Source organism: Pithys albifrons, chromosome 3 (assembly GCF_047495875.1).
Source record: "Pithys albifrons albifrons isolate INPA30051 chromosome 3, PitAlb_v1, whole genome shotgun sequence".
NCBI lineage: Eukaryota > Metazoa > Chordata > Aves > Passeriformes > Thamnophilidae > Pithys > Pithys albifrons.
The window spans coordinates 24,454,707-24,598,885 of NC_092460.1; the positions used below are offsets into that span (position 1 = coordinate 24,454,707).

Here is a 144,179-nt window from a genome sequence, read left to right on the forward strand (position 1 = left end):
AACACCTCACAGAGGAACAGCCTTCTTGATTCTGTTGTTTCCAGCTACTTGGAATTTTCAGGCAGAGTAGCTACACTGGTACATGTTCAGCTGATGCTTTTAGAGATCCCCTCACAACCCTCAGAGCTAGAAACAAAAAGTATGTTGAATGTAGCTCCCTGAGTGAATGAAGCTTTTGTTGTTCCTACATCAAACATATAACCCCAATGCCCAGAGGCTCTAACCCTGTCCTAATAGGCAGTGAGTGAGAAGGCTTATTTAGGCACCTGTCCACTGGGATGCTCTGGGCACCAAACCACTCTCACAATGGTATATTTTATATGATTAAATGTGAACTTCAAGCACCCTATTCTGAACATTTTTGCCTGATCCCCATACCAGATTTCTAACATCGTACATTCAGGTCTGAAGTTGATATTGTTTTTAGCACATCTATTAATAATTATACATTCTTAGGTTTCTAAGAGAGGAAAAACCCTCTTGCTTCCGTGTAATATTTTTAACATTTAAAAATAAGATGTGAGAAAAAGAGCAACTTTTCCATTCAGGAAGGAGATATTTATACTGCTAAAAATAGTCCTAGTAAGCTTTTGTGAGCATGAGATTGATGGGAGGATAATTAAGGTTTGCCAGAGTCTGAATCTTTACAGATAATTAAGTGAGGTGATAATAACCTCTTAAAGCTATGAAAAGTACCTCTGTAGTTGAATGTGTTCAGTGATCAAACTGCATTACAGCATTCCAGAAGAATGTCACAGCCTCCCAGTGACTGTAGGTTGGAGACACTACTGGAAACAGCCCTGTACCTCCTCCCTAAGTCACTGGGGTTTTAAAGCTGCAGCAGCTATAGAGACAGTGGGATGACTCCCCATGGCCTCCTTTGGGTTCAGATAAACCTTCTTTCATTATGGCAGGCCATGAGACATTGTAGACCTTTCAGAGTATATTGTCACACATGCACATTTGAGTTATCCAGTAACAGCACGTGGAAAAATTTAGCTGTGGACCTGTATGAAGTGAGGGTGGAGGCTGCAGCTGTCCTTTTGTGTCACTGCTCCCTCTGTCCACTGTACAGTCAGACATGAGACCACCTGCCCAAAGGAGCTGATCAACCAGAGAAAGAAGAGAGACAAAGACAAGGTGTGCCAAAGCAGTGAGGCACACAGCAGAGAGACCCACCAGTCCAGGTGCCTGGTGGCACCCACACCGCCTGTTACATTCTTATGTTAACTTTGAGGTGTTCTGCATCCTCCTCTCCCTGTGCTCTGTGGAATCACATCTTTCATGCAATATGATCCAAGGTCCATGGACATAGATCCTTCTCTGTTGATTTCCTTAGTCATTGGAGTAGTTGTGGGTGGGACAGGGATAGGGAAAGGTGAAGAATTCAGTTAAAAAGCAAAATTTGTGAGTAAAAATAGGATAGTGTCCTACTGTTTTTCAGCCTCCAGCCCCATGTTACATTTTCCAGTGTTTTGGGAGCTTTATTAGTTTATAAATCTTCCTAAGGAAAACAATCTTCTATTTCTTCTCTCTGTTCTTTCAGTATGGACAGGGAGTACTTATATTGCAGTTGGCACTAAATAGTGGTATTGTTTGTTAAATATAATTCTTAAAAATAATTTTTGGTTCAGGTCAAGGAATAAGATAAGGACTTTAAGCATTGAAACTAATTGCTCCAGAAGCGCTGGCAGCTCCATAATGCAAGACAGAAATCACATATTTGAACAAAGTCCACAGGAACCACCAAGGGTGGGGTGGTTACATGCAGGTTTCATTCACTTGTTCATCTGGTTTGGGGGATCGCTACTCACATGCAATCTTGCTGTTCATAGTGGACACTCTACAAAGGCTTTTGGCAGAGAACTTTGTGTCTCACATGACATTTTAGGGACCTGCCCCTTGCAGAATTCATGCTGACTCTCTACTTGCCACGGCTCAGTGATGCAGTACTTGCACATGTGAAGGTCTGCCCCAAACCTCTACATGAAACGGCTGGAGTAAAGACTTAATCTATCCAAGAGTCCTACCACTTTGTCCTTTATTCAGATCCTGATTTGCTTTCACTTGCCTTCACAAAACTCTTTAGTTTCCTTAGGTTTACTATTTCACATTCATTAGGGCTGGTATAATGTAACACCTTACCTATAAAATTAACAGAGTAACAGAGCTTCCGTTTCAAATGGTTGCACAGAGCTAAATCCCTCTTTGTTAAAGTATGTGAACTGTAAGTAGAAACACATCTATTAAAAAGAGGTTTTGGGGTGCTGTTTATTGTTCCTTTCAATTTCTCTCATGTTACTGTAACAAAAAGTTATCTTCCTCCTGAAGAAAATGAAATAAATCTAAGTGCTTACAGTCTTCACTGCACAATCCATGTTCAGGACTAGGTGTCCTTTCTTGCCTTAGCGAAAGAGAACTGAGAAAAATGTAGTGTAGCAAGTGAGGTTCAGTGTTTGCATTCTTGCCCGCGCTATTTAGAGGCAGTCCTGATTTCAACATTTCCTGGACAAAATCTGGAGGTAAATTTGTCTTGGGGTGATGGCTGAGTAGAGATCTGCACTTGATTCCTGCAAAAACGAATCAAGAATGCAACAAGCAAATGTACATCACCATGTGAATCCTGCCGACTTTGTTACTGTTGCCTGGGGAAGGGAAGAGAGTTTCGGAGCGTGTAGCTCTCTGTATCTTGAATGTGAGCAGCCCAAACGTCCTCTATGACTAGAGCATTTGGGCAAAAGTCTGTGCTTGGTAGTGGCATTAACTACACATTGGGCAGCGGAACCCAGCCCAGAGGAGCTTCTTTCCTTCCCTCTCTTCCAATCTGTGTCCAGAAAGCAGAAGCAGGGATTTACTATGGGTTTATATAGACAAAGGGGAGCTGGGGACTCAGGCCAGCAGCTAACTCTCCCAGCAGCAAGTCAAAACTACTAGCCAAAGTGCTGACACCCAGTCCAAAGTGTTTAGGTACCTCTGAAGTTTGTACCAAGTAAAAATAAACACATTCTGAAGTGTTTTGTTAATACCACAGGGACGGGCTTGACACAGAGACTTGGTTAGAGAGAGGAGTTCACTACAAATTAAAAAATCTAGTCACTGGGTGATTTATTATTCTCTCTTCAATGATACTTTTGTTTTAAGAGGGCTTCAGTTACCCTCTGCTGATTGGAATTTTTCATTTATGTTGGAGAACTATTGCTCCTTGACTTGAAAAATTACTTCCAGTGAGCAGTAAATGCCGTGGGCCTCATCCTGTGGCTTTGGGCATGACAGCTCACCACCGGTCACTTTGCCATGGGATCCTTGCCATTCTTTCCCTGTTTTCTTTTTCTTGCCTTTGCTTTACACATGTTTGTAATTAGCTCTTTTTTTTTTTTTTTGTAATAGTTGCCTTGTTACATCTCCCTCTGTTCCGAGCTGTCAGCTATGGGTTTCCCTGTATTTAAATCCCAGACATTCCTCATCAATGTGCTTGCTGAAACGCTTTTACCGCTGGAAAAAATCCTTTTCTCATATTGTTTTCAGTACAGTGTGGCAGACTGAGTCCTCGCAGTAAAAGAAAATTCCCTCTGGGGAAAGATCCTAAGTGCAGTGAAAGGCTCAAGACCACCAATTAAGCTGCTTTCAGAAACAGCAACATTTTAGGTGTAGCTGAAGTTCTTTTTGTACATTTTAATCTTATTTGCACATTTCTGACAATGAAACCTCTGTCTGTATTTTTGAGTCTCCTTTGCAGCTATCAAGGAAAAAGGCTGGGTGTTTAGGTAGATCTCTAACGCAGGTTCTACCAGCACGTTTATTTTAAACAACTGTTTTCTTTAGTATGAGTCCTGATCTTGTAGACAATCTTAATATTGCTCTGCCTTATATTAACCCTGAGTAGGGATCTCTGAGGTCTGTCTGTTCTTGCCCTTCTTCCTCCAGCTTCTTTTCAAAAGGACTATTTGGTAAAAGCAAACACCATATTCCAAGGCAGTTCAACTCAATTTACTCTTTTCAAAGTCAAAATTAAACCATTTTAAAGTAAGTTTTTTACTTGTCAAAGAAACTCTTGCATACTTACAAACAAGAAGAAAATAGCACATTATTATGATGCTCTAATGATGTTAAGTGTCTAAATGTGAATAAGCAGCTGTGTGGGAGACCTTCCCAGGGCACTTGGGTTCAGCAGGGTGCAGAGCTTCATCCCTGCCTGGTCACCCTCCTGCACTGCTCCAGCAGCAGATGGCAAAAGGAAGACTGTGGCACCCTTAGGACAAGACATAATGCTGAAACCACTAATTCTGCAGTGTGGTTTGTTGAGACATCAGAGCCCTTTCTCATCACTCTGGCAGTGTAAATGTACTTTAAAGGTAAAACAAATTCATTATCAGTCAAGAACTTTTATTACCGAAGATGTTGTGTAGAACAGGTCTGGCAGTGCCCCTCTTTGGATGGAACAGGTTGATTAGCTGCCTCTTGCTGTCCCAAATCCAGTAGTATTCTCAAACTGGGGCAGAATTTCCCATTTGCTGACCTAGCAATGCATAGGGGAGCCAGCTTCTGTTGACCAAGCTTTCTGGGGTGACCGAAGAGGTCACATGCATAATTGCAACAGCTTTTGCTCAAGTGTCTGTGGATCTCTGAAGAAGAACATTGATCACTTTATATAAATAGAGTATAAATATGTGCAAGTTTTCCCAAGTACAGGGATATATTGCAGCTACCTTTCTAGCTGATTTGTCTGTACAGATTTGGGGAGACCTTCAACACTGATAATATCTTCTGACAATGCCTGAACTTCTCCTTATTTTTCCTTATATCCTTATATAAGACAGTGAGAGTCGTACCTGGGGATCCTTCCACAGCCTCCAACTCAGCTATTCCAATAGCAATGAGCAGTACTCACTCCTGTGGAAGTAACACTGCCTCTTGCTTCATGCAAGATTTAAACTTCAGCTTTGTGCTGAGCCTTCTTCAAAGGCGGCCAGGAAGAGCAAGGTTGCCAAACCTTGCTGCAATCCTAATGGGATTCAGTCATAGAGTTCCCCACAGCAGCTGTGAAATCCCACTCTCAGCTCCATATCTTGCTCTTTGCATAATGTTCACACCCCCATGCTGCAGACTGGCTAGTCAGTCCCAAGGCAGCAACTTGTCTCTGGCTGTCTTAAAGATATGCAATTTACTTGTTGTGCCCAAAGAAAACACAGGAAACACGTTAGATTAAAGAAGGAAATAAAGAGAAAATCAGATAACAGCACATCCTTAGCATTGCCTTGAAAGAAATGAGATGTAGAGAACAGAAGGAGCAACCACCAATGAAACAGATCAGGTTGCCAGCATGAGGCTATTTAGACAGATAGCAGGAATGGTGATCAGATATGCAAAGCTTTTGAGATGTAGATTTAAATTCCCCTGGTCAATGGCATGGCTCCAGATGTTCCCTAGTGTAGCAGGGCAGATTTTTTTACACAGTAATCCCACTTTCTCCTTCAGGTTTCACTGACTATAAACTTTTCATTAGTGCCCTTAACATGAAGCACAAAAGGCTTCAGCACCTGTTGGGTCTATTTTTGTAAGTTTTGGGACTGATCAGTTCTATAGGAGATACAAGAATAAAACATATTTAGTAGCCACAAAGGTTTTCTATTAACTTTACGGTTCTTTTCCCTTCAAAACTTGGGACTATATAACCTATATGTGCCACCTGCTGCTGTTCCTGACATAAAACTCTGTTTTGCTCCTTTCAACTTGGTGCCAGATTCTGCTCACGCTTGTGCCCCTCTGGATCCAAACTAATTCCTTGGGTGCTAATGGTGCAATTCCAGGTTCTCTCTGGGGTAACTGAGAATAGGAGCTGGCCTTTGTCCATTCAAATTTACCCTTGATGCAACTTCATTGAGGGTGAAGGAGGTGCCATGAGGGTATTTTGGCCTCACTGCCCTGTGACACTGAGTGTTTCCTGCAGGCTGCTAACTGAGTCCAGCCAAATGTGGTGGGTGCAGAGGGTCACATACCTCTCATAAAACTCTGTCGCTAAACTGGGTCAGTGGAGGCACGACAACCCACATCAGCTACAGAGTGGCCCGTGTTATTTATGTGAAGGAAGAAAACTACGTGCGAACGCATCCATCCGAACCTGTAACTGGAACTGACAGAGGCGAGGGGAATTCCCTACTCCGCTCTCTCATCAGATATCCTTGATAATAACCCCTGACAGAAAAAGCCTCTTCCTGGGCAGCTGCGGATTTAATTTTGGTCTTTGTCCAGCCCAAGCAGCTCAGATCTCCAAAGCAGTGGATTTTCTATACAATAGGGCTGGGATGCACCGAAGCGTGAGGAGGAGGCGGGACACCAGGTGTCTGTGAATGAGCTAACCAGGAGCCTGAAATGCCTCCGAAGCCCTCGCCTGCCCCTTGTGCTGCCCTTGGAGTGTAACACGGAGCAGCATAATGAATCACTATTAGCCCCGGTGCAGCTGTGAGAGGTTAGGCCCTGCACTTTTGTACGGGCATCTTTAATTTAGACTCCTCGGGGACTCATTTTTTAAATTGGAGAGAGAGCTAATGCTCGAGCTATCAGGGGACATTACATGAGTTGGTGAGAGGACAGGCTTTTAGGAAAGGCAGCTTTTGCTTTAACCTCTCCTACCATACCCTTGGCGAGATGCTGCCTTGCTCTCTTTCCAATAACCTGCATAAAATCAGCAGTCCAAATCTGTTCACCTATTCTGCCACTTACCTTAGGGAAAGCAAAACTTATGGGAAAAGGTAATTACTTTTGGTGGCACTCAGTAAGTCTGACAGTAAAAGAGACAGGGACAGATGAGTGTGTTTGATAACTGCATCAGAGGGAGAGTTCATGGTCTACACGCCCGACTGCTAAATATTAAGCCCTTTTGTTTGGCTCTGATGCTCTACAATGCTGCCTGCTACCTCCATGCTATTATTTTCTACCTACTTTTATGAACATGGCCCATGTTATTAAATGCAAGCTATTTCTCCAGGGAAAATCTGGTTATCTAGCCAAGGCACGGGGAAAAGAAGAGATGCCTCATACACATGAAACAGAATCCCTCTGTCTCCAGTCTTTGGCAATTAACAAGTAGTATTAATGAACTTCTGGAGGGCACAGCCCTTCCTGGCTTGAATGTCGATGGCTGTGATGGTGGCAGGAAGAAAATGCTGGTGAAAGCAACATGGCCATCCTTAGCATCAGGAATGGGATATGCACTGGGGAAAAACATCCACTTTAGAGAGCAAGTAGTGGATGTGGGCACTCGGTTGCCTTTTCTTTGAGACTATGAAGATCTGAAGTAAATGTAAAAAATCAGAGGAACAGCACCTGCAGAAAAACTGTAGTAAAGCAGGAAAGGAAACAGGCTATGAAAGTTGTTATCCAGCATCTGTGCTAAAAAGCAAAAATAAAATTTTTGCCACTTACATAAATTAGTATTATTCCTACTGAAGTGGAATTACACTGGCATAAACACAAAGGAAAGTGAGGTCTCATAAAGAACAACGGTCTCTGTATTAAATCCATTACTGGTGTAAACAAATGCATTCCACAGACCTCAAAGAAGCCATGACTGCTTGTACACACAGTGAATTTGGTTCATTTTCCCCAGAGGCCTTTTTCCATTTTAAGTATAGCATGCATGCAGATGGCCAGAGCTACAATGGGGTGCCCAGCTTTCTGCTAAAACAGGCAGCCTGACTTCAGCTTGAGTGTAGTGCTGTGCTCTGCTGTGCTTATGTTTTTAAAGCTGTAGCTGAACAATATTTCAACTCCTTGTCAACTTTGGCTTTTAGATTCTTAACCATCAAGATAAACATAAAATAACTTTTAATATTGATACCTAATGTTGACAGGATTCCTACTACAGCTTTTTAAGCAGCATGAGCTGTCATGTGTACCTACAAACATGTATGTAGATATTACTGTCTATATTCATTCATATGTATATGCTGCTGTTTGATATATCATGGATACATATGCACAAATGCATAGAGTTACTACTGATTATAATAATCCCTTGGAAATTAGACTCTGCCATGTGTTTTGACTCATCTACTTTCCCTTAGGATCAATATAGCCTTCCCTTCAGGAGGGCTGAATAGCCATGCTCCCATCCAATACTATGGCAGTCATGCATAATCACTTACTCTGAAAACCACACTGAGCTTTCACAAGCTTGTTTATGATGGGTCCTGGTCAGCTGGGACTTCTTTTCAAATAAAAATATTTCCATAATATGCCTACAGTATCATATTGGAAGATGAGTCCACTACCATACCACTGGCAGCTACTGTTCTTAAAATGGAAATCTGAAAACTTTCAACTCAGACTTCACTCACATCAAGTCCCTTTCATATTTGTCATGCTACGAAATGTATTTTTGAAAATACATCTCTATCATGAGGAATGGTGAGTCTTTTCCATCTTTTCCAAAAAGCAGCACCTCAGGCATCTCTGGCTGTGTTGCAAGTTTGCAGGCAGACAAACAGAATGGCCACCAAGCACCTGCTTTTTTAGTTACAGAAGCATTAGCTGGTACAGAAGAAGGTGGCCTTTTATTCCTGCTGGGTCTCTTTACACTTGAACAGCTCCTGTGAAGGGCAGTGATGCCTTTGGCCCCTGCTGCTCCTGGAGGTAGAAGGAAGGCAATGTTGCTGTGGCACTGCAAAAGGTCAGTGATGAACACGAACTTCAGTGGCCTGCTTTTTGGCCAGAAAACAAGTAGGGGTCATTGACTGAGACCAAATGATACCTACAACTGATGAATGCAGCAATTAAAGGAGGACATGATAGCTGAGAGGCATATTACACTGTGTGCCTTTCTAAGGGCTAATAACCACAGACGCAAAGGGTTTGCTCATTAATTAAATCAGCTTTACACAGATGTAGCCTGATGGTCTGGTCCCAGGAGCAGTACTTTCAGTTTTTCCATGAGTCAGATTTGTGGGTTCAAATAAGCTGTGACCAGGACAATGCCAGTGCCTTGGGCTCCTAAGATAGATGTTCCTGTGCTCTTGAGGATCATGTTGGGAGCCGGGTTTTATAAAGGACATCCCAGGCAATCTCTTTGGCTGAAAGTCTCTTCGTAGTGGGGGTGAGCTTGAGCAACCAAGCTGTTACAGGTGTCTCCCCATTATAACAAGACTCAAGGCAAAGGACCCTCCTTGAGTACCAGCCCTGAAGGTAGAGCAGCAACAGCTTAAAACATCTTATGAAAGAGTTTCACTGGTCATTTATCACTGGCACACAGCAATTTTACACCAGGAGCCTTTCCTGGTGCTAGGAACCTGCCCCTATATTAATTTCTGTCACCTTTTCATAGCTGTTCAAATCTGATTTATAAATTCACACCATTTTTTTTTCAGAATAAAAGTAAATTCCGCTAAAAAAGCATTTCAGGATCTTGCCTACCACTGATTACTGATACCACTTACCAGTGAAAGAATTTGTCAAAGACCTGTCTCACTCTGTGCCTATAGCCATCCTAACACATCCATGTCCTGGTTCACAGCCCAAGACATCTGCTGACCCACACAAAAACCAGATAAGCATAAAGGTTTTGTCAGTCTTCTCCTGAAAGCTTTGAGTGCAACACATCTAACACTGTCTTCACTCACACTCTGGCCAGCTTCAGAGACATTAATCCCAATTTACATTCAGATTTACAAGCCAAAAATCATATTTACTACTTAAAAGGCTGTAAAATAGTTAGAAAATGTTGTTGTGAGTCACTGCTGATGCTTTTTATACAGACAGATTTTTCCAGAGATGCTCAACCACTTGGTGGTGCTACAGAAAGGCTCTGCTTTGCTTTCTAAAGCAAAGTAGGTTTCTTCTCTTTCATCAGTAGTAACCAAAGATTGTATTAGATAAAACTGTGGCAAGAAGCACCTTTCTTCCTTTCTCTTTTCTCATTTGAGTATCTTCATTGCAATGGTCAGCTTGAAATCTTAGAAATCTAGCTATTGTATTTCTCTGCCGAATGTGTGTGTAAAGTTACAACCTCAGTCAATTCATTTCCCTCTGTTGGATATTTGATCTACATTATTTCCGATGGACCTGAAAATTGGAGGAAAGGGGTTATTCTGGGAAGAATTCACCCATTTTAAAATGAACATGGCCCATGCCATTTTCTTGATGATACAGCTGTAATTTTTCTTTTTCTCTGGCATTACCACTAGTAGAAATCAAGTAGATTGCCTGTTCAAGAATTCATAGTGCAGCGACACAGAACAGACGATGTGTGCCACTCGCTGTGAAACCACAGAGATTCAGACACTGACACCCCTTCATCTCCTTGAAATACCCCAGGCAGACTCTGTAGGTGCCAGCTGGCACACAGCGGTGAAAGATGAAAATGCTCTTTTTTATCAAGCTGGGGCAGAAAGGTGATGAAAACCCTGATGGAGCAAAGTTTGTGAGACTTTGTGTCTATGTCCTAAGGGAGGAAATGCCCCCAACAAGCCTGCTGCATCTGTCCCAACAAGTGAGAGTGGGTTGGGGACTGAGGGAATGGAACAGAAGCTCAGAAGGATGAGACAGAATACTTCAGACAATATCATGATGAGGGGGGATGAATACAGAGGGAGAAGATTAGTAATTTCCAGCTGTTTTGCAGCAGCATCTGCTTGATTCTAGGCAATCTAACCCGTGTCGTCTTCATAAGCTTTGGTGCTGTCAAAGACTCCTGTGAGTAGAGCCCTCATGGAGATTAGTACAAGCTGAGGTAAAGTTAAAAGGATTTGGCCTTGCTAAAGCAATGGGAGGTATGCAGAGGTCACATTGCTCCTCTTATTAAATTTGAATACTTTTTTTATTTTAGTAACAGACCTTCAAACACGCTCTTTAGAAATGAGTGTCCTGTTCCATCAAAAATAAATCTGTTTCTTTCTTATAACACAATTAGTGTCAGCAAAGCATTCTGCAGATCCAGGAAGATTTATTTTTGTATAATTCTTGGGAGGCAGGAAAGAGTATTCCAACTCTTCAGGAGAGATAAGAAGACACAAGTTTAAAAGTGTTTTTAGGCCGTGGGCCAGATTTTCTGATTGGCCATAGATCATGGAAGAGATGGAGGCACCTCTTCAAGCCTCTGTGGACTTGCCGGGGAAAGTGGTTCTTTCCTACAGGCATAAATGCCCACTGTGCATTGACAGAGGCAAGGTGGTGGCATCAGTGTGTTACCTTGCTTCTCCCTGGAGAATGGGGGCTTCATCTTAAGATCTGTGTTGTCTTTTTGGGTTTTTAAACTGTGACTGTCTGTGGCTTCAGGGCAGGCTAGAACAGTTTAGGGATGGCTGTCATGTGGATCAGCTAGCATCAGCTCCAAAGAAAATGGCTTTTCAGCACAGCAGGAGCACATCTTTCCCACCCTTAAAGCCCTCTACCCCATGCCTGACACTCAGCCTGCTCTGGGCCTGGCAATGGGGACAGCACTGGATTCAGAGGGGCTGTCACTGTCCTGCTGGAGGGACTGGTATCCTCTGCTCCCCTATGCCCATTGTGGGGATTTTAGAAATTTGCAATTTCCTTTATACTGCATGAGAAGCACAAAGAAAACACAGAGAGCCACAAAACCTTCCCCCTCATAATTCTCTAGCCAGCAAAATGAAATTTTCACGCATAATGAGGCTTTGATCAAGTTTGTCACTCAGCCAATTTGCTATTGATTTAAAGAGTCCTCTCTGCTAGCAAACAGGCATGAAGGATGGGATTTTAAAAAGATCTAATAGAAAATTATATTTGGTTCTTGAGTATCTGTATGTAAACAGATCCATTTTCCACTTAACTGCTCTTTGTAGTCTGTTGCCCCAGAATTCTGGGTATGTCTTTTTCCTGGGAAAGTCATGCTGTACTGTTGGTACACACCCTAAAGTTGTAATATTCTGTTTACATATTTCTGATCAATTGCCATAGAATTATTATATTACCATTAATAGTTTTTATTATTTGACCTAATTTTATTTACAAGTCACAGGCAACACTATGTTCTAAAGCCAGGAAGTGGTTGCAAACAAATGAAAAATAAACAGCATAAAGCTAAAGGAAGCTGACAGTCTCTGTGCTGAATCTGTTGTCTAATTTAGTATTGTTTTGACTTTGATAAACTAATGATCAGTGAAGGAAAAATATGATCAGTCTTACAGCTATGAAGCTACGATGCACACTATGCTGAATTCCAGTATTTCAGAGGGAATTTAGGGAAAGGTGGGAAGGAGGAGACGATTTCTCCATGTCAGATTGTGTCCCTAGCGTGGAGCCTGTGGCAAGACATGGAGTTCTCCAGCTTTTGAGAAGCTACAGTTCAGTCTTTGCTCTCCTTTGTCTATGGAGAGAAGCAGGTTACCAGTCAGCCTGCAGCACATGTGGGAAGAGAGGGAATAGAGGACTACATTGTCATCAATTCCCTATAGATTTGTCTTCTAACAGAAGTCAGGTGGCACACAGTGCCCATATCTCCACTAGATTTGAACCTCATACCCAAGCTGCCAAGGGAAGTGATGCATGGTACCAGTCTAATAAAATAAATGCTGTTCTATCTGGTGGGTATGTTGTATATCTATCATAACGTGGTAGGTGTTCTGTTCTAAGTGTTTTGGGGTTCATTTTTGGTAACTGGGCAGTATTTGCTGTCATCATGACAAGTACCTGCCTGTCAGTGATAGTCTAAGTGAAAGGCTTGTTCAGTAAGAGCATCCAAAGTTATGAATATCCAGTAGATCATTGGTGTCACATGCAGCATTACTTTCAGTATAACATCTCGTGCTTAATCCTCTTCATTCTAAATATATATATGAAGAAAAGATATTTATATCTATGTCTTTTTTACTCCCAGTATTATTGGGGCAGCTTTACCCTTGTATTCGCAGGAAAACCAGTTATGCATCAAATATCTGCATGAAAAGAGCAATACAATCTAGACACAGATCCACACACCTCAACATCAAAACAAACATCTTGTGCAAAACATTTGGTTTTCTTCATCATAGGCGTCAGCACAATGAATGCCATACAAAAGCCACAACTAAGGGTAATACCTCATGCCTTGCAGGATCTACCCAGTGGCTGTGATATCTCCATTCAATCAGACTGGGCAGGAAATCCCAGAGTCCTGGAGGAATGTGTCTGCCCCATCTCATCTGTGAGTCATCCAGGATGAAGGGGTCACAATGGCAAAAGTTCATGCTTCCCCGTTATGTTCTCACACACAGATGCCCCATGAAAGCCTCCACAGCATGCAGCTCCCTGGCACAGGCTGGCAGCCCCCAGCAGGATGCCCCCCAGTCCATCAGGGCTTGGCTGCATTTCGCTTCCCCTGTCTCTGCCTCGGCTGCCTCTGGCCCCAAACCAACCTGTGGCTGCACAGCTCCACCCTTTTCCACCGCAACTCACAGAACACCACCCATGTTTCCATGGTAAGGGCTTGTGGTTTCACCATCAAAGCCCAACACTGAAGCACGTCGCTTGCCTGCACCATTTGGCTGGGGGAGTGGGGACTGGAGAAATTGTGAAATGGTGCCTGGGGATGACCACTCCTGGTGATGCTTTGGAGAAGCTCTGTGCGTGGTTGTGGCACTTGGTGCCATGGTCTAATTGACAAGGTGGTGTTGGGTCATAGGTTGGACTCGGTGATCTCAGAGGTCTTTTCCTGCCTAGCTGATTCTGTGATTCTGTGTGACTCTGTGGGTAAGCTACACTGAGAGCAGGAGCTGGCAGTGGGCAAAGTGAGCTGGGTGGAGATCTGGCTGCCTACATGCAGCCTAACGGGCTGATGGTGGAAAACAATTCAGTCAATCAGTCTCTGAAAATAAGGGCAAAAAATAGAAGCAGTGGAAGGGAGGGAACGGAAGGCAAAGAAAGAGAAGTGATGAGAGGAGGGAAGTGTGCTGCTGAGTGACTTAATAACATTTTAAATTTCTTTTCTTGCAGTTTGCATTGGTGGAATGAGCAATCCACTGAACGTGGCCCAGTACAATTCTTGGTGACGGAACTTGTGTGTGGACTTTAATCTCAAAAGTATTGATGTGCAGGGACGCAGAGGGGGCTGGTAGTTTCAACTGTATTTCTAATTTATGTGATGAAATTAATATATAAATAACACAGTAAACACACTATCACAGAGTTTTACTGAAGGAACATAAACTGAATGAGAAATAGGAAAGAAACAGAAGAAAGAAGTGCTCAATCCTTCTGGAAACCCTACAACAGAACAGACACTGAGCGTCAGACACTGCATTTGAGTTTTGTCTCCTGAGAAGTTCTGGTTGTTTCTCTTCACTTTTCAGTGGTGTTGGGGGCCCCAGTTTAGCAATAGCAGTGAGGAGTTTTGGTGTCATGTGGAATTCCTGACTGCAGAAAAGCAGATTTTATATGGATAAAATCATGTGAAATGCATACAGGCACACATGTGATTATGTAAATGAACTTTGAGATCTGGAGGTGTAAATTCAGAAGGTAAATGCTATCCTCTGTGCTATGGATATTCCAATTAAATATACCAAGCAGATGAAGAAATGACAAGTATTACAGGCAAAAATTACAACTTCTTCATTGTCTAAATTTGCAGTGAAAGCCACTGAAGAAAAGGCTTGAGGCTTGGAAACAGAATTTTAAAAGGTATTTTATGGACATACAGCTCCTCTCCCATTGAAAGTCTTATAGTTTTAGGAAGAACCCCAGCTTAATTCCAGAGTCCTCTCCAAACAGACATTACAAGTATTTCTCAGTTTCTTCGCTGTCCATAAAGCTCTGTAATGGGTCCAGGATTCAGGCTCAAAGGGCTTAAAGTCAGGTAAGTCTCTATTTTTCCTATTGCACGGACATCTCAAGAGGCCTAAAGGCAAGCCAGTAACAAGAGGAGACACATGAATTTAGATGGAAGTTATAACCCCTGAATCTGGGCCCTATCAGTGTTCACTACTCGATTGAAGTATTGTTTTAATAGTGAACTGACATCTGTGGGATGCAAACATGACACAGCTCAAAAGACTATTACTTATCAAGATAAAGTTTTATTATGTGTCTCACTACAGAGAAAATTAGCATTACAGTCTTAATCCTAAACTTTCTTGACTCCTGCAATTTTCATAAAGCATGCAATTACAAAGATTGGATGTGATCTGCCAGGGCAGATAATATGCAGATACCTGCCACAGCAACCAGATGGATGCCAGCTGTCTCTGCCAGCCGCTGCTTTCTAAAGGATAATCCCTGTCCTTGAGTGGAACACATTAGCATGCTTTCACTTCATCAGCCCAAAAAGCTCTCCCTCAGCAGGTACTTTACACAGAGGAGAAAGTTCAATTGAGACAATGTCCTCTGGTTTCACCTGCCAGTATCTTCCAAATTATTTGTAAGTCATGCCATCTTTAGATTTGCAGTCTGGACAGTGCTGAGCACTCTAGCTTGGTCCAGCAAATGCATACACCTACACTTAGCTTGATCATCAAGCATGAGCAGTCAAAGCAACTCAACTGACTTTAAGAACTATGGTTGTGTTTTTCTCCACATACAGATGACAGAGCTCAGCAGTGAGGACTGAAACCTAAGACAGCACCATGTAAGTATATGAGAACCTGTAACTATTACATCTGTGAATCCCTTTAGTACTCATTTCTCCCCTTTCATCTATCTTAGGCTACAGGGAACAGTCAAAGAAAGTAGTCCAATTCTCCAACAGAGAATTCTCCCCGGAAGCCAACCTTTGTAAGGCTGGTAAGAACACCACTGAACAATTTGCAAACAGTGCAGAATGCTTAAAAGTCTGAGTACAAGTTATACTACTTCACCAAGTTAAGCTGCAATAGGCATAATCATACTGGGTCTTAGTTTGTAAAATAAGTATTGGTAGTAAGTATCTTTGTAAACCTGTTTTGTTTGGTTTTTTTTAATTTAACTAAATACGTGGAATAAATTAACATTAGCTCTATGAAACTCATGTCTCATGATAGATGCTGTCAGCTTTCTGAGGAGCCCTCATTATGAGACTGAGTGCTATTAAGCCAGTGGAGTTTTTTTATCCTGAGTGTCTCTATGCCAGATAATAAATAAGTTGTGCTGTTTTGAAAGTTCATGGCAGAATTAAACCCAAAAATGCACTGAATTTTATGATAAATTTTTATTGCCAGCATGCTGCATCCTATTAAAGATTACTTTCCAACTCATACTGACTTCAGGAAGGTAAAGCTACTGAAATCAATGGCTTTTTTGCTGTTATTGTGATTATCTGTATAGTTTAGATTTGGTACCACATATTCTCCAATACTGTTTTGCAAATTAGAACCTAATCCTATTTCCTTTGAAGCTGGCTAGCAGAAGTCTGCTAGTTTCAATGGGAGGATAATTCCTTTTTGTGAACAAGGAAAAGCATTTACATAAAACAATACCGTCCGCAATGAAGAATTCCCTAGTGGTGTCTAGAAACTCAGAGAGTTGAAATTCTCACCAAATGTTTATTTCAGAAACAATGAAACACTACATGTTTTCCACTGACAAGCTAAAAATTAAAAGGAAATACCTCTGTATGTTGGTAATACACTCAATCATATACATACTTCTATATTGATCATTATTTTCAATTACTGTCACTATTACATATGAGCACAGCAAGTTTCTTGTGTCCAGTTTTAATTTACTTATTTGATTTGCTCAATGCCCTCTGCTTTCACATTTAAGAGCATGGATACTTAAAAGGAAAAGTGGTAATTCTAATGCTACATAGTACCTGTGCTTACTTCATTAAAAATTGGCATTTTTCATTTTGGAGTTTCTGGTATTTTATTATGCCTTGTATCTCTCCAGTCACAATATATAGCAATGATTTGTGACTTATTTCCTTATGGAACTGATGATGTATGCTTCCAAACAGCTAGAAGAGAACACTCTTGGGAATATTAAACCCGCTCGTGAGCATAACATAATGAAATTTATTTTTATCACTGGTTTTAGCCTATTGAAGAGGCATGAAGGACCTGCAAATAGGCTATAGTGAGTTCCAGCCTGAAGGGAGCTTCCAGACAGTGTGACAACCATAGCTGGACACTCTTCCCTGCTGCCTCTGGGGCGCTCGAGCCATTCCCGAGCTGCTCCTGCAGTCCAGCGCACAGTCAGCTGGCACAGGTCGGAGCAGGACCCAGGCAGCTCTCCTCTTCCGTGGGACTAGGACTTTCACTGGACATGCAGAACCACAAGGCAGTTGTTACTGTCATCTTGACAGACCGCCGTACCCTTGGCACGCAGTAGGATTGAGACTCCAATTTAATCTACTTAAGTGAAGTTGTGTTGAGGTGAACACATGCCAGGACAATTTTTCACTTCTGGCACTCAAGGACACCCTTCATGTTCCCTGTGTTGCCAGTCCCTCTCCTAGCTCCCTCCTGCCTCTTGGTGCTGCTGCATTCCCATCCATGTGCCAATACCTACTCAGAACAGGTCTGTATTGCATTCCTTCATGTGGACATTTCGTAGGGCACCCCCTCAGTTTGAGAAACTGGGTTTCAAACTGGAGGCACTGAAGGCAGCCACTGCAGCAGCGAAGTTCCTCTCCTGGATGCTCAGGTAGCCCAAGCATTGCTTTATTCTGTGCCAGCTGCAGCAAATGCAGTAGCACTTCAGAGCATTTAAACAAAACAACAAAAACATCAAAGCTACAACTGTTACTTTACTTCTTCAAAGAGAATGCCACAGAATTTCTGTCCTTTCCACAGTTAAAAAAAAGGAAGGGACTACAGGAGGCCAAGGCACTTTCCCCCCCCTCCATATAGTAACAGAGTGAGGCATCCCTTTCTGCTTTAGAATAGCCAGTTTGTGGTGCACTCTGTGAAAGAGATGTTAAATTTCATGCTTCAGGGCTTAAGTCAATATCAGGCCTCCAAAGATCAAGAAGTCAGCATAGGAGGTGTCACTTCTGACTACTGCAGGATTCTTTTTGTCTTCTTCAACCCTTGCGGCATGGTGCTGGCTCCTTCCAGGAACAGGGTATGGCACGAGGCAGACTTGCCTTGAGCCAGCTGGGCACTTCTGCTGATCCTAAAATGAAGGTGCAGCAATGGTAATTACGGAGCAACTTCTGTTCTCAAGTTCAAGTCAGAGGGGCTAAGGTTGCACCCTCAGGGCCATGTGTTCACTGTCTCAGTAAGAAACCTTGAGGAAGTTCCGCCTTACTCACTGGCCCGGCAAATTAGAGGAACCAAACAAGAGTCCTCACCAGAGCTGGTGTCTGGGTATCAACCCTATCACCTTGACACTCCTGAATGAGTTACACTGAGAAACATGAGCCTTTGCAGGAGCCAGCCAGTAGAACTGGCTGAGCACACAGACCAACATCTGTGCTAACACTCCCCCAGTGAAACGGAGGGCTGGGGCTACTGCCTCCTAAAATTCAGTGCCTTGACATCACTGTGACCATGAAGTGGAACCCAGAATTTCAAAAGGTCAGTGTGTTAGCCCTGCAGGGCAGACAACCCCAGCTGTAACCTGCACATTGAGAACAGTCAGTGGGGAAGAGACACCCTGTCAGGGCTTTCACTTGAAGGCCTTTGTGTTGGAGCATGCCAGAGCAATTTCACCCCACGCAAATGTCCTATTCCTGTTACTAGAGTCTGTCTGCCTTCCTCTCTGAAGGAAACATCTGATTCGACTTAACCGTGGCAACAATTCATATGCCTGTATTGGTTTGAGTTTTCAAGCTTTGTGACAGAAATAACCACCTTACTTAAAAATGAAGAAAGTGTAAACCTGACACATTCTTTAGTATTTCAAAGCTCCTGAAAGCAGAGGTGAGGTGCTCCTTAGCTCTACATCTTGGCGCAGACTTGCAAGTTGACCGCAGCAAGACTGGGCCCAGGAAGGTTCTGAGAGGCAAAAGGCTCCTGGAGCTGCCAAAGGGCGCCCGCCCATGCCAGGGACAGGCGGCACCTGGGCGTGCCCGGGTTTTCCTGTCAATTCCACTAACATGGAAACCCTACAGGAAACCCCCGCCCGCCTGGTGAATGGGGAAAATTAAGCGTTTTCTGGAAAAAAACTTTCCAGACCTACACTTTGTGCGGGCACACTGTAGCCCCTGCCCGCGGTCCCTGCAGGTGCAGACGCCAGACCCGCGGGCTGCGCCTCGCTCCCGCTCGGCCCAGCACAGTCCGGGGGTTCGGCCCGGGGTCCGCCCCACTGAGCTCCTTCCAGCGAGCCGGCACAGCCGCGCCTAGCCGCCGTCTCTCAAGGCACAAAAGGCGACCCGATAAACCCCCGCCGCCGCCGCCTCCGCCGCCGCCGCCGCCGCCGCCCGGCCCGCGGCTCCCGGGGCGGGGCGAGTCGGGCGGAGGGGCCGCCCCACGCCGGAGCCGCCGGCGGGGAAGGGGCGGAGAGCGGGGGCGCCGCCACCGCCCCCCGGCCCGCCCCGCCCCGCCCGCCGCGCCCCGTGGTGCCGGCGCGGGCGCGGGGCCGAGGCAGAGGCGGCGAGGCCGGCGGGGCGCTCACACCGCGGCCGCCGCCGCCGCCGGGATGGAGGGCGCCGAGGCGGCCGCCCGCGGCAGCAGCCCCAGCCCCGCGCAGCCCCGCGGCCCCGCGCCCGCCGGCGGCGAGGCGGCTGCGGCCATGGAGGAGCCGCTCCGGCAGGCTCCGTCCCCGGAGGGAACGGCGGCGAGGAAGCAGCAGGGCGTGAAGCGGCATCACCACAAGCACAACCTGAAGCATCGCTACGAGCTGCAGGAGACCTTGGGCAAAGGCACCTATGGCAAAGTCAAGCGGGCCATCGAGAGGTTCTCTGGCAGAGTGGTAAGGAGGGCGCAGCGGCTTCTCTCTCCTTGTTTGTTTTCTATGTACAGGTATATGTAATTTTAATTTCCAGCGCTGAGTTCAGGACGGAGCTGGCCGAGCGCGGCCCCTCGGGCCCCCGCTGTCCGTGTGCGGGGCCGGGGGCGGTGGCGATGCGGGACTTGGCGTGGGCGCAGCCCCGAGGACCAGGCGCAGCATCCCACCCGTGCCTGCGGTCCAGGGCTTTGTTTCGAGCGCAAATCCTGTAGAAAGACTTTCATCTGGGTGGAGTGATGAAGGTATTGCGATGGCACATTGGTACATTTTGAAGAGGTGCGTTATTATTGGAAAAATAGGGTGGCTCATTATTTTTGTTTTGATGTTACATGCGGTTCCACTGTGAACATTTTTTTTTCCCCCAGTGGAAACTCACAGTTTGGGGAAACCTGTCACATCCGCCAGCTAACCAAAGGTACTCGCAGAGTAGCGTCAGAAGTGCAGATGTTGGCTTCTCTGTTTAAAAATGTCGTGATTCAGGCATACTTTTCTGACCTGAACTTTGCTGACACCTAAAAAAATTGCAGGGACTGCAGCCCAGCCCCATTGGTCTTTACGATCCGTTTCACCGCTCAGCGCAGCCGGCTGGCTCGAGACTTGAAGCAGCCCCGAGGTTGCCCAGCAGTTACTCAGCTTCAGCATTTCCTTGCTGGTGCAGCGCTCCAGCCGGGCACAGAAATGCGATGGAAGCAACGTACACATTAGTCACAGTTATTGTCATTTTTCCTTCCCAGAAATATGTAGCTATTCACAGAGGGCAAGCAAATGAGGGAGCATGCGTGTTGTTATGTTAAAGATAGTTCTGAGGAATAGATGGTTTTCTACAGAGGTCTTCTTGCCGAAGTAGACTAATTGAGTTTTCACTAGACTTCGTCTAAAAGCAAGGCATTTCCCTGGTGACATTACATTTATCTTTCCCTTTTGGTTGTTGGGAAGCTCCTCGTGCATCCGAAGGCAGAAGGATCTGTAAAACAGAAAATGAAATTTCAGATGCTGTGACTTTAATAAGGAGCACTTACTTTGCAACTGAATATCTTTGTGTCGACAGTGAAAATGAGAGTTTCAGCCAAGTTGTAGAGTCATATCATATATGCTTTCAGTTTATTAGCTCATTTGGAGGCTGGCTAAAGAGAAACAGGAGATGGACATCTCTGCACATGCTCACTCTTAAGTCCATGATTTTTAAAGTTTGCTGTGTTGGCCGTTTTACAGCTTCGGGCTAACTAAAGCTCCAGGGCTGTATTATATAGTAACTATAATTTTGTAAGTATATTATTTCTGAGTTTCATTACAAAATGTAGTAAATAAGCAAATAAATTGAAAACAGCTTTTTAAAAGAGTTGAGAAATTAAAAAGACGACAGCAGTGTAAATGAGATTTGGCTTTGGGAAGAGCCCTCACAGGAAAGGATGTAGAGTAGATGTGTATCTCATCTAAATTAGCAGCACACCAGGTCTTTCTGTATTTGCTGTCAAGCGCTTCTGCTACACAGCTAAGGATACTTTGATGATATGCTCTGAACTGAATTTATATGGCTAATGCCATCTTGAAATGGAGAGGGTGAAAATCAGAATGCCCATGAAATCTTAAATATAGTAAAAATGTAACCCCTGCACCATCAGCTGGTATGTAGAAACTAAACAAGTCCTTACCAGGGTGTGAGTGTTTTACTGGAGTAATGCAAGCCTTGGCGTGTGGCACTTCATAAGTATTAACTAGTCTGCAGGCAAGTTCTGGTTAATGTGTCTGTTGAACTGTAACATCTGCGAGTGTAAAGCATCCACATTTTGTCTGCTTGCAGAATAAAAGCTAGTTGTCAGGAATCCAGCCAGATCTAAGTGAATGGAAAACGCGTCTTGTTTTTCTGACAGTTCCTTTGTCTGTCTGGTACAGTGAACACCGATTGCTTTCTGTGGGTGAGATAAGAGCACCAACGGGATGACTGGTGAGATAGGGGCAGAATTTTCCTTAACTTTTTCCACCTCTCTTTTCTTTCCTCTTCTCAGTTCTTATTAGTGGTCAGTGTTTGCATCATCCATGAGCAGGTTGGACCAGATGCTGCTGTGTCCAGCAGGGATGCACAGAGCAGAGGATGTGACCAGTGCTTTCTCTTGCACCATGTCCAATGCCAGTCTTCTCGCAGCCTAAAGTTGTTCTACTCCGGTCTGTTTGCTTCCTATTTTGCTACTGGTTTAGCTAATCATCTCTTTCTTTACTCAGTAGTAAGGAGGTATTTCGATATGTATGGTAACAGGTTGTGAAGCTGAACCTTGGCAGTGACGTTGTGTTCCCGTTCAGCCGCCTTGTCAAAGCGATTCGTTTATTTGGCCTTTCCATTTCTCTTGTCTGTCAACAATCTCTTTAGTTTTAGTCTGGTTTTCATAAAGATATTTGCATGATTAGCCAGGCTTTTAATATGAAGCATAAACTTTGGATTTGTCATCATCTGTATAAATAGAGAGCTCAGAAATGAAACTGGCAGGTTTGGATAAATTAAGTAAAACCAAGATGCGAAGACAGGTCCCAAAGTACAGATGTGCTTCAGTCCTGTGCCATTGGAATCAATAACAGGATTTCTGTTGACTTGAATAGTACCATTTGGTACAGGTTTATTCAAATTGTTATTCCTCTAAACTTTATTGTCTTTCCTCCTGATGCTGTGGTACATGATCATAAAGCTTCCTGCCATAAAGCTCCAGGGTAGATTGTATGATACATTTGGTTTGTTACTGGAAGCAACTTGTGTGAATTTGTGTATTAGTTACCACAGTGACTACAGAGAGTATTGCATGCTGCACAAAGCAGTTAAAATATTGCTCACTATATGACGTATGAAGTGCCTAATTTTGCCAGCAAGATTTTCTTCGTTAGTACTGGCTGAGAATGTACAGTTGTAACATACTATATTTTAAATTAAGACACCTGTTAGTAGGTGTGAGGATGAAGACATGATATTACAAACCTGTGAGCTAACACTCACGTTGACGTTTCTGTGGGCATTTTCTCCACTTGTCATCTTGCACATGTTAAACCAAAGAACTGAACTTCTGTTTGTGTTATGTATTCAGTGTTTGTTAGCCAAGAAATCTGGAGCTATACTTATATCAGCCTTAATTAAAGTGTTTATTGACCACCTCTGGCTGATTCTGTGCATGGTGCATGAAGATGGTAAATGTTGCTGGGTTTTTCTTTGAGTCAGTGATTCCACTGGAGTAAATACTCATTAGAATGCAACTTTAAAGTTTTCAGTCTTGTTATGTCTGTTCCTGGTATTACACAGAAAACAATACCTGGATTTAAAATATGCATTCATTTTAAGTAATGTTAGCAGAGGAGAATGCAGCTCTAACACATGGAAGATGCAAGGTAACCCCTGTTAGCCTTCCTGGAGCACTCCCGGGAAAGTTTAACGCAGGGGTTCAATACCCACGCCGTGTCGGGCTCCCTGGGGGTGCCCTCCGGCGAGATGCTCTGCTGGGAGTCCTTTGCCTTTCCTGCCACCGCTGGACCTGGAGCTTGTTAGTGTTGCTGGTTGGTTGTTACCGCCTCTCGTGGAGCTGTCTGTGTTATCTGTACTTCTTTTCGGTTATCATCTGTCCTCAGGGGACATTTTGCCGTTTGCAGAAGCCAGGAGCTTGTCTCCCTTTCTCGCCTTAGGCTTGCACTTGGGGAGGCAAGGGGGAGTAGCTACAGGGACCTCCCTCTCCACCTTCATCTCCCCCTTTCAGCCTGGGCCCTGACATCTTTTCTTCGTCCTCACCAGCAGGTGGAGGAAGCACTATTCTCCTCCAGCCGTTCCTCCCGAAAGTTAAGTATTTGGGGAATTGATGACAAGCTGCAGCCCAACATGAAGAACAAACACGTGGTTCATATTTGGGCAAGCGTGTTAGGTGTGGTGGCTGGCACACGTTATTTATCTGCTTTGCATAAAAGTGCAGGTAGAAGGATGTTGCCAAATGAAACTGGTTTCTGAATCGAAATCTTGTAAATACTCCTCAAACTAAAGCAACAAATCTTTTTATTTGCAGTTCCAGTGAAAACCCTTGCTTTGTAAGAGCTCTGTTTTGTGATGCTTTTGAAAGGTTGCACAGGGTTTTTGAAACCCTGAAACAGCAACAGAGTACATAAAAGAAGGATCTTTGCTTTGCTGATTGTATTTCTCCATATCATGACAAAACCAAAACATGAATACCAACAATGACAGCTCTGTCATATCAGTAATTAAGGCCTTGTTGGCCACACAACCGTTTATTTGTTTGTGGTGTGGTTTCTAAGGGTTCCATATGAAAGGATAAAAGTGTGCTTATAGGTTGCTGAGGGCAGTGAAAGCCAGGTGGAACATTTGTCTCAATTCTCTCATCTGTGTTGCTGCTACTACAGAAAATGTTGGTATTCCTCTCAAGCATGTGAATTGTTTTATCTTTAATGATGTGTTGTATTTCCATTTTTTCTGACTGAAAACTTCTGTTTCACTTAGCACCTGGGTCCCTACTTCATATTGATTTGTATTGTGATTGCTCAGTGTAATGTCCAGACTACTCAGGACAATGTCCAAATCTGACACAGAACTGTTTGGTTTTTTTGAGGTTCTTTGTTGCTCTTGTTAAGATATCTTCCTTTGTTGCAGGCACCGGTGTAAGTATCTACACAACACTGCTGTGGTGTGAAGTGCTTGTACAGCACTTTGCACAGCAGGTTCCTGATTCGTGCATGTGGCTTCCACAGCTATGATAATACACTTGAATTATAGAAACAATAACTTGTATCACTGCCCCGTATTATACATCAGAAAGGAAAAACTTGCCAATTAAAGCCAAAATCATCAGAAGTGTCAGCTAGTTTTGAATTCACAACCTAATAATGGATTTTTCCAGCCACGTAGGGTGCGTGACATCAGGGTCCTATGGATGACAGCCTCCTCTTCAGTCTCTCCTGCCTCCTGGGCTCTCCCTTTACCCTGAGCTTTTGTCCCTGTGTGACATCCAGCTTCGGTCTCCATTTTTGGCCCTTTTGTACTCCACTGCCTGTTGCTTTGTTGTGTGTGCCAGCGCTGTGACCCGCGCAGAACGGGCTGCTTTGCTCCCTGCTCCCAAGCTGGTGCTGCCAGCAGGATCTGCACAGCCTGCGGTGGCTGCTGCGCACACCTCTCCTGCCGTGCAATACTTACATGGGGCCAGAGGAGGCGGGAAGAGAGGTTCTTGCAAAGGTGTCACCTAAATCTTATTTATTTATTTATTTATTTATTTATTTATTTATTTATTTAGGCTGTGCAAACTGAGTTCTTCTAGGCACTTGTAATGTGACTAAATCAGGACAATGTTTTCATGGTGCTGAAGGCGTGTTAGTGAAACTCAGGTCATCCTCTGCTTGCATGGAAATTCTAGATCTGGAATGAAGAGAAGTTGGAAAGAGTATATGGGCTTGAAAATATTTTTGCTGTTCATTTGTTATTTGTTCCACTCTTAGTTATTAGGTGTGTTCTGAGATTCTGGTTGAAAAAAGAGAAAAAAAAAAGCAAATGGAAAAAACCCCACTGGAATCAATCTAATGAAAACTACTGGAATTAATCTAATGTTATTCACAGTGAATATTGTGGACTTCTTACCATAGAATTCCTGCCTGGTTGTATCAAATTGCTTTGGTCTTCACATAAACATGTGTTTAATTGAAATGCCAAAGAAGACCTTAACATCAAGGTCTGCTTACAGAAATAACTGATTACAGCATGAATGTCATCAGGAGAAAGGTGCTAGTACAAAACACTAGTTTTCTGCACTGAGAATTTTTGTTGGACAAGCAGATTGTTCAGGGGAGTACAGTTCAGTGGTATGAAAGTCCGAACTAATGAGTAGCCAGTAAGGGAGCATCTGAATATACTAGCTTGTCAAATCCTTTACCAGATTAAAGGACAGCGTGTTCTTGGAGCTTTGAGTGGACATTAAGTGATGTTTTTTCAATGATTTTGTACTTCCTACATGTGAAGGAATTAAAAAGTTTCCAAGAAACCGTTGCTTCTTGTTTTTTCTTTCCCCTGCCCATGCCCTCTCCTGCATTGGACTGAACAATTTCAGGCAGCTCAATTAACTTCCCTGTGTCTCAATGTATTAATTTCTGAAGGGCTACTACTCGATATAGGAAAGTTAGACTAATGGACAGGGCACATTTTGGCCTGCTACATACCTAGTGTGATTCCCTCTAAATGTGTAATTCACAACAGAATTCGAGCCAATGTTTATAATGCAGCCTTCAGCTAAAAATACTATAACATGTTTAAGCATTTTTACAAATGGTTTTACAGCACCATATGCTAGAAAACACAACAGAATGGAAATTCCTTGTACAAAGTCTTTAATTAGATATTGTCGAAATGTACTTCATTTTTTTAGTGACATGTCTTCTAAAAATTATTACTTTTTTTTAGAAACCACAATGTGGATTTGCCATTTGGAGACAATTATTGTATATTCTAGTTTGGGGTCATACATGTTGAATAAAACCGTGTGGAATGTGCAGTTCTTGTGAACAATTGTTTATTCTTTAGAGAACTGCAATTGTAGTTAGTCTGTGTTTTGTCTGGTAAATAAATAACTTGAGAGTCTTTGCTGGAGTAGAGGGCTGGGGTGAGGCATGCAGTGTCCACAACAGTGCCAAGGAAGAATGACAAATGTGGGTTGAAAACCACTTCTGGGCATATCAGCCTTGAACACCAGCAGGTGAATGTGTGTAGAGCCATTGTTATCCAAATATAAAGCATATGGGATGTTTCCAAAACTGGCATACCGGGGATTTGGAAGCTGGCTGCCGATGTTTGATTTGACACGGGCATCTCCCTGGTTCAAGTTGCTGTCTCCTGTGCCACACTCATGTGCTCTCTGTCTGTGCAAACCAGGATGCCAATGCCAAAGCACCTCCTCTTGCTGTACAACCACACTCCTTTCAGTAGGACAATGTTCTCCTCATTGTTGACTTGTACTCTCTTCCTGTAAGAAAGAAGGACCAAGCAGTGTTTTCTGCTGCAGCTCTGGATGATCCTCCAAAGCCTGAGGTGCAGGTTTGCCGCCAGGCATGGGATGGGATAGAAGCCTGGATGGCAAAAAGTGGCAGCAGCAGCTGCCAATTCCTGTGCTTGGAGTGGCCACAGCCTCAGGAGCTCCTGACCTGGGTAGGGGTGGAGGCTGCAGCCAGTGTCCAGCTCTGGTCTTCAGTTTCAACAGTTTACACACCACCAGTGATGGGTGCATTGGCTTGGAAATCTCTGACCTGCAGAGAGTGTTGTTCTTGTCTCTTCTTTCTTCCTACATAAGGCAGGATTTGTCCCTAAATTGCCTAGACATGCACCAGACACTCTATAGAAAAACCTCCTATCATTAGCCCCGATGGGTTGATGTACTTAGGACAGTTCGTATATCAGAGGAAATGTTGTAGATGAAAAGGTCTCTGACTAAATATTTAAATGATATTTGTCATCGTTTCCCTCAAATATCTTCCAGCAGATGTGAGTACCATGTGTGTCTATTTAATAAACTAAACTCAAAATAATTTCCACTTTGCTAGATATATGGGGAATAGCTGGGAAGGGTGGGGAGCGAACTACAAAGCAAGGTAAATGCTGCATATGTGTGTTGTTATATTTGATGACCAATTCATTAAAGCCATAAGTGTATCCAGGCTTTCAATAGTGTTCTCCTGCTGTTGCTTCCTGTACTCCCTGGCTACAAAATCAGTCTCTATGGCTCTCATTTGTCTTACCCACATGAAAGACTTCGAGCATCTGCAAGTTATGATTTGAGAAATATCTGCTTTTAAACAGAATATATTTATCACTGTGTCTTCACAGGCAGCATAGTATGTTGTATAAATTAGGGGATCCTAGACCTTTGAACGCTATGGGGCTGGGTGAGATACTCTGTGTGCTTACTGTGTCTGGCCATACCCATCAAACATCCTGGACCTACACCAGAAATGTCAGATGTTCAATAGATGTGAAAGCCCTCCCGCAACCTTTGCTGTGTGTTGCAAAGGGTGGAGGGGCAAGGGTGTAGCTGTCCCTTGATCTCCATTGTTCTAGTACTCTTATTTGAGTTTAGTCATTTTTATATTTTGGACTGAAGACCATGGTCCAAGCCTCATTGCAGTCTGTTACACTGGGACTTGCTTCTAAATCTGATGGTTTATGAGACGGGGTCCTTAAAGCTGCGGCTGGTCTGAATGAGATGCATGTCCTGGGTCTTGCTCAACTGCAAACATTTTCAAGCTCTGTTCTTGGCAATGGAGGTTGTAATCAAATACTTTAATGGGTGACTTCTTTAACTTGAAATAAACTCCCAGTCACACAGCAGCTAAGGGAAAAGGAGTTGGCATGGCTGGCATGTGCAAAACTGTTCTGGCCAGTTGTAGGTGAATATAAAATCACAAAACTAATGCAGGTCTGGTTGTTGGTAAGTAATCAGAAGACAACTGAGGTTGCTTAGTTTATCATGTGCATAATGTGACTTAATTTCTGGATTCCTCCTCAGCCTTCCCCTCTCCCTGTCAGCATTTCCCACCTGACCTCAGTGACACCTTCATCATGGTGCCTGAGACCCCTTGCTCTTGGGTCCCCTGGATGTCAGCCTGGTGAATGGGAGGATCTGCTGCACCTTGTGTGGGGCTGGCTGCCTCTGTGGTGAAGCATCAGTGCTTGGCAGGCTGCTCTGTCTCTGTTGCCTCACCTTCCTGGTTGGCCTGTGGTAATCCCAGAGCCCCTTGACCACTGTGGTCCGGCAGCCAGCATGTGGGACAACTTAAGCAGAGAGGCTGGAGGGCTGTCTTTGTTCTGAGGTTTGGCGGCTTGAGGGACTTGCAATTATCCTAAAGTCTTGCTGTGCCGAGGAGCTGAGTCAGCATATTTGGCCAGGAGCATTACTGCCTCCAAATAAAGACACCAGCTAAGGGATATTAGTCTTAAAAATAATAATAAAAAAAAAAGTTCCTGTGAAAAGCTACTATGCCAAGCTCAGAGACTAAATTTAGCTATTCACAGGTAGCTCAGGAAGATTGGGGTTCTGCTGTTGATGGAGTTCTCAAAGCCTCCATATCATGTTTCCTGTACACAAAAAGGCATTTGATCTCTGCTGCAATTTCTAATCTCCATGAAATGCCTGATGGTGAAGGATATCTGCTTTTATTGAGATAGAAGTGTCATTTTAAAAGTGAGTGTGAAAACTTTTTTAATCGCAAAAGATAGCAGTGAGGGTTGGGTGGAAATATGCTTTTGAGCTATGTGGTAACTGAACAAATGTTCCTTTTTGTTAAATGATGCTTTGTTGTTTATGCAGAAAGGTTAAGTCCTTTGCACACAAGTTTGGCAGGGGAAGACAGCAAAGCATTTGTTAGAAAAACAGGGCCTGAGGCACGTGTTCAGAACTGTCACTTATTTGCATATTTTTGCCATCGCACTCTGCACTGATCAAATATTTCAGCTTTCCCAGCAGAGTGCAGCTCAGGAAGGAGGAGTGAAGGCCAGCCAGTCCTGCAGGTGGCTGCAGATGCCTGTGGGCACCTGACACAGTGGATTCAGCAGGGCTGAGCTGGGGGCTGTTTTTTGGTGTGTGGATGTCGTGGTTTGAGATAAGCAACTGCCAACCCCCCACCCCCGCCCCAAGCACAGAGAGAAAAGCCTCCCTCCTAACACCAGGGAAAGGGAGGAAAAGAGAGGGGAAAGAAAAAAACACTTCAAACCACGTTTATACTAAAACTACATATATTTTTCACAGAGAGAAAGAGACAATTAGAAGAGAGTTCAAATATACACTCACACAAGTCTGCAACAACAAATTCCCCACTTCAACTTCTTAACGAACACACAAATTCTACTGTCTTAACTACACATTACTTAAGAAAAGTCTTATTCCCCAGGGAGATAAACTCAAGCAGAAAGGAGAGACCCAGAACAACACATTTTACTTTCCTGAGATACCCTGTGAGCCAGTGGTGGGCCTGGTCCTCTCCATCCCCCCAGGACAGCATCGTGCATCCTCCCAAGGGGAGGGCTGAGAAGCGACTGCCTTAACTACTCCCACACTGGTTCCTACTTCCCTGGAGATGATGTCATAATGTGGTATGGAATACAAAATTACTGGCTAGAAGAGGTCAGCTGTTAGCTCAGCCCAGCTCAAGTCAGCTGACAGCTTCGGCCTAGTCCAAACTTCAGAGCCCAAATCTAAGGCCCACCTAGGTGAACCCATAACATTCTCCACCCCTTATTCCATACCATATTATGTAGCCTTTGGGAGGAGAGGAGGGGAGAGCACAGCCTTCCCAGCTGGTGCATACTCTAATGCTGTGTGGCCTGGAACCTGGAAGATTCCTGTAAATACCTGCTGGAGGCAATAGAGGCTTAGCTGAAGTGTGTAGGGATGCAACTGAGAGGTGTCCATATTGCCCTCTTGGGAAGACACATTTTTAATCATGACTATACACGAGGAATAGTGTCCTTCATGCAACTTTCTTTGCCATGTTTTTATTCATTCAGGTGCCAAAATGAGGTGGAATAATTAAATGGTGATCTGTGGGCTTAAGCTCCATCTTCCGTAGGAGCTGGTTGTTACACCCATGCTTTGGGCAACCTGGGTGTGAGTGGTTTTCCTGAGGTTTGTCCTGAAAGTTCGCAGTGGAGCCACGACGAGAGCCGAGATCGACCACAGCTGCAGCGTTGCACTGAGCCATTCCTTGTGTGGATGTAACCATCTCAGAAAGGTTACTCTTGAAATGAACATCCTCTTTGTGACTGTAGTCACACCTTGAAGGGATGGTGCCAGTTTTTCAGAAGCCCAACATCTCTTGTGTCTTGGAGACAGTTCACCATTGTTGGGCACCAATTGGTACCACTTGGTCATTGTGTCCTCACAACCTGGGAGGAATGAGGGCCTTTAGCTAGACTGTGCAGTGCACTTACATCCAGGCCAGGGACTAGCCATCTTTTTCAACTACAGGGGTTTTTTTCTGTGTACAGTTTGAGATTTTTCTACCAGGCACTCTGTGTAAAGCAAAGTTTCTCCCATCCTGTCTGGCATTTTGTGATGAAAACGTGGTCTAATGGGACCTGTGAAATGCCTCGTTGTGGCTTGTGCATTACTCATGAGGAATTCATCAGGGGGAAGGATTTCATGCTGTACTTCAACCTCCTTCCAGCGTTTCTTGGATGAAAGGAAAACTCTGCAGCCGTGAATGTAACTGGTTATCATTATTGGATGTCATTACTCCCTCACTCCCAGCATAAAACAAAAAAATTGCATGCCCTGTGATGTCCGTGGGTAAAATGCTGCTTCAGTTACATTAACACTTGTAAGCTGAAGAGTAGAGTTCGGCCCTTTGTTTCAACTGAAATATTTGTTTAACACAGGCAAGGACTAAACAATACACTTGAAAGCGATTTATGTTATTGTCTGTAGAGCAGAGCTTGTATTTTATGAACTGACTGATCATAAAGACAGCATAAATCATGTAAGGCATTCTCATTTGCTTTTTCTTTCTTTTTTTCTTTTTGCAGATGGGGCTTGTAGAGTAAAGTTTCAGTCAAATGTCTGCTCCAGAATATTTTAGTTGAACTGTGCGAGTCCATTAAACAAATGTAATGGCTTTTTGGAAAGAAGCGCTGCGTGTTTCAAACCAAATGTTTTACATAGAGAACATCTGGGTAGTTCTGGGTGTTTGTATGTAGAGCGCATCAGACAGCAGCCATACTGAGCTCAACTGGGAGGTTGCCTGGGATGTAGTTGTAGGACATGACAGTTCAGTTGTTATGAGGAATAATTCCTGTGAAGTATTGCCATAAAGTGAATGTTTGGCACAAACAGCTGTGTCTTTGTTTTACTGTACACCCAAGTTATTCTTCTTATCAGCCCAGAAAAACTCTAAGCACTGTTTAAATAACCCCCAAAAAATGCTGGCACCTCCGAGCTGTGGCACGTGCATTGAAGTGCGCCCGAGGAAGGGGAAACAGAGCTCACTCTGTGCTCAGTGAAGCACTATTGATTCCTGCCATGGGCAATGCAGCACGAGCGAGTGATGGATGCAACGTGTGCAAATGGTTTGTGGGGTTGGATTGGAAATGGTCGATGTTCCAGTGGTGCTGTGTGGTGTTGCTTTGGAGAATGTGAGAATGCAAAATCAGTGAAAGGTATGTAATTAGCCTGACATTAGAATTTATTCAGGCTACTGGAAGAACTTTAACCTGGGTAAATCAATAAGTCTGCTTTTATTTCCAGGAAATGTAGGAAATGTTGAAAAATGTCTTATTTGGGAGTTGGTTCTTAAATTATTTCTGCAGTTTAACTGAAGAATGTGTGGTTCAAATGAGATTAAAGTTGTAGTTTCCAGAGCAGTGATGCAGCTTCCCCTTTCGGGATTGTTTAACTAAAAAGTTAAACAAAGTGGGTTAGGCAGTCTCTTGGTCCTGTCCCTTGTGGACAGCAATTCACATTAGGCAGCACTGGTTTAATAGTCCTTCTTGGTCTGACATGATTTGTGGTATTTGCTGTGATGAGTTTCTGGACTGAGCAGAGTGAGAGGGAATTGCTCCTCACTCTGAGGAAGGGGGGATATGTCCAAGTCTGCACAAAGGTCACTGGCAGGGTGAAGTGGGAAGCCTGGACTGCTGTTGTTACACTACATAACAGCTTAGCTTCTGGCAAGAGGATCCCAGAAACCTGAGTTCTAACTCTCCCTTGCTCAACTGACGCCAGCCAAAGCGTGTGCCAAAAAAGGTGTTTGTGCGTGTTGAAGAAGGGGGCAACAGTCCTGGAGATTGCAGGGTCTGGGTGAGTTCTTAGGCAAAAGCTTTCCAACCTGAAAAAAAAGTTGCTTTGCTGTTTCTAGCCTCCAAAGTTAAGCCTCATAACAAAGAACAACTGCCTACAGTTGTGAACTCCTAGCAGGGCAAGCTAGAATTATGCATTTAAGGCTGCAAAATTGCTTGATCGCGAGTCACTTAATTGCAGGAGAGCATAATTCATTCCTCACCCTCTCACGTTTACTCCAAGCCCAACTGGCCACAGGGAGCAAGAGTGTTCCTGTTCCTGTGTACTCACTCCACTGAGCCATTAGGGTGGCCCTGGTAATATACTTTCAATAAATAGAAGGGATCAACAGGAGGTTCCTCTACCTTCAGGGATATAAATATTTCTCAGAAATCAGAGACCAATGGGGAAGGAATTTTAGCAAACTCCTTTCCTCCCACTGTAGCAATTCCAGCACGTTCTGTCATAAATTCTAGGACGGTCCCTTCCCAGAAGGGACCGTTAAATAGGTAATGTCCAGGCAGAACAATGCAATACTGAAGTAGTGCATTAACAAAAGTTTAATATTGCAAAGTGATCTGTAAGCCCCGGAGCAAAATAATATGCTTGAGGCTTTGATATGCAATTGCCAATCTTTCTGTTTTCCAAGAGTGTTTTTCCAGATAGGATGTGGGTTTATGGTTTGGTAGATTCTCACCAGGAAATGGTGTTTATATTTTGATCCACCTTAGGTTAATTTAGGAAAATATTTTGATCCACCTTAGGTTAATTTAGGAAATAGGTACTTCTGATAGTTCTGTGTCATTAACCGTTCCAGTTCTGCTGTTTAAACATACCTGTACACCTTCCATGATATGATCTGTGTGGCCCACCATCTTTGCACAATGAATCCCTGCTCATCAATGTTAATCCAAAAGCCTAAACTTTATAAATTCAACTTTAAAATCTCTTCACACTTCAAAATTCCATTCTGTTAATCAGGAATTTTATGTGGTCAAGCAGTATGGTGTTGAGTTTTAATGAGTGTTCTGGTGCATTAAGGTACTACATTTGTTCTAAATAAAAATCTCTTCCCAATTTTTCTTTGTACTGTTTTAATTCTCATAGTGAAATAGAATTTCCTTTTGTTCTCTAAAGGACTACAGAACCAGGAGAACAAAATTTAAAGAGCTGCACAATACCAGCTGACATTGCATTTGTGGTGGAAGAGGCATTGTAAAGATGTGCAAAGCTCTTGGTTCTGAGGTTTCTCTGAGCTCACGGAAGCGTCAGTGAAAGAGAGAGAATAAGCTGAGTTACATTTATTTACTCACAACTTTCTCAAGCAGAACATACCAATGAATGAAAATGTGCTGTGAGGTGGCTTCTTGGGAAAAAACTAGTTCCAAGAAAGAGTTCAAGCAATGTCTAACCTTCTTCCTTGTTTAATGTGAATTACAGCTTTGCACTGATGTGCGAGCACCTTTCACCTAAACCTGCAAAATCACTTTAGAGACTCTGGTAACTTCTGAGGTTACCATTATTTAGCAATTATTTAGCAGCATATTGGAACAGTTTGCCGCAGTTGCTCAGAGTGTGAATAACCCTATTTCCAATTGAAATTATTGTGAGGAATTACTCGAGACTCTATAATTTTCAAACTGGAACTAGATCCAGGCACCACGGCTTTATACCTGTCTTCTTGAAAATGTCAGAAAGGGCCTTTTATAATGACGTAGCCAAGATACCGGTTTTGTGTTTCATCCCCAAATTGATGCCTTGAACAGTGTGCGCTCCTACTTTGGAGGATTACTTCAGTGTGGTTCACTGCTTATTCACAATGAAAAAATAACATTGAATTAAAGTCCCTCGCTGCTGCCTCAGGTTAGCATTTTGCATTACATCAGCAGCTGTGGTAGCTGTGAGATCAAGCCTCAAAATTAATGTGAAATATATCTTCCAGTTTCCGGAGAATGGATCTGGAATACCCATGTAACATTGAGAACAGTAAACTTGGGGCTTGTGAATTCTTTCACTCCTCTTTATCCTGACTTGCTAGTAATTTAATTAGGGCTAAACAGTGTGCACACAGACTCGCAGAAGTTAAAAAAACCTGACTGACACAGGATTCAGTTCCAGTGACTTTTCCTCTTTTGCACATGTGCTGGATGGAGCTGTGCTGTGTTTGGAAGTTGATCAATAATGATTGCACAATTCTAACCTCATTTAAACTATGATATAAACAGACATGATAGAAATGGATGCTACCAGTTTTTTTCCTACTTGAAAGTCAAGTCAGCTTTTGATTTTTTCTGCGCTTTTTTCCCCCCTCCTTTTTTTATTTCCCATTTTTGTTCCAACAAAATTGTAACCTGGAAGAAAAGCAGTTAGACTTTGTGAAATCCCAATTCAGTGTAGCATTTGGCTTTAGTAAATGTGGAAGCCAAAAATAAACATCTGCTTGGCAACTTTACCAGAAGTTAACTGTAAATGCAGTTTTCATCTTTTTCAGTAAATATGGCATTCAATGCTGGTTAACATCTATTATGGAGAGTGATCCCTAGTTGAGGCTGTAAAGCATTTTTTTCCTTTTAATTACAGTTATGAACCTCCATTGCCTTGGGGAAATCCTCTACTCCAGTTCCTTTCCAGATATAATTTCTTATATGCCAAAGCATGAACTTTTTTTGAAACCTTGAAGTAGTTGGATGGGATTTTTGTGACTTATTAGGCTTTGGAAAGGAAATGCCCTCCATCAATTTGTGCATGGCATCCCCAAAACTTCAGCTTGGCCCTTTTTTTATACTTTTCTTTAGTCCTTCGGAATTAGTTTATAGGCCTCTTTTTTGCAGGCAGCATGATCAATATTTTAAAGTATTGGCTGTTGCATCTTTGAATATACAGAAGGATATGAAGTTAGAAATGTATTAGGAAAAATGAAAGGAGTCCCACTCTTTTCTCCGGAAGGTGAAGTGTGTACATGGCAGGGACTCTCCCAGGTTGCCAGCCTTGGGCTCTGGTCCTGACAGAGCACAGCTGGAAACATCTTTAATATCCCAGTCTTGTCAGAGCTCTGCTTTTCAACAAATCCATTGCAGCCTCTGCTCCTACCAGGGCAAATTAATTTTACTGTGGATGAGAGAGGATTGAAGTGGATGCAGATTTGCAGTAGCATGGTATTGGGACAGTGGGGAGGGCTGAGAAGGGGCAACTTGAGGTAGCACTATGGAAACCTTATTGCTATGGATGGTGATTTTTTGTAGGATCTTCTAGAACTGAGCGGTCCTGCAACTTGAGACTTCATTAATGCTGTGTAAAAAACTTTTATTTTGGGAAGTGAGAAGTTTTTTAGTAGATTTCTAACATATATAACTGGAGGCCAGGATTCTCAGCATTAAATGAAGAAAGGTCTGCCAGGTAAATTTGTCAGGGGATGCGTGGTGTAAATATGCCAGGCTACATAGACATAGCTGAAGGTAGTGGGTACCAAACAATGAAGGGATGTCAATTTCCCAGTAAGGCAGTAGTTACTCAGGAAATGTGCTCACAAATCCTGTTAACAGGCACTGTATGCGGGGGTGAGGAAAGAAGTGGAGGAAGGGTGTTGTATGTATTCCTCCTGGCGTTCACTTTGGATATGTACAGTATGAACGTGTTCATCTTGTGATGCCTTCTACTGCTCATTAAAACTTGATTCCACAGACATCTTTCTCTGTGAATAAAGGGGGAACGAGAGGGAATATATAATCCCCTGACCTAGTGTTTGGGATTAGTTAATTCCTCTTCTTCTTGTCTTGATGAATCACAATTTATGATATGATAGCAGCAACTAGTTCCAGCAGAACCAGAAAAGGAAAATTAAACCCGAGATATTCGTACCTTGGTTCTCCAAGAGACAGCGGCACATTGTGCCTCAGCTTATGCAGATAGAATTTTGCCTTGGGACTGGGCACAAGAGTGAGTTTCTCTACAGGTAATGACATCAGCTTTGGTTTTTAAAAACATAATATATTTTATGTGATAGGTTGTGAAGAGGAAAATGAAACAGAGAGATGGAGATGTTTCCTTTATGCTTTTACCCTGTAGAATGAGGCAGCTGTAAAAAATTACCTTTACCTCATGCAAGCAAAGGAACCTGAAAGGTGCATCACGGCACGTGCATCGTCACCCTTTATGTGTGCAGCTGCTGGCTTGAGACAACAATAACCGTGTTTTGTCCTTGCTAACATCCATGATGTGAACAAATGTGATGGAACAGAGTAATGAGAAGTCCTGAGATTTAAATCTCACTGGGTGCAGATGGCACTGGTTACCGCTTTGAGCAGCTCCCCTGATTACTGCATAGTTTGCCAACATAGCAAACAATAGAATTGGGCTACTGATAAATAATTAATAAGGATTTATTTGCATGCTTGTCTCCCAGGCAGTGTCACCATGGAGATGGTCTGGCTTTTAGGATGTGAAAACTAACAATCTCCAAACAATGGCATTGTGTCAACCTTACTCTTTCTCTGAAAGGGAGAGCTCTCAGAGATGTGTTAGCAGGTCACACAACGCCAGACACTAATTTTGCTTTCACTCACAGGGGCCTTTTGTGCAACCTTTTAGTGGGTGACTGAAATGTTTTCTATGACTGTGCAGAAGCTCGTTCATAGAATTACATGACCTCTTCAGTACTGCATTTGGCCTGGAGCTGGAGTCCCGAGGTAGCTTTTTTATGAGCAAGTAGACACAGGAAAGATATAATCCTGTGGGCAGAGGCTTACAAGAAGAAGTTTGCATGAGAATACCTTTGCAGAACCTTTGGATGCTTCTTTTCCACGTAGGATTATCTGTCTATGGCTCCTTCTTCCCATATGGAAGGTCCAGAGGCCAGATAGACAGTTATTCAGCTCGTCCGGTGCCTTTCCCTTTTCTCCTTTGTGCAGTCTCTGGAAGTGCCATTTCAGTGCAACTGCATTATCAGTATCCCCCTCCTTATCATTTGATTGCAGCCACCTCAGAGACCACACAATTTCGTAGCTTTGTTTCTTTTCCTCTTTTGTTAGTGATGTCTGGGCCAAGAGCCATAGGCAGAGACTCCCCTGGAAAAAACATAATACAGTGCCAGACTTTATTCTTTCTTGGTTGGCTCTGTGGAGCTGGAGAAAGAACAATACACCTTTTTTCTTTCCACCCCCAAACATCCTCTGCTTTCCCTTTCTCTTCCCCCCTGGTTGATCCACCTATTCTTTACCTCCACACCCCGTTGGCACTTGGCACATTGCACTTCCCACCTCCAAGTCTCAAAGAAAGGAAGCAGAGCTGTGAAACCGGCTGGGCTCGCCCACTTCCCATTGCTGGGTGGAGATGGTCTCAGTTCATGGCTTTCAGAAAGGAGAATTTAACTCGGGCCTCCCTCTTCACCCAAAGAAAATAATTTTTAATAATTTTCCAGAAGCTGCTTTTCTGCCATGTTTCGTGGTGGCAGCAAGCTGGTTTCCCTTTCTCAGGGGACTGCGCTCTCTGTCCCGATGTTGTTTGTTTGGCTCTCTATGATAGTATTGCAAGGGCCCATTGGAATTTGTTCGAGCATGGGTGGTATGCACAAGTGCTGGAAGCAGCTTAAAAGTCACAGCCCCCATGGCGGAAAAAAGAAGTTCATATCTCACTATGGTCCTAAAAATAGCCTTGGTAGATAATAGGGAGTTGGAAGATTGTTTTCAGTGGGACTGAATGTACTGCATGTAGAAGTTGCTGGGAGAGGGTCAGTGGTTTGTGGCATTCAGGTAGTCAGCCTTTTCTACAGCACTCGCCTGGTTAAAAATCTGTGACTGTCTGCACTGTGGCTTGTTCTACCTTTGTTTATATTAACACATCTCAGCTGGAAATGAGGCAAATGTAGATTCATTGCATTAAAACAAACACATGAACCAACTTCCTGAAATGAAGTGAAACAGCTTTTTGCTTTGATGAAAATACAGCTTTTTAGCTCATGCCATAAATGAGGATGCCAGCAGTGACTCAGCAGACGTAGCGATTTGATATGGAAATGGGCACACTACTGCCTGCCATGCCCTTTGCCAGATGTGTAGACTTGGAGATATTTTTCCATACGTGATGGACTTGATCAGGCTCTGTAAAAATGAATTCCACCAGTTTTGCTCTGCTAAGCAGCTGAGAAGCTTGAAAAGGCAAAAAGACATTTCTCTCGCAGATAGAACTGAATGTACAGAAACATTTGCAACCGTCATCTTCTTGAAGTATTTATAGTTCAATTCCAGTTATTTGTATGAAACAAAAGCAAAGAAGCATGAAGTGTGTTGGAAAATACTTTATAATCTCTCTACACCAGTTCAGAGAGTGACTATAAATTCTCTTTCCAGCAAATGGAGACAGGTAATTTATTGCAGCCTTGAAGAAAGCAGCTTATTTCTCCACGCTTCCTGCCCAGCAAACTTTGCAAGCTGACTCACAGACAGATGGGAAGCCAAAAGCTGTTCTCCCTCTTTGCTATCTGCTTTGGGAAGGCAGAGCAGCAGTGGAGATAGGGCTGTGCTTGTGCAGAGTTGTTGGGAGATTTCTAGCAATATAAGAGCTCAGAACCCCCTACCTTCTCTCTCCTCTACCATAGGTTTTAGAGAGGGTATTCTTCTTTCTACCTGCTTCTAAGCAGGGGCTGATACCAGAACTGGCAATGCAGATGGAGGTGGTTTCAGCCCGTCTCTGATTGTCTTTCTCCCTGTCTGACCCCATATATGGGACCATGCAGCCATCAGAGCTGCAGGAGAGGTCCCGAGGACATTATTGGTGTGTACAGCCAGTATTGATTCCCAGAGGGACCATCACATGGCCTAGTTTTGAGCTGTGACCTTGGTGCTCATGCATATATTTAACTTTACATGTGTGAGCTATCCCACAAAAGTCAATGGCCTGCTCACATGTTTGAAGGTAGACATGTGCTAAAGTGTTTTGCCAGATTGAATACTGTGTCTACAGGGGCTTTGGGTGAACTTGAACCTGTTTTGTTGGGGCTAGAGGCTTAAGATTTCATTATTAGGAATCTGATATGTTACTCTCTGAGTGCCAGGTCTTGCAGTTATCTGAAATTCTCATTAAGACAAGAAGCTAGGAAAAATACAAATTCCTCCACTAGTAAAGTTACTAAAAATACTGTAATTAAATTATCTAAGTCTTAAACCCAGTAAAATATATTGAGAAAGTGTGGTAAAGTACAGCATTTTGAGTGTACCAAAGGGACTAACAGCACTTTCTGTGCAGACCTTGAGCTGCAATATTTGGAGTAGTTATTGTAGCTGATGTAAAAAACCATGTTGCATTTGCCCTACTCTTGATTCATAGGCTGTGACCCTTTAATAAATTTTGATGTTGCACACAGTGAAGCTGTTGCTTTCAGAGAAAGGAAAGTAAGCAGGCAAGAAAGAAAGAAAGGGACCTAAAGAATGAACAAACAAGTTCTTTCATAAGGTATTTCTCAACTGAGATTATTTCTTATTATGCTTAAGTTATTCAGGTTTATCATGTAGCAGTCCTGTGAGTGAGGTTTTGAAAAATTGAGCCAGCTCTGTCTGGTGTTAAAAGCGTAAGCGTACTTTGAAAATTTCTTTTCTAGAATATATTTCTGAGAAAAATACATTTCATGAAAGAAATTGCATTATCGATATTTTAAAATATCTGGAAGAGAGGCTTGTTTTACAGTAGGAAACTGTAACATACAGCAAGGGATCTTACTTTGCTCAGAGAGATGAAATACACACACACACACACACACACACACACACACACACACACACACACATATATATACATGTGTATGTATATATGTATGTATAATAAATGTATGTATGTATGGGCAGACTTCGCAAACGCAGATTTGGGCAGGGCTCTCCCCACGTGGGTGTGCCCTTCCAGCCTGCACAGTGGATTTTTTAGGTGAGACACAGCGTGTGCAGAACTGGCCCCACTGTTTAAGTCCTGAGGTCCATTTGCCACGGCCGAGCGAGCTTGGACAGTGACAGTGAAGTCCTCGAGACTGTCACAGCACCCGGTACTGACTGGGGCTGACCCTGCTGAGCATCCGAGATGTGTCGGGATAGGATGGCAGGGAGGCATTGAACTGCCTGGGGACAGTCACCACTGAGACTCGAGCTCAGGACCTTGGGATTCAGAGTCCAGAGTTCTCTCCTTTACACCACGGACCGTGCCCCTGTATAATAAATAAATAAATAATAAGTAAATGTTTTTGTGAAATACTGAAAAAACCCAACTGCACTGCTTTCATGTTTGTGCTGGTTTTTTCACATCAGTAGACTAGAGCCCAAGTTTCCTTGCTGACATGCTCTGAGCAGACTGATGAAGGTGAAAGACACTCGGCTGGCCGAAATCCCTTTCTTAGACAGGAAGAGCCGGAATAAACGCTGTCCTGCTGCTCCACAAATCCTACTTTGGGATGCCACCTCTCACAGTGCTGCTGACAGCGATCACTCACTGTTTGGCCTTTTGGACCAGGTCACCAGCAAGACTGTGCACTCCTGGTAGCCTTTGAAATGTTGAGCCTGCCCACTTGGGGATTGTGGAGGCCACCAGCCAGGTGGCAAGGGGTAAAAAGTACTTAGTGAGATGCCTTCAAGGCTTTCACTTTCCTGAGGCTTTTTTGAGGAGAAAAACAGCAACTGAACATGGGGAAAGGTAAATCAACCTTTAATAAACAGATGGTTTGCTGAACGAGGCACTTCTGTGGTGCGTTGCACAGTTTGGGAGGAAGAAGTAGGCAGGGAATTCTGAGATGCTACTGTTCTTGTTTCCTTCAGGAGTCACACTGGCTTTCTGTTTTGATTTCCTCATCTCCTAAAAGCGGATGGATAGTGCTGTTTCACCGCTTACCTACCAAGGTGTAATTAATAAATGGTTGCACTCTGTTTTGAACACACTGATGTGCTATGCAAATAGGCAGTGATACTATTTCATTAGTAAGTGCAAGCAAGCCTCACTTACGGCATACTTGTGCTGGTAGCGTACAAGGGGCATTGCCTTCTCACAGCTCTGTTGCTGTTTGTCTCAATTGCAGGGGGTTGTCTGACCATGGCATGTGGATGCTTAGAGCTGCCCTGGCTCCACTGACACCACTGGAGTTCAGATATTTCACATCTGCCAGTTGTCTGCACCCGTTTCCAGGTGACATTCACTGTGATTTGAAGGAGCTGAGGGAGGGAAGAGAAAGTCTTGAATGTTAAAACCCAAGAGATGTGTTCAGCTTACATTCTTTCCTTATATTGGAATGAGACGTTGCAGCCTGGATGTCACTGACAAAATTCCAAGTACTTTGACTGGGCATTCTACCCCTGCAACTGGGAAGTGATGTTTTCAGGAGACCTTACGGTGCTATCTTAAAAATTTGGTTAAACTTTTAGCAATAGCCTTTGCAAATTAAGGCCCTTAGATGCCTTTTAACCACTTTTCAGCTTGGATTGTGAGACTTTAAACTTTCTGGTCCTATTGAAAAATACATTCCCAGGCAATACATCTGTTTGCATTAGAATATTAATCCAAACATACATTTACAGAGTGCTACCACGTTTTTCAATCACATTTGCATTTTTGTATCTAAAAATACGTGTTTTGTTATATACAATTACTCTATGAAGGCTAGTTGTAGTACTTATGTATAGATGTAGATGTTCAGAAGTCCTGCGTGTGAAACACAGTCAAGTCAGTAGGAGATTGGCACGTCCTCTGGGCTGCCATTATTATTTTACCAGCCGTGAATAGGGAAGAATTTGCTCCTTGTTGTATATTTGACAATGAAACCCTTCTTAAATTCTTCCTCAGAGCCAAGTACAAGGCTGTCTTTTAATAAAAAATGTGTTTTTACCCATGTCTATATTTATTTCTTTCAGGAATGCGCATACTGCTCCAAGAGCCACCCACATCCTTCTGTAGACAGTCCCAGTGCAAACGTGGGAAGGGGGAAAAATCCAGTGTCATCTTTACAGCTGGTTACCTTTTCCATCTCTAGAATTACTTGGAGATTATCTTGGTCATTCATGCAATTAAGATGGGTTATATTACCTTTTCCAGAAATATGTGCCATGTAAAAAAGACCATACTTACATTGTTACTGTTAAAATCTCTATCCCAAATGTTTGGGTCGAGAGAGGGTAGAATTGTTTTGGTTTTAACATGCAAATTGGTCTGTCCCTTGACTTCTGCTTTTTTGTACTGCTGCCCCAGAGTCGGGGAGCACTTGAGCATGAGCTTAATTTTAAGCATGTGCAGCAATCTTTGGGAAATCAAGGGAATGGGGCATGTGCTTAATGCCTTTTTGAACAATGTTGCTTTTCAGAGTTGAAGTCTTGTAGGAAACCTAATCCTTTAAACTGGCTCCCGTTTGTGTACATTTCAATTTTATAATATTTTAAGTTTTTGCCTTGTTTCTTCAATATCCTCAATGCTACATCATATAATGAAAACAATACTGGTCGTGCCACTTGCAATTACTGAAGTAGGCAGTGAAATTTTTTTTCTGAAGGAACTGGGGAAATCGGGGAAATCACGTAAGTCACAGATTTATAAATGTTTTCCCAGGAGAAGTCCACAGTAGTTGGCTGCAAAGAATGACACAAGTTTGGTTTACCCATAAAAGGGTGTTCATCTCAGCGGGTCAGCGATGTTTTTCAAAGATGTGTGGTTGATTTTAAGCTAGCTGGTAATTTATGCCTTGAACTCTGGCTTATGAAAATACAGCAGGGTAAATATTGAGTATAATAAAGGCCATGCTGCCATTCAGTGTGCACAATGCCCTCACCTTCCCTCTCCCACAAGCTTCTCTGCATTGTTGGCTTCTGCATGTCTCATAGGGCATGAGATGACCTCCACAATTGCTTATGGCGTTGTTCAGATAAGCCCATTTTCGCAGGCGACACACATACTCTCACAAGGACTGTTATAATTTGAATTTATATTGCAAGTTCAGCTATCACTTCCTCTGTTCCCACCCTGCCTTTTGGAATGATACCCAGTCACATGATATGCTTGTAAAAAGGGTTACTGATTGAGGAAGGATGCAGGAAGGATATGGTTTTGCGGTGATTTCATAAGTGCTGTGTAGGACCTGAAAGTCTTGGGTTTATATGACGAGTTTACATTTTAATTTCAAAGTTTTATTTCTTCTGATTTTTGAATAAGTCATAACTTCTAAACAGTTTGCTTGCTTTAGAGAACCATGGAGATAACCTGTGTTAATGTGTTCCTCTATGTATTAACATGGACAAATATCAATGTAGAAACATAGAATCGATTGGGTTGGAAAAGACCTCTGAGATCATCAAGTCCAACCCTTGGTCTAACTCCAGTCCATTTACTAGACCGTGGCACTCAGTGCCACGTCCAATCTCAGTTTAAAAACCTCCAGGGATGGGGAATCCACCACCTCTCTGGGCAGGCCATTCCAATGCCTGATTACTCTCTCTGTAAAGAATTTTTTTCTGATATGTAATTGGCACCCTGGATTCTCTGCCTTTGTTTCATCAAAGATCTCTACCTTATTTCTAGTTGCCTCCAAAGCTTCTGTTCGAAGTTTTCAGATGCAGTCATGTCTTAGCAAATGTACAGCCCATCAAAATCTCTTGGGAGTTTTGCCATTTGCCTCAGAAGGAGGGTACTTAGGCTGGCACAGAGATCGTTCCCAAAGATGTTGTGTTCCCTCTCAGTGAAATCCTAAGACTCAAAGACTCTAAAACTTCACATCACCCATTACTGTAATGAGAGTGTACTTGCTGCTATGAGTGAGCTGTGGTGTGGAGGTTTGTATTTTAAAACTTTGTTTTGGTCATTCCATGTTCTGCCAACATCTAACATCTGTATTTTATTTTTTGAACTCTTAATGGATTAGCTGCATCTGTTCAGTTCCAAGAATAATGCTTGATTTCCTGAATTTATAGGTTGCAATAAAATCCATTCGTAAGGACAAAATTAAGGATGAACAAGATATGGTTCACATCAGACGGGAGATTGAGATCATGTCATCCCTCAGCCACCCTCATATCATCACCATATATGAAGGTTAGTGAATGTGATTTTCCTCCCTGACTGTTCTGTTACGTTCTTGCAGACCTGATGTTCATGTTGCTTGAGATGATGCACCAAACAAACCCCTACTCTTACTGTAACCCATCCCTTGCCAACTGCTTTGAGCACTACCTCCCTCTGAGCTACCAGATGCATAACCCTTTGCTTGGAAGATCTTCTTTTTGTGTGAGTTAAGCACTGTGTCCGTGGCAGGTGGGAAATTGTGGCCTATATCACCTCTTCTCCTTGCTTCCATTGGACAGTTCAGTTTCATTTCATCCTCTATCATGAACCAGCCTGATGTCTTGTTTCTGTTCCCAGCCCCTAAACAAGTACTTCCATCCTTTGTTTTCCCTGGTCTGCACAAGTGCGGTCTTACCTGTTCTAGAACTTTGGTCCTCCCTTACTTGCCAGTTGTTGCTAGTTCTGTCATTGCTGCTTTTCCACCTGAATCCCAGCATCCACTTTTTATCCGTCTCCACACACTTTCCTGTCAGTCTGGTTGCTGGCTTATCATTCCTGTTTCCTTTCTTCCTGTCTTCCCTTTCTAACTCCTTTCTTCCTGGCCACAGCTGGGAAGCCTGCTAATTCCTGCCTCCCGGAGCTGCTCCCTGGTCTTACAGCAAGGAACAGGAAGCCAGGGGCATTCCTCCTTGATTTGCCAGTTTGTTTGTTTATATATTTATAGAGTGTCACTCTGTAGTAAAATCTCCTCCTCCTTCCTTCCTTCCTTCCTTGCTTCCTTTCTTCCTCAAGTAACATCCCATCACTGGCTGAGAGGTTCAGGCTGGGTACGTGCTAAAAGACACTGGCCAAAAGGTCTGTTGCTGCAAGGGAGGGTGGTTGCATGGTGGACTCAGGACACAGATTCCAAAGGTTCAGAGGGACCTGACTTGGGCAACCCTTTTCCTGGGGATCACCTCTCTTCCTGCGTGCAGAGCAGCAGCTTGAATTTAGCCCTGCATATTTACACAGACGTGAGGTAAACGCCGAGGTGATGATAAGTGTATGGCAGCTCTGCTCCGAGAGTTGATATGACTGATTAAAACAAGGGCTGTCTTGGCGTACTGTTACAGGATCGCATATTGAGTTATTCAAAAGCATGTTCTTGGTACTTGAAAAGAGATGAGTATCTGTCTTTTTATTGAATAAGCTCGTAAAAGGATCTGGGAACAGAAAAGGGGAGGGGTGCTGTGTCAGCATGTGGGTTGCAAATGGAACAAAAGTTACTTGAAATGTGGACAGCAACTCGGAAAGAAAAAAGAATAAGCATGCTGTGGTCCTTTGACCAATTGCCCTTCTCATCCTTACTTTAAATAGTTTTTACTGAGTTAAAACATTTGTAGAAGTTAAAAAGATTACAGCATTTTAGGAAGCAGACAATAAAGTCCTGTGAGAGCAAAACTTCCTCCTCTGTGAAGCAAGGAGCAGTGCTTCTGCAGCAGAGCCAGTCAAGCTCCACAATGGAGAGTTCATCCTGTCTGCAGAAGGATGAGCACCTACGTCAGGTGATGGTGTGTTTTCCAAGCTGTCAGAATCAGTATTTGGCCTTTAGCAGTCAGTGCTGTAACTTAGATATGGTAGCACTGGGGAGATGCGTGGTTATGCAACTCAACCTATGGGAGTAATCACGTATTGCCCAGAGGTAAGAATGTGGGCTCAGGGATCCTTAGGCATGTGGTTCATTTTAAGCTGAGGAGTACATGTAGTGAATTTAAGGGACTACATCTAGGACTGAAGAGTTTGTAGCCTCTTGAAGTTGGATTTTAAACACATGGCTACTCGAGTGATGCATAAAGAGTGATAATATTGCTATCCTCTGATACAAAATGTTGAAGTCAGTAAATCCTGAGAGATGGGCTTAATCTCACCAAATTTAAGTCATCCAACATTTATGCAGTTGGTGTGTGCTACAAGTCTTAGAGTCCCTCTGTAATCAGGAGGGATCAGCATCTTTACATGGTGATTGGCTACCTCCTGGGAGATGTTTTTCAGATAGGTGGGATAAATGACTTACTGAGGGTCCTGTTGGCTATAGATGGAACCTAGCTGACTAACTTAGATCAGATGCTTAACTTTTAAACTGAAGCCATCCTAGAGATATTTTGCTCCTCTCTCATAAACTGTAACTGTAGGTTTTTAGACTGCCACTGCATGTCTGACAGTGCTTTCAGTAGATGCCAAGTTGCACAGATATACCTAGCGTGGACAGTGCTCTATCTCCCTGTAATATCTTTGAAAGCTCTTTGTATTGCATTTACAAACATGTATTTTCCTTAAGTAGGATCCTTGTTTAGGTATCCTTTTGACCTTCCCACTTAAAAGTAATTAACCTCTGAATTTGTCAACTTGATGTAAACACAAGCTTATGTTTTTTGGGGTTTTTTTGATAGCAAGCAATAGAAATATTTTTTGTAACCAGATCAGAAGATGTACCTTGCCTATTACTATGAGAGCAGATGTACAGTTGTGACTCCAGAGAAATTCCATTCTCTCAGCAGGGCCGTAATTGGCAATCTGTCAAGTGTGGCTGCAAGGGAGGTGTTCTTTCACGTGGCTTTAAACTCCTTGAAAGGGACTGGATAAATGAAGTTGGCTTTGCTGGTAGTGTTCTGATTTCAGCACATTAATTTTAATTTATGGAATAATGCCTCTGTCCATTCATCTGTCTGTCTCTCTCCTGTTCCCCTGCCCTTCCCCTGCCCTGTTTCTTTCTTTCCTTGAAAACTCCAGGATTTTATTATAAAGCCTTTAAGAGCTGTCATATTTTTCCAGGGATAGCCTGAATGCAAAATCTATCTCATTTGGCAATACTTTATGAAAGTTAAACTAGGGAAAGAACATCAGGCCTGATTCTGCAAACATTTAAACACATGTTGGGCCAATCATGAGAGTGAAGTTACACTTGCTGCATTCAGGATTGAGATCTTGAGTCTTTGTAGTGTGAAATACAGTTTTCTACATGACTGTTTCTGTGCTGAAAGAGTTGTCCTTGGTCATCATAACCATACAGAGAAGTCTGGCCATTTGCAAAATGCACTTAAAAATGAACAAACTGTCAGTTACCATTATTATAGAAATATTCTTTGAAGAATGAATAAATATTGGGATCACATTTAGGTGCTCGGGGAACACGATGGCATTAATGTAAACGAGTAACTATAGGAAAGCATGTGCTGAATTGCTGCCCTCGACTGGGGCCAGGATGCTCATAATGGTGCTGGACCCTTTGCATTCACAAGGCACAAAATAAGGATTTCCTTTTTTAATTTTAAGCTTGCACTTTTGGTACTCTTAAGAAAAAGCACAGAGATTCTCCACCATGTGTCTGCCAGTCTCCAGTGACTTTAGTTTGCATACTTTGGGTAATCAGGACTCAAAGGCAATGGAAGAAGATCTGACAGTGTCTAACTGCAGTGACATAGTATTCCAGGGTACTCATCTTACTTGTTAAATACATGTTCAGTCTCACATTTTCTGGCAGACTTCATGCAACAAAACACAAACACACACTTGGTGTTTCAGGCACATATAGACCTATCTCTGATGTGGGGCTGCTTGAGTTATATCAGCCAAGTCACTCTGTCATCAGCAAAAACACCTGCATTGCCAAAAATCTGCCTGGGTGGCAGCTGGCAGGTGTGTGGACACGAGCCATTGCTGAGAAACTGCATCGCCTGCAACAGCACCAGCTGAGTCAAGTGCCCCCCACCGTCAGCTGCGAAGTGCCTCTGGATGGGGCAGACAGTCAGGGACTGGCGTGGCAGCTCACACCATGGTGGGGCTTGTGCATGGGCAGAACATAGTCATGTGTCTCAGGGTGACAGTTCTAGGCAGGCAATCCCAGCCTCTGTCCCAGCCTGCTATGTCCTGGTTTTCAGACATAATCAAAACAAACTTTGGTGCCTGATGACTCCACCCCTTCTGTGTGCAAAACACCTGAAAAAGTCACTTAAAACATCACATGCATGATTGGGCTTTAGTCAAGAATGATGGAAGTTGGAAAGCAGAAGTGATTATTTTTTTTTACTTGGCCAAGAAAAAGTACTTCAGCAGTGATACTATTTAACCACATTTCTAATTGGTTTCCTCTAATTTTTACGGCTTTTGACCTCCAGTGCTTTATTCCCATTGTTTTCAGTTGATAACATCCAAGAACAGAAAGTAATATTTCAAGTGTCTGGCAAGAGTAATGAAACAAGGATAAATAAACTTAACTCTTTAGTTACCATACCCCAGCTTTATGAATTTCCTGTCATTCTGGGTGATTGCCCATACTGCATTTTGTCGGACATGACATAAACTCAAATATGGGAGATAACTGGCAGGTCCAATTCAGATGTCAAATTGATTGCAAACAGTGATGAAATTGATTTCTATATTCTCATTATGCAATGTAAATATTTACTGCAATGTAAATATTTGTTTGTCTGAAGTTCCTTAACACTTTTAATCATAATTTAAAAAAACAGGAATTAGCTCTTGTATTCTTTGCTGAAACAAAAGACAATTAGTGTAGCCTGTTATTGTGGCCAAATTAGCAACTGTCACTTTTCCTTCCTTTTTGAAGAGTAAACCGTCACAATCTGCATATCCTCAATCTCGCTCTCTGAGAAGCAACCTCACCAAGGATAATGGTTCTCATTCTGGTTTAATCTCCTCACTGGGGAGTAAATTATAGCCTGCTGATTTAGAAAGATTATTACAGGATCTTTACTGCATTCCTGTAATTTAAAAAGCGATGCAATTTGTCTGAATAAGGCCATAATTCAGGAAAACAATTTAACACAAGCTTCATGTTAAAACACCTACTATATATCTTGCTGTCTTTACTTGTAATTAGGCATATGCATAAATTTATGTGGATATATACAAGTAGTTTTGTCACTGGACCTTGGACGTTTTCATGACTGTTGTATGGTTTATTAAAAACAGTAATAAAATACTACTACTAATGAAAAAAAAATGCACCCAAATAAAAAGTGTGCCAAGGGCCTCTAAAGCTTTCAAAGCAGTCAAGAACACAAAGGTTGCATCAGGCTGAATTTTGAAGGTAAAAGACAGTTTTCAGTACTCATAAGTCTTTTTGAAGAATAATTCAAGCCTTATTACACAAGTGAGGTAATTGGGTCATACATGACTTTTCTGAATGAAAAGGTTATTCTAGTCTGCATCTCCAAAATTAAAAACAAACTCGCTTGTTCTTTTGATTTGGCTGACCTTTAATAAAAGAGCATTTTGTAGCAGTGGAAAGGTACTTCTGTCTGCGGCTGTTAGGAGAGTAATAAAAATACCGCTGAATGGAAAGACACCAGATGGAAGGAATGTCAACATACTGGAACTAATTTAGGAGATTGCTCTGATAGAGAGCAAAGGCATGAGGAGAATTCAAATGGTTCCAATGTAAAGAGATTGGCCGCCCCTCTTAAACTAACAAACTAAAATCCTTACCCCAGGGTTACATGTAAACCAAATGGAATCAGCCCACAGGGAGGTAGTCCATTAAGGGGGGGAAACAAATCCACCCCTGTTGGCACTTGCTCTGACTTCAGTATCCTATAAGCTTGGAGGAAGGGCAAAAGCCTTCTGCTTCGTTTTGCTTTTTAAATTTGGTAGCAAGTCCAAAGTGAACTGTCTTAACAGAGAGGTGTAACAATGTCCCATTGAATCTCTTTGACTGATATTTGCAAAACCATGTCCATGTGGGCTTTCAACAACTTTAGGGTAAAGCACATCTTAGCATTTAAGAAGGGCAGTGAGTATGTTCATCCGGTGTCAGATTTGTCCCATGAGTTTAAGAAGAGGTGACTTCAGTGTAGCAAAAGGGAAGAATTTGGCAGTAGGGTTGAAAAGAAGAGGGCTGATGAGCAAGAGGTTCCAACATAACCAGAGCTATTTCGAAAATGGGAAGCTGTAGATAGAAACTGAGTTCATAATTTCACAGCCTCTAAATATAAATAAGTGGAGAGATTATATCCCAGAATTATTGCTGTAGTAGAACAACCTGTGAAAGAGACAGATTGTTGATGTTACGGAATGTACTTTGCCTCAGATATGTCTTTGATAGTGAGAAGTGACATTCTTTCCCAGTTTCACGTTTATATTTTTCAATGAGCTGTGAAGCCAGCAGATTCAGTTCCAATTGTTAGCCTAGAAGTATAGAACCTTTTTTCTGTCATTTTAAAAAAAGAAATAAACAAACAAACATATTAGAGTTAAGGGGGAATTTAAAGAAAAGTTGTAAGAAATCTTTCTTTTACTACTGCATCTTAAGCACCTTTTGCTTCTTGGGTTGCCAAGGCTCTTGAGGTGAACAGACCAAGCCCAAGCAAACCTGTAGGCCACTTGAAAATGCTGTTTCTCCACATTGCTATGACCAGTTTCTTAGTACAGTAACACATCACTTTTCTCATCTCTTGGGGATAAAGTTATGTTCCTCACACCTTGTAGTACATGCTGTTCCTGCTCCCTGGCTCCTGATGTGCTTTCAAAGTGCTGTCCCTGCTTCCTCCCTTGTGGCCACATGGAAGTGTAGCCATCTCAGAAGTGAAGCCTTCAACTGGCAGGCTCTGTCTGCAAGGGAATACTAGTGATTTGCAAGCACTGCCCTGCACCACTTGACCCCTGTGGCTGAGGTAGTGCAGCAGCCCTCTCATGACGCCAAGGTCTTGCTATAGGTCTCTCAGTGTAACTCAGCTTGCACAGTGGTGAAAATAAACACAGTGCCTCAGAAATAAGTGACACACAGCCAGTAGCAAGCATTTCTCCTGCTGCTCTCTCCTCTAAAATGTGGAGCTCGTGCCTCATATCTAAGCAACCCCCCTCTCTTGATTTTTGATTGACAGGCCATCTCTCCTGCTTTCCATGTCAGTGTTGATACTGATAGTTCTTACTGACAGTTCTCCACTTATCTTATTTGGCCAGCTGTTTGCTGAGTATTGATAGCCTGAAAGAACCTAGAGCAGCCCCACCTTAACTTACACATAACCTCCCTTCTTCCCTTGACCTTGCTCAGGGTGGAGGAGTAGCCTTGTGTGACACAGCCGTTCCAGCAGTAGCAAGCTGTGGGATGTTCCTGGGGTGGAGCATCCTGCCAAAGCCATGTTTCTCCATTGGCAGTAGGTGCAGCCAGAGTTCAGGCACACTGCTAAGTGGGGGTGAGTTTTGGAATTAATGTGCAGTAGGATGGCAGGTAATAAATCATGTGCAACAAAACCAAAGATTGAACCAAGCAGTCTCAGGAGCTATATGGAGGCAATCCATCCATTGTCAGCCTGCAGGTTACAGCCCAGGTGCTAACAGGGCAGTATATTTATTAGCTCATTATTATTTGCAGTAAGTCAATACACCCTTTAATTAATGCCCTACTCTCTTCCCCCAGCCATTGGCAACAAGGCTTACTTGAGCATATATTTATAAAACTATGGGCTGTGCTCAGAAGGGAAATTTAGAAATGCCTATGTAAAACCTGCCTGACATCCTGAATACTACTGTGAAAATTCAGGGTGTACTTGGCTGATGGTCTGAGACTTGCCAGAATACCAGCTTGTCATATGCCTGACAGTTTTGACCACTGAATCCCCCTTTAAGATTGTGTGTGTGGACATAAATTCCAGTGTCTTTCAGTTTGCTCTTTCTTCATGGTAGCTCTCATTTTAGATTCTTTTGTCTACTGTTCAGTTTCTGCTCTGCAGGAAAGAAGCTGTGTGCCCTCTCATGAGATTTAGCTGATATGATGGAGGTGCTCTAAACTAAACTGAAGCAGTAAAAAATTAGTAACAAAATACCTCCCTATTCATCTCTGCTCCTTGGTGAAGAAATTAATTGCTGTTTAATTCTGTGATCATTCAGCTGTGATGATGGTGAAGAGGCCTCTGTAATTTCATTAAGTTCAAGGATAGTTTCCCACTCACAATGCTTCCTCCTGAAAAATAAGAATGTGCCAATTTGTTCCAAGTGTGCTGGTTAGCTGAAAGACAAGTACGAGTTACTGAGATGATTCTATTCTCATTGATGCTGCCGTGGCTTTCTGACAAAAAATTGAAGTTTGGAACAGTGACTTATGCTTTCCTAAATTCAATTTGAGGGTATTATCTCAGTTTCCTAGAGGGCATAAGAGATAATTTGAAATGGAAAATGCCTTTAAATGCACATTCCTCCTATCAAAGTGCTTTGCACCTCATTTCTCTAGAAATTTTGGAAAATATGGCTGGATCAGGATTTGTATTAATATGGCAAATTTGAGTCAAAAAAATTAGATTTTGGAATTTAAAGCTTCAGAACATCAAGGATGATTTGAGAAAGCTCTCATGGCTGAGTGATGAAGGCAAAACTTTAATAAAGACAGGGTGGAAGAATGCTCCATCATGGCAGGGCTGTTATTGCTGTTATTGTCAGCAGCAGCTGGGGGACTGGGGTGGGAAGAGCAAATAGCTGAGGGTGGTCCTTGGATGGAACTGCTTGGGATGTACATTCCCGTCAGAGTGCACTGAGATCATTTGTGCCATGTGGTGACTTCACCTGTATGTGCATGGTACAATAATCCCTAACTCATGGAATCAGCTGGATTTTTGGGGAGGTGAAGGATTGGTGGTTTTTATTGTTGTGTTGTTTGTTTGTTTTAAATCAGATCTCTTAAATAAGAGCGTTTTTAGTGATTTGTCTCAGCTTATTGAAACTGTTTCTTTTTGCTTTCTTAAACAAGCCTATACCTAACAAGCCTTTCCAAGCTTAGAGAAACAAATGTGTACATTACTGCTTCATTGATAAAACATCACAGCACTTCCCTGTGTGATGCAGGGCATGTTCAGTTTTTCCCAGACAATATCAGTCTGTCATCCTTGGAGAGGATACTGTCTGTATAATCCATCCAGAGGCGGCTCTTCCAGTTTCTGAAGTTTATTGCTAATGAGGATGCATATGGGATGTAGTCACTGGCAGGAGCCTCTGCTTCAGGGTATAGTGAGGCCAGCAGACAAGTAAGCAGCCAATTGTATCTGGCTGTTTGCTCTCCCTTTTATCAGAGCTGTTTGGCTGGGCTTCAAGGGTGTTAGAGGGAACTGCAGAGGCTTTGGCTTGTAGATTTGAGTGACAAGGTGTGAGAAGACATGAGGCAAAGCCTAAGAGAAGCAAGAATCTGTGTGTTGAGAGAGGCAGGTTCGAATTCACTGCAAAAGCTGAGGGTTGATTTTGAGGTTTTTTTAATCACTAAGGACTACTGGCAGAGCTTTGCTGAAGAGATATAGAAAGGCATCATTCCAGCAAGGCTGATCAAAACTAGCATTCATTTGTAATAAACTCTTTAACCTCATTAACTTGTAGGTGCTTTGCTGCCAGCATGACCTAGCCTCAGCAGTCTGCTGCCACAGATGAAAATAACCAAATTTTCATCTAGCAGTGGTTATTTATGGCAGGTGCAGGAAGTTTCCAGTGGGTTGCAGTGGATTTTCAGTGATAGAAGAACTGTGTAGTAGTCAGGGCATTACAGCAATTCCAGATTAACAGCCTGTTTTACTAGATTAAATACTAGTTATCTGCCACTCACAGTGAAGTCCTTGACTGCATGTGACACAGGGTACTCTTAGCCCCAAAGAGGAGTCAAATCATGATGTGTATTAGATGAATTTTCCTTGCACTGGTTACATCAGAGTTGTGCCTTGCTGCCGGCTCTACACAAGTGACAGAGGATTACAGTGTGCAATCTGCAGCATGCAATGGGACATGTGGTGGAGGCAGCAAATAAGTAAGCTTGAGGATGATTTGGGTGCCTGAGTTGGAGTACAGAGCCATATTGACAAGAGGTGTACAGCTCTGGAGGCGTTGCAGCCACAGACAGCTCAACTGTCCATGGCCACCATGCTGTTGCACAGAGCTGGGATGGAAGAGGATGCATGTTATCAGTTCACTTGTTGGATTTTGATGGTAAGTGAAAGCCAACCAACAGTCATTGTAAGCTAAATGGCAATGACTGTATCAAACAGTCATTGAAGACAAGAATTTGTTATGCCTTCTATTAACCCTTACCAAATTACGTTAGGACTCCTGTTTGCTCCTATTAGCTGGCTTCAAGAGGGCTACCAGTAAGCCGAAGTCCCTGTTAGAGCAGGAGCCAGTATTCAGGTGTTGTTGGCACAAGTATCCATCTCACCTCATTAGGATCAAGTTGACTTTATCACCCCGAGACCCCATATTGTTGAGACAGAGAGCTCTCTTCATGTAGCCATATGAAAGTGAAGATAGCCTGAACTTCCTTCGCTTGGTCTGAGATGTTGTAATCTTCCTCTGACAGAAAGTAGCTTTGGAACTTGCTTTTTGCAGTGGGATAGGTAGTTGTCCTAGTTCTGCAGGAGGGACCAGCTAACCCTGTGTGGGGGTGATCAAAGCTGTGTATTCTACCCCCTCTATTCATTCCCCAAGGTCAGTGGGCCATTAGCAGCAGCTGCCCAGGGAGCCATTATCACTTCACACCCAGCCTGGGGGGGGGGGGCGGAGCTGCTAATGGGCCATCAACAGCTCAACACCCCCTGGCTCCCAGAGTTAATCACCCATTGTGTGAGTCCCCGCCCAGGGGGAGGGACTGAGAGCTCCCTGAGGGTACATAAGGAGTGGGTAAGAAGACCTCGGGAACCTCTCGTCAGATCCAGAGCAGCAGCAGGACCTTGACAGGAGGAGATCACCGCTCTCGCCCAGACCACAGCCCTTACCTGCACCAACAGGTTTTTCTTTTCCTTTTGCTCTGGACTTGGGGGAATCACAGGGGTCTCAGCACAAGGGCAAACAAACCCCCTTGGGTTTGTGCCCCAGGACACTGGGCTATACTGCTGGGGTTTTGTGAGTTGGAAGCAATTTCTCTTGTGTGTCAGTGTTGCTATTGTAATATTATTATTAAATTTTAGGTCTGACTTATAATCTCTCTCGTGGTGAGTTCATTTCCCCTGCTGGTTCACCTTTAAACCAGCACATCTTTTGGCGCCCAACGTGGGGCACGAGAGAGAAGTCAGAATTACAATTTCATTTTGTGTATTTGGATACAGAAACTCCCTGACTACCATGTTGCTTGATGTATTCATGTGGATGGTGTATCTGGGCCTGTTCATATTTCGACACATGGGGAACCATGTGCCTATTTTGATGCTCTCTTTAATACCAGGGAGAAGGATCAAAATTGCTTTATTAATATACTATGTTTATGTTGTCATAACATCAGAAGCAATGAATTTCATTGTGAATGTATATTCAGTCTGGTGTGCCTGTCCTGGATTGGGTTGTTACCTCTGGGGTCTCACTAAAAATAGTACCCACACTGTGGGGAAAACAGGCGGAGATGGTTACTTCCACCTTTTCACCTCCGCTACAACAATCATTGAAAATATTGAGCTTTCTTTTGATGTTAGGGACAGTATAATCCTACTGTTAGTGCTGTTAGTGTTTCTTTGTCTCCTCTGTACTGTATACACCATGTTTAGGGTCAGAACTGGGCTTTCTAAGGAGACTTGCTGGAGGCCTGCCCTGGGAGCGGATGATGTTGAGTGGCACGGGAAGTGGGAAGATATGGGCCAGTATTTGGAGACCTTCTCTCCTCAAATGATCTGGAAATTCACCCCAGAACAACTGCAGGACCCTGCCAAAATGCTAAGCTATGTGAAAGGAAGATGCTCTGGTAGTCCCAGAGATGTGCAGCTCACAGCAACCTGCTGGGCCCTGGCCACTGCCTACCGCACACTGCTTGGTGTGGTACAGCATCGTCAGGAGGAGGAGAAAAGGAGCAAATCCACAGGCACCATGTCCACCCAAACCATGGCTGAGTCAGAGAGAAGAGACACATCAACCAGCACCATGCCCACACAAACCACAGCTGAGCCAGAGAGAAAGGGAAACAAATCAACCAGCACCATGCCCACACAAACCATGGAGGAGCCAGAAGGACAACAGAAACCGATAGCAGTTGCCCCTGTCCAGAAAAGAAAATCAAAGACCAAATCAGTTCGTATAGCGCATGACGAGGAAGAGTCAGGACCTTCATCTCAAGCAGAAGAAATGGAGCCAGAAATAATCACCCGGTCCCTATCCCTGGGAGAGCTGCGTGAGCTCCGGAGAGAGTTCACACGACAGGCAAATGAGTCCATCTTGACCTGGCTACTTCGAATCTGGGATGCTGCAGCCAATGACACAATTCTAGATGGGAGTGAGGCAAGGCAGCTGGGATCCCTTTCTCGAGATGTTGTCATTGATCAGGGCATTGGAAAGAGACAGGAAACTCTCAGCCTCTGGCGGTGACTGTTGTCAAGCGTGAGGGAGAGATATCTTTGTAAGGAGGACCTCCACGTACAGCAAGGACAGTGGAACACGATGGAACAAGGTATCCGGTGCTTAAGGAAATTAGCCGTACTGGAGATAATCTTTTCAGAAGATGAGAGATTCCCTAAAAGTCCAGATGGTGTCCAGTGCACATCCCAGATGTGGTTAAAATTTGCACGACTTGGGCCAGAAATGTATTCTCGCTACCTTGCAACATTGCAGTGGAGAGAGGGAGAAGACAAGGTGGGTGCACTGGTCAGCAAACTCAGGATTTATGAAGACACTGTCACTGCTCCATTACGAGCCCACGTCTCAGCTGTGGAAACAAAACTGGCTGAACTGGAAGAGAAGATTAAGGAAGGACTCTTTCAAATCTCTCCAGAACAAACGAGAGTCTCTGCCATCAGAAGCAGGCGTCTCCCAGCTAAGGAGAAAGGGTACACTCCATGCGGCAATCTGTGGTTTTACCTCCATGAGCATGGAGAAGATATGAGGAAGTGGGATGGGAAACCCACCTCTTCCTTAGCAGCTCGGGTACGTGAATTGCAAAGAGGCACAACTAACACAGGGAATTCTTCAAGGTTGAAGGCTGCCCCGGTCTCTCGTGGCCAAGACTCTACCTTTACACTGACTCGTGGATGGTGGCCAATGCTCTGTGGGGATGGCTGGAGCGGTGGAGAAAGGCCGGCTGGCAGCGCAAAGGGAAACCCATCTGGGCGGCTGAGATGTGGCAGGACATCGCTGCCCGGGTAGAGAAGCTGAGTGTGAAGGTCCGTCATGTAGATGCTCATGTACCCAAGAGCCGGGCTAATGAGGAGCATCGTAACAACGAGCAGGTGGATCGAGCTGCCAGGATTGAAGTCTCTCAGGTAGATCTGGATTGGCAGCATAAAGGTGAATTGTTTCTAGCTCGATGGGTCCATGATGCCTCTGGTCATCAGGGCAGAGATGCGACATACAGATGGGCTCGTGACCGAGGGGTGGATCTAACCATGGACAGTGTCTCACAGGTTATCCATGACTGTGATACATGTGCTGCCATCAAGCAGGCCAAGCGGGTGAAGCCTCTATGGTATGGTGGACGGTGGTCGAAATACAGGTATGGGGAAGCCTGGCAAGTTGACTACATCACACTTCCCCAAACACGCCAAGGCAAGCGCTATGTGCTGACCATGGTAGAGGCAACCACTGGATGGCTGGAGACATACCCCGTATCTCACGCCACTGCCCGGAATACCATCCTGGGCCTTGAGAAACAAGTCCTGTGGAGACACGGCACCCCAGAGAGAATAGAGTCTGACAACGGCACCCACTTCAAGAACAGCCTCATAGACACCTGGGCCAGAGAGCACGGCATTGAGTGGGTGTATCATATCCCCTACCATGCTCCAGCTGCCGGGAAAGTTGAGCGATGTAATGGACTGCTGAAAACAACCTTGAAGGCATTGGGTGGGGGAACTTTCAAACACTGGGAGCTGCATTTGGCAAAGGCCACCTGGTTGGTCAACACCCGGGGCTCCATCAATCGAGCTGGCCCTGCCCAATCAGAACTCTTGAATACTGTAGATGGAGATAAAGTCCCTGTGGTCCATATGAGAGGTATGTTAGGAAAGACTGTCTGGGTGAGTCCCACCTCAAACAAAGGCAAACCCATCCGAGGGATTGTCTTTGCTCAAGGAACTGGTTGCACTTGGTGGGTAATGCAAAAAGATGGAGAAACACGTTGTGTACCACAAGGGGACCTAATTTTGAGTGAGAAGAGTTTGTAATGTTTCATCGTATATATGTGTATATATATGTATAGGTAAAAAGGGGATTAATTTGGGAATGACTAGATGGAGTAGAATAAGGGGTGGATAATGTCCTGGTTCAGCAGGAGGGACCAGCTAACCCTGTGTGGGGGTGATCAAAGCTGTGTATTCTACCCCCTCTATTCATTCCCCAAGGTCAGTGGGCCATTAGCAGCAGCTGCCCAGGGAGCCATTATCACTTCACACCCAGCCTGAGGGGGGCGGAGCTGCTAATGGGCCATCAACAGCTCAACACCCCCTGGCTCCCAGAGTTAATCACCCATTGTGTGAGTCCCCGCCCAGGGGGAGGGACTGAGAGCTCCCTGAGGGTACATAAGGAGTGGGTAAGAAGACCTCGGGAACCTCTCGTCAGATCCAGAGCAGCAGCAGGACCTTGACAGGAGGAGATCACCGCTCTCGCCCAGACCACAGCCCTCACCTGCACCAACAGGTTTTTCTTTTCCTTTTGCTCTGGACTTGGGGGAATCACAGGGGTCTCAGCACAAGGGCAAACAAACCCCCTTGGGTTTGTGCCCCAGGACACTGGGCTATACTGCTGGGGTTTTGTGAGTTGGAAGCAATTTCCCTTGTGTGTCAGTGTTGCTATTGTAATATTATTATTAAATTTTAGGTCTGACTTATAATCTCTCTCGTGGTGAGTTCATTTCCCCTGCTGGTTCACCTTTAAACCAGCACAGTAGTATGTGTTTCCAGGCTGCAGTGGTCATCTAGGATGTGTTCAGACATCCTGTGTCTTCTTCACTCTTTAAAGTGCCAGTTTTCAGATGTATTTAATCAACTGTGATGTTTTTTCTTTTCTTTTATTCTGTGCAGTGTTTGAAAATAAAGATAAGATTGTGATCATCATGGAGTATGCGAGTAAAGGAGAGTTGTATGATTACATCAGTGAGAGGCGGCGATTAAGTGAAAGAGAGACAAGACACTTCTTTCGACAGATAGTCTCTGCTGTACATTACTGCCACAAGGTGAGCAAAGGATTTAATATTAAAAGGTGCTATTTGAAGGCTGATTATTGGCATATATTTCAAAGCATGTCTCAGACAACAGCATTCATTATTAAGTATCAGAATGTGATTTTATCAGTACAACAGGAGCTCTTCATTTAAACAGCTACACTGAACTGGTCTGTTTGTAAAGACTAATGATGTTTTCCTGTGTTATGGCAGATACCAGCCGCGCCCTTACTTTAGCCCTATGTTGCATTTTTGCCTTTGAAATAATTCTGACATTGTAAAGCAAAAATTCCAGCCTAAATTAGAGAAGGCATATCATATAACTTCTGCATCATTTATACTAATGCATTCAAATAATGACAGTTTGAAATTTGAATATCCTAATGAAGAAATTTAGAGTAGGAGATACACTTACATGAGAGGAAAAACCAAGAGAAAGGTACGAGGTTCATGTATGAGCTTTAGCATGTACTCATTCTGGGTAAGTAAAAGTAGCTTTTCCAGATGTAGTGGGAGGTGATGTAGAAAGATACTGTTTGCAAATGAGCTTATCCATCATGGTACCAAGTTGGAATCACAATTTAAGCAATTAAACCCAAGGTAGCTGACTGGGTGTCGTCACTGACCTTTAATTCCTGCTTATGAACCAGCCCCACATAGCCAAATCTTGTATGAAGCTTAAGACAATGAGCAGCTGACACAATTTTTTTATTTGAATTTTTAAACACTTAAATCTCTACTTGAATTCTAATAAACAACGGGGTTTTTCAAAGTCGTCACTGCCCAGTGCTGAAAAGTCATTCCTGGTGCAGTTGATTTTCCCAAATTTCTTTAAAGAAGGCTCCGACCTAAGGCCAGCTTGTTCGCTCCCATCCCTAGCATTTACAGTCCTTCCGGATTATAACTCCTCCAATCCACATGGCTGCACATTGGAGGAATGAGGGCTTTTGTAGGGACTAACGTCATTGACAGATATTGTTTTCTGGTGCCTGGGAAGAATATATTGCTTTCACGCAGCAGGGGCAGGATCCAGGATGAAATTAAGTTCCGAAAAGACACCCCCCAGCCCTCTACCCCCCGCCCCCTGCTGTTTTAGAGTCTTTGTGGGAGGACAGATTCCAGTCATCCTTCCCTTAACCACACTTCAAGTGACTAACACAGCCTGTGTCTGTCACTAGTCACTGGGCCAGGAGTGTTATGACAGTGAAATCAGCCCTGAAATGTAGATGCAAGGACCACCCTGCCAGCTCACCTCTAATTTTCCCAATATTTTCTCATGTTCTCCCCCATTTTTTCTTTGTTGTTTCAGAATGGTGTTGTCCACAGGGACCTAAAATTGGAAAACATTCTTCTTGATGACAATTTTAATATTAAGGTAGGATTCCTTTTTTCAGTTTTTCAGAATGGAATTGCATGTTTTGTTACATTTTTATCCAAGGTATTAGAAGAGCTAGTGTTACGGCAACAGCTACTAAGCAACAGCATCTGGCAAGAGGCTCAGGGGTTTGGAGGCTGCGGGAAGACATCACTCATTACCAGTAATACACACTAAATGAAGCTTTGCACACTGTGGAGGAGAAGGCCCTGCCCTGCCATGCATCCTGCCATGATTCCCAATGCAGTGTATATTTACTGGTAGAAAACACTGAGCATTTCATGTAGTTGGGTTTATGGTACAAATGATATTATTGCTGACTTGTTCTGAGCGTAGGAAAAAACTGTTCTGGTCTACAGGATTCAAGTGCCTCCTACAGAACACTATACAGAATGTTCTTTTGATCGTGGCTGGAAAATAAGCAAATAGAGTTTCAAAATAAACCCAGTAAAGCACATATGCTTCATTAGGAAATGGTCTTGGAACTTCAGACTCAAACGTATACTTTGGATAGTGATGTCAATGATGTCATTTTCATGTCATTTCTCCCCAGTGAAAGCATGGGAGTGACCCTTTTTTCCAATCTTTTTTTTAATTGTTAATAGCTATATCTCAAAGTTTAATCATGTAGAGATTTAATTTCCAATGCAATTTCCTATATATATGTATGTTATTTATATTTCTATATAAATTAAGTGTAATCTCCAGGTAGCTGGACCTGTTTCACTTTCAACTTTGTTCCTCCTTGGGTAGCTGGATGTAAGGGTGTCTGATTGTGCGCATCTATAGACAAACAGGCAGAGGGAGGAACCCCAAAGAGTTTCTGCTGACGCTTGAATATCCTTATTTAATTAAAAAAGTAATCAAGGAGCTACTTGTGTAGCCAAATATCTAAATAGCCTGGGTCTTCCTTTTGTCTCCCCTGAAAGCCATGGGGCTGCACACACTGCGTTCTGCACTCCATGCTGGAGAGATTGTCTTCATTTTAAGCTGATGTGCAATGGAAATGAAAAGTAACATGTGGTAGCTGCCATCTGTGTAACACTGATGACAGAAGCTAACTTGGATCAACTAGTGGATTAAAGGCACATAAATATGTGGTTTCCAAAAATACTCTTTTACAGAAGGCCCATCCAATGCAATTTTTGGACGTTTTGCTGTTAGCATCCAGTGTCAGAGCAAACCTCCCCACTCCTGTTCCTACAGAGACAAAGGCTGCAGCAGCCAGAGCTGTTCTCAGCAGCCCTGAAAACGAAAAGTAGCCTTTCTAGGACATTGTATACGAATCCGACTTCCGCAGGCAGGATGACCTTTCTTTCCACATTACACGCTAAACTATCTTCCCAGCTAATCAGAGAATTCTTGAGAGAAAACAGGAATTTGAGGAATTTGCTAGCTGCTGTGGGCTGAATCTCTGCACTGTGGTCCTCATATGCAAAACCAATCACTTCCCCAAGCCTCTGGGGAGCTGAGCTTTGTCAGAGGGCTCTGCTCCCGCCCTGTCTTCTTTATGGGAGTCTAATCCTCCTGCGCATACAGCGGGAGAATGGGACGGGGACACGTAGCTCTGTGTTTGGTTTAGACCACAGAGCTGACCCAGAGGCTTCATAGTCACAGATCCATTTCAGCTGCATAGCAAGTGGCACTGCTGTGAAAGAAATTCATGTATCTGTACCTCCCCACATTCCTTCCAGTCGTTTGGACCTCTTTTTCTTGAAGGCCTCCCTCTCCTGAATTGTGTTGTGTTTAAGTTGCTGTGTAGGTATTTTGCTTATTTTCAGTTACTTTCCTCAGTTACTTCTCTTCAGTCTTAAGACCTCTGAGCAGGCAAGGCTGCCTTGGGGTGTGCAAGTGGCTGCAAGCTCCTTTGCTGACCCCTAGTAACTGTATTTGCAAAGGGTCTCATGAAACTGAAAAACAGACTGAACTTGTAGATATTTCTTATATCTTAGAGTCAGTGGTGTTTGAATTTGGATTGGTACAGTTTTCCTTTTTCTCTGTGTTCTCTTTTTTTACACCTTGTCACTAAGGTCAGCTTTAAACACTCTGTGCTGAGCATACTGCCACTATTTTCCTGATGCTGAAGCTTTGAATATGTTGCTATGGTTTCTATGTTACTGCACAGAATTTTACTTCCCATATTTTTTTTTGTTTCGCTAAACAGTAACCGTTGCCAAGGAAACACATATGGAACTGTAAATTATTTATTAGGAGTAAATTTATTAGGTCCTCATTCTGAGAATATTTATATGTGGTTTATTCAGGCAGAAAAAAATGTGCAGTTTAAGGTTTGGTATTGACTGATGGCTTCAAATACTCAGTGAAAGGCATTTTCTAGAAATGGAGTGATAGTCTTATCTGTACTTTCCTACTGTTTATATTTCATTCAGTGAATTACAAAATCTTATAAAATTGGCAGTTTGCTTCAAAAAATGAGAAAAGTTAAAGGAATTCCTTGGTTCTTGGGTGCAATGTGCAATTAAATATGTGTTTTTGAAGAAGCCAGTGATCTATACATTGTGACTTCCAAAAACATGTCATAGTAATGTGAAGAAAAAATAAAATGTTGTGAAAACAGATCCCTGTATAGCAGCTTAAGCAGTACTTTTAAAACAGGAAATAAAGAGGACAAGTAATCCGTTAGAAATTATTATCCGACCTAAAAGGGCCCCAAACCACTTTACATAGTACTACACTAACTTGGAGACCATTCTTCAGCTAATTAAATGAAGGTCAAGAAGGAGTGTATGGAGACATAATCAGCCTTTTTTATTTTTAAGAGTTATGATGGTGAGTCAAAGTCTCTGGAAACAGACTTATGTGTTAGAGTACAGCAACAAGGAAACACCAGTGTCTGGAACCTGACAAAAATGACACATTTTGAAGAGTTCTGCACATGCACAGGCCAGAGGTGGAGAGTGATGACGGGAAGAAAGTGATCCCATCTATGGTGTATAATTAGGTTTTTCAGGGACTTGGCGTATGTGATACTATTTCCTGCAAACTGCTATGTAAAAATCCCTAAGTGCAGCAAGTATAAGTGAATAAAATGAGTTTCAAACACTTGTGAGACTGAACATGCACACATATCTATGGTGTACATGGGGTTCATCCAGCCAGTTCATCCCTTGATACCTTGCCTTGCTCCCCAGATGCACATCAGCTATGTGGCAGAAATGCAGAGTTTGTTTCTCCTGGGACCTGGCCTGTCTGTGGAGGTCAGCAGTGGGGCACAGTCCTAGAGCTAAATCTAAGACACTGCAGCCTTCTGGGCCAGATGAGTGTTATTTGCTTTCTTACCTTGTTTTCATTGTGCCATGTTCTTTACAAAGGAACTTGGCAGTGAAATAAGGGTTTCTGCACTATGTACAAGCTTCACATTTATGTGCCAGCTGGTAGCAGCACCACCTTAAAATTTACTCCTTTCAACTGTCTGCACTTGGTGACTTCCACCCTGCAGCAGTAGGCAACTTGGAGCTGCCCCATGCTCGCTCTGGGTTCTCGGGGTGGATACAGCTGCTACCCCTACCACGCAGTGGCAGAGCAGCCTCTCACTGGCACTGTCAGCTCGTCAAGAGGACATAATCGTTCATCATCCTAACACAGCTGAAAGTGGACAGGGTCAGACAAGCAGGAGGGCTAAGGCAGCTCCAAAGCATTGCAAAAGTTGTCCTGAGTGAGGCAGTTAGGAAGCCCTTTGTGGGAAGAGATTCATGATGACTTTAGACATTTGCCTTTGGTGGTCTTCAAAAAAACCTTCTGGTGGTGCTTTCTCTTCATTAGTTTTGAAAGGACTGAGCATGCTTGGTTTTGCTTAATTGTAGCTATGGATTAACTAGAACAAATAGCAGCAGGGCAAGTGTGTTGCTGCCTCCATTTGCCCATAGCTCCTGCAGTTTGATCTGATAAGGACCACATGCCCCCAAGCACTGCAGTTCTCCCCAGTGCCTAGGTCTCAAAAAATGCATTCAGGAAGGTGGAGAGCAACTGCTGCCTAGTGTGGCAGCCAGGGAGTTAATGCCTCTTACTGGACTGTCAAAATACTGTGTACCTGCCCCATGCCACAAGCTGCCCCCACAAGGGTCACCTCTGTCGTGCAGCCTGGCACAATGGAGGTGCCTCCTTGTTCACACGAGGGCTGTGGCAACTCCTGGGCTGGGAACTGAACCTAAAAAGAGATGTCTAGCAGAGGCTGACGTAAACCGTATGAACAACCCCAAAGTGATAAAAAGAGAGAAAAATGCAAGTATAATAGTAACATAATCCTACTAACTGCACTTTCTCTTGGGCTGGTAAGGGGACACCAATCAGACTAACCACTAAAAGCCCATGAGGGTTTCGTATATACAGAGTAAGTATATGTAATTGGTATTTACGTTGCTGGAAGTCTCACCGACTACTCATACATTTCATTTGCTTTAAGAGACCTAATTATTTCTCTATCTGCAGTACAGAAAAACAGATTCTTAAGTGGGATAGAACTGACAATTTTCATAAGTGTGAACTTTGTGGAATTTATATTCCACACTTTAACAATAAATTACATCTGGTTTATCATAGCTAGCAGTAAATATGAAACATACACTACTGAAGCCAGGGGAATAAAACTCTACTTCCCTGCTCCTCCCAATTTAGGAAGTTTTTTTGACTTGATGCCTTAGTTCCATTTAACTGCCAAGAACATGAAGTAATGTTGGCTTCTATTAATCGTGTTTTGGGGGGCATGACAGTTTTAATGGGAAAAGCTGATAAACATCAGTCTGTGAGTATGGGAGTGGACTGTAACATAAATACTCTTTTCCTGAATGGTCAAAATGAAAACATGAATGCCCAAGTCTGAGAGTTTCTTAGAGTGAACAATGGTATGTATCCCTATATATATATTCATGGACATCCGCATGCATTTTATACATTCCATGGTGTTAAGGGAATGTATTTTCATAAGGAATCACACTGTGCAGTGTTTGTCCTTGTCTTAGCTGCATCCTGAACTGAAATAAAAATCAATGACCAGCACGAATTTTTAACATTGAAACTCTCCCATTCTTCCCCTGATTGACAAGGCACACTTCATAAGGCTTAAAACCAACTTCCTGCAAGCCAGGCAGGGTGACTTGATAAGAAAGTGGAATTCAGGGCAATTAAGTGCAATCTGAGCCATGAGAATATGTTTGCAGACTGCAATTGTACACCAGCTGTTTTCAATGACATTCCAGCCATACAATGAAGATTTTACAAACTGCATTTATTTAAGGGTTGAATTTTCTGCTGTGGGTTGATAATACATTGTTTGAGGGACTAAGTGAATTCAATCTATGAAAGGATATGGTGAGATGAATTAACATTAATGAACAGGAATCAGTGGCTCTTTGAGTAGGATATTACCAGTCCAAGTTGTTGGAGAAACACCTGCACAAGCAGAACATTAAATAGGGGAAGGTGAAGCTTGAAGTCTTGTATCTGACTTGTGACTTTAAAAATTGAGTGAAAATGATATTTAGAAAAAAGTTTATATTTCTAAAAAGTAAGTATCTAACAACTATATTATATCTATTTATCAAGTGTATGTATGTTTCTGTTTTGGTCTCAACTATGCAATTTTTTGGTGTAGCTGTAGAAGTTCAGATAGCAGATACAAACACTTTTCCTCTCCCTAGAGATCACTAAACATTGCGATTCAACAGTGTTAGAAGCACCGATGATACACGTTTTAGAAAGCCAGGAGTGAATGATACTGCTGATAAATCCTCTTCTTTTCCATTCACTTTGTGTTTTCATGAATTTTTCTCTTGTGAAAATTCCTGGCATTTAATTTCTTTCTGGTAGAAAAGGCATGAATAAGGTGAATAAAACCCAGGGAAAACTGTCTCTTATAGCTATAATACCTTTTTAATGCCTGTGCTTTATGTCTTTTATGTATACCTTATGTTGATAGTGGATGATAACACAAGTATCTCTGTGAAGCAGAAGCATTTGGGATTTAAACAAGCAAAAGAATGAGATGTGTTGCCTTGTGCTGGAGAAACAAAGAAAATGCAAAGGTTGTGGGAGTATTCAATGTTGCTATCCTCAGCTTTTGTTTTGTAAGAACAAGAACAGTGAATTGAAGTAAACAAAATATTTGGACCTGATCCTGCCATTCCTACATGGGCAAAATTCCCAACAGTCTCAAGGGAAGTTTTGTTTGTGTTGGGAAAGCCGGATTTGGGCCCATTGTTTCCATTTAAGAATAAGACGTGTTTATTATCTTGTGATAGATGTCTCATGGGCTTAAGAGCTCAGATTCTTCAGCCCTGTGTCCCTGAATCTGGAAGAGTTAAGACTACCCCGCTTTCTACCTCGTTCAAGCATAGCTATGTTCCAGTGACTTAAAAAATTATTTTTTCTCTAGTTTCCTGCAACACTCCTGCCTCACTCCTCCTGTTGAATTTAAAGGTCTTGGCTTTTGGCTTGCATGTGTGTGATAAGAAGGGTGGTACTTTCTGTTTGCTTTCCTTTGGTATTAATGATTTTACAAGATGAAGAGCAATCAAGTAGACAGCAGGTCTAGCGCCTCTCAGTGTGAGATTGTCTTTGGAAACATATGTGGTTCATCCTGGATAAAATTACTGACTGATGGTTGTACAGTCAGTTGGTGACCTGTCTGTGAATGGAACCAAAGCATCCTTGTTCATAATCAGGAGGCTTTAACCTGGGAACCTTTTCTGAACGATCTCTAGAGAGAAAAGTCAAAAAATTCTGGAGTAAGGGGTTGACCAGGGAGCTTGAGAGATTGTCACATCAAGATCCCTGCCTTACAGCAGAGTCAAATACAACTAAGTCTTTTGTAATAAAGGATTTTTTGTTTCTTTAAGATATCATTAATACTACAGATACCTTTTGCAATTCTATTTGCAGATTGCTGATTTTGGGCTCTCCAACCTTTATCATAAAGACAAGTTTCTGCAGACCTTTTGTGGAAGCCCACTGTATGCTTCCCCGGAAATAGTTAATGGACGACCTTACAGAGGCCCAGAGGTAAGAAGGGTCAGTTTTTCTGTGGTGATATGGGGATGTCTTTGATGATGATGATGATGTTCTCGAGGGCTGGCCTTAATGTGAATGTTATTGTACATGTGAGTTCACTTTGGTCTGTTCCATATTTAAAGTTCTTAAGCTGCCTTAGTTTGCTTTTGTTTGCTTTGCCTGTGAGATGTTCAATACTGGTTTGCCCACCAGCAGGTGCAGCTGGACGTGATGCTGCTCTTGTGGTGCTCGTAGCAGGGAGAAGGGCAGGGATCATCTTTCCTGGGCTTCACACGTGTTGTGTCTTTATTTCAGGTTGACAGCTGGGCCCTTGGTGTATTGCTTTATACTCTCGTTTATGGAACGATGCCCTTTGATGGCTTTGATCACAAAAATCTCATCAGGCAGATCAGCAGTGGAGAGTATCGTGAGCCAACACAGACCTCAGGTATGAAAAGGGAGGGAGTGCCATGTACTGAGCTGATACGAGTTCAGAATGGACGTTTTGTCCAGCCCGTTCCAACATGTTTTGGTGTCATACTAGAATGACGTAGAAAAAAAAGTCTCATCCCCTACTGACTTCATCTGCTATAAATGCCCATCTGGATACAGCTTTTGCCAAAAGCCCTTTCAAAATTACAGTTTTGTAGCAGATAGATTTTGTTCCCTTGGGGAAGCTGTCACAGGCTCTTTTAACTGGATCTGTGGCGGTGGAAGATCTGTCAGCTATGGCTAGTGGAATTGTTCAGGCAAGCTATAAACTGATACAACACACTGGTAAGATCAGTCCTCTAACTACACTGTGGTATATGACAAGCAGAGAGAAGATGAATGATCAGAGCAACACAGTCTCTTACTCAAGAAGGCAGGACAAAATCTGAATTAATACCACAATGTTTGCACTGACTTCTGCTTAGAGGATAGCACATTAAGCAGTCACCTGACAGGAAAGCATCAGCTAAGTCTAGGCTGTTGATTATAATGATTCCTTCCAGCCTTAAATACCTATGTATATATTATATTTAAATGAATATTTGTTATTTGCCATCCCTTTTAATTTTCTCTCTTCTCATTCTCTGTATGAAAATAAACTTCTAAAATACACAGAAGACCACACTGTTTATGGAAAAAGTAAATACAAAAGCGAATATCCCAGTTCCCCTTTGTTTTGCTCCAAGTTTTGTCATTATTAGAGTCAAAAGGTTGGTGGCTTCCTTCAGTAATATAAAACTATTCACTGTATAATACAATACAAATACTAATTGATTTGATAGCCCAGTGTACATTTCCCAGAGTGAATCATATTCTTCTGATAAGAAGCGGTACTCAAATGTGTTTTCTGTCATTGACTGATGGACAAAGCCTTGCCCTCTTTCGCCTCTGCTGTTGTACAGAGCATTATTTTTGCTCATCTGATTGTCTTCATGCTTCCAGTTGAAACTGACAAAGCTAAGAATGCCCATGTTTTAAAAATTTTATATGCCATTCTTTGTCCGTAGATGCTCGTGGTCTTATCAGGTGGATGCTGATGGTGAACCCTGAACGCCGCGCAACGATTGAAGACATTGCCAACCACTGGTGGGTTAACTGGGGCTACAAGAGTAGTGTTTGTGACTGTGATGCCATGAGGGACTCTGAGTCCCCATTGCTGGCAAGGTTCATTGATTGGCATCACCGTTCTACCGGCCTCCAGCCAGAGACTGATACCAAAATGAAGTGCCTTTCTAAGCCCAAAGGTCCTGAAGTCACACTAGAGAGACAAAGGTCTCTGAAAAAATCAAAAAAGGAAAATGACATTGCACAGTCCATCCAGGAAGGAGGAGCTGAAAATGCAACCAAACCCACTTCCAAGAGACCCAAAGGCATCCTGAAGAAGAGGAGCAACAGTGAGCATCGATCTCACAGTGCAGGTTTCATTGAAGGAGTGGTCAGCCCAGTGTTACCCTCTGCTTTTAAGCTGGAGCAAGAGCTGTGTAGGACTGGTGTAGCCATTAAAAGTGTTTTGGAGGGAGAGGTAGCCAGCAAATATGGCACAAAGCAGTCTTCACTAATGCCAAAAAAAGGAATCTTAAAGAAGACTCAGCAGAGGGAGTCTGGCTATTACTCCTCTCCAGAACGAAGTGAATCTTCTGAACTCTTGGACAATAATGATGAGACAGTAAACAGTGACACTTCTCCAGGTGTCATAGAGCCATCCAGAAATGGGTCTTGCAGCCATTCCTGCAGGCGTAAGGGCATCTTAAAACATAACAGCAAGTATTCCACCAGTGGCACTGAATCTGCTTTGATTAGCCCTGACACACCAATGCTGGAGGCCATGGAAGAAGTGGTCCTGCCTGGGGATGCATTACCTCGAAGTTACAGTCGCCCTTCCAGCGTGATTAGTGATGACAGTATTTTGTCCAGTGACTCCTTTGATTTGCTGGATTTGCAAGAGAACAGGCCAAACAGACAGAGAATACGGAGCTGTGTCTCTGCTGAAAATTTCCTCCAGATCCAAGACTTCGAAGGACTTCAGAATCGCCCACGGCCACAATATCTAAAGCGTTATCGCAACCGTCTGGGGGACAGCAGTTTTTCTCTTCTCACAGACATGGATGATGTGACTCAGGTCTACAAGAAAGCCCTAGAAATCTGCAACAAGCTCAACTAGCAGAGGGAAGATGGAAAAGGAGGGAAGGGAGGTTTTCTGTGTACCTTTATGATGGAGTAAGCCAGGTCACTGATTTGCTGACAATGGTAGGTTTTGCTTCAGAGAATCTGACTGTACCTACTCAGCTGAACTCCTGGTAAAGTAGCCCCAAAGCCATCTCACACTTCTGTAACTTTGTGTCCTCAAAATATTACCTACCTGACCAGAGAAAAAACCTTTGGTCTTTGTGATGGAAGCACATCAGGAGCTAGCTGACAAAAGCATCAAGATTTGATGGCTCAAAGTTAAAGCTAGAGAGAATTAAAATTGGAAGTGAGGAACACATGTTTTGAGAAGTTTTTAATTAATATTGGCTAAGTTTTATCAAGAGATGAGCTGAATTCTTCAAGTCAAATATGGAGGCCTTCTAGAAAGAGAGGCTTTATTTCCCCTGAAGTTACTCATCTGGATACAGTCATTTCACAGTAGGGATCTTTGGCTTGCATTATGCAGGAGGCCAGGATAGGTAGTCAGAATTAGAATCACAGACTATTCTGAGTTGGAAGAGACCCACAAGGATCATCGAGTCCAACTCAAGTCAGTGGCCCCCATGGGGGATTGAACCCATGACCTTGGCATTATTACAACCAAGTTTTAACCAACTAAGATAAGTCACCATGGTTCATTCCACCAGGGTGACCTGAGAGTGGGACAGATAATTTGAGAGACTCATCAGAAAAACACCTGGTGAGGTGTTTGTGGTCAAGGGATGGAGCAGGCATTCAGATTTGGACCCTCCCACAGGGTCTAGATCTATTGCTCTTCAGTGAGTAGAAAATTCTAAAATTATTTGCAACTACTGCTCCTGCCAGCAAAAACAGAGCCACAGAACGATAATGGGAACTGGGAGGAATGGATATTATCAACAGCTAAATGACCTTTTAAGGCATTTTAATTCCATGTGTTCAGTTTGTGACTCCTTCAAAATGGCCATCCAGATGAATGCCCAGATAAAGATAGATCTGACAAAGGGTCTCAAGGGTTAGCTGCCCTCCAATCTAGAGTTCAGTCACTGTCAGCAAATGGTGCCACCTTGCTCTTAGCTTGTAGTATTTGGGGGTGACAGGTAGTTTGCAACCAGAATGTTAAGAAAGGGAAAGGTTGTAGCATGTAGGAAACAGATAGAGGTCAGAAAATTAGTGGGAAGATGCCTTTCTCCAAATGAAAATGTTTCTAGGTAGGTGATAATGAAGCAGAAAGAATTGAGCGTTGAAATGATAATGGTAGATTTAATAACAGAGTTAGCATAAGATTGTGGGCCTGCTTCTATCTAGTGTAGCTGGTACTGAGTGTGCAATGATACCAGTTTGAAAAAAAAAGGGTATGTGTTTATGTTCTCAGACATATCCAGCTATCCAGACTGAAGGCTTCAACTCCCATAAAGGTACAACATGGGTCTACTGGATTACCTGAATGTAAGCCTATATCAGAAAGGCACTATGTGTTTGTCAGGCCTGGGCAAACTGGAATCTTAAGGTCCATTTTAGTCTCATTTCCCTGAGCACATAGCCCCTGGCTTTCTTGGAGGTGCACTGGTGCATTTAAATCACAGGCTTCAGCCTATGGTGTCAAATGATCCACAGCTGCAAAACTTGTATCTACATGCATACCCAGAGCAGAGGAGCATGGGGCAAAGTTCTCGTCTCACTCCTGCCCTGGAACTGTAACTGAAAGCAGAATTTGACTCACCGTGTCCCAAATCCTAGAGATGGTGCAGAAGCCAAATAGGATTCTTCTGGGGATTCCTTGGGAATTGGGGATAACTCCATAAATCGTTGGCATCTGGGGCAGGGAGCTATTTCACTTGCAGATTCCTTATTCAGTGTATCATGGTACTTAAGTCTGCCGGTTCCTCCTATAAATCAAGTGGGCTGCCTAGTATTAAGATGAACCAGCTTGAGTTTCCTAAATCAGGTAATCTGCTTCTACGGAGAACCTTTACTTATTTACTTACACTGGACCAAATCTGACTCTGAAATAAATGGCATCTATACCATGAAATCTCTGAGAGACACACTCTCAGGTGGTCAAGTGAAATCTGGCTCACTGTCATTTGCTTAGGAAGGGCAACTGCAGGTCACTTCTCTACAGATGTGTACCTCTGTATGATAATCAGACATCTCATCTTCTCTCACAAGCCCTGCATGTGCTCTTTTAGGCCATCCCAAACCAATGCCTCATTTTGCAGTGTGTTAACAGGTTTGCTGTGGTGGTTTTAAAACAACTCCACATAGTCTCCTTGGCCTCTCTGAAACAAGGGTGGATGTGCCTTGTAGCCAGGCTTTTAAACTGTGCCCTGGATTCTGAGAGCTGCATCCTCAGCTGGTGTAACTGAGCGCTGTCCCGCTGACATGCTGGAGTATCACTTCGGTGGGGTTACGCTGATTGACTCCTTCCCTGCACATCTGGCACTAAATCTTGAGTGGATTTATAGAGGTTTCAGGATGAAGGGAAGGGAACTCAGCAAGCCATGGCAGGGAAGTGAGGAGCACCCCAAGGCCTTTGCCCGGGCCTGCTTCCTTGTGTACAAATGTGAATGAGTGAGTGACTGCTTGCTGCCAAACTGGAAATGTTATGTAGGGATTTACTGGCATGTTACTGGCATGTTATCATTCCTAGAAGAGAAGAAAAAAACTTGACTGCACATTGTTATTATTAGTGTTGTGATTCTTATTTAATTTTTTTTGTAATACAAAGTCGACTTTTTTATTTGAATTTGTCTTTTTTTTTATTTATTGGTCTGAAAGCCATTTCAAAGGTATAATAATATATTTGGTGTAATTTAATTGGTGCAACATTATTTTACAGCTCTGGCCAAAATTGTTTGGTGTTATTTTTTTGGGTTTTTTTGGTTTTAATCTCCCAATCCTTTGTTGGTTTGAGCATTATGAGGCACACAGGGAAAAACGCTGGATAATCACCCAAAGTGTTTGTATTTTTAATCTGAAACTGTTTTTTATTAAATAAAATGAAGTTAATGTAACTGTGAATAGTCTCTCTCTCCCTTTTCTCTTTTACTGTACTTCAGCATAAGCTAATGCCAAATGGTAATGAACTTGTCATGCAGAAATACAGCAGCATCTCAGCACTTTGTACCAAGTTGTTTATGCAAAGCTTCTTGGCTCGTTTGTGCATTTGAATATAATGTGGGTGGCCACAGACACTCCCATGCTAGGAAGCATTTGGCACTGCAAAGCACCCAGAGCTTTCAGCTATGGAAATGTTTGGTGGAGAAGAGCTGAGTGAGGGTTTTCTGTTGGAGATAAATGAGGTTTGTGGGCCAGGTGCACTGTAGGTGAGACAGAGCTGGCTGGCTGAACAGACACAGCACAGCTCATTTGTAGCCCAGAGACAGATGGTCATAGTCCATTCCCCTCTGTAGGGGAGAGGGACAGTTTATTGACAATGTACCCATAGATAAAATTTAGGGCTTTGGAGCAATTATTTGAACAAAAAAGTCTGGTGGCCATCCACTGCTGTCAAATGAGGGTTGGTTTCACTCAGAGAGCTTTGAGCAGCCAGTATAATCTGCTGTTTAGAGGGGAAAAGGGGAGTCAGCTTTCATTTTTTTGGAGTCCCCATGATAATCAGAAGGCTCTAGATTGTTTTTCTTGGAAAACAGGTGGGCATCATAAAGGAAGCTGGGTGTTAGGTATGCTGCATGTGCTGGGGACTTGTTAAAATAAAAGAAATAGTTGGCAATGTCTTCATGTTGGCTCTGAGGAAGACACCATTAAACTTCACCCTTGATGTAGCCAGCCAAGATATCTGTAGTGCATTTTCTGCTTTTTAAATTACAAGCAGTTTGGCTTAGGCTCCAAGGTATGGATATCATGAAAAAAAGTGCTTTTTTAATAATTAATTTTTTGTCTTGAGATTTTTAAAGCAAGAAGTCATGGCTGTAGGTGCTAGATTTACTCATTACGACTATTTAAAAACCACTGTAAATAAAGTGAAAAAGAGAACGATGCAGAAAGGCAAACAGCTGTTAATGCATTACAAAGAGAATGATTATCTGCTGTATGCTAATTGAGTCGGGAATTCTAAGGTGCATATTCAAAGTCAGCACGTGTGTTCTTGTACCTGAGGTGAAGAAAGTCTAATTATGTGGGTGCTGGGTGGTGGAAAATTTACTGCAAGTCTCCTCTGTAATAGCAATTATGAAACCTTTTTTTTTTAACACACTAGGAAAAAAGTGAAGCTGAGGGCAAACTATTTGTTTCATTTTAAATATAATGACTTTTAAAAGGTTCTGGATGGCTGGGTATCCTGCATATTTGTGGCAGGCTCTGAGGATTCATTATGGATGTGTTTGTACAGCTCTGAGAGTGCACACTTCTGGGGTGAGGTGGGAGCTGGGAGTCTAATTTTCCTTAATTTTACAGAAGTGTACAGAGAGATGACTTAGGTGAAGTTACACAGTAAGTCTGTAGACAGACCTGGTCTTCTTTTATGCTTGCTCCATGGGCATTCCAGTGTTACTCAGGAATCATTGAGTTTTTATGGATTGGACAAGACGGGAGTAAGGAAGCAAGACAAGCCTTGGAAGCTACACAGTTCAGTGATGAAAGCAGTAGTGGGGCTTTTTTTCTTTATACGGCCACGAGTAGTTTTGTCCATTATAACCCTTTGTTAACCAGTTTCTGATCCTGCGAAGCCTGTGCATGTGTGTAGCACGGCAATGTCAGGGATCCCTCTCACTGCTTGCTGAGGGTGGGCTTGCTGAGGGCCAGGGACCAGCTGACATGGGCAGTGCTGCCTGATGCTGAGCACTTGGAGGCCAGCACAAAAACTCCCAGGACAGCCTGATGCCTGGTCTTCAAAGCTCACTGGCCCCAAGCAGAGGGAGAGAACTTGTGCCAACACAGTGGGGTTTCCCAGTGCTGTCACAGCCCCTGAGGGGATGCCCACAAACAGTCCGTAGTGCTGGCAAGAGAAGCTCAATTCAGAGCAAAGTGCTGCAGCAGAATTCCTGGCCATGGGCCTGTGCACTTGGTGTGTAGTTGTGCCCATTCTCACAGAAGAGACTGGTCTCTGTTCAGGAACTCGAGGGGTCTTGAAAGCAAGCTAAATTGGAAGGAAGAGATGGCGGGTTTAGTTATTGCAGAGAGATAAATTTGTTAGCCACTCCATAAGCATGTGTAATAATAAACTTTGCAACATCAGAGCCTCTGTTATGGCTACAGGGTAAGTCATTACCAGCCTTATGAACGGAGAAGTCCAATATTCGTGTAAATTCAGTGTATATGAGAAGCTTATCTGTTTAGTTAAACATCTCGGTGATTCACAGCTCATTTTAATGAGATGCTTCTGAAGACAAATCTGCAGGAATGCTTTTGTGAGCCAATGAAAACTCTGATGTTTGCTAGCATCAGCTCAGGGTGTCTCCCTACCTGTCCCAGGGTTAGCAGTTTCAGGGTTTCAGCTGAAAGTTTTACCACAGAGAACAAGCTGTGTTTCCACTGCATTAATGGTATTTAGAATTCAACTAGGGCTTTTTTTTTTTATTGTCTGGTGAAGTTGTCTTTTCCTCCTTGCCAAACCAAGACATCTTTCTCATAAAAGACTGAGTAATTTGGCTGGAGAAGCAACTTTTTTGGATAGATGATCTGAGCATTTTGTTTCTGGCTATCTCTCTCTAGCCCTTACTCCCGACCCCATATTTCCTGGAATTTCATCAGTGCAGAAAACCTTTGATTTGTGTATCATCTGGCCCTGAACTCTTAAGGAAATTATATTTACTTGCACTGATTCTTAATTGTTCCTTGGAAAAGCATTTTACAAGACAATTTCATGCATCAGTAGAAGACTCCTTGTCCCAAGTCAAGTGCTGGACTTAGAGCTCACACAGAATTGCACCAGGCCTGGAGCCATGAAGGAATTATATAAGTGACTCAAAATAAGGAAATCAGCTGTGGATGCTGGCCAGGGGTGCACTTGTAGGTCAGGACATCACCCTACTTCTTCGTTCAGAAAAGCTGCTCTACTGCCCATGGGAACGCTGGGGTTTTTTGACAGTAAGCACCTCTGAAAACTCATGCCTGAGCTTCCTCCCAGTGCACACCCAGCACTGAAGCCTTTGCTGTCAGACACCACGTGGAAATGTTGGCGTCAACCCGCCTTGACATTTTCTTGTTGCCCTTTCACCTTTCACTTTATCCTATTAACACAAAAAATGTATGTCTCTCTCATGTAGTCCAAATGTTGTTTGCCATCCTGTTTGGTTTTCCTCCATGGACTACGTAGTAGCCTGTCAGGACAGTGGGTTGAACTTTGCTCACAAGGTCCTTTTGCAGCACTAACCCTGGCTATGGCACAACCTCTGCTTTCGAGGCTGTTTGGATCCTTCTGCAGCAGCAGCTCTAGTGCTGGTGCTTTGCAGCAGGTAACTTTACTTCCATGGTGCAGAAACTGAGGATGGGACCTTGAGCTGATAGTGGAGAGCTCTCTGAAAGAGACACCATGCCAAGAACAATTACCAAGCTGGGCTGCCAGGAAAAATAGGTTAGACCAACCAAGTATAAATCCCTAGAAGCCGATGGTGAGGTTATACCCTCCCCAGCAGGAATCCATTTAGAAAACTGTGCTCCTTTCATAGGCTAGGGAAGATGCTATTGCATTTAGAAACACAAGGAAGGAATAACTGTAGAACTGTCTGAAAAGCCAGGGAGGGAGGGAGCATTTGTCTTGTGGCTCTGCAGTACACAGAGTTTATTAACGCACCCTTCCAAACTTGTGCCTCAGAGATAATAGGACAAGACACACTTTAAATAGAACCAAAGGGAAAATAAATTCATAACAGATGTTAGGAAATATGTAAATATATGTTTATATTTACATATAAAGCCCTAGCTCTCGCCTGCCAGGCGAGATTGCTAGGACTGGAGTGTGTGTCATCATCCCAGCTGCACTGGGAATTGTCGAAAATATTTCTTTAAATGTTCTCTGTTCTCTTTCGCTGCACGTCCCGCAGTTTGATGGTTTAATTGGAAGATTTCTTGAGATGAGGATTCTGCTGCCTGAGAAGAGATCTTTGCTGAATTCCCATACAACTCAGCGCCACAAGGAATGTTCAGTTAGCTCCAACCCTTAGAAACCCCAAGGTAGTTAAGCCCCTTGCCCTCTGTAAAAAGTGGTGCCAGAGTGGACAGAGGCAATGGGTAATAGCCAAGTACTACATCTCCAGATGGTGCAAACTGCTGTTGGTCCAATCTGGACCAGCATCTAGCCTTAAAAAGTAAATTCCTATCATTGTAAAATTGTAGTTGGATCAGTGGGAATGGCTTCAGGCCCCACATGCTCACCATTTGACTTCTCTGTATGAAGAGGTCTGTATTTTCAAAATAAATATCTTTTTCTGAGAAGCCAGTTTCAGCTGCCTACACCTGAATTTTTGAAATTGATGATCACTTTCTTCTCCCTGTGACCTCAACCTGAGATGTGGTCACTTGGTGCTTACAAAAATAAGGCTTACTAGACCTCAGGGTGGATATGTCCAAGTGGAGATACTCCAAGAGAGTAACTAATATTTGTAGCCTTACCTTAGCTGGCAGGAGTCTTTCAAATCATTGACACAGTGAGGCATTGTATAAGTTCCTGCTTCCAAGACATTTCAGCTGTTGAACAATTCTTCACACGAATAGGCATTTTATTGTTAGTGGTGTTTTTTTAGGAAATCAAAATGTTTTTAATTTCTCAGGATTTCATGACTTGGAGTACTGCTTAGACAACAGGGAGCTTCAGCTCCTTGCAAACAAGGTACTTGCAGAGGTCCCAACAGCTTGAGTGTTATAGTTCCATAAATCTGTCATTTCCTAAGGGAAGTGAAGTGGTATGGTTGGTATCCCACCAAATTAGTCTGGATAGGCATAAAAATTGTCCTCTTTTGACATTAATAGAGAAGACACATACAGCCCACATAGGTAGAACATGAACAATGTCACCTGGTCTATGAATAAATAACTCTAGTTGATTTTTACTAAAGCCAAAATGCTATTTTCTGAGAAGTTCTAAATTATTGCCCTGGTCTGGCAATGGCTTAGGTAGATAGTTCTGGAAGAAACAAAATTATTGATGATTACAGAAAATGAGGCAGAGTAGGGACTACTTCATCTTAGTGAAAGAACAGAGGGACAGTCTTCTCTTGCACTGAAGATAAGTGAATTAATGAATTTCCTCCTGGTGTTCCATTCTGAAACTGGGGCAGATTTACTGGAGCTTTCCTCATTCATTTTCCCATTGCAAGAACACATAGTTAGATTTGCTCCCAGGAGCTGCAAATTTGCACCTTGTCACCATTTGCAGCAGAACTGCAAGGAGAATGGGATCCTGCTTGCTAACTTGCAGAGGGAGAGCTCTTAGAGCTCCTCCAGGGAACCCTGGTACAAAGGTGACTTGTAGCATGAGAGAGGGATCAGAGCCCTTAACGTGCTTGAATGGGGCCGTCAGGGACAGCTTTTGCTAAAGGTCTGCCATGCAGGGAAAGGAAGATTTGCATGTTTCCCCCTCTGACATAAGCACACTCCCCAACACCTGCTAAACACCCTTGCCGCAGAAGCTATTGCTAAAAATACTTCAAAAAATACACGTGTTGTGAGCAGACCTGATTGTTTCAAATAGCAGAAAAGCCTTCCTTGTCAACCCACTCACTAAACCTTAAGACTGTACAGTTCCACCACAAAGTTATGTGGTACTATTGAGACAGGAATTCCCACATCTTGTTTAAATGCCTTCCCTGCTAGAGCCTTTTCTTATGAGGAAGCCTTGCTCAAAAGCTGAAGCAAGGTTCTCCAGTTAGAGAAATGATGCTCTAGTCAGTCTGAGAAATGGAACAAAAATTACATCACTAATGTCTAGTCAAAGCTGGTCCACACAGCCTGCATGAGCATTCCATGTCTAGTGGCAATTTCCCAGAAATACTCACAGAAATACTGTGAGGTCACACTGACTAACTGCCTTCTAGAAGGAAATGTGTTGGGACCATCAGAAGATTCAAGATTGATTTAGTCCTCTGCCCTGGTATATGTACTCCCTGCTACAAACATTTGGTTCGCTGGTTTCTGAGAGGACAGTGGAAAGCCCCAGAGGTGCCACAATAAGCCTGCAAAGGTCAAAAGAAAGGTTTGGTTTTTCACCACACAAGTATCCATACTCTCCTTCACATGCATGTGAATAGAAAGCCTTTGTTCAGATCAAGCCAAGAAGAAATAAACTTTTGTTGGAAGGTCATTTTAGCTTGTTTTGAGGGGTGAGAAACAACTAGAAAAAATAACCAAATATGTTTGTCTTGCCAGTGATTACAAATACTGTCTTTCATCAGAACAGACAAGCTTTTGTTAGAAATATCTATTCTTGTATTGGACTAATTCATTGTAGGGTCAGGCTAGAGGTTTGATAAAACTTCTAGCTGCCATGGTTCCTGAGTGTCCCACTTGAGGCACACTAGTAAGGTTTGGTTTTCAGGGAACGAGTGGGTCCTACAAGGACACAGTGAATGTAGGCACTCACTCTGCCTTGCAGATCTTGGGGGTTGGTTCTTTGACTGGTGGTTGTCAGCACTGAGGAAAGTGAGTCCAGCTTGTTGCTAGCATAGGAAAGACCTCGAGTAATCTGTTCTGTATTGACATTTGGAGGCTTTGCTTGAATTGTATACTCCCCCTGACCCTCAACCTGCCACCAGGTTGGCAGCAACCACATTAAGTCCATCTTCCAGCAAATCACCACCACTTTTATAAAGAAGAGTTTTGTTGCAACTAATGAATGCATTTTAAATGGAGGGTGGAGAGAAGGGACATATGACATTTCAAATCCTCTGCCAGGATTTCCCATAGTTTAGTCTTTTTTATGAAATCTTCCCCCCTATCTCGCTCGTATGAATCTGAATTCAGTAAATTACTCCTATAAATAATTCTCACATGTTTAAAGGTAGGCCTTCTCATACCTTGCTGACTCAGGGTTATGGTTTTATCTCACAGTGAAATGCTATCCAGAAAAATCAAATGTCAGTTTTTAGTATTATTTTTAACATGAACTCAAAGAGGCTGACAAAAATGCTTCAGTAGGGATTTTTCTAAAAAACCTGAGCTATATTATATGTCTGTCTTTCAGCAAATATGAAGCTTTGGTACAAACCACAGCTTGCTTGGCTATGTCCTGTTTTCTTCTATTTTGAGTAATTTCTCTGGATAAATGGCTTGCAGTAGTCCATCATAGAAATGGTCATTAACGAATCAAAGCTGAGATTTACAAAAACATTCAGCATAAGCCTGGTCCTGCTCTTGTTCAAGTTACTGGAAAAACCCCTAGAGCTTTTTTTTTTTTTTCTGCAGATAGCCCATGAAAGGCCTATCCTATGCCTTTGCCCCAAAAGAATATTTTTCTATTCCTGGTAGGATCATTATAGGAGTTATTGCATAAGGAATGAACACTTTGGGAATGAACACATTATAATGACAACCCTGATATTCTTTTATGCAGTTTTGGATTCAGAAGGAATTAAATCAACAAGTTTAGTGATGGAGAGAAAAACTGAAGAGACTATTCCACTACATGCAGGGTCACTGTCACTTGTAATTTTGTAGCCCATAAAATCTCTGCTGTAGTGGACAGCTCAGCTTCACCTACCTATAAAATGATTGGCATTATGTGCAGACTTTTCTTTCCTCAATGACATAGGTAGACTCCTTAGGCTATGGTTTAAACTTCTTAAAACACCCAACAAAAACAATAAAACGAACCTTTAACCTGCTTGATTGCTTTTTAAGTGCCAGACTAAAATAGAGAGAGGAAAGAAGAGGCAAAGCCGGAGCTCAAAGAAAATGGATATTGCAGGGAGTCTCTCCTCACCTCTACCCATGCTGTTTCCTTGTCACCCCATGGGCACGTTGCATGTCTCACGGGCACATCAGCAACAGCCTCTGCCCCAAGCCCAGACCTGGCTCCAAAAGTGTCATCAAACCCATGAAACCTCCAGGACCCTTGTTGCATTGTCCCTCCAAAATATCCTCTGCACTACACACACCTTGAACTGACTGATCCCCTTGGGTTTTTTTTTTGTACCCCATTTCCACCATTGTTTTGGGGTTTTCCCTTGGAGCATGGTTCGCTGCTGCTCATTGCTAATCAAGGGCCAGGGTGTCCAGACCACACGTGTTTGTTCTTTTTGTCCAAGCTGATTTATTTGTGGATTCCCACAGGCAACAGCAGAGACCAGTTCTTAACTGGACATCCCATTCCATCCCATGGTTCATTTTCACTGGCTCCCCTAAAACAAGGCTAATTTACACCTTCTGCTGGGACAGGAAATTTACTTTAGAAGTAGACAGCCAAGTTCAGGAAGGAAGGAGGGACTGAGGGGATAGAAGCAGTTGGTTTCCATGCAGAGAGTCCCTGTTAAGCTGAACAAAATCTCTCTTGTTTGCTGAGCAAGAATGGACTGGTGGTCACATCGGGACACCTCAGACTTGCAATAACCTGTGAATAGCAGCCTCTGCTCAGTAGGTGGGGGGGGTCAACTTGCCTGCATCCAGATGGATTTCCCTCAGTTGAGTGTCTGCTCCTGGCTGTTCATCCAGCTTTCTTCCTGTTCATAAATTGAGTAATGTTATAATATTATTTTTATTTTAAAAAGGTGAACTAAGCAATAAAACTGTAGGCTGTATCTCCTGTGCACCCTCTCATATTTTTTGATCAATGCTGTCTGTGTGGTGCACGTTGCAGGCTGTGAACTCCTTGTGGGGGTACAACAGCACGTACAGAGCTATGCAATTTTTATGTGCATTTATACAACTGTCCTTAGCTGAGCACAACTCTGACTGATGTCATAATCGCTCATATCAGATGTCTCATGGTGTCTTTCAGGCCTTTGTTCCACTTTTGTGATGACTATGGGGAGTGGTATTGGGCAGATCTTGCAAAAGAAGTACTATTGTCAGCAAAAGAAATGAAAATCAGCCAGGATTTTGCTTCTGTCAGTGAGTGAAATCTGCTGTTCAGGACAATTTGAGCTATTGTAATAACAAAAGCAGTCCTCTCTCTTTTAATTTTTGTTTGCTTGGACTTGGATCTTTCTCTCAACTTTTCCACACTTGAATTCCTTATGAACTTATTGTGAACTAAACCAAAGAAGCAGGAGACCTACATAACACAATTACCGTCTCAATGATTTTGGGTACAGACACATTCTCAAAGGAAAAGTTGTGAAAACAGTGTAAGCCGCTGAAGAAATTGAGAAAATTTTCCTGCTGCCCTACAAATTGTAATTAAAGCATTTTGTTTAAATTTCAGAATATCAAAACCTTCAAGCAGCCACGTCATTCTGCAGCTGTATTTAGAGCAGACTTCAGAATCTGTACATAAGATGCCTGAAGAAAAAATCTTCTGCCTTCGGGAAGGATATTAATATTGAAGGAGGCCTATACTTGAGCATCCTTCTATCCCTGCTTCAGGGGACTTTCTTGCACTGGGGATTTTCCTGCTTCAGTTATTAATGTTCCTGAAGGAATTTTGATGAGTAGGATTCCTCTTAACACTTTTTGTCATAGCTATGCTATTTGAGGGAGCCAAAGTGAAAATCTACAAATCTGTGTGCATACAACAAAAAAAGGAGCTGTTAGTATATGCTTAGGGGCAAACAAAGGATTATTTTATAATCTGCTATTTTTGCTAAACAGAAGTTGTACAGGCTTACCAGATATGAGTTGCATCTGTTTAAAATACAGCTTATCATTTAGAAAATAACCAGCCTTGGTGCAAGCATTCCAATGGATGAAGAATCAATTGCATTCCTTGAGAAACAGTTTTAGTCATTTATTACTAATTCATGAAACTGAAATTTTCAGTCACCTTGAGAATTGAGCAACCCAAGACCTGAAAGCATTTCATCTTTAAGATCTCCATATGGACAAATTCCTTCAGCATTTTCATAGTGTATGTCAGGATCACATCTAAAATTAAAATGTTATCAAGTCCCTGAAGTCTTTTGGTCTCAAAGAGAAATTTAAAAATGGTTGGAGCATATGAATACTTAATTCAGGTCTGCTGTGTGCACTTAATCCCCTTCCTCTTTCCTCCCAAAGGAGATATATACAGATATATAAGTATATATAAATAATGATTGAATGCATAAATGGATATTGCTTGTGTCCAGAATCAGTAGGTGTGAAAAACATTGCCCTGATTAGGCTTCTCTCTACTCCTATGGGATGCATAGGTGGAAAATGCTTCCTTCTTGTTTACACACATCTGAAAAATGGAGTTTTGGCATCCTGTAGCAAACGCTCAGGGAGTGAGTGCTGGGACATTGTAACACTTGCTTCACTAGTGCCAAATGAAGAAAACAGTCCTGGATAATATTTTCTAATTGTTTTTGGAAAAAAAAATGTAATTTTTCCACATGAGTTAACACATTTTCATGACAGGTAAATTAATCTTCCAGTAGTGCTCTACTGTTGCCAGTCTACCCATAAAATGTGCACAAAATCCCTAATTAGTCTCTTACAGCAATTAGCTCTCAAAATACTGTATAGCATTTGAATTCTGCAAATATTAATTGATATAAAAATTCAAAGGAAAACATTTTACAGGGAAGCTAAGTCTGTGTTACAAAGAGCAAAAGACTGGCCTAGAGTAGAAACCATCCCTGATCCACTGTCTGTTTTTCTGATGCCTCCTCCTACTGGTATCAATGATGGCATGTGAAAAGTAACCACAAAATATGTAGCTTCATCATACCAAAAAGACACATAAGTAGAAGGGGACTGGATTTCAAGAAAGCAAGCTGGATTTATGGAGGAAGATTAAAAAAGCTAATTATGTTTAACTTGGCTGACAGACAACTAAAAAGGGGATATGATAACTGCCTACAAATATTTGAAAGATGCAAAAGACACCAAGGAAAGAGGGAAATAGTTCGAGACAAAGTCTGGTAAAGCAAAACTTAGTCTGCTTAGAATGCTAACAATGAGACCTGTCAGACTGCAGAAAAATTTCCCGAGGGAATTAGTCAACACCTCATTAAAAATACCTTGGTCAACATGCACTGAGGGGGATTGGAGGGAATAATTCTTCAGTGAGAAAGTCAAGTACCAGGTAGCTTCAGAGGCCTCATTCTGCTCTTGAGTACTGTTGTCAATAACATATGACTTTAAAAGTTTTTCTAACAATGTTTTTTGAGGCAGGAGACTTTTAGTTCCATGCTAATGAACAGGAGGTGGAGAGAAACTCTTTTTGAGGGAAATTGCTCTTTTAATGGAAAATCTGAAACATCAAGGGAAAGTTACTGTATTTGGAATAAGAGCTGTGGAACACACCAAAATGGTGCCATGCCAACCTTCCCGTTCCCCAGGGAAGTGTGGCTGACAGGTGTGCTCTGGCTGAAGTGCCAGGGAATTGGAGACAATCTGTGTTTTAGATCATGTATATAGCTCCTGTTTGACATGAGCCCCGTGGTGGACTTGCACTTCAGCAGCTATCCTGTGTCAAAAGCAAATCTACCTTGTGGCTGTGGAGTTTTTTCCTAAATCAGCTAATTTGATTTTGTCATTCCAACTCTAGAGCACATTATTTTTTTGCAGTCTAGACCTCCCTTCACTATTAGGGGGTGCAATTTCTATGCCAGAAATACCAGCCTATATTTTTCCCTGGGACTGGCTTCTCTGCATGTTCTACCATAACTGAGACTTAACATAGCTCAAGTAGAGCAACTGTGAATCTATTTAGTGTCAGTCTTATGAAAACCAGTAGAAGCAGTTGATCCCTTAACATGAGAAGGGAATCAGTTTTTCACTGCATATTTATGCCAGTGCAACTCCTCTGCCTCACACTAGGATAAACTGAAGCGAAGCAGCAGTGATTCAGACCTAATGTTTGGTACTTTACTTGTATGCTAAATTTATGAGGCATCCAGTGACATTTGCCTTATGTATAATGGTAGCACTCTCAGCAGGATGATCTAATCATTCATGAGGAATTATGGTACAATGCTGGAGTTTATTTCATACTTAATGTTCACAACAACCTCCAGCATTGATTTTAATCTGGTTTCTGCTCACATTATGAAACAGATCTCCGTGGGGCAGCAGCAGTAGCAGAAGAGATCAACCACATCCCGTGCAGCATGGCATGTATCAGCAGTACAAGGTTGCACTGTTTTTCTGACAAGCAGAGGAAGCAGAGTTGATTCACACACCAGAACAATTCCTCTCACCAAGACACTTAGGAATGCATCAAAGGGAACCGGTCTCTTTCTGCAGGCTTCCTCTGAGCAATGGGCTTACTGTAAATGACAGTCTAAAAAAATAGCACTCTTTAAAAATGGTGCCCTTGACAAATGGAGCAGGAAAGCCTGTGAAAATTTGGATGGAGGAGAATGAATTTTCAAGAAGTGCATGCCAAGGTGTTAATTTTGCAATACGTACTTGGAGTGGCACATTTTTCTGCTTCTAACATTTTATTCCTTCCAGGGGGGAGACTCAGGCCAAAAAAAAGTTCTCCACCTTCAAGAGATAGAGTGTCCCTTAAAAAGAACCAAGAATAGACAAAAAAGGGAGGAAAGAGGACTTTCTTCCAAGTTGGTTACTCAAATTCTAAGGAAAAGCTTTCAAATCAGTGAAAGAGCTTTTCATAACTAAAATCCCCTTCTGGGGTCCCTGCAGCTTGGTTCATGTTGCCTTCAAGTCATTTTAACAGCAAATGTTTCCTGAGCAGGAAAGGCAAATTGTCCTGCTGGTGGAATTTAGTCACAAGGTTTAAGGGAAATAACATTAATATTCACAGCTGCTGTGTAAGTGCCACAGAGAAGAAGTAGCTTCAGGAGGATGACTAGTTTGTATCCTGTCCAGCCCTCATCCAAGACTGGCAAGCTAATTTTGCTGATTTTCCCCTGGAGAGATCATTACTTTATCCCCTCAGTGATTTCTTTGAGCTACTTGTTTAAAAAATGTATTTACACGGCATCTGTTTGTGTGATTGATTGTTCTTATGACTTGTTGCCTGGCAGCTGCTTAAATATTACATTAGAAAGAAATAGCATAAAAAATTCCTTCCTAGTAAGTTGAAGTTACATCAAGGAAGTTCTCACATTTAACAGTCCTCCTGCGACCACATGTGACAATGTGGTGAGCAACAGGACCCTTCCAACTTGTTTGCCTTGGGCTGTCAGAGAAACAAATGACCATATACTTTTCTTAAAGAAGCTTATAGCATCATTTCAAATGCCATAGGGCAACAGCCAAGGCTCATGTATTCTCCAAACAAAAGTGCATCGCCTGTGAGCACTACCAGCACAGATTCTGGTTTCTGGCCAGGAGGAAAAGCAATCACCTTGTGTCTCCCACAGCCATGGAAACAGCTGGCAGAGCATGGCAGCCTCTTGAGGATCTTCTCAGCTGCCCTACCTTTGCAGCACAGTCTCCCTGCTGCCCCTTGCATGCTGCTTTGCTCAGCGAAATGATCCTCAGTGTGCCACTTCTAGGCAGGTCTCTCTGTGTGCCCTGACCAAGGATGCTTTGAGGGAGGAACATGAGACCTTGGCCCAGCATGGGGGGGTAAGTATCCCCCATGAACACTCCTGAGCAAGAATCCAAATCGCAGCTGCATGCTGGGCTTTATTATGGGGAAACAGGGTCATCTAAGAGTAAGATGGAGGAGAGAGAGGATTTAGTCGCAGCAAGAAGCTTAAGAAAGTACCGAGCCAAGCTGTGACTCTGCATCATAGACTTTTGGCGTAATTGCTAAAGTTCATGGTACGGAACATTATTGGGTACCCCTGGGCTCCTCCCCCGGGAAGGTTTGGAGGGTTTGACTTCACCATTGGCAGTGGCCATGGGACTGTTGGGGGAATGTCCCTGCAAGCCTGGCAGCTGGTGCTAATTACCGGTCCCTACAGATGTTTTGCAGGGCATCTCGCCTGCGAGCCGCACCGGTGCGCACAAGCTGCCGACGAACAGTGAGTGCTGTTATCGGGCAACGTGTCTGGGTGCTTTACAGACGCAGTTAACAAGAAGGGGGTAGGGGAGTGGTGTGGGGAAATTCCTACATTGTGCAAAGGACTCTTTTCTGCCCCCCCTGTTGTTTGGACCTCTGCCACTGTTTAAATTTAAGCAGATTTGCTATCCCAACATCTGCAGTTTGATTATTTGACTGTTGCCTGGCTCTGTGTCAAACCACAGCAGAATACACTAGTCTGTGATTTACAGCCGGGGCTGTGATTATAATGGTTTTATTTTAGTTGGACCCCTATTTACGAGCTCATTTGTATTAGTGCACAGTGTTATAATAACAATGGTAGAATTATTAGGTCTTGCAGAAACAATTGCACATAGTAAATGGCTGCAGCTCACAGGGTGCAGCTTAAGTGCTCTAACAGCCCGGCGGTGTCTGTAACACAGAGCTTGCCATTTTAATAGCAAGGTGGGGAGGGGAGCGAGACGAGGACTGGAGAGGGGGGAAGGAGCTGGGGAGAAACGTGGTTGTTATTCATTCTTTCCTAAGTAAATAGAAAGGACATGTATTTCCTGGATTAGAAACTGAAAAGAAATGCTGAGAAGGGAAAGAGCTGGTGTTTCTCCCATCAGGGTTAAATAAGGTACTCTGGCACAGGGCTGCTGGCCCACGGGCACTCAGCGCTGCACCGTGTGAGACCCCAAGGGGCACCCATGTCCACAGGGAGGGTTGTGGATATCCTGGAGTGTCTTGACTTGCCCTGCAGAGCCCATGGCCACTGTGATGGAAGTGTCTGCAGTGCAGAAGCTGAGCCCCATAGGCCTTTTGTGGCAGTGGGCTGGGGGACCGGGGAGGCAAGGCCAGGGAGTTTGGAGGTGCCTGTGAGGGGCATGTGCGAGGTCTCCCCACAAGCACCGGTTTGGGATGGCATAAGCCATCGTCAAGTTGTCCCACCACCACTCAGGGCTGAGTCACTACTCTGCAGGCATTACTGGGGCTTGCCTTGGGACCCCTGTCTCACTGAAACCTTCCCTTGTCAATAGCAGGAGGAGTACTCTGGGCTTTACCTGGCACACCACAGATGCTGAACCCACCAGACCCCACCACAAGACCTTGGCTGCCTGTGTCTGGGGCAGACCACTGCTGCATACCTCATGTGTTTGATCTGCCAGTGTGAGGAGCATCGGCAGCTCCCACTGGAGATATTTCTGAAAATGATGTTCTTTATGTGACCTGTGGCCCTGGGGTGTCAGCAGCACAGCTGGGATGGGCAGGATGAAGGGGAAGGCAAGCTTCAGCCACTGCCACTCTCCTGTTGTCCCTGAAGGTAGCAGGGAAAGGACAGCTTGTCTTCTTTGTGGAAATGCTGTCCAAGGAACTTCCACCTTCTGCCCCACATCTGACCAAAGCATGAGTATTATAAACTTATGATTGTTTAGTCACAGATTGGAAAAAAAAATCTAACAGATCAGAATTTATAAAGACATCACAGCCCAGGCTGCTCTCGTACTCTCATAGTTTAAAGTTTTAGACTATCTTTTTCCACTATGAAGAAACTATACAGAGGATATTCCCACAAATGAAGTCTGAATGCAGTGTAACCAAAACCATAAAAACCCTGTACACATACCTCACAGGGAAGTGAAGCTAAACATATCTGAGCTCCACATTGTCAAGATGCCTCTGAACAAATATGACTTAGTTAAGATTCTTGGAACTGTGGACACAATATTGCAGGGAATTTTGCTAATGAATATCATAGTTTGGCTAACTCATACTATATATTAGTGTAATAGCTGGACATCTCTATCTGTTTCACAGTCTTCAAAATGAAGTAGAAAAATCAAAGGAAGAGTGTAACCAAGAGTTATTTTTGTGAAGAATGTAAGGCAAGGAAATAAGCCCTGCAAATTGAGCCATAGCTAAGTTCTTTCCCAGATGTGACTCCCTCAGCCATCACCTGAGCCTGCACAGGAAGAACAGACAAGCTGAATCATCTTCTCCCCTGTGACTATGGAAGAAGCCTAGGCCAAAAAGCCCACTTCACATGCAGGTTTCAGAGATATAACTGCAGAGGCTTGAGATTAAATCAGATGTAAGATACTCTATTTAAGTTGATGGTTACATAATTGGGTATCCTTGATGCCTGTCCTGTACTTAACTACTCTTCCTCTTACAGATGTTGTTCGATATTGCGGACCAGCTCTGTTCAAAGGTAAAACCCTTCAAAGCTAAGAGAAAAAGTAGTATTTCTCTTCATCTGGCTGACCTCTCTCTTTGTACCTCTCTGTTTAAAAGCTGCTGGTTTCCTGGGTGTTTTGGTCTTTTCTAAAAGAACCTTCTGACTAGAATTCTGTATAGTGAGAGTTTTTAGGTCTTTCTACAGTCCCTTTGTACTAATTGATTCCCCAGTGCATTAGCATCACCAAAGCTAGATTAATCTTCTTTTCATTTTAGTGCAGCTCTGTCAACATAGTTTATTGAACCTGGTACAGTATTACCACTTGCCTTTACCTCCTCTAAGATGGCTTTTAAGTATGTCCTGAGAAAAAAATCCCACTTTAGAACTCTCTCTGGCCAAGCTGTGGAGCGGAATTGCTCTCCTGTGGGGCATAATCCAGTGCCAAAATCCCTCCTGCCTCATCACAGATGCCAGATTTCTCAGCGGCTGGCATGTCATCCTGTAGCTTTAGGAATCAAGCTAAGTCTTTTTGTTAGGGAAAAATTAAGATGGACTCCTCTACTAAGAGGAAGGACTAGTGGGAGATGCATTCACACATACACTGTGCATCCTGGGCTTTTCTCATGGATGTAACAAAACAGTTTTGCAGTACAAAACTTGTTTTCTGATGGAGCCAAACACCTTCCTTGTATTTTTCAGGGACAACTGAAAAATCAGGCTGAGAAGTAATTCCTATATAATTACCCAGCTTTATAAAAGAGATTTCAAAGGAGAGGATTTATAGATGGTCTCGTCTGAGCTCATTTATATCATGCCACAATGGTCTGGGAAAAGCAATCTCTCTGCCTGTTTATATGGATGGCACAGACAGCAATGGGGCCAGCCCTGCCTTCGGCACTCAACCTGCTGGAGCTGAAGCTGGTGCTAAATTGACAATGACTTCAGTGGCAGATGCACATGATCTCTTTTGGATTAGGTTTACACTGGTTTCTCTTCTCTTTACTTAAATAAGGATCAGTTCTTGCAAACTTTCTGTGCATCAACTGTTTCAACAAACTTCAAGGATATATTTGAGTGGATGAAGACTATTTACTCATATATGTCTTGCCAGAATAGAGCTAAATACACACAGAGTTTACCTGAGAGGGCTGAAACAGGGTTTAGCTTACTCATCTTCTTCTGTCACTTGCAGTGAACCTGATCTGTAGCTCTGCTCTAGCTTCAGCATGGTGCTAAATACTTTGCAGCACAGCACTTCCCAAAAGAGCTGGGAACCCCTACATCTGCAGGGAAAATCAAACAGACTGGAGAATTTAATTGTAGAGTTCCCACACACAGCTCTGCATTTAAAGTGAGTATAAACAAATAGATCTGACAAGCTGGGCTACTTTGTAAGGAAGTGAGCAATGCATACAAGAGAAAATTAGTTTGCATTTGTGATATGCTGATCACTTATACTTTCATTAAACAAAATACTTCAGTAGATCTTATACTTCAATGAAGTTGAAGGGACTTAAGTATCTGCTTTTAATTCTGTAAGTGCCTAAAAGTACTGCCAAGCAAGGATGCAAGTCCTCAAAGTGCTTGGGCTGAGTGTATACTTAAGTGTTTTGCTGAATCAGATTCATGGTGTCACAGAGACTCAAAGTGAGCTCAGAGGTTTCAGCTCAGATGAAGGATAAAGCCAAACAGCAGAACAGGAAACTCTTAGGATTTTCCAGAGTGCATAATTAGATTAAATGGGCAATCCCATTTTGGGATTATGAGTGGGTTTGGGTTTTTTTAGATCATTAAAAAGAGAAAGAGCCTTCCTTTGCAGAAATACATAATATCTATCAGGTACCTTTGGCTACACTTGCACTTTCCTAGTATTTCAAAATTAAACAAATGTCAGTGACATTGCAGTTTAGTCCTGAGTAATAAAAAATGCCCAGCTTGTGAAGAGCAAATTCTTCTCCTATGGTCATCTAGATAGCACTAAATTCCTTCCCAATTTTTTCTTTGTCAACTAAATGGATTGTAATGGTATTGCAAGTAGAACATAACACTGTCCATAGCAATTACATCTAAGCTGTGCTAACCATACATTTCAGCAAATGATTCTTCTTGATTGTACACTTTATGGCACATAAATGTATTTATTTACATATTCTAAATAAGTTTCCCCTACCTCTGATGAGTATTAGTCACATCTTTTGCTTGCAGAAATGCATTAAGCAGAGCAGATTTATCCCATTGCATCATGTCTTTATTCCTCTTAAAATTCTATCCTATTACTTGACCACAGCCAGATCACACCCTTTAGCATTGCTGATTTTCAAGGAGATGATAACCACTCGAAATTGATGGAAAGGACCATAAAGAAAACTAAGGCATAAAAAGTGTCTGTTACCTTCATGCTGACTTTGTAACTGCTGTGTGATTCCTTTCAACTGTGAATTTATTTAGCCATCCCAGAACAAATGTTGAAATTGTACCCTCCATCAAGGAAAATGTAATTGTTTTTAACAAAGACATTGCACCCCTAAGGAGAACTAGACTATCTTTTACTCTTATCTACTCTAATCTTATGCCTCATGCATCCTGTTTGCTGGTATTGTGCAACCTCCCCACTCCAGGGCCCTTGAGGCAGGAGTGTCTGCCGCTGGACTCAGATAGCCCCAAATGTGGGTGACTTGCCAGGAGCTGAGGTTGGGTGACCCAGGCCGACTACTTCTAGACACATTGGGATATCTTTTTTCTGGGATGTGTCAGCAGTCCTCCATCATCTTCCTCCCTCCCAAGAGAGTTGGCTGAAGCAGTGCCCATCCCAGGACCTCAAATGTGCCCTGATGCCTGGAGTTGGGATCACAGACCAGGCTTGACTGAACAGTGCTTTCCCAAAACTGAAAACAGCCCTAAATTGTAAAAGCAGATCCATTTCCAAGACTTTGTTGGCTTCCTTTGCCTTTCATACACCTTCTACATATCTGACTCTAGAGTGGGTTAGCAGTAGGGCTTAGAATTCAGAAGTTATGAAGCTACATGAAGATTTGATTCTCTATGGGCCTCCCTTCCCCTACTGCAGCTCCACTATGATGATGTGGTAGCCCAGACTCTGGATGAGAGTTGCCCCTTCTTCCAGCACAGGTAATCTGTGCCAAGGGCCCTCACTTGGAATTAGAAGAAGCTGCCCTGTCCCAACTCCTGTGTCCTCAGCTCAATCTGTGCATAGCTGTATAGATGCCACACATGTCCTTTTTCTCAGGCTTCAGCTCCATGGTGCAATAGCCAAATGCAGGGAAAGCCATAAGTTGCCATTTTCTGCTGTCAGCAAAGTACTACACAGATGATCCTGAAAGGAAGTGTGGAGGCAGGCACAGAACTGCATTTGCATGCTGCTTGACTGCTGCTGACTGCTGCTTCAAAGGGGACAAAACCTGGGCATTGACTTTTCCCATACGCTTCTTTAAAGGCACGATCTGACTATAATTACTCCCAAAAAACACAATTATATCACAATAGATAGTGTCCTGCCACATCAGCTTTAAAAACTACTGAATAAAGGACCAGTGAAGATTGAGACCTCCTCTGAGTGACAGGCTCCTCAGTAATATGGAAATTAGCAGCTGGAAGATAAAGATGCCAAGGAAAAACCAAACAGACCTTTCAAAAGCACTTGAGAATATAACATTGAGAGTGCTCAATTAAATATGGATATTGTTTAAAACGTATGGGTGGAGGCAGCAACAGTCAAGAAACAGCTGTGCCCATTGAATCCCATCCCTTTATTTGAGCAATAGCACAAATCCCCACAGATGTGGGATCTTTTTTATTATCTTTCCCCTGCCCCACATATACTTATCTTTATTTACAGTATCTCTAAAAGCATCTCAGTTTGTAACGTTGATTTATAATACTGGAAATGCTGGTGCACTGTTCCGTTTGCATAGAAGTTAGATAGGTGCATTGCATAGCTGAGTTGTAACGTTGCTGGGAAGAATAGCAGATGTTTAGCTGTTTTAATTTCCACTCCTTGGTGGACAATCAACAAAGCCTGATAACTTCTCTTGCTTGCTATGGGGTGGCCCAGAAATCTAAGTGGGGGGTCTGGCCAGTGAATAGCATACTACTGGATCAGCAGAATACCTCCATCAGCATTTACATGGGCTTAATGACAATAGATAGCTCAGTAATTTGGCCATTGTTTAGAGCTTTTCATGTACTTCTGATTGCCGTAGGTCTGTTGCCAAACTTTTTTGGGTTGTTTTGCATATATGATACATACTGTGGGACTTCCCACAGGATGTTAGGCACCTTTCTCTTCTTTTTTCAGGAACTGAAAACATGCTGTACAAAGGGCTGAGAAACATTTCCCCCCTAGTGAATATTTTCACTAAAACAGAAACATCTTTATTATAACTGAGTTTCTCATAAACTCTCACTGAGAAACCTCCTACTTTTCAAAGGAAAATGAACAATCAATCAAAATTCTCAACCCACCACTGTGCTCAGCAACTTCCTCCAGGTAAGATTTAGCCAGTCTGCAAAAATTGTGTTGTGTAATGCCATTGAAATGCAAGAAACCAACTCATACTCTCACTCATCCCTCAGCCAAGCCATCTTCCCACTCTTTTCCCCTCCATTTAAACTAATGCCTGACCAGTGACTGCAGGGGAGCCTCTCTCTGGGGAAGTCCTAGACTGCGTGATGCGGAGTCTGTGTCAGGCAAGCAATGTCACTATATTCACCAGTACAATTCAGCTCAGCTTCACTCATTACTCTTGATTGATCAGGATGCACTGAAGCTGAATTACTGAATTGTTAACCGGTGTAGTCAATCCAATATCAAATCTGAATCATGATGACCCAGTGTAGGTTGATGTAAAATTACTCAAGAAGTGTGGCTACTTGAAAGGGTGTTAACTTCACTAATGTCAAGGTAGTTGCTCTTGTTTTGTTCCACTGTAAACAAGAGCAGAGCTAAGCCGTGAGTCATCACCCATCTCTCTTTTGCTGCTTCTATTTTCAGAGCAGATCTAGTTGCTTTGCTGCTGGCTGAGCTTTCAGAGATGCTTTTTGGAGCTTCTTGCTAGTTAAACAGGAGTAGACTTTGGTCTCTGTGGGAGAGCAGAGAGAATCAGGATGTTATGAGCTGGGAAATGCTGAAACCCAAAGGCTCACATAGTATTTTTAGTAATATTATAAAATACAGGTGCCCCAAAGCCTGGGTTTAGTCTCAGCTGGTGACAAGCAATTTAGAGCCATCATTCTGTGACCATACTGGGTTCCCAAAGAAAGTGCTTGTCACAAGTGATAAAAAGCTGTTTTGGGGAAAAAAGTTTATATTACTTGGACTTGACAAAAATGCCTGAGGGGAATAATTGCTTTGAACCCCTGAAGAAGCTTTGCATTTTCATATAATCAGGAGGTATTTTCAGGAGAGACAGCTATTTTAAAACTCACTCTTCTGACACAGGCATGCAGAAGTAGGATGCATCTGTTTTCTAAGACAGGCGATGGAGCAATCTATCAGATGAGAAACATCTGAAAAAGGGTGGTTTTCTCAAAAGGAAAACGGCTAAAGAAAGCATGTGGCTCTCAGAGGAGAAATACTTTATTATTATTAAAGAATCCAGTCCATAAAACACTTTTAGTCTGACATTTAGCATTTGAACTATACCATGTGGTCCAGCATTGTAGTTATTAAAATCACTTGTTTGCACCCACCAGCCAGCAAGTAATCTGTGGCCAAGGTGCTGTGTTTGTATCTTCCTTTTCCACTCAAACTGCCCTTAGCTGTCTAGTCTTTACTCTCATAAACCACTCACTGCTTTCACCAGGTCTGAAAACAAGATGTGGTAGGAGCCACTACAAATTAACAGATCCTTTGTGCAGACTTGGGGATGGGTACGATGTCCACGGGAACTGAGAGTCATGTCTTCCCTGCACAGATTGCTTTTGGGTACAGTTTGTCCTGAAGATTGTCATACTAGTAAATATCTGCAAAATAGGATAAAATTCTGGGGTACTTTCTTTGCTGCAGCCTCCTTTGAGCTTTATTTTGACAATGCAGTAAAGTACTGCCTTTCTGTTGGTCTTCTGAAAATTAGTGAGTCCCAGTCTTAGAAATTAACTGGTGTCACATTGTTATGAATCACCACCAAAATATTGTCAGTGCTCCTTGGAATAAATAGAAAACACAAACAAAAGCAGAATAGCTAAATAGGAATTTAGTCCATACATCAGGAGCCACAAGATTACTCTAGTTAGAGCCCTCTAAGTCTTGACATAGTTACTTGACTAAAGTTACCTCTTAGTTTCTTTCAAGCTACATTTTCTTTAATTTGCAATCAGGCCAAGTTGGGCTGGTTTGTGTTTCTGTGCTGCAGCCCAGCAATCAAACAAAATAATGTACCATGCTGATGAACATAAAGAGAATTTTTGAACTGCAAGCTGCACTGTGGTGTGTGCGCATGGATGTGTAGATATGCCTGGCTAGGAAGAAATTGGAAGAGATCTTCCTACCACTGGGGTGGGTTCTGCTGCTATTGTACCCAGGCACTTTCCATGCAACCTTGTTGACCTTGGTGGAGTTACTCCACATAACAAGAATCCTTAAAACAGAATTTGGACTATGGAAAGTCAATGGCAACTATTCCACATCCATTGGCTTCATGAAGAACAGTAATATTGCTGGTTTAAAATTATAATCAGCTTTCAATTTTTATTTCTGGCTTTGGAGGGAAGGACTTAGAGAGGAAAACAAATAGAGAGAAACATTGATTAAAGGAGTTTGACAGCAGCATCACTATGCTTTCTCAGAACAACAGGAAAACAACACATCTCCAGAAGAATACATACTGAAGTCAAATTGCATGACTTGTATATTTTCACTTAGAAAAAATGCTGTGGGGAAAAATGTTAATGATTTTTAAATAATGGTCCATTTTGCAGGGAACAATTTTCCAGGCAGTCTTTGCCTCCAAAGCAATTGCTGACCATTTAATGACATAGTAAGTATCAAATACTGGCAGAAAGTTCATGTGGTAAGGACCATATAATCACAAAGTAAATTCACCTTCATTTTTGCCTTAAAAACCAGCACACGTGTTAAATGATATTTTTGGGTCTACTGTGTATAATTACTAAGCATCATACACTTCGAGGATATATAATTACTGTGTATACTCCTTGCACAAGAGCATACAATTACTCCCTCAGCATTCCTTGGATGCTATGCCTGTCCTGTCTGATGGGCCAAGTGTAAGCCCAAATATAGGATCCTTAGTGACCAGGACTTTGTCACATAAATAGCCGAGTCAACATCTTGCTCTGTCATGGTTTCCTTGAGAAAACTTTGGCCAAGACCTAAGGTAAATGTTGCAAAGGAGCTAAAACTTAGTTGCTTAGCTTTATCCCAAAGACAAAGCTGTTTCATCTGCCTGTGTCTTCCGCTTGTCACTGGATTACTGTACTGGACAACTGTGTCCACCTTCAAAAGGAGATAAAAATTTAAAAATAGGTGCAGGAAAAAGAATGACACTGTGGCTGCAAAACATGCCTGACAGGCAGACACTTAAGGCATCAACAGGAAGTTCAAAGGGGTGACTGGAGTAAACACTGAGTACATAGTCAGCTAAAGGTGAAAAAAAATAAGTTCCTGGAAACTAACATTTGACTAGACCAACTAAAACATTAAGGGTGACAGTTTTAGCAGTCAAAGTAATTAACCACTGAAGCAAACTACTCAGAAAACTCTGAAGTTTTCACCTCTCAATGTCTCCTAATTCAGTTCTGGAAGGTCTATCTGGAAGGAAGACAAACAGAAATTATGAGGCTCAGGTCTACAGCCTGCAACATGCAGAAGGTCACTCTGGTGCCAGTGAGAAACATCTCAAAACCCTGACGGGAGAATTCAGGAATCAGAAAAATCTCAGGCTGAGCCTAGATAAGACACTCAATGACAAAGTGAACTCTGAAGGTTGCCATGTTTGAAGACTGACCCCACTGCCATCATCAAGAGTGCTACAGGGTGCAGAGTGTGGTGCTGGTGGGAGCAGAGCCAAGTATGTGACAGTCTTTTGGGCCAGTATTTGGGGTATGCTGGGATGGACATTGGGCAGGAGCAGCCTCCAATGCTTTGTGGAGCAGTTCCTGTGCAGGGAGCAGAGCATGAAGGGTTTGTAAAAGGGGCAAAGATAGAGGAGAAAATGAGGAAACTTCTTGGAAAAGGCTCCACACTCAAATACAGTGCATAAGGGCATTTTACTGCATATTGCACAGATGATAGAAATGATGTGGCTGCCTGAGGCTTAACTTCTCAGACCTGGGCAGAAAACCACCCATTACCTGGAATGAGAGTAGGAAAACCACCAGCGTCATGCAGCTGCTGGACTCCTAGAGGGACAAGAGAGTGGGCCAGTTCCCAGGCTAAACAACTGAATGAATCCCTCAGGGATGCTGCCTGCTGCTGTGGATGTGATAGCCAGAGTCAGTGTTTCACAAAAGAGAGAAAACCAGAATTAGAGCCAGACATGCTATCACAATGAATTTTGAGAGAATGCACACAATGATTAACTGGAATAAAATTTTGTGAGAAAACTGCCAGTTCTATGAAGTTATTTTCTATTGATTGCATATCTCTAAAAAGCTAAAATCCCTTTGGTGAGGAAGAAGAATCCTTTCTATTTGTAAGAGACAGTAGTTAGTGGATTTCCCTCTGATATTTTTGAGTCCTGGGAGTGTTCATGGTGGACTTTTTCTCAGCCAAGTTCCCAAAGCACTGAGCAAAAATATTCTCCTTTCCTTTCGGGTTCCCACTCTGAAATGTTTTTCTCCCCACAAGTCACTTGTCATTTCTGAGGAGAGGAAGAGTAGCACTTGAGCATCTGAATGTAGCAACAGGACTGTAAAACCAAGTCACTAACGCTCAGCTATCCCTTCCTGTGACTCAGTGATCCTGGTCTATCTGAGGCTTGTCCTGGCACTCTCTTTATCACTGTCTCACCAAGTACTTGATGCCTGAGTTTGAGAAACTTTATTAGTCAGAGCTGTGCTGTGTTGTTTGAGGTAGATAAGAACTCCAGGTCACTGCAATTCAATGTATGCCTGGCTTGCTTCATCTGAAGCCTATTATATGAGGGAACAATAATCTCGATTTTCTCTGTCTTCACATTTGTACTCTGCAGTCTAGGGATCTCAAAGCACATGTTAATTAGTAAAGCTCTCAATTTAAATAAAAACCATGGTCTAAGAGTTTGGAAGAAAGGTTAAATTTTACTAATACATCCCTAGTAGTGCTAACCAAATTCTGCCTGTTCATGTTTTAAAAGTCTTCCATATAAATATCATAAACACATGAATTGCAACTGAGATCTATTTCAGTATGAAGCATTTTGCCATGCATCTAAGCAGGAGATTTAACAAACCTCAGGCTAATGTCAAAGGTCTGGATGGCTCAAACACTTTCAGACTACTGCACTTTGCACTGCCTGATGTCTGCTGTGCCTCAGCTGCAGAGAATTTTGTTTGGGATAATGCTTGAAAGTATTCCTTTGATCTTAGATAGCATTAAGTGAGTAATTGGAAAAAAAAAAGAAAAATAAGAAAAAAAGCCAGCCTTGAACCTAGAATCCAAATTTTCAGAAATATTCAGGATAAAAATGGTCTGTTTTCATGGTTGGTCTTCAAGATAGTGTTAACATCAGATTAGTTCCTGATGCTGTTTAGTACTCCAGCACCAACATACATTTAGTAATTATTGCACAATTGTGCAGGATACAGTTTCCAACCTTGCTTGGGGCAAGTCTCCTGTAATTCTCCCTGTCAGAGGCTTGAGTCAAGCCTGATGTGAGCAGGAGCAAACTGAAGTCTACAGTCTTTATTTGTGAAGACATAAAAATAGTGGTGACACAGGAAATATCTGGAGGGAGTGTGACTCAGGGGATTAATAAGAATGACAAATGGCCCTTGTCAATTTACAGCTACTCACATTTGGTCGTATATCACAGCCACCTCCTGTTTCCTTGGCCCAGATGTAAAGGACCAGAGGAGCGCCGGGCACCACAAGTTAAGCCCTACATGAATGTTTCAGGTCTTACGGGTAGTGACAGGCAAGCGGTGCTGCCTGAGGCACATGGTGCACCACCCCTCGGTGCACCTGGATTCTGAGGCATTAAGGAATAAACAGTACAGGGAAAACTGAAGCCACCTGCAGCCCAGTTGTGCAGAACGGTGTAGGGAAGGAGCACCAGTAGCTGGAAGGGAACCACGGCTCAAGGACAGAGAGGGAAAGTTAAGAAAGACTGTGAGTGTTCAGGAGTGCCTCAGAGATGCACAAAGAAGTTGTTTTGGCAGAGCAGAGGGAGCAGGAGCCTGGAAAGCACAGCCAGGTCTGCAAGGCCTGGGGAGCAGAAAGGAGCATCCGCATGAATTGCAGCCCTTTGCAGCTTTTTGCCAAATTTTGTTCTTTTTTTGTTCCTCTTCTCAAAATAGTTACTTGTTAGAACAATCTTCTTGCCAGGATGTCGCAACTGAGATGTTTGCTCCTGATCCTGGCTGTGATTCCTGTAGCACAACTATGCTGGGTAAATCAACCCCCCCCAACAAGTGGCAGAAAACACAACCCTGACTGCACTGAAAATAACAAACTTTGACTCACTTCCTCTTCAGAAACTCTTCAGTATGCCCCATTATGCAATTCTCCAGTCTCCCGGTACAAAGAGGCAACTAATACCCATTTAATCCCTGAACAGCAAGCTTGTAGGGAACACTTTTTCCTGCACAACTCCTTCAACTGTGGTAATTTTGAAGTGATGCAGCCCTTGTGCTACTATCACCAACCAGTCTGTGTGTGTGAATGTGCATGTGAACAAGTTCTCTCCTTGCTACTTGATTCACAGGAGGTATGAGTTGCTCGACATTTTAGCTAGAAGACCCCAAATTTGTAGCTTAGACTCCAGCAGTTCAACCTTTCAGCTGTATTGCAGTCTCCAGGAATTATCCCAACTCCCTGTCACCAAACCAACACCTGACATAAAAAATATGGGGATTCTACCTCAGTGGATAGCATACATTTCTCTGGTGACTTCTGGGATGTAGGTAGGGAAAAAAATATGGACAACTGCTTGCATATGAAATATGCATAAAGATCATTTTCATGAGCCCAGACTGAATCAGTATCCCAGACTGCAGTCTTGCTGGGTTTAACATATGTCATTAAGCTCTTCAGACTTCTGAGCTGCAGCAATAAATCTTCTTTTTCCTTTTTTATTGTTAGTGACATCAAGGCAGCGTGGCAACTATTTAGGCAAAACTGTCCTGCATGCGTACATACAGACACATGCCCTTTTGGTGACTGCTTGTTGGAAGAAAAATACTTGATAGATCAAGGACAGAGGTGCAAAAATAAAAATATCTTCTTAGTCATTGGTGTGAGTGAAGCTTTGCTAAAGAAATGGAAAGGGTGAAAAGCATTTCCATGAATTCAGGTGCTGGCTCAGCAGCTCAGACTGTTAACCGTGCTGTTCATCTGATGAAAACTCAGACACGTGCATATGACCCATACTGTATCCATGGAAGGCCAGGGGAGTCACAGCACAATTTTTAGCCAAATCACTCCCATTTTACCCACAATTTCCAACTCAGTGCAGCAAAACAGAGAATTTATCCCAAGCACAAGAAGATGCAGCAAGACAATAATGTATCATGAGGATGCATACTCAATGCTCACCTCTAAATTCAGGGCATTGTATTGTGATATCCTCTGGTGATATTTTTGTGGAGTTTTAGCAGAGCAGAAATACCTTTCAAAGGGGCAGAGGACAGTCCTTTTGAAAAAACCACTATTCATTGCCACACAGAGAGATGCCACAAATCCTCCACCTCACAAGGATTTACTAATAACTCTTAATAAAACATATAACTGCTTTTGAAATGTGAACTTCTGTGTTTTATTAGTGCCCCCACCACAGACAAAACCCTATTGCCCCAAGCCCTGTTCACACACACCTCTAATCCTCCAGGATTTATGATTTAAATAAGCATATTAGAGATATTAATCTGGACCATCTAAGAGTTTCTTTGGGGGTTTTATTTCAGATTACAATCAAAGAGATAAAGGACTGGGATCTGTAATCTTTTCTTCTGTAGTCAGGCATTTCTTCTAAAACTGGGACAGGGTTGGGACGAACACCTCTGGCTGATCCTGGGTATCTGTATCCCCTCTGTATCCCCTCCCCACTTCTATCCCCATGTCAGCTCTGCTGCATGATGAATTCTTGGGTGTCATGTACAATCAGCACTGATGAGGCAGCCTCTCCCTTGTGACTCCTTCAAGGTGCTGGTGGTTTGGATGCAGCCAAGAAGCTGGGTGCTCATGGGGAGATGTGTATGTGCATGCAGAAAATCAGCAAAACACCTGCCTTGTCAAAGAGGCTGGCCTGCTGGAAGCACATGTTTGGTGGGCAGAACCTGCTCCTCCCAAATTTGGAGGCAGCCACGGCCTGGCAGACACTGTGACAGGCAGCCCACGTGCAGTGGGCTCAGCCTCCATGGAAGAGCCAAAAAGACAGGTGGACATGCAATGTGCCCCACCTGCCTCGGCTTGCCTGGAATGACGCACCCACCTCAAATAAAAACACTGCCTTCTTTCTCTTGGAATGGTAAAAAACCACAGTTGCTTATTGCCTTTGGAGAAGTTGTTTACTGTGCCTGTTCCCATGGAGAAAAGAGCAGGTCTTTTAACTTTATGAGCCTTCCCAGAGAACACAGATGGACACAACACAAAGTAGAGTTACTGTCTGAGGCACAATGCTGCCCATCTGTCTGCCCTGCTCTGTTTCACAGACCCAGGTGATCCATACACATTCCCACCAAGACACTCTCCAAGGTTCAGCCAACACCCATAACTGGGACCCTCCTTCAGGGCTGCCAAGGATCTGCACCATTTCTAGTGCCATCTTACACTACCTAGGGAAATGTGGCTTTGAAGGGGCAGTTTGATGGCACAGTCATCTGAAGTTCACTGCCCAGGAGGAAGGATGATGCCTTGAAGTGGGGACAGCTGAGGGTGCTCTGGTTCCAACACAGCTCAGTGTCTTCAGAAGTGATGTGGAAGGTTAGTAATAATGGTGTTTGGTTGATCAAAGGAAGACACAAATCTTCAGTGGATCAGGGTGAGGAATGGAATTTAAAACTATCTCATCAGCTTAGAAAAACTGACTGGAGAAAGTAGGAAAGAAGAAAGTGTACTGATCTGTTAAGGTCTGAAAAAACCTCAGCTGGAAGACCAGATCTTTAAAGTTTCTTTATGACTCGGTCTAAAAGAGAGACTTTGTAAAACAAAAGATGGTAGCTGTTTAAAGATCTGTTATCATTCCCCTCTGGCACAAGTATTTCTCTTGGTTGACAGCATGAGCTTCTGGGGTTGCAGTCTGAGAGAAGCATTAAACTTTGAGTTTCTTCTGGAAGGTGGTGACTAGAAAGTGTATTGGAGATGCCTTTTGAGTGAGAGAAGCCATGATGATGTGATTGTGCTGAAGAATATGCCTTATTTCCCTCCTGTGTTGCTCCAGGAACATCAGGGAAAGTAGGCTTGCATGAAACTGGAAATAATGCAGTGCTTAATTTGATGATTTTGATAAGAAGAACCAAGGGTAACATGTGTAGCTACAAAAGATTAATTGCAGCTTCATTTCCCAAGGCAATTTCATGTTGGATTGCCTCTGGTCACGACACAGTTTCACTGTAATGGTGCTGTGCATTGTTAAAAGTCAGCAGTCATTTATTTTGTGCTGAACAGACTACATTATGAAGAAGATAATCCAGTTTGCTTTCATTTTGACAGCTTGCTAATGACACAGGGCAGCATAATATTGCATGGGTTCAGAATTTAGCTGCTAAGCTTCAAGATTTACACTTTGCACATACTGTCATTCTTCAGAAAGAGTTTTTTGCTTTATCCTAAAACTGTTTTAAATTTATTGTCACTTCTGGCCAGTGTCTGAAGGGCAACCAAATGACATTTTTCTTCATGCCTGTTATATGATGTAGTATCAAGTGGGGGTGGGGGGAAAGCACTGACAATTAACATGGCCAGAGCCTTTGTAAGAAGCAAGCAGAATGGAAAAGAGAACAGATTTGGTCTGACTCATTCAGAAGAGGTTTCAACAGATCATCCATTGCTCTAAATCTTTGTAAGTCCTTCATCTGGAAGGAAAGAAAGTCCAGTGGTATGGATATTAGCCTAGGGCCTGTGTAGGGCTAAGAGCTGCCTGGACCGTGTTTCTCCCTCCTCCCCCCCTCTCTTCTTCCCTCCCTATCACCTCATTTCCGTGCAATGAAGAGTCAGGCTACGAGCACAGCATACACAGCTGGCAGCATACACAGCACCCACAGCACACACAGCTGGCAGTAACCACAGCACACACAGCACACACAGCTGGCAACACCCACAGCACACATAGCCGGCAGCACCTATGCTTCAGGTTTTAGGCCAGAGAGCAGGGCTACATGAAGCTTTACAAATCTGAGCTTCCATAGCATCCTATGGGTATCCTGGCCCTCTGCTCTTTGTCACTTAGGAGGATTGCCCACCTCTGCCCTCCGATCACAGCTGGTGTCCTTCCTAGGGCAGAGGGAAGTACAGGAAGTTTGTGCAGGGGGATCTGCAGCGCTTTCTGGTGTGGTGTCTGAGGTCACTGTAAAGCTTGTCTCCTGGTTTCGGTTTGCACAGGCCTGTATCTTTTGAATTTTGCTTTGACTTTCAGGAAGAAAAAGGGAAAATCTGCTAAACACTCCCCTTTCCGCCATACATTATCAAAATTGCTCTGCATTTTATTGGGATTTCCTAGGCCAATTTTGCCATAGGTTTAGGTTTGAGGGCATTTCATGCTTAGAAATAGTTTCAGGTTCCCACAACATAATGAACTCTTCTGGAAATCCTGTAGAGTTTGTGTGGTGACCTGTCAGGTTTGAGATTTGGTTTGGTTCATTAGTTTGACTCAGTTCATTGTTCATTTGACAGTGCCCAATGGGTAGAGGGCAATTGGTTCTTCTGCTTGTTTCTATTCATAAAGGGTGGGAACTCAGGCACCCTCTGACAGTGCAGATTTTACAAGGCCAGGTAGGCAGAAGGATCAGGCTGTGGAGAGCATTCAAAGTGGATACAAAAAGCCTGACCTTCATGTCCTGAAGCCAAGGGAGTCTGAAGAGTGATTCAAAGAGGACAGGGGGAGCTGACACTAGGCGATTGATGGGCAAAGAATATGATCTCAGCAACTGCATTTTGAAGGGAAGCCTTCTGGAACAAAAAAAAAAAAAGGAAGAAAAAGGAAAAAAGGAAAAAAAAGAAAAAGGAAAGAAAATGAGATCAAGCATTAAAGTTTTAGCAAAAGACGGTTGACCTTTATTGATGTTAATTGCTTTGAATAGTATCACTTTATACCAGCAGAGGAATTGAGCCAGAATTTATTTTTCTTATAGACTTCCCTGCTAGATGAATTCACTGGTGAATGAAATAAAAGTAGGAGGAAGCTGAGTGCTGATATTGCTAACAGTGAAGTCCACCTCTGAGGCCAGCCTTTCACACAAAATATCTGTGATCTCATACTTTTGTGCCTTATGAAAAAGATGAAAATAAAGTCAAAAGTGCACTTTGCTGCACTGAATGGTATTTATAGCAGTGGGGGCATCTCAGGCTCTTCATCCTCTCTCTCTCTCTCTCCTCCCCTTTCTCCATCCATCTGGGCTAGATCTTTCTCAATGACAGCAGGTTGCTGTGCTGACTGCACTGGGGTTTGTGGCTGCTGTGAGGAACAGAAGCTGGAGCGTTCAAGGCCAGGTCGGATGGGACTCCAGGCAACCTGATCTAGTGGAAGGTGTTCTTGCCCATGGCAGGAAGGGTTAGAACTAGATCATCTTAAAGATGCCTTCCAAGTCAAAATATTCTATGATTCCAAGATGACTCTTATGATTACAAAGATAAAGATTGAGTGGCAGCATAAAATGGAGCTCAGCAGAGCCAGGGTCTCAGTTCAGGATAGGCTGTCAACAAGTTAAATCCTGTCCTTTCAAATGTTGTAGCCAAAATGAAGAAAGACACAAACTAGTGGTCTTGGAATGAAGAAAGGGAAAGAGAGGAAAAAGGAAGATTGTTTTTGATAGCTAGAAGGTTCTTGGATACAAAGGGTCACCCTGGATAAGACAATACAGAGGAGGCACAAAAAGCAGCATTTCTTAATGGCTCAGGAACAAGGACGGAAGGAAAGCTAAGAGCTGAAGATGACTCATTTTAAGGACCTGAATGAGAAGGAGGATGGGGTATTCAGCAGTTTCCCATAAAGAAGTACCTTTAAAAACAAGCCCGATCTTTGAAATTAAAAAAAAAAAAAGAAAAAGAGAAAGGAAACCAGAAACCTTCCACGAGATTTTGAATAATTTATAAATGTCTTTTGCATTTTTCTCATCCTTAGAAAATTCCTTAAGAAATCAGTGGATCATTATTGTAGGTGGGAGCTTTCATCACCATATTGAGTGAGCAACAATGTTCATGTCAATCTCCTGGCTTTGGATCGCATAAAGGGCTGTGCGTGTCATCACGAGGGCTGTGTTTGCACAATGCCTCAAGACACTGTTGCTGATAGTTGTGGAAAGTACAAATCAGTCCCAGAAGGTACTGTGCCCCATTGGCCCATGCATCTTTTTTCCACTCTTTATCAGCTGGTGATAATGATAATATCTGTTTTTCTGCTAACATTTCTGTTTCTAGCTCTCCTATGATTTATGTAGGGTGTGAGTGAGAAGTATCTCCATCAACACCCTTAGATTTACAAGGGCTTTGAATTAATAGGCTGAGACAGTGTAAGCCTTCTGGATTTAATTTATATAACCCTTATTTTACAGAACTATTTTGGTTTCTGGTTTTGAATTTTTTAATTGTTCTTGAATTTTTTTAATTGAGAGAGTAGATTAACAGTATGACACCTTGGTTTGACATGCTCATATCTTTTTGGAAAAATATGTGCAGAGTATGAGAAGATCATCTTAATCCTTCACCCATTAAGACAAACCTCCCCTCCCCCCCCCCCCTTCCCTGTTGTTTTGTGCAATTTGGGATGTATGGGCCTCTTTTCCCTGCCCCTGCTTCTTCTTAGTCTCCTTTGCCATCTCCATCTGGAAAGATCTTAAAATTCTACATACTCTATAGGAAAGAAGACTCAAAGGTATTTCCTATGATCTTTCATTAATCCTTTCTCCTGCCTCTGAACACAGCATTCACTTAGTTCTCTACTATTCAAGACAGATGAGGGCATTTCAGGTGAGTATCTGTGTGTAGAACAAGATCCCCTACTTTTTTGTGGGAAAAACCGTGCCAGTGAGTCTCTGAGGTTTCCCATGCTGTGATTTTCCTGGGTGGTCTTTCTGATGAGAAGAGATAGGTATTATGGGGAATTTTGAAGCTGCAACTGTTGCTCTCTCTTACAACTCCTCTTCCTCACTGGGATGTGGAGAAATTCATCCTAATCAAGCTAAGCACTACCTTTCAGGGGTAGATTTTGTTTCTGGTGCCTGTTTTCACTGAACAACATAGCTCTACATACCACCTTGCAGCACTGCTCTGTATCACATTTACAGGGCTACTTTATCATGCTCATCCTGTTGTTCCTAGAAGTAATTCCACTCTCCACTGAGAGTTAAGCCCTTGCAAATATTTATGTACACCTCTTCTCATATCATCACTCAGCCAATGCCTTCAAACTTTCCTCTGAAATCCTTCACATCCATGGTAATTGCTGTCACTCTTTTCTTCCTCTCAATATTCTTCAGGCAGTAGTCTGACCTCTATATATTTCTTTTTAAAATTCCTGTAGACCTACCCCATCTCTGTCCTTTTTTCCATAGGCAACAGCTGTTTTTATAGTGGTGGTGACATCCCTCCTCTTTGACCAGAACAGGTGCAGGTATTCCCAAACTGCACGTCTGGTGGTTTCAGTCCTGTGGTACTGAGTTGCTGTCTGCAATTGTAAGTCTCTTGCGGTGCTCCTATGTGTGGAATTATTTCCTCCCTGCTTCTCCACCATGCATTAATTTATAATGAAGGAAAGTAAGTTGCTCACTGTCCTGGTTTATGTAATTATGTGTTTGGAGCTTTAATTAGAACACAATGAAAATAAAAGAAGACAAATGAATCTAGGTCTAAGACATTATTTAATCACCTAAATGTATTTTCAAATTAAGACAGACCTCTTTGACAGCAGAGCCACTTAAAGCAATCCACATTGGTAATATTATTTACTAGGAAACCATGCACACCACCATCTCCATCCATCAAAACTAAGGGTGCTCTAAATCATCCAGTGCCAAAATTAGTGCAAACGACCAGCAAAAAGATAAAGAACAAATAACATACCTGTCCTGGGGCTTTTCTCTCTAATATTTGGAAAAGTCTTAGGGTAGGCACGTCAATTACTTTCTTTGTTCCTCCTTCTATACACTGTTTGCATTACAATTTAGTATAATTATTTAAGAAGCCCTGAGTTTCATGGGATGTGGGTGGTGGATTCACGGCTTGGAGATTTGTTGTTGTTGTATATTACTGTCTAATTCTCAGGAGGCTGAGCTTACTGTACTCCATCTGCAATTAATTTATCACTTTGCATGTGTGTTTTTATACAGTGTACATATTATGTATAATGTCTGCATACATACTCCTGTAGCTATTAAGCAATATAATTCTATTTTTCCCTGTTACGGCTGTAATCAGTAAATGCCTGCCTCAGCTTCTCCACTTTTGATCATCTGAAACATAACAGAGTGAATTTCGTGCCATGCAGTTGAGTGAACAGTAATGTCAGTTTTCTGCTAATGGTTGCAGTTCTCAAGCTACAGTGGTAATAACTACAAACAGATAGCAAGACATTGTAAGTGCACAGCAAGATCTGCAGCTCACAGATGCAGCATGGGTATTCAGGCAGTTCACCCTAGCTTTCCATTGCTAAGGATTTGGTTCAAAAAGCTATCATCTAGAATCTGTGATATTTCTTCTTAATGAGGGTGACAGGAGAGACAGTGAACACATTGAGTCAATAAAATTGTGCTGAAATAACTAAAAGAAGGATATGATCCATATTAGCCTCAGGCTGTACCATTGGCACATCATCCAAGAAAAGCTGAAATAGTTGCATTCTTCTTAGATTCAAGTATGCTTTGAGGTGAAAATACCATTTAGCAAGCACATATATCAACAATTCGTTTTGTGGCCTTCTTCCTTAGTACCACAGACTGTAGGCCAAATTCAAGACTGATGTCTGCTCCCTGGCTTCAGTGGGCTTTCAACTGAGCTAACATTTGGTGTTTTCCACTTAAACCAGAACCATACTCCTGCAGTGAACTACACAACAAGTATTAAGGACAGTATTGGAATATATATGTAGGTAGTGAAATTGCTGCTGAGGAAACTTTGTGCTCTAGGTGTAACTGGACACTAAACAGGAAGAGAAACTAATCATTAGCGCATTAGTAATTCTCTCCCAAACTCTGATAAGACAATCAGTTGTAAACTGATCCTTTGACAGCACAGCACACAAGCTCTGCCACTTTATGGAATAGGGATTGACTGGATTTAGTCACACTCTGTTAGGAAATATTCTGAGCTGTACAGCAAATAAAGCAATTGGTAGTTTTTCAGTTTTGTAAGTTAATAAGGAAACTGTGAAAAGAGCAACTTGTCTGTCCTTCCTAAGCTCTTGCACTGGTCTAGTTCACCATCATATTCTACTGAGTAGGTGTGTGGAGGAGAGCAGAGCTGTTCCCCTTCCACTAAATGCCTTACAACCACAAAACATATGGTACACAAAAGCTGGGAGTCAAACCCTTCTGCTTGCAGACACAAGGACTGATAACCTTGGCCTAGAGCAGGCTGTGTGGAACAAAGGATCACATCACGCCTAGCTGCAGGGAAACCTGCAGGCTGTTTCCATGATACTAGGGCACATAGGGAATGAGTAGACAGCAGATGCCTGGCAAGTTGAGTCATGGCACTAAAGAAATGTGAGAGAAAGCTCTGCTGCTTTAGCTTTATCTTCACCTTTCCTGCAAAACAGATAGCTCTGAATTGTACTTATTCCAAAGCTACTTAATTCTTGGACAATGTAGCAGGTCCTTGTAAAAAGTATGAGTTAATTCGTGCACATGTAGGGTTTCAGAACAGTTTTTATAAGCCAGGCTTGCAAGATAAACTAGTCAGAGGACGGTTTTGCAGTCAGTCTCCTCTCCCTCCACCTAAGTAGGACATGAAAAAGTGCTACCATGTAAAAGCTCTTCAAGTTGTGCTCTTTAGTCACACAAATTAACAATGTGTTGCTTTTAACAATTAGGCCCTTTGTGTTTTGGGTGAGGACTGACATAGAATATTTCAATTGAAATTCTGCCTGCCATAAAGCATAGATTGCTGTAAATTAGAAGCAACACTTGGATTCCTCCTTTGACTTAAAGATACCTCCTCTTGTCTTAAAATCTGGTTAGGTTGTCAAAACTTTGCTTTTAAAGAGCCTTAGCTACATGTTTTGCATAGAACCCCAGTTACAGGCAGACAGGTTTTGCATGCCATTACCAAATTTGACAGTGCCCTGAGGTAGATGTCATGCTGCAGAGCAGTGTAACATCCTCAGCCTGCTGAGCATGAGGCCACATACTCAGTGGGAAGCAATACCTGGCAGGGCTGAAGTGCTCCCACAGCTTTCTGCTCACTTCTGCGAGGGCCAAAACTAGGGTCAGTAGAAATTCCTGAATATGTCTTCAGTGCTAGGAATATCCCCGTGAGTTCAGCCCCACTACACTGTACATTTATTAGACAAATGAATCATGCATATGCATTAATGGGCCTTGTCTGGGAGGGAAACTTTTAATTGGCTAGTCCCAAAATTCGTGCTATTCACTCTTCTTTGTCACTTGAGCTAGAAGTTCTTCCCTGCTCGAACCAGGTAGGCACAGTTTCCTATTCTTAGTTAACTTGTTCACCTTCTATAGACAGACAATCTGCTTTCTCCACCAGCCTTTGTGATTAAGACATCTGAAGATGCACTAGCCACTTAGAGAAAACCCAGAAACCAGACAGGAGACTTATTGACAGAGAACCATGTCTTTTATGTGTGTTCTTTGATGCAGAAAAGCAAAGAAGCCTCCAAGACAAGAGCTGTGAATGTTTTCTGTGATAGTGCAATAACATGGTTTTTGAATTTAGGTTTTAAAAGGTGTGGAGTCAAGCCCTCAGTGATGGGTTAAAAATGTTATGTAGCAGTACAATAATTCTAAGGCAAATTGTTTGGTCATTTCTGCTGTGTAAGCAGAGTATACAGTTCAGACATGAATAAAATTGTACTGAAGTATGAAAAGCAAATCCTCTTATTTACAAATAACTAGATAAACCTAGCCCTAACTGAAATTTTCTGTGTAATTTCATCATTATGCCCATGACTATAATTGAAAAACACAAAAGGATATCACAGAGGATACAGTTGTTACATGGCAAGGGTCTGCTTTTCATTACATTTGTAAGGTGTAGTTGTGTAAGTTTCTGCTTACATCCTAATTTATGAGAATGCGGGTCAAAGCCATTTGCTGCAGCTTAGAGTAAAGCCAGGAGATACATTCTTTACTTATTATTACTAATATGACATCTGTAGAGAGTTAAATAAAAAGCATCTCTTTTCCACGTTTTTTTTTAAGCATCCATATACTACTGAAATGGGAAATAAATTCCAGGTTAAAGGGTCATTATAGCACCAAAGCTAAAAAAGCAAGGACAACCTCACACATGTGCCTGAAAGCTGGTGAGCTTGCAAAAGAGCTCTATGTCTGAGCCAGAGTACGTGGAAGAAGTCAAGGACAAGTGGAAATTTTGTGCTTGATTCTTTACTTGATCGTATTAGGTGGAAAGGGGAAGATGAAGTTTCAACAGTCTGATTCACTGATTACAGAGCAGAGAATGACAGTGTGTGCTTTTAAATAAAATTGTTTCTGACAAATTGATCAGCAAATCTACAATACCACCCTAAAACCTTAGTAAGAAAGTAGATGCACTATGTGAGGGAGGTGTTGCCACTGACCTCTCTTGTCACGTCAAATTGATCAAAGGTAAGGGGGTTCAAAGATCATTGCATCTGACTGTCAAAGCCCTGAGCCTGACTTTCTTGCAAGTGCTTGAAACTCCAGATGAACATGAATATTTTTCAGCTGGACAGAACAATTGAAAATCAGGACCAAAATAGTTTGATCCTGAATAATTAGAAGATGCTTATTACTCCCTTCTGCACATCACAGGCTCACTTAAAGACTGAACCAGTGTTATGCTTTAAATCCTGGGATGGAAAATCATCCACACACTGAATGGCAGGTTTACTCTTCTGCTGGTGCCCAGTCTTTTTTTCTCACACATAAAGAATTTTATTGTAAATTTTGGAGTATTAACCATTTTGAAGTTTTAAGGAATAGTCCAGGCAATTATAGGATTATACCAACACATGATGTTGTAGGAACATTTTAAGAAATCCAATGAGATTTGAACAAGAACTTGGCCCTGATGCAAAACAAATACCAAGATAAAACATCACCTCAAAACTTGAGACATTGGCTGTGATTTTGTTAACTAGGGTATTCACTGTCTTGTGACTCAGGTGAAATGTAATCGCCTGGTGTCCTAAAAAGAAGAGTTCTAGAAAAGGTCTGCGTCTGGCATTGGTTTATAGCTGCTTATGAAATATTAGGGGTCACAACTTTCCTGGGCAGTTTGTTCACAGGTTCATCTGTATGTTGACACTTAGAAGCCTCTATATACTGGGATGCTTATATTAATTAGGAGGAAAGGGATATTCATGAAGTTAAACATTAGATACAGGAGCAGCATTTTTAGGTCTATTACACTGAATGGAGAAACCTGAATCACAGGATATTCTGAGTTGAAATCACCATGAATGCAGCCACTTGTCCTCTTAGGAACAGAAGTATTTCCCAATAGCATATATGCTGAGGGAATGTTAGTCTCCCGGAAGCAAATCCAGGGTCTCTGCAAGTTGCTGATAAAGGTAGCCAGGGGTAAGCACTGAGTATGGTTATTGAGTAGCGCAGGATTTAACTCTGTGCTGCTGTACAACCAACCTTGCAGTCAAAGTCTGCTCTGTTTAAATATTCCATTGCAGGTAAAAGATGCAGCAGATCACTGTGATAACAGCTGTGGGTCCCCCTTTCAGGAAGTAAGGTCTGAGAGCTACCCAAGGACTCTGCCATCTGATGGACCTTTGCTTCCTGTTTTGTGGCTCTCATATGTTAACACTCTTCACCTCACATCCCAGAGACTCCCATTTTGCTTACCTTTGCCTTCTCAGATGAGAGCTGAGCAAGGTGGGTCACAGGTAGAAAGGTTGCCCTGCTCTTGAGCATCTCTCCCACTGCTGCAGACACAGTTGTGCTTGCCTTTTGGATCAGAGCACCCATCCCTGCTTATTCCTGAAGGGAAGTTCTAGCCAGGTGGGGTTGGTCTCTTCTCCCAAGCACTCAGCAACAGGACAAGGGGGCATGGGCTTAAGCTCTGCCAAGGGAAATTTAAGTTGGAGATCAGAAAAAAATTCTTTTCAGAGAGAGTAATCAGGCATTGGAATGGCCTGCCCAGAGAGGTGGTGGATTCCCCATCCCTGGAGGTTTTTAAACTGAGCTTGGCCGTGGCACTGAGTGCCATGATCTGGTAAATGAACTGGAGTTGGACCAAGGGTTGGACTTGATGATCTCGGAGGTCTTTTCCAACCCAATCAATTCTATGATTCTATGATTCTTCCTTTCTGACACAATTTAACTGTCAAAAATATCTAGTCTGTAGATTACAGCAGAATTTTCTCTTATGTTCTCCAAGGTATTGCAGATGAAGATTGATACCCATGTGTGCTGGTTTTGCCTAGAAGTGAGTTAATTTTCTTCACAGTGGCTAGTATGGAGCTATGGTTTGGAGCAAACAGCTGCATGGTGCTTTGTTACTGTCTGGGATTAAACCATGATGGCATGCAATTTCTCTTAAATTCCTCTAAAAAATTCTTTTTAAAGAGCATTTACTTTCAAAATCTGTGCTGCCAGAAATGCTCAGCGCCTTTGTCATCCATAGCAGCATCGATGCTACACTGTGCTCATGGCATATGTTGTAGTATTTGAGAAATCTGACATCAAATTCTAAAGGATTTTTTGCCATTTTGTAGCTTCTCCAAATTTTCCTCTAACATTTCCAGCTATTTTCTCTTCCCTGTTCCTCTGAGAATTTTCTTCAAGGGACAGTATGTCACAGGGATTTCATTAGCTAGGATACTATTGGCTCTGCTCGTGATTCTGGATTTGCTCAGAATTTTCTGATTTTAAAGGTTTTACAAATTTTCCTTCAGGTTCACCACATCCAGTAAATGATATCGCAGGAATAAAACTTACAATGGGAGACATGGGAAGCACAGACCTCTTCTGCTCCATCTCCAGTAGCTACTGCATCAGTCAGAGTTGGACAAAGGCTCAAATCCTTGCTGCAATACAGCTCCCAGGAGATGTCAGGACCCACATAGTCAGTATTGTCAAGATAGACCAGGACTTTATTAAGTGGCAGAAGTACTACAAGTGATGGGTCATCAGGTCTACCCATAATGTTTCCCTATAGGAGTCCCTGTCCAAGTTCTTCCCAGAACCCCCTTAGGTTTTTCCCGCCAACCCCACCCTCGTTGGCCCCAGTTTGGTGCATTGCAGTAGTTCTCCTTTTATGGCTCCTTATTCCCTATTGATCCTTTCTCTGTACCTCCCCTTTGTTCATGTTTTGACCAATAGGATGCTTGACCCTTCCCCTACCTCCTCCCATTTTCTGGAACTATCCTCCAAACCCTTTATAAGCCAGGCACACCAATAAAGTTTGCTTCTTCTGTTGCCACCTGGCCTCAAGTGTGGTCCTTCCTCTGGGAGGCTGTGCCAGGCTGGGTGCGGAGGGAGCCATCCCAGCCTTCGAGAGGTGGTCTAAAGGAGCTGCAAGCCAAAGGCCACAGTGCCTCTTGAAGCAGAAGACCCGCGTTCCTGATTTAGGAGCTTTTGCATCCATCGATACACTATGTCTCAGTTTTGTAGATGGGCTGTGAAAAATTTGGTTTTCCTACCCTAGGTAGAAACACAGAGGTGGTTGTGACTCTTGCAACACAGGTGAGGTTAATTTTTGAAAAGTCCTTATTAGCAACCCTTATAATTTTATGACTACAGCCTGGAAGCCCACAGAAAAATGTTCAGTCCTGCAGGGGATCCTAAATCTTTTCGTGCTGACAGTGATGAACGTGTACAGATTATCCCTACCCCTAATGCTGAGTGATTTCACCAACCCAGTGGGAAAGATTCTTCTTGTAATTACAGAGGAACAAGTAGGGAATTGCTCTAGTGACGTGAATGGAGTCATTTTGGATAGACACCAATACAGGGGAGAACACAATCTGGCGCCTTGAATGCTGCCAACAAAAGCTCAGTTGTATTATCCCATGATCTGACTGTGGCAGCCAGTCTCACTGAACTGATGTCTGACCTAGCTCCCACGGAAGTCAATGTGAGCCTTTGCACTTATTAAAATGCTTTTCAGTAGACCCTCTCAGCAGCCAGATCGGATTTCGGATCAAGGGCTCCCCCACCCACTTTGATTGAAACCCACGTCCTCAATGGCGCTGACCTGGCTGTCATCTTATCTCAAGACTGGCCCAGCTTTGACTGGGGGTGTCGGATCAGACAACCTTCTAAAGGCTTCTCAGATATGAAATATTCTCTATGACTTGGTAGTGAATAGGGCTGTGGAAGACTCAGCAATGCTTTCATCCATGAGCCCAGCCTGTACTTTCAATGGAAGAAAGACTCCTGCGCAAGGGTCCTTGGAAATTTTAGGCACTATTTAACTATTGTATTAGCATACCTCTTCTTATTACCTTACGATGCTCTCATTGTGTTACAACATAAATGAGGACAAGCCCCAAGTCCCTGAGATTTATCTTCTCTAAATAAATGTTTCCAAGAATAGCCCAGTAAACACAGGAATTTAGCTAGGATTTGCTGTTCCTATTTGATTTGCAAGTTTTGTGTTTCCTGCCTCGCTACAGATTTCCAAAATTTTCGGGGATAGGGTTTCATTTAAGGAATTTAAACTCCTGAGGAAAAAATCAAACACATTTATTTTTTCATATAGAAAATATCTCAGATGACACAGTGTTGGAGCTGTATGCCAGTGACACCAGACTGCTAAAAAATATAGTTTCTGCAGGATCCATCCAATCACTGAGGTTTGTGCCCAGCAAATTTTGCTTTAAATATTCATTTTAGGCCTTCTTGGCTTTGCATTTTTCTTCCTTTTTCATCTTAATCTGAGTTTTTGCACATTGAAAAAAGTTATTTTTCTTTCCTGTGGAACTTTGGAGTAAGAGTGGGGATGTGGTAGCAAGATTGAATAAGTGTGTCAAAATGAGTATCTATTAAAAATCAGAAGGGAAACAAAAATAGAGATTGTCTAGATCTGGCATTTGTGCCAGATTCTTCTGTATATCTTGGGTTATGGAAAGACTGATGATCTGCCTGATTGACCACTGAAACATATTCTTTTTCCTTACTTCATTTGACTTGATGAACAGCTTATGAATTGCTGATGATGTTCCCTCCAGAAAACAGATTGCACATTTATAAAAGGCAGGCTCATCTCTACCCAATCCCTCTCCCTCCTCCCAGGATTCAATGTCCCTGTCCTAATTTGCACAGGCTTTCTGTAAAATCATGTTGCCATTTGGAGAATTCAGTTCTCTGATATCAGAAGTCACATTAGGGTAATTCTTTTCTCCTTTTCCTCTTGGAAATCCCAGCACACATTTAGAAAGAAAGAAATGGTCCAAACCCCTCCAGATGACCTGTGGAGTTGATAAATGATTAAATTACAAAAATAAAAGACTCATAACTGTTGTTATGTAAGTGGAGTATGAAATATTCATAATTAAAGGTGAGCTAGTCCAAAACTTGACATAATTGTTGTGTTCTTACCAAAGATGACATGTGGACAAAAGCAGGAACATTCTGGCCCCCAGTTTGGTACCACAATAAGACAGGCATATAGCATGCAGGTCCGATGATATTTCCTATGATTATGCTATTAAACGGGCAATTTTCTGCACCCTAGTTGTAGTCAAAAGATCCAGGACCTGATATTACTATAATTTCATAGAGTAAAATCTTGGGCAAAGTTGTATTTAATCTGATAGATCCCACTACTGAAATCCTTACATGGTGAAATGAATCATTGACGTCACTGGAGTTTTGCACAAATAAGAACTTCAGAATAAGGCCCTGAGGGATTATCTGTGCTCCTCTCTACTTACTCATTAAGTAAATCTCATGTAGATTCTAATGAATGAAAAATGGCCCAGATGGAAATATGGGTCTTATATAAAGTTAAAAAGCATTTACTGGATTTATTGCAGATGCCTTAATTTAGGTTACTTTTTGCCTTTTTTTTTTTTTTCCCCTCAGAAGAGTATTCTACAGAACAGGAACAAGAGCATCAGTAATCCAGAGAACAGAAAATCTCTCAAGGACTGTGATTTTGAACCTTTTTTCATGGATAGATCCCTTGGCAACTCCCAAGGGGATTGCAGACACTCTTTTAAGAAATTTATGTACTCTGTCAATTGAAAGTTTTCTTGATTATTTCCATGCACCTTTTGAAAGGATCCCACCCACAGACCCTTGTTTAAAATCTGTGCTGTAAGGGACTGATTTTTTCCAAAGAGCCAACAATTGCTACTACTTGGGTTGGTCCCTGTAAGCAAAGACACAAACATTTGAGGAGGGAACATTTGGATCCAGTGCAATCACCAGCCAACTCTGGGGCCTTGTGTTCAACCTTCTTGCTCCAAAATGTTGTAGGAATTGTCCTCCTGGACAAGAATCAGGATCCAGTCCTGACATCTGTCCTTCCTGCCTAATTGATCTCAAACTGGAGTGCATGGGCAACAGGAGGAGAACATATTGCTGGGGAAGGGAACTGTCCTGCTTTTCCCCTCAGTATTACCAATAAGTGGGCAAATCGCTAGCAGCCAGAGGGGGTGAGGTTTCTAATTTCCCAGGCATGACTTTTTTTCAAAGATAGTTTCCAGCCATCCTGGAGGAGGTGGTGAAAGTGTAGCGTTAAAAGAGTACTTTTTAGTCTGGACCATGGCGTGCATCCATGCTAAATGATGTCTAGATGGTCTGACTTCATGAAGGACTCTGGTCTCTGATCCTGGAAAATGGCATTTTAGTTTTCTAGGCCAGCTTCCTTAAACCCCTCCAGGCTGGTGGATGCTTTAGTGTTCATCGTGAGAGGTGCCAGCACCACTGATCACGGCCTGTCCCCTGTCAGCAGTATGTCATTCTACCTTGACACGACTTTTCTTTGCCTTATGGAAAACACCAAAAAGCCATTGAGATGCCAGAAGGACTCAGTGGCGACAGTATTTCTTTCATAAAATATTAAATTCACTGCCCTAGTATTCCAGTGCAAGAGACCTTCCCATTCCACAGCAAGTCAATGCCAAGGTGCTGCTTTATGCTCCCTGGAGCCTTCACAGCACAGGACACCCTCTGATTCTTCTGACAGGCTGGAACTGCAGGCTTGTTGTGTGAAGGTGCTGAGCACCCTCCCCTATTGACGGCATCATGGGCAACACCTCAGTTACCCAGCCTAGAGATTGGACAGACAGAGGCAGGAGGAAGATGGATAACTCAAAGCTCCCCTTCCCCAAATACCGCTTTGATTAATCACATTGACATTCAACTAAGTTGTGGATTAATGCATGTTAGACCAGGCCTATAGAGAGTTCTGGGTTTTACTGGTGAATACTTTTTAGTATCTCTAATCTTTTTTGGGACAATCCCTTTCCTCAGCCTCTCAAACAACGCTGTAAATGGGAGACTAACTTGAAATGTTATTCCATTCTTTGGCAAAGACTTTTTTCATATTCTTCTCTAATACTAGGGCTCTATTTTTGAAGTCAGAGAACTTAGCTAGCCTTGCTATGTCCCAGCAAGTGGAGACACTCTGTTGTGTCATGAAAACGAACAACACATTTTCAATGTTAAATAAACATTTATCCAAAGGTTCAGCGTGACTGCTTAAATGTTGAGTAAATCAATCACTGTAGGTTAACCTTTGCTCATGACATTATTTTTTCTTTCCAAAAGCACTGTAACTATTGGATCTCACAGTTACATGGTTTTTCAACATGCCACTGTGAGGAGAAATACTTAGTGGAGAAATCTGGCACGGTGAATGCTTTTCCGTCCAATGCTCTGTGGTGCTAAAGAAGTTTATGTGTTGCTGTGCTGTATCTTAAGGACATTAAAGATACAGTTTCAACTACAATCCATCTGGAAAAAACACCACAAATGTGAAACTACTGAGAGTTGAGAAGAAATTAATGTTTCCTGGCACATGCATATCAGCACAGCTCAATTACACAGTTACAAGCATGCTTTCCATCTAAATTGGCTCCGTGGAGCAGATCCTAACATGTCATACCAAGGTGTTTGTGTTACAAAGCATTATTGTGCTGTGGTTTAGCCAAAGAAGATGAGAATAAGAAGACACAAGAAAACATTTGCAAATAATTGAGGCTGTGGCAAACAGTGGCTGCTCTCTGCCCTCACAGAGCAAATATTTTTGTATCTGCAAAGCTTCAATTAAGTTGGGTAAGCAGAAAAGTTACCCAGCTTAACTCAAGACCGAAATGGAAATCCGAGAAGAGCAAGGTGTCTTGCTCACTGCAAGGCACCATCCTTTGTTTTAGAGTTCATTCCCTCTGCCAGTCAGGACAGATGGCTGTTTCGCTCTGCCTGCACATCTGAAGCAGGTGACAGCACTGCACAAATTCAAGGCAGGAAAACACATGGAATGAGAACAGAAGTGGAGCTCTTTCAGTCAGGGAAGGCTATTTTTAGAGCAGGGTAGATGATACAGTGGAGGTGGACAAGGTGGGATCCTTTTCACCACATGTGGTTGAGCCAGCTAATGCATGTTCCAGAGGGACTCTTAAAGGATCTTCTCACCTTCCTGGAAATTCCTTTTTTTCCTCCTGTAAAATCCTGGGGCACTTACAGTTTGGATGAAAATCAACTGTGACAGGAGCTGGAACTGTGAGGAACATACCTGATGTGTCCTGACTACCTTTTGGACAGCTGGAAATGCTCCTCAGTTTTTTTTTACTAAATGTCTCAGTTCTTTATTCTGCATAGATTTTTAGTGACAGACAGAGGAAAAGTCTCAGCAATGTTTAAGCCATGTACAAGTATGGGATCTGCTTTCTGTGTCTCTGCTGAGCTGGACTGCAAGTGTACTATGTGGGCTTACAGTCTCATCCCTCCTCAATCACTGAGGACCCCTGAAGCCCCAGTGAGCTGTTGCTGTTCTCCCAATATGGCAGCTGTCATTTTTCCTTACTCTGCCAGACAAAACAGTGTCTAGTGCAATCCCAAGAACTTCAAATTTGACTGATCTCATTCAAATTGTGTCTTGGACAATAAGAAGGAGAGGTTTTCCAGGCTGGACTAGAGACTGCCTCAGGCTACAAATACATCTGCAGAAAAAGCATGTAGGTAAGATGCTGCTCCTGCAGTTGCTACTGGGATGCCCTGTATATGGATGTTGGCAACCCCACAACACATCAGCCATTGCTGTCCACCCAAGGCCATGCTGGAAAATCCCTAAGTTTTGCTACATCACTTTCCCTTTTTTGCCACCTCTAAGCAATATAGACCAACCCATGCTGCTGCAAAACCACTATGGCTGTGGTAGTCTTCTGCTTAAAGAGCTAAGTGATTTCCTCCATGTTTTGAGGTAAACCACTAACCCCAGTCAATTGTGTACAGTGTCACTGGTTTGAGCCTTACCCTAAGAAAAGCTTCATCCAGCAATCAGAGAGGTGTTAATACCCATTGTCCCTTCCACTAGTAATGGCAAAATGGGCTGTGGTGGGTGACACAGGCATGCCTGTCACTGCTCCCCACTCGCTTTGTGGGCACATTGCTGCCTGCAGCCTGGGACACAGACACAACCCCTGCAATGAGTGCCTTACATGGACAAATCCAGCAGAGATTTTCCTCTGAAAACAGCCAGTACAAGAAAGGGATTGGCCTTGAAGGTACTACTTTGTTTCAGTCGAAAAACCCCTATTTTAGACTCATCCTTTTGAAAGGAAAACTGCAAACAAATGGTTGTTTTCTCCAGCCATACAACAAAGTCCCGTTTGAAACACTTTGTCCCCGAGGCAGAACATACAAAAGATACACCCCAGTTACAACCAGCTGCAGCTTGCTGGGGAAAAACCACTCCAGCAGTCCTGGATCCCTGCTGCAGAGTGACTCACTAACAACGTTTGTCCTTCATTATGATGCAGGTTTGGTTCTTTAATTGCCTAACTATTATGTCAGTAATTAGAGAAACTTAACTGACTAGGACAGGAGATGTTCACAACAGCTTGGTGGGGTGGGAGAAGTGGCAAACAGGTCAGAGACTAGACGTGACCTAGCTTCAAAAAGGCAGGAGAGTTGGAAGAATCAGGAACAAAAACTTCTTGTCTGAGGGTCTCTATCCCAGCTGTCACAGGAAGAAGCATCTATTACTTGCTAGGCTGTGGGCTGCAGAGGAAATTCTTTGCCAGTGGGGAGGGAAACAAAGGTGAGCAAAAACCCACACATTTTTAAAGCTAAGTAGTTCTCATAAAGAAAGCAACAAACAGAGCTAGTGCCCTCCTTGGGCAGAGTGATGATGCTGTATGCTGGATGAGTAGGACATGACATGTGATTATCCAGAGAAAAATCTGCTCTCTGACATTATAGGACTTTAATTAATCTACTGTAAATACATGTGATCTTAGCCCTCAGTAGATGTGAAGTCTAATAGCATGCTTTCAGGCCAAGACAGCCAAGTGTCTGGCACATTGTATGTTCTTTGCTCCTTGCTCACTACAAAATGATCATGGACATAATTACTCTAATAAAATAGCTAAAAACTCCACACCATGAATATCCATAGCATCTAAACTTATCAAAATTGCTAGTGGAACTGCTCACATGGAAACACCCATGGAAAGAAGGCAGTTCAGCTTGGAAACAAACTGCCTGAAAATAAGAACTTGAGGAAGTTGAAAAAGCAGGCATCTGAATGTCAGTCCTTCATGTTTGCAATTAGCAACCGAACATATGGGGGACTGGGAGGATTCCCTGCTTCCTCTGAGCGAAGCATCTGTTACACAAGAGATGCAGCAGTGCCAACATTCCCCAGCTCACAAACTTCCTTGTGAAGCAGATGTACAACCACGTGCCCTGCTCACATGCCCCATCCTCTCCATTGAATTGAGCCATGGCACTTGCAAGTGGGTGATTACACACAGCTAGCTTGAAGTGGGACTTGTCGTAACTAGCATTTGATGAGAGTTGACTCAGATGCCAACACCTCTCCTGTCCTTCTCTTTCAGCCGAGGTATTTCATATTGGTATTCATCAGCAAAGCATTGGCACATCATCCTTAGAAATGAAAACTATTTTCTAAGCAGGAACTGGTTAATGTCTAAGCCACTGGTTTTGCTTTTTCCTTTTTTAGTGCATCACTCTGCTTCACATGTTTTGCAGTGGAACCAGCTGTGCCCTCCTTTCACTAAGCCCTTGGCTCTTGGTGTTCTCTGGAAACATTTTCCAGCTGTGAGATGAAAGGTAAAAGACTTAAAATTATATAGTGGACAGTAAACCTCTGAAACAGTTTATTCACAGGGAATCTGACACACTCCCTGCTAAATACCACAGGCTATAAGAAAACCTTTGAGCTTAACAACCAGGCAACTTATTTTGGAAAATTTAAAAATGGGCCACCTGGGAATCTGAAATCTTCTGTTTGTGTTGCCTGGCAATAGGCGAAGTCCAGTTTTGTTCAGAGGTTCCTAGAATTTTCCAAATCCACAAGTCCAGCTATATGCCACCCTAGGACCCAGCAAAGGAAGCACTGGGCAGCAGCAATCGCTCAGTTCTCTAGGCAACCTTTCTTGCTTAGTAAACCAGATTACTTAGTAAGCCACGTAGCTGCTGCATGGGATGATCCTGCTTAGGGAACCATGCCCTTTCATCTCTGTACTGTCTTTCCACAAGTGCTTATCTCTTAGAATTGTAAATTTCTTACAGTTTTATCAAGAAACCACTCCTTCTCCCTCATCTTTCCACCTTCCTGCCCCATTTAGTGGTTTTCACTCTCTCTGGTTCCTATTGCTTCAGCTGCTCAGATTAAGAATGGTAATATTTTCATCACAGCTAAATAAAATACACCCCACCCACTCATTGCCACAACATGCCTTTAAACTAGCTGGAGCAAAAAACTATTCCAACAGGTAAAATACTAATTTACTGTGAGCTCAAATGAGCCTTGGAGCAGTGCAATGCTCTATGAAATCCTTCAGGACAGAGCAGCTATTGTCTGCAGCTGAATTCATTAGACTTTAATATAAAAGTTTGGAGATGGACCTGTTGGAAGTCACAAGTCCAGGTTCTGCAGCTCATTGTGACTACATGCTTCTCTCACGGGCTCCTCACACCATCTCCCAGTAGTCAGGGGTGTTTCAGATCCCAAGGTGCTTAAAATACAAACTCAAATTTCTCTGAAGTTCAATGCATCTAAATTCAATGACCAAATGGAGAAAAAGCTCAGCAGTGCCCAGTGTGGGTTCGGAGATGTATCTGTGTAACTTTGCTTTGCTTTTGGTATGAAAAATCTCAGCTCCACTCAGCATAAATTCTTCATTCTGGGAGGCATGTTAGTCCTTCTCTTTTCTGCTCAAGTCTGGTTCAAGGCATATGCAGTCCTAGCAGGGTGTAAAAAATGAGCCAGAAGAGCTATGGAAAGAACAAGAGGAGATGCAACACCCGACCTGTTCAACACAGTCTCACAGAAGTAAGAATTTGACACCATAATCTGGCCACTGAAGTCCATATTCTAAGTTGACAACATGGATTGCTGTTACAAAAGAGAAAACTAAAACCATGTTTTGCCAGATTGTGGAGACTAATCTCATCAGAGGAGATGCCACTTCCAGAGTAACAGTGGACAACTCCCCAACTCCCCCCTGCGACACCACTCACTTACAGGTAACCAGCTGGGATTTGAGCAAGAAGGGGCTGCTCAGCATAGTGAGGCTTCCTGAAACTTGAAAGAAGAGTGACCTACAGTTCAGCCCCCAGCCTGTGGGCACAGGAGAGAATCTGGGAGCAGGAAAACTTCAGCCTCACCCTGGCTTTTGCAGAGCATCTCATTTTGAGGGGACAAGCCTTGTGATGCTTGGGAGGTTCCCTCTAACTCCAGCCCAGCCCACATGCCCTTCTGAGAAGGGCCTGCTAGCACAGGTGGCAAACAATGGTCTCAAAAGACTTTTTGTGGCTGGTATTAGCTGATTATTCTATGGTAAAAATCTCCCCTTGGTTCAGTTCAATGAACTGAGCCAAAGCAGAGAGACAGTGCTTGACTCTGGGAAGGAAGGACGGGAGGGTAATCCAGATCCCCACATTTAACAGCCACCACTGGAACTGCTCTCAGGTGCACTTTCCTGCAGTGCTGGTGGTGAGGAGCACCTTTATTTTGTAAGCTACCAGACCTGCATTCCTGGAATCCAAGCTTCTCTGAGCTTACCTGCACTTTCTAGCTGTTTCTTAGCTTACTGTTCATGCTATAGCTTTTCTGAGATTCACAGTGAGACTAAGGCCAAGAAACACCGGATGTAATTTATTCTGAGGAAGTTTGTGAGTGTCCATCTGATTGAAGATTTGAGTGACTTGTGAACTACTGATGAGAAAAAAGTTTTTCCAGGAATTTCCTTGCTCTGGTCCTGTTAATCACACACGTGCAGTGGTATGTACAACATAACCAGTAGTCCAGTATTTTCCCCAATATAGAAAAGCAACTCTTTTGACACTGGATTGCCATGTTTTGCTCATTTGCACTACAAAACCACAGAAAAGGCTTGTGTTCCCTCACACTCAGTTAGGAAAATAAAAGAAACCACAACTGTGCCTCAGTTTCCCTTCAGAGGGGAATAAGCAACAAGCACAAAGAGGTGTGGTTGCTTATCAAGAGGTTCCTGAGCAGTCAATAGAATACAACAAACCAAGTCTAGACTTCTTGACTCTCATCCAAGTGCCTTACCATGGGACCTTATTCTCTAAACTAACAATATTACTTTTTTAAAAAAAAAACCCTTTCTTTTTTAGAAAGCTATGTGAACTGGTTCTTGGTTATTTAAATTGAAAAAACCCTCAACCAACAAACCATAAAAGAGACTAGATATGGTAGTAAAATGGCAATGAAGACAAAAATAAGTGCATGGTTCAAGCCATCATAGTAGGATGCAAAATATGAGTGATTTGCTTAAGAAAGGAAAAGAAAGGTTGACTAGCACATTCTAAAATATAAGAGGGTGAAAACAGGGAACATGAATTCCTTTGTGTGATTTCCTCCTGAGACTGCAAAGGGGAACATTGGCGTAATTAGATCAGTACAAATGAGCCCTAACAAAAGCTCATTGCTTCTTCATGCAGTTTGTTATTAAGGCATTCTGAGAAATTGAGTGGTAAATTGAATCAGTCATTGAAGCAAATGTTGCACCTGAGCTTAAAGGAGAAATACATTATTTCATTGAAACTATAATAACTTTTGCTACTAAGATGATTAATAGGGCAAGTCAAATCTGATAACGTAGGATACAGGAGGATATAAATAGATAACTCTCAGCACTGGGAAGGTGTGGCAACACTTTATATCCTCTCTGCAAGTTAGGTTGGGCAAAGGGAATAGATTTTCCTAATTAATGATAAATTGCACTAATCTTAACCTAAATTTCATGAATAGTGGTGGGGTAAATGTGTGTGATTTGATGTCTCTTGAGTAAAAGAGAGTCACCTTGCATTGCCCCAGTCAGTGCGAAATGCTTGACAATGCACTCTTGGTGGTGGACTGAACTGTCAACATGTAAGCACAGCAAGGACATGCTCAGAGAGCTCCTCATCCAACTTGCAGGTGAAATTTTCCTTTGATGTTATGTGGCCTTGATCCAGGTATATTTGGGTTAATGAAGCAATATTACTATTACTGCTTGAGATCTTATCCAGATTTGAGTCCAAAGTAAATAAAAGTAAAGATATATTTCTCTTTCCCCTCATGTATTAAGGTGTTAGGGAAGGCAAACAAATGCACAAGGAAACAACTGGAACAAATCTGACCTGCTGTAAAAGGATTTTGTACATCTAATAAAACTAATATGCATATGAATAGTTTTGCAAACAGCTTTACATAGCACTTAATATATGGTAAACCCCCTACAGATCTTTGTTGTCTGGGTTATAGAGTGGTGTTAGCTCCTTTGGAGGAAAAACATGATCTCAGCTGAAAACCAGAGACAGACAGGCTTCAGCTTTAAAGGTCTGCTGCTCTAGAGGGCAGATATTTCAGCACAACAGATGCCTTTCTCCCGCACAGGAGATACTTGGGTTCATGTATGCTTAACTGTTCCATCCTTCAGCACTTCTTTCCCCTAGAGTGAGGGAAAGTTAAGGAGGGCTCCACTTCCAGCAGGGATGCAAATACTGTTTTGAATTACAAAGAGTAAAGTGAAGGACTCTCCCTTGGCAGGCTGACATGTGTTATAAATGCCTTTATTGTAGGCATAGTCTTGGGTCTTCCTCCAGTGAATAAGGAAAGGAAGGGGTTCAAAATGCTTTAGCAACACAAAGACTCCAGTTTAACTCTCAAACTTTGTGCCATCTTTCCTTCCACCCTCCACCACCCCCACGAAAAAAAAAAACAACCAAAGAAACCAAAACAACAGTAGGAAAGAGGCTCCCAAATGCTCCTGTTGTAGTTACACTTCAGTGTAGATCTCTGGCCATCAGTGACTTACTTTATTTAAACAAGCAAGAAGAAAGCATGGAAAAGTTAGGACCAACCACACATAAGCTGAAAGCTGCTGGGGAAGCAGGATGAATTAAACATGGAAGAGTTCTCTATACTAGCATTTCCAAGCCATTTCTTCCTGATTTGGTCCCATGACAACACACAGATATTAGACTGGTTGTAGGGCTTGTCTGATCCCAAACAGCTTCTTTCTTTACTCCTTCACCAAAGCAGACTTGAAAAGGTTAGAGAAACACCTGGGCTTTGACATAGCCTACTGCAAGAAGGAAGATACTAGCCTGAGTATTGTCTTTACATGCATGGGAAGACACATGGAAGAAGATTGTGCCTCAGTTTAATGAACAATGGCTAAGAAATAATAGTGAATACAAAAAGAGATGGAGAAAAAATTACAGAAACCAACAGTCTTTCAAAACTGGTAGTTAAAGTTCAAGTAACACAGAATCAAAGGGAATTTGAACTGCCCTGCCCAACAACCAGGAATATAAGCCTGACCAGTAATACAAAAATAGCATCTTCTTATAAAGTGAAAAATCTGTTCTAAGCCACAAAGCTTCAAAGTATCATCTGGTTCTTCTGTTAAAGTATTAACCTTCTCTGCCAGAGACATTCCTGCTCCTGTTCTTTCAAATAGGAAAAGAGAGAGAGAAAACTGCTTGAACATGATAAAATAGACCTACTGCAAAAATTACAGAATCTATAGCAACTACAGATATAAATGTGGAAAAGATTTCTTAGAAGGTAGCTTTGTAGTGCTTCTTCCAAATGACTCACACCTGCCAGTGTCCTGAAAATTATCATCTCTGAAAGATATCACCCTCTAGCACTCAAGGCAGAATCATTTTATATCACAAATCGAAAAGAGAAAAATATGAGGGTAAGTGTGAGCAAGAAACCAGTGTTCCCCAACTGTGTCCTGGTGGAGGGAAGAGGACAGTCTGCCACCAACCCTTGATTTGAGAGACTGGCTTGCTACTTACAGAAAATCAAGGTTTCGTAGAAGGAGTGAGTTCCAACCTTTGCAGCAGTTTCCTGATGATGGATACATGAAAGTGGTCTGGAGGTATGAGCTGGCACAAGTATGCCACAAGATCATTAAGTTTAGGTCCTTAACTAGGCTCCTGTTCCTTGCAGGCAGGGCCAGAAATGGAGACCAAATCCTTACAGCGATAGTACACAGTGCAAACCAATGTGGGGACTGTGGTCAGAACTTTGTGCTTATACTGGCTCATAACAAAGATGAACTGCCAGCCAGTGATGACAAGGTGAGTAATGCCAGCAGAGATCAGCAGGGAAGTTACGTGGAACAAGTACTGAGGTATGAGGACTGTGCACTGAGCAGCCTTGGAGTCCCTCAGGTGGGTCACAAAAGTGTCACTGGTTGATCCTTTCTGTTTCTGACAAAACTGTTTGTCTTTCTCTCCTGTAACAGCTTGTCTTCCTGCTGCATATCAGGTGTAAATGCCCTTCTGCCAGGTCTTGTCTCTCAGCCAAAGTGCTGGGTGCCACAGCTGACAGTGCCCACTCAAGCCCAACTTTAAATATCCTATTTGGGAGCCTTTGTTCTGCTTTCAAGCAACAAGATAGAGAAAGAAAAAGAAAGGAAGAAAGGAAGAAAGGAAGAAAGGAAGAAAGGAAGAAAGGAAGAAAGGAAGAAAGGAAGAAAGGAAGAAAGGAAGAAAGGAAGAAAGAAAGAAAGAAAGAAAGAAAGAAAGAAAGAAAGAAAGAAAGAAAGAAAGAAAGAAAGAAAGAAAGAAAGAAAGAAAGAAAGAAAGAAAGAAAGAAAGAAAGAAAGAAAGAAAGAAAGAAAGAAAGAAAGAAAGAAAAAGAAAGAAAGAAAGGCTAATAAAATATTCCTTCATTGTGTGAAGACAGGAAAGAGCAAACAAATAGTTTTGAGGTCAACACTGCCGACAGTCCCTTGACTGCAAAGACAGGGATGAAAGTTGGAACCTACCTTTACTGGGAAAGGCAGCTACCCAGGACCAACCTCTGAAGCCCCTCAGCTCCCATGCTTCCAGGCCACAGAGGGGACAAGTGCTGAGACAATTTCACTCATCCCTGCATAAGCAGGCAGGCAGAAGCTGGAGCTGCTGGTTGCCTTGCAAAAGCTGAGCTGCCCTTTCAACCACTGCTCCTGGTAGCAGCCCTCTCTGCCTGCCACCCCTCCCACCTTCTCTTCTTCACTGGGTTTGACTGCTCAGTAGATGACAGCTGCATGGGGGCCACAAGAAGACTCCTTCCCCCATGAAGACATTTCCCAGGCAGCTTCCTCTCCTTCTCCCAATAGCCAGACCTCCTGGGCCTGAGGACTGCGCCCCTGGTTTAGGGAGACTTGTATTTGTTGGATATCTTTGAGTTGACTAAGACTTTTCATATCCCTCCTTATATTCCAGTTCCTTTAACTTTAACATGTCTATTTGTGTGGGTTTCACTCTGAAATGTAAACACCATATGGTACATGGTGCCATGAACCAAAATAGTTTTAGGTGTTCCTGCTGGCTCTCTCCATGTCTCCTCACTATCTTTAGGATGTTGGCTCTGAGCTGCTCTTCACAGGAATCTACTGTTCTTCCTCTTAATTACCTCGGCACCAACCCTATATATCAGACATACAAACTACATATTCTTAAAGGCTATAAAAGATAGTGGATTATCTGAAGAGACCTTACTTAACTGAAATATTCCCTTAAAAATATGTTTTCACAGCTGTACATTTTTTTGTACGTTACTTATTTTTATAAAATCTCTAACAGGTGCTAAACCAAAAAGTCAACAAAAATATTTTGTTTATATGACTCAGCATTTGGAAAGCCAACAAAAAATTGGGCTCAGCTCTGAGCCACTGGCGGCTCAGTGTCTGCCTTTTCCTCACCAATTTTCACCCCCCTTTCACTCTCTCCCCACACACTTCATTACCACATCACTTCTAAATCCACTGGAACGGGGTTACTGATGCTGTGTTTGCTCTCAGACCTCAAACTCTCTAAGTATCTCTAGTGTTCTGTGAAAGTCTCTGTTAAAAGCTTTTTTAAAATATGGCTAGGTTATATCTACCACTTCATTCCTGTTGGCTTTTTGGATGTGGAATATAAGCATCTGAGCTCTGAGTTTGATGGAATTATGGCAATAAGAAAAGCACAAGTAAAATTAATTACAGGACAATGGTCTACCTAAAAGAATGTATTTATTCCTTACAACCCTCATGCTAAATTGCAATATAAGTATTTATTTTTTTCATGATGAGATCAATCAATAGTTCAAACGTGCCAAAATTAAATCTCAAAGTGAGAGGTACTCAAGTTCCTTACTTGGTGGGACCTGTGGATACATTCTTTTCTGAGTCCTAAAGCTACTATAGTCATTCTAAAACAATTTTCATTGAGGCTTTTTTCAAGTGCATTTGTGTGTGGAACAGAAAAGGAGGGAGCAAAAAGAAAAGTTAATGATATATCAAGAAAGGGGAAGAGAGAGAGAAGATAATCATTCATTAATATAGCTCATGCAATTTCCAGGTGTTTGTTCATGAAAAAAATATAGAAGGGATGAAATTCAGAGGAAAACTTAAATAAAAATACTAGCAAACCAAATTCATATTTGTGTGAAGTTTGTTGCAGCTCAGAAACCCTTTGTGTGAACCTGGATTTATTTATGATTTCCCATCAAAACCACACCAGCCAGAGGATTTTTCATGGTTAGGTTGTGAGGCCAGATGATTCTCGCTACTTCCAGGGTTTATTCAATCCCCAGAACACAAAAGAAAAGCCAGAGGGTGCAAGCCCGCATGAGCTGACATAAAAAGAGAAAACAGCAAATCTCCAAAAAAGCACAAGAGCCAAGTTTTACATAGCTCCAGTTGTGAACTAGGAATTTCCACATATTCTTTCCACACTAGTGATTCCTTTGAAGTTGCACCCTTTTCCCCTTCCAGCTCAGAAAGCCTTAAGTTAAATATGTCTTGACTCTTCTGTAACTACATAACTTGGCCCTCTATCTTCATCAGCAATGCTACATTAAAGCTCCCAGGAATCCTTAGCCAGGCACAGATTTGGGATGGAGGAAGAACTCAGGAACTTCGGCACATGCTGCAGGTCATGTAAGGCAGTAGTGATCATCCAGCTGCACAGCTCCCTCCACACTCAGCCTGGCTGTCTTGCCTTGCACTGGGCTATTTTTAAAACACAGCATGCCATTTCCTCATGCTTTTCATTCTTCTCTCTCTCTCTTGCTTAGAAATGTTATTCTCATTTATTTAAATGTCTGAAATACCAAGTCACAATTTCCTTTCTAATCAGTGTTGACTACAGACTGCTATTTCTTGATTGTGCTTACCCACTTCAACATGCAGAACTTGCAAACAGCAAGGACCAGGGTCCTGAAACTCTTGCTACTGCTGCCATTGCTGCTGCTGGTTTACAAAAGAGTGAGGGGTTGGGAAGCTCTCTGCTAGGGGATTTGTGCTGCTCAGAAATCATCACTATTTGCAATTCTCTCTCAATCAATGAAATGGTTCTTGTCAGAACTAGATTTTCTACTCCACCTTCTAGAAATGTGGTCAATTCCCTTTTTATTTCTAGCAGTTGAAGGGCAGCCTGCATTGCCCAAATCCTCAGCTGGCGCAGGGCAGCAGAGCTCTTTCACAGTCAATGGGGTTGGACCACATCATGCCATGCAGGACACTATGGGACAGTGGGTGCTCTGTAAAGGAGGTGCTACTCACCTGCCTAAGGCTTTTTACATTTTTGTGGCTGTGATATAATGGTACACAGCACGCCTGAGTTTTATTTGTGCAGCTGACAGACTGAAAATGCATCCTGTTATGATTTCAATTTGTGTAATCTACTGGTAATTTCAATTAACAGATGTGCTGTCAGGGAGCCTGCCACTCCATGCACTGAAAGTGCAAAACTACCACAGCATCTCTGGCCATTGTCAGGAACTCCCAAGCCAAGTCTGGGGCCAGGATCTTTTTTCCTTAAAAAAGTCCCAAAACAACAGCAACAACAACAATAAAACCCTGAAGAGAAAAACAGAAGCAGTTGAAGTGTATGGCTCTGGGTGATCGATTCACTTATTCCTACTTCTTGGAAGATATTCTCTTTACACAAGGCCTGTGTGACTGGAAGACACATGCTGCAAAGAATCCTGGTATGGTAATCACAAATCACTTCCCATTCCTGGGTGACTCAGGAATGGTTCAGTAGTAGGCCACGGTTATAAAAAGTTTTAACATACTTTAACATATTTTAACATATTTTAATAAATTAGAAATCTCATGAAAAGACTTAGAAAGGAAAAAACGTGATGTGCTTCATTTTAGAAATAAAACTGCTGAGTGTCTCCTGGGTTGGTCCTATTAGTAAGATTTTCCAAGTCATTTAGACTTGGGATGCCATCTTAATCTTTCATTACTATGGTGTTTCTTCTAGGCTGGCAAAGACGCAAAAACCTAGAACACAGTGGGACAAAACCGCCAAACTCTCACCCCCTTGAAAACCACTAGATATGAAACAAGTTGGCACTTTTCTGTCAAACTGGTCTGTGGGACTGTTGGAAGAATTCAACCATTTCAATACCTGATACTGCTTTCTGACACGCTCTCTGCTGGCCCCTGTGCAGCTGTCAGATCTGTAGGGTTCCTGGCTTGGATCTGACTAAGGACATCTTTTTCCAACTGGGAAATTACTTCAGATTGTGAAATGTTGTCAGGAGATTTAGAAATGTAAAGCAAAACCTGAAATTTAACTTATTTTACTGCATGCTTTCCAAGCTAGTGCTCAATCTTTGAAACAAATTTGTGCAATTCAGGCTTATTTAATTTTTTTGGCGGGATTGTCCTTGAAGAGAAAATGGAGATAGTTTATGGATGCTGGCAGGGTAACAGGGAATGGGAATCATACCCATCACTTCATCTCTTTGTGTGTGTGTGTGTACGAAATCAAGTGCTTTCAATACAAGTTCACCCTAATCCTCTGGTTGCCATTTAAGAATGGAGAAGAAAAGATGTCTTAGGTAATGTGCTGGTTAATTCATTCAATTTGATCTTTGAATAAGAAAGATGTGCTGACTTCCACATCCCGGCACGTCAAAGAATCTGCACAGCCCTGACAGAAATGCCTGAATGGATTTCAGCTTGTGACAAGGGGTTCGTGTCCCCATTGCTGCTGGTCCCTGCTGATGCTGTAACCAATGAAGTGCAAAATCATGTCCTCGGTGGCAATGATTTTGGATTTTAAAACATTTTATAATTATGTAAAATCTTATTCTTTAAAGAGTGCTGTTTTTAGAGCACTTGCACTTATCACTAAAAAAATATGAGAAGAGTAGAAATGACATGGCATTTTTCTGATAAGAAGTTCTTGTAAGCAATCTTTGCTCCTTGTAGGAGGGTGAAGGACCAATAACCACAGCACGACACTGTTGTACCCTAATCACTTTTTTCAGAAGGTTAAGAAACCTATGCCAGCTCATCACTTTCTCATCTGGAATATCTTTAGAATAACTTTTAACTAATTATTGCTCTAGTTATTCCATGTAAACTTGCTGTTGTTTTTCTTTCTGATCTTGTGGAAAACACCACTTTCAAAAGTCATCATGTATAATAAAATACATCTGGCATTGCAAGACAAACTTTATTTCTTTAACACTAACATTTTCAGGTTAAGATTCCATGTGTATTTGCAAAGTCCTGTGCTTTTTTCAGTGCTGTTGTAGTTTATTAATGTCTGGCTCATCAACAGTGATCAGCATCAGTAGTTAAGAAAAAAAAAGTAGAACCCAGATAGCTGAATGCCCCATCAGAAATTCAATTCTGTCATTCTCAGCTTCCTTCACACTTTCTAAACAAACAAATATGCCCTTGCACTAGTAACTCCTCCTTGAATGTGGTACCACCACTACTATCCAACGGCCAAGCCCAGCTGATGGCTTTGAGCAATTGTGCAGTACTGCTTACAACTATCATTTTTTCCTTTGCAACTACAAGAAAGGACCTTATCATTTTTCAGAAGTATCTAATGGTTTTGGGTACTCCAAGTCACAAAACACAGACATTTTGCACTGTTAGGAAGCATTGAGGCTCCCTGGGAAACAGGCTCCCTGCAGGATTCCCAGCTTGGGCAGAAAACAAAAATGAAAACTTCAGCAAGGAAGCTAACTCCCAGGCAGCAAAAATTGGCATCCTGGTGGGCTGATTGTACCTTGCAAGAACAGCACACATGACTTCGGATCACTTTCCTTCAGTATCCTCATTCAGCCCTGCGTGTCTTTTGTGAGCTCTCACAATTCATTGAACTTTCTAAGCGGCCTCTTTGTTACTCCCATTCATCTCTCTTTTTTGTCTTCTCTGACAAATGCTTCTGCTGTACTTCACCAGCCTCCTTTGTGCACAGCATTGATTTCAGTGTAAACCCTGTCTCTGAAGATCAGGCGGGTTCACTGCCCTCTTCTCCATTCCCTTACTCTCTGACTCCACGCTGCCAGCTTGCTCAATCACTGAACTTTCACCTCTGGTTTTGCCTAGTTAATGGTTTCCCCATAGGCTGAATAGATGGACATTTCTTCCTTGCCATGTTCCTTTTCCTTCTTGAGTTTCAGAAATGCACATAACTTCAGCTACTCTCCAATTACAGTTAAATTATACCCTAAGGCAATTAAGGTGAAACATTACTACGAAAGACTTTGCTAGTGTTTCAAATTAACAGCAGCATTTGATACAGTTGTCAGTGTGTTTCCATTAACAGTGCTAACTTCCCCGCCCTCCCTGCAAACCCATAAAATTGATCTGATTCCCATGGAGCTGATGGGAAGAGTCCAGGTGCAGTTTGTCCCAGTGAAGCTGAAATAAAATATTTGCAAGGACAGGCTGATTCTCAGATTGCCCTGCTTCACTTATTGATCTCTTTCATTCAGTGCATTACAACTCAAAAAGGCCTTCCTTTTAATCCCCCTTAATCAGTGGTAGATCATGTTTCAGCAGGGCTTTAATGGATTCTTGAGGATAGTTATGGGGTGCTTTACCCTTATGACTTGGCGGCTGTATAATCAGTCTACTGGCTTAAAATCCATCTGATTTCTGGAATTCTTCTGAAGAGAACTGAAAGGAGACCGACAGTGACAGGATTACACTGCACAGGGAAATCTGGTATGTGCTACTGGTTACTCATTCCTCTCTCTGTCTCTACATTCCTACCAGTGACAGTCCAGTACATGCAGTGAGAGAACAGTAATGCTCATCCACAGGATTTCAAAAAGGCCTGATCATCCATGTGTGCACAACACGCTGTCCAATGCAGCACTCCCTTTAGCATTATTTATACAGCCCTGAGCTCTCATTCCCTATTGATGGAGGATAAGGATAAGCTTTAGGAAACTTAATTCTCTAAGATACAATCAAGGCACATGTGATCTATCATTGCCTGAGTAATCTTGACACCAAGCTAAGCCCTAGCTGAATGGCAATGCCATTTTTACTCAAATAATGAATGTTTATTGCCAGCCTGTTTTTTGGTGGGGTGGAGGGGCTGTGTTTAGATTTTGTAGGACAATTTTAAAGCAAATGAACATTAACATACTGCTCCATTATAAATGTTTTTAGATTAAATCTTCTGAGAGATATGAAGGTATTGAAATGGTTTTTCATTGATCTCTTTGTGGAGAAGGATACCTTAAATTGTTGAAGTACAGTGGCAGCTACAATGCCAAGGTTACTGGGCTCAAGATGCATCTGAGCTTAGGAACAGCTCAGTTTCATAGAACTTCCCTGATAACATTATGAAAAAAGCAGCACTCACCAGGTCTTGCGTTTATATATAAAATCCTTAGAAGCATTGTAAGCACTCTCTATGCAATCAGCAGTTATCCTAAATAAACAATTTGGCATAGCAGGAGCGTTAGTGCCAGAACAGCTCTGGTTTGCATTCTGAAGGTACTGGGGTGTTACCCTGAGCCTCTGGCCAGCACAGCATACTTATGCTGGTAGCTGCTGCTCCTGTCATCTCACAGACTGGTTCCTGTTCCTGCCACAATCCTTCATTGCCCCTAAGTGATGTGGCAGGCAAGCAGGGCCACTTGAAACTGGACTTAATAAAACCTGTTGAGAGGGTAAAGTTTAGAGCTAAGGCTATAGTTTTTGATAACTTCATGGCCAAGCTCCTATACCTGAGTCAACAGCTCCACCAGCCCAAATATTTCAAAAAACCTTGATCTTTTTTTCTTTAGGTCTTTTCTTCATATAGTAGATATGTTCATGGCTGACAGCATTTTGGCACATAGGTACCAAGCTCAGTTGTGAAGCACATTGCTACTATGTTCACAAGGCAGAAATAATCCACCATACAGCCCTTCCATGTAAAGCACCTTTTGTTCTCCCCAGAAGTCTGTGATCTGACCTCATAGCTCAGTTTACAAGCTGTGGACAAAGGTCCACAAGAATTTCCACAAACAGATCAAGGCAAAGAGCAAAGAACCCATAATAAACTGGGGAAATGAAAAGAGTGTATTGTCTTTCTCAAGAAAAATGAAAATTGTCATGTGCACTACAGCCAAGGCAACTCTGAGAGAAACCATTCTCTACAGATGTGTTGCAATTTATTCTGCAGGAATTAATCTCCACATCATAAATATTTTCCTTACCAGTAAACCTCAAGGGAAATGCTACAGAAAAAAAGTTACTGCTGTGTATGGGTGCAGAACCTGTGGCAACCTGAAGACCCTGCACTCCAGGACAAATGAGTCCTTCTGCCTTTATTTGGGTTTTGTGAGTGCAGGTATCAAGTACATAAAAGGCATGAGAACCAGTGCCAAGCTGGTTTCATTTGAAGCCTGTTGTCTGTCCTGTGTCCTCCCACAGCTCTCAGCCATGGAATGCTGGTGTACTGCACTGAGGACCTGATGCTCAATTCACACCTGGTGAGACATATAATGCTGCTACAAATTGCTCTAAAAGCAACTAGATATGGAAATATAAATAAAATAATGAGATTTAGTTCTAAAGTTTGTTCTAAAGGCTATATGAGCTCTGAGAGAAGTCATGCTTATGTTTAAACCTAAAATTTGGTAGGTAATATTTTCAGTTATCTTTGCTATATTTTTTCCAAATACCCAGACAATAGCTGACGCTGCTTTGTGCAGGAGATTCCTGCTCAGAGACCTCCTGAAGTCCTCCAGCTTTATACCTTATGTGGTCCTATAATGAAGAATTCCTTGAGAATTGAGAGTTCTTAAATACAGCTTAATTACTCTGAGTAAACATCATGTCTACATTAAAAGCATCCAGGTCTGTCTGTCCTTCTTTAAAGTGCATAAATAAATCCTCAGCACTAGGCTTCACCTGTAGCAGCTACTGAAATAAAGAGGCAATGAAAGAGGTAGCATTATTTCCTTTGCTGCATTTGAAGCTGCCAGAGAAGAGGACCCTAATCATTGAGGTCTTTCAGCATCTTCTGCAGAAGGTCCATAAGACCTCCTGGTGACAACAGGACATTCCTCTTGATCACCTTTTCCTCTTTCATTTATAAGCCTTTACATAAGCCTTGCAAATTGCACTACCAAAAGCTTCCTGCAAACTTAGAACCGTGCACAACTGCAACTCTCGCTCTCTAAGAGAAAGAAAAGCAGAAGAGGTAAAAACAAAAGAAGAAACATTTTTCATGAATTTACCTGTGTTTCTGAATCTGATACCTTGTTTTAGATTACAAAGTGACACAAGTTTCAAAGATAGAAAACATTAGGAGATGTAAGTTATCAATTCACCAACAGTACCCAGCTCCTTACCAAAGCTTTTACTGTCTCATTCAGAACCATTATACTACCAACATAAAGAAATACAGGGCTCTGAGCAACCTGGTCTAGTTGAAGATGTACCTGCTCATTGCAGGGGGCATTGGACTAGATGACTTTTACAGGTTGCTTCCAATCCAAACCATTCTATGAAATACACAGCTTCAACAATTGAAATAAAAACATGCCCCCTGAAAGATTGCCTCCTATCTAGTTATAAAGCAGTGGATTTAATAGGTCTCTTTTATGAAACCAGGAACCAGACCTTCTGCTCTGCATGGTTGCACATATGAGCTGGGGCTTTCCTCCTTCCTAGGCACCCTGTCAGACTCTGCCAGACAGGGTGCCCCAGTCAGCAGAGCTGCAGTTCACAGTTGAGTGTCTGGCACACATTGGTTTAAGTCTATCAACTAGTTCGAACTGGTTAATATTAGAGATTAATAAAATTCATCTGCTTTGAAAATAAAGGTGAACCAACAGTTAAATCTGCCATCAGTAAAATAATTTAAAAAAGGTTAGAGAAAGCCTGAGAATGATTAATGCTGGACCCAAACTAACCAGAAAACAAATACTCCTCAAAGCTACCATCAAGAAGAAGAGATTGAAGCCAACATTTTGATGCATGATGATGTAGAAATAACCCTGACTGAGAAATGTGATGCTGGAATCAATTTTATCCAATAGCACCAACAATAAAAATCAAAAGCCAAAGTCTACCCTGGATGTACACATGGGACTCCCACTGATTTCAGTCCTAGCCACACACACGCATCTGAGGGTGCATTTTGGAACTCCAGGTCTTTAATCCAGAACCTCTACTAAGCTCAATTATTGCATGCACTAAGGATGAGGGTTGCATAGCTGTAATGGAGAACAGAATGTGGCCCATTGGCTGTGTCTGAAGTGGGTTTTCTCCTACTAAAAAGCCTAACTTCTTAGGATTATGAAAAGTCATAAGTGGCATATCGTAAAAATCTTCCAGTCTGCAATATAAAATACATGCTGGAAAACTACTTAAATGAACAGAATCCATCTTCCAGAATCAGGAAATGATTCACTATAGAAAAAGAATGAGGAAAAGCCCTTTCATTTGCTATGACTCTGAACTGGACTGATGTCTCTGCTAATCTTCTGACTTTCAAGTCCTTTATTACTTTTCTATCCAACTTGTACTGTCTCTGAAAACATCTGACCCTTTGCTCAAACATAATTTTACCGCATCTGTTTCTCCCCTCTTTGCCTTGGCTAGCAACATGAGGAGGACAGATAAATAACCAATGATGTCAGAAACATACATCATAAATCATTGGGAAATTGGAGTAATTTGAATAGTCTCTCTGAGTTCTGATATGCATTAACTACATGCACGGCTTTAGGAAAGCCTGTGTGCAATTGCAAGTCATTAACCTGAGGTGCATCCCGCATCCCACAGTGAGCTCTGCAGAGCCTGACCCAGTGCTGCTGACCTTCAGGGAGTGCTCTCTAGAGTTAATGGCTCACATACTGAATGCTTAAATCCACCTGAAAAATCAAGCAGATTATGTTTTTCTTGAGAATTCTATGCCAGTGTTTGAAAAACATAAATTATCACAAAAGTTGTTAACAAAACAGAGGATTTCCAGGGGACCGCAGAAATGTAGGTCTTTGCAGAAGCTCTGCATTTGCTTAGGGTCATTGGGAGATTCTAGCCTTCATGAGCTGAACTTTCCAAAGGCATAAGGAGCAGCTCAGGCAAGTATTGCAATTAAAAGCCAATGGAAACATGATGCCAAACTTTCAGTTCTCTCTTGAATTTTCCTGAGGATTTAGCGATTCTATTACTATTACTATTAAGGAGACCCAAATTGCTGGCTGCTGGGGTTGTGAGTGCACTCCCTTCAGGGTTCAGCTACTGGTCAGGGTCAGCAGGGGCTCTTCGAAACTGCGGTGGCTATGGAGAGCTCTCAGCAGTGCTGGGCAGAGGTGATGTTCAGGTAAGCTTTACCCTGCCAGGGGTACCACCATGCAAGTCTGTAGGATATACATCATAATCTTTAAAAAGTCTAATAACAGGCCACATGGAGGCTCCTTGAGGCAAAGCACCCATGCCCTTAGAATACCTATCCAGACCAGAGCTGACTCCCACCTTTGCATTCTGGAGATCTTAGACATGAACCTGTTTGTGGCCATTAAGAAAATTCCACTGGAGCTGTGGGAAGCTTTGCATTTGTTTCAGCACAGTGGCATCTTAAAAATGGGCCGATTTACTGCTCTGAGCAGGTCTGAATTTATGTGCAGAGAAAGAACAACTCCAGCGCAGTAAGTTACCATCCACCAAGCAACACAAGATTAATTCCCACCAGTAACTTGGGAGAAGGTTTTTCCCAACAAAGAACTTACCTGCCATGGAGGTTTGCTTCACCTTTCTTGTAAATTCAGACACAGGAATTATACCACAAAAATCATGAGTACTTATGTATTTTTGATCAAAGGAAGTGCTTGACTTAAAACACTGGATGTCTAGCTGAGAATCACATCTGACTGTTGAAGACTGGTGTAGCCAATAGTCTTGGGAAGAACTGATAGATGTGTTGAAGAAAAGTTGTGACATCCATCAACACATCCTGGAGTTACCCTTTACAATATTTCTCTCTTCTTTGAAGAGTAAGGGAATTTGATTTGCAAAGTAGACTGTCATGAGTATCTATTTATGGAAGAAGAAAACACATGTTGATATGTGACAATTCAACTCTCGGGCCAGAAATTTTAGAAGTTACAAATAGTATAATGTTAGATCAAATGATCAGTGTTTGTAAAATAAGGATCTGTGCACATCCTTCTTTCTGTCTCATTGTCCTAAACTGGGTTGCAAGTGGAGTGTCACTTAGGAGGACCACATTAACGTTTTTGGGTTTAAACTCCGGGAAGTTGAAAGACAAGAAATGTGATAAGTAAAACAAAGTTAAATATAACTGAGTCTTTCACTCATTTCATCCCCACATCCATGTCCACACAGAGGCACTAAGTTCACGGTGGACTCACTTCACACTGATGAAACTTGAAGCAAACCTGAATGAGGCAATGACCTCTTCTTGAAAACCAGATCTTTCCATCATTTGATCCTGTTTGTGCTCCCAACTGAGCCTGCAGAAAATGCAGAGAGAACACCACTTCCTTTGCTGAAGGACTGTGCAAATGTTTATGATAAATTTATCTCACACTGCCCTGTGTAATGGATGGTTCAAGTGCCTTGGTGAGGCTTCTGAAAGGACTGACTGTCATTGGTCGATACCCCAGGCCTATGTGCCACAGAAGAGGCAAAATCTAAAATAGACACCACAGTATCTGATGAAAGATGGCTGTTTCTTATTAGACCTATTAAAATTCCAGTCTTGAGGAGAGAGCGGGCTGAATTGTCCCCTGGAATTTGCAGTCATCATTCAGAGGAGTGTGGTATTCAATAAAACAGTAAATGGTCCAGGAAGTGCCAAATACATTTTTTCTTACAGTGCTTATGACTGACTATTGTCTTACTGATGCTGTATGACAACATTTTTGCTGATAAGAGCACTTGTGAGTGCTGACTTAGCTTGATCGGGTGGCTTTGTTCTGCTTCCTTCGAGAATGGTTTTGAACGGAAAACAAGACTTGCCTTGTTTGAATTAGTTGAGTAAACCCAGACTTGTAAACAAATATAGGTGATGCTTTCAGAGGAAGGTTAATATCACCCTTTTAAATCACAAAAAGCTGCAGAATATATATTCCTATCTCTAAGTCAACAGAAAAGAGGAAATTTACTGCTAGAACTTCAAATCCCTACTACTTTCATTTTTCTCTGTACTAATTCATTGCAGAAATGAGAAATGAGCCTCTCTAATTATATGAGTAGATTGTGGCAAGACAAGAGTAGAAGCTGGACATCCAGCTTTTTATTTCTTTGACACTGGGAAATTTTCTCCAGAAGTACTCAAGCTAAACTTGATTTAGTCATATCAATTATGACTTATTATCCTTATTTTGATTTTTACTTTGCAGACACTGACTAACATAATTTCATTCATCAGGACCTTCAAAATTACCATTACATATGTGTGGAAAGGTTGTACTCTGTGGATACTTAGATAAAGGTACCATATTTGCAGTTCATGCCTGAAACAGTTCACTGTTAAAAATTTTCAGAATGCACTTTTAAAATAAACAGGCTTTTAGAAAAGAGATTGAAGTGTCTCTGAGTACTGCTGAGTGCTAAAATGCATACTGCTCAAGACTTTTAAGATAGCTTGTATCCCTCCAAATCCATTACCTGCACTGTTGCATTAGCATCCATTAGTACTCCGTGTTTTCTTCCTGCCTACTGTTCTTATCACTGGACTCAGTTCACTCTGAGCTTCTTACCCATTGCCATGCATGGAGTGTTGAAATCGTCTTTCAAGCATGGCTAGCCTTCATACCTTTGTAATTTTGGGACTGCAAAGTGTTAACACTATTCCTAAAGTTGCTACACAAAACTCCGAGACAGAAGGAGGGTTTAAGGTGTACACTGGTCCAGCCTGAGCTCTGAGAAGTGGTGAACTTGCCTGGAGATAGCATTCAGGTGACAAGACTTCCTTGCCTACTTCACATATAAAGATATGAGTGGTAATGTGGTTCCTGTTATCTCACTATGAAAACTGGGACCTACCCCTAATGGCAAATGTTATTGATACTGAGATTGGTACAAAGGGAAATGCAATCTGGAAGTTTTCCTTACTATGCTGAACTTCCAGAAGACAGTTTTTTGTTATGGGTAACATTTCTGCAGGATGTTAAATATTCTGCAAACACATCCTTTTGCTGAACTGGAAATAGGTGCCACTAGATTTGGCAACAATTACTTGCTGTGTTGCATGATGAAGAAACAAGATTTTTGGAAAAGATCTTTTCCTGATCTTGTTGAGTTGTTTAGCATCCAAATAGTCAGAACACAGCCAACAGATTAAGAAGTAAAGTAATAATAATAAATCTTTCCTACCTATGTGCTAAAAAAGTTAAGTAAAAATCCTTTGAAGGTTTGCCAGCATTTCTTGCAGATGTCTATTTTCCTACCAGTATACAGAATCTTACAAAAAAAATTAGCTACTCCTGTTGCTCTTTAAATGAACTAAGAAATCTTCTATATGAAAGTTATATCAATAATTTATTTAATTCCTTTGTTTACTGGGGGTTCTCCAACCTTAACTTCAGGGTTAACATCAGGTACATCCGAGGGAGCACCAACACTAAACCTTCGTATGATTCCTGTTTACAGCAGAGCCAGAAGAAACATTACATAATATATCATAGATGTTAAGAAGGAGATGTCCACAGACATAACAGCTTCAATGCATGCTCTCTGTAAATGCACAGGGTTAAACAAAAAACCTACCTTGGTGTGTGTGCACAGGGTCACACATTTTAGAATGGCAATTAAGGTCCCAAGTAACACTAACTGCAATACATGTTACTCACAACGGAAAAGGGAAAGGCTTCCAGCTTAAACTCTGTGTTTTGCAAGACACTGAAAGAAAACAGAAGACAGGTTTGGCCCAGGTTGAGGACAATATGCCCCTACTGTGCAGACACTGCTTGTATATAGATGATGTCACCACTTCCAAATCTGATTTGAGTTGCTCTAAATGAATGGCGACCATAATGGCTATGAGTTAGCGGCTAATTCAAACCAGTGGAATATGCATTTAGAGAGAGGCAAGACAATTACATCGTACAAAGACACTTGCAGGGCATAGCATAGTTTATGAACAGCTGGTAGATAATAGCTTTTTTAAAATAAACACTGCCTAAATGCGCAATCCAGACTTTGCACAGCTCTTTGAATCTCTGTAGCTGCTGTTTTATTTTCCCTGCCAGCTGCAGCTAGAGACCCTGCAGGATGGCAACAAACTGACTGCTGGTCGCAATTAGAGAAGCCCAGTGAGGTGATATCCCCATTAGCAGGTGACCTCTCTAGCTACTAAGTTTGCTTTAAACCTCTCAGCAGAACGTGTGACATCTCCCAGAACATTATCATGAGGGATTTTTCTACATAAATTACTTTTCAAGTGTAAGGGCTGTTAAGGGCTGCAGGGTGATTATTGCTTATAAACCCTTGACTAACCTTTGCTTTGATTTCTTCCCTCTGAACATTGCTCACCTGAGTCAAAGGAATCCATCAGAAGCACAGCTTTATTTGGATGGATGCATGTTAAGTATCTGAAGCCTCTTCTACAGGTGTCAACTCCAGCTCTTAGTGCAAAAGAGATGAGTCCTATAGCAGGACCAGCTTTTCTCCTTAGACAGGATCTTGCTTTTTGTGCTACAGAGAAAAGGGTTCTTCAAGGTGATGGGGTGCCCACCCTGAGACCTGTTGCCTTTCCAAAGAAGTAGAGACAACACAAAAAATGATGAAGAACTGAGAGAGAAAAGGAGAAAACATGCTATATTAAAATAAAAGCAATCCCACACCATTCCAGCTATACAAAATTCAGGTCATCAGGTTTTTTTACAAGTAAAGATATTAATAGAAAATACCATCATTTTT

The 144,179-nt window shown here is 42.4% G+C and overlaps 1 protein-coding gene across 2 annotated transcripts; it reads left to right on the forward strand.

Moving 5' to 3' along the window:
- Positions 1–19,416: 19,416 nt before the first annotated feature.
- NUAK1 (NUAK family kinase 1) lies at positions 19,417–73,747 on the forward strand. 2 transcript variants are annotated; one of them, XM_071551037.1, is made up of 7 exons: positions 19,417–19,764; positions 44,498–44,618; positions 59,546–59,697; positions 60,995–61,060; positions 67,958–68,077; positions 68,381–68,513; positions 69,565–73,747. In XM_071551037.1, exons 1-7 carry the CDS (start codon positions 19,492–19,494, stop codon positions 70,716–70,718), a joined length of 2,019 nt encoding a protein of 672 aa, XP_071407138.1. In that variant the 5' UTR covers positions 19,417–19,491; the 3' UTR covers positions 70,719–73,747. The 2 variants fall into 2 exon arrangements, with proteins under 2 accessions (XP_071407138.1, XP_071407139.1); XM_071551038.1 differs by lacking the exon at positions 19,417–19,764 and adding an exon at positions 21,612–21,745.
- Positions 73,748–144,179: the final 70,432 nt, after the last annotated feature.

Bases quoted from the DNA above. Each gene is read 5' to 3' on its own strand.
- NUAK1 (XM_071551037.1), top strand. From the start codon at position 19,492: ATGGAGGGCGCCGAGGCGGCCGCCCGCGGCAGCAGCCCCAGCCCCGCG. The intron at 61,061-67,957 runs GTAGGATTCCTT...TTCTATTTGCAG, and splicing joins ATGACAATTTTAATATTAAG to ATTGCTGATTTTGGGCTCTC. The intron at 68,514-69,564 runs GTATGAAAAGGG...CTTTGTCCGTAG, and splicing joins TGAGCCAACACAGACCTCAG to ATGCTCGTGGTCTTATCAGG.